Genomic DNA, 143,792 nt, shown 5'->3' with positions numbered 1-143,792 from the left:
CTCAGCGGTTGGAGCGTCGGCCTGCGGACTAGAGAGACCTGGGTTTGGTTCCTGCTGAGGGCACAGACCTCGGTTGCAGTTTGTCCCTGGCTCCGGTTGGGATTTTGTGGGTGGCGACCAATCAATGTGTCTCTCTCACATCAATGTTTCTCTCTCTCTCTTCCTCCCTCTCTCCCTCCTGTGCTATCTGAAGATGAATGCCCTCAAGTGAGGATTAAAAAAAAAAAGTTTTACAAGAAAATCAGATTAACTAGTCTGTAGTCATACCTAATACTTTTTCTCCCCAACTTAATTTCTATCTTATTCACTAACTTGGCTCTGAATCATTTGTTTTCTGAAATTAAATTCACTCTCAAGAATAAAAAGTTGTCACCTCTGATAATAGTTTGAAGAATGGCCTTTAGGCTCTAAAGATAATTTGAAAACAGAAATCCAAAAACCTCTCATTTCAACATGTAAGTTCTGAAGTGTTATATTAATTTATAACGATTCCCTTATTTTACAGCGAAACCTTATACATTGGGATAGCAGTGTTTTACCTGTGAATTAGTTCTTCATTTTAGTTATTTTTTAAATACTTCTATTTTAGAGAATTCAATTTCTATTTTAAAAATCCAATGGTACTTAGATTAAAAGGCAACTTTGGCCCTGACCAGTTTGGCTCAGCAGTTAGAGCGTCGGCCTACACACCGGAGTGTCCTGAGTTCGTTTCTGCTCAGGGCATGTACCTCTGTTGCAGTTTGTCCCCGGCCCTGGCTGGGGTTGTGTGGGTGGCAGCCACTCGATGTGTCTCTCTCATGTTGATGTTTCTCTCTCTTCCCCCCTTTCTCCCTCCCGCTCTATCTGAAGATAAATGCCAGAAAATGTCCTCAGGTGAGGATAAAAAAAAAAAAAAAAGGCAACTTAGGCACCCAGTTGGTGTGACTCAGTGGTTGAGCTTCGACCCGTGCACCAAGAGGTTGCCTGTTCGATTCCCAGTCAGGGAACATGCCCAAGTTGTGGGCCAGATCCCCAGTGGGGGATGTGCAGGAGGCAGTCAATCATTGATCTTTCCATCTCTCTCTCCTTCTCCCTTTCTCTCTCTCTAAAACCAATAAAAATAATAATTTTTTTTAAAAGGCAACTTAGGTTATAAACAATTTGCTTACTTCTCTTCTAAAAAAATCACTCTAACCTAATACTTCACTATTCCTCAAACATTTCACACATCCTGTTCTTTCTTCTGATTAGAATAAACCTTCCATGTTCCAACCCAAGCCCTAACAAAATATTATTCTTCCTACCAGGTCCAGCTCAAATGTTTGCCTTCCAGAATTCCCATCAATGTAAACCTCCTTCAGAATTAATTCCATTATCCTCTGATCTCCCAAACCACCTAAATATAAGCTCCTTGAGGGCAGAGGCCATGCATGTCTGTCTTCTTCATGAGTATATCCTCAGCACCTAGCACAGTATCTGGTACATTGTAGGTATTCAAAATACACTTGTTGAATAAATTGATTCTATTCTAATACCTGGCACATATTATATATTTAATTATTTAAATGTCTTCTTTTTCCACAAAACTGTCAATTTCCTCTATAGTTAAGGACCATGCTTTTATTCATCTTTTATCTCTCTGAGACATGGACAGGGCAAGGGTGAGCCCAGAAGAATAACATTTATCTTGCTAAATTTCCAAAGTTTCCATTTGTTTACTCTCAGATCAACCAGGATCAGAGCACATTTCCTGTTTTGTTTTTACTTCTCTTTAAATAAAGCTTCTAACTGTGGAAGAGGAGCCCTAGATACTGAAGCTTATTCCCCTCCCTAACCCCAAGCTTGGGCCCAATTGACTAAGTCCAGATATAGTATCTCTTGGGTCTAGGTGTCTCCAACTTGAATATGAACTCCTTTCTCTCCCCGGGTTCCTCCGACTGCCATTGCCCTTCCCCAACCCACTCCAAGCTCTTCTCCCATTCCACCACCAGAAGGATCCCTCTAAAATTGAGTCACGCCCTGGCCGGTTTGGCTCAGTGGTTAGAGCGTCGGCCCGCGGTCCAGAGAGACCCGGGTTCGGTGTCCACTGGGGGCACGTACCTCGGTTGCAGTTTGTCCTCAGCCCTGGTTGGGTTGTGCGGGTGGCAGCCACTCGATGTGTCCCTTTCACATTGATGTTTCTCTCTCTCTCTCTCTCTTTCCCTCCCACTCTATCTGAACAAAATATCAAAAAAAATGTCCTCGGGTGAGGAAAAATAAATAAATAAATAAAATAAAATTGAGTCACTAACTCAAATGCTAGAGAGTCAGGCAGACAGCAAAAATGCCTGTTAGAGGAGTTAGAGGCAGTGCCCTCTAAAGGTGGCAAATAATTACTTGGAGGAATATGAACCCAGGGATCCTAAAACATCTGATGTTTCAAGAAAAACTAGAAATACAGGGTATTTTTTAAAACGTCAAATCTCCCAATGTTTAAGTACTGGCAACTATTTCAATTTTTTAAATTAGCCAGTCTAATTAAAACATACACACAGGCCAAATATTGCTTGTGAGCCCCTGGTTTCCTTCTCTAGTGACCATGTCATCTCAAAGAAGCTAATGTAAAATGAGATAGGTGTTAGGAATGAGCCATGAGAGCACATAACAGTGAGAGCAAAGCTGGCCTGCCCTGGGGATCTGGGAAGGCTTCCCTGAAGAAGAGACATTTTCATATACTGTATCTGAAGGATGTGTAGGAATTACAGTATCTAAGGAAAAGAGGCATTGGGGCAGGCAGGGGCTGGGTTGGAGAGAGGGGAGCAGTGATTGGAGTTTTAGGCAAAGGAACCAGAAAGTATACAGTCTGGGGGAGGCAAGTGTCTGGCTTGACTGAGGAACTGAAAAAGGCCAGGATTGCCAAGACAGAAACTAAAGAGAATGGCATGAGATGAGTCAGGAAAGCTGGGGGGTGTAGGGAGGTAGGGTTGTAGGGGGCTGTTAGCCATGCAGGCAGGGCTCAGTCAGACATGATAAGCGTCTGGTCTTTAACCTAAGGGCAATGGGAAATCACTGAAAAGGTTTACAACAAGGGGTGTGTGTGTGTGTGTGTGTGTGTGTGTAAGAGACAACAGACAGGCAGACAGACATGATCAGATTTGCATCTTCAAAATATCATGCTGACTTTTGGATGGAAAATAGAGAAAAGGTGATGAAGCAGGAATAGAAGCAGGAGACCAGTTCAGAGGCTGCAGAAGTTCAGAAGTTCAGGTGAGGCATTATGGCAATTCAGATGGATGCAGAGGTAGTGGAAGTAGAAAAACATGGATGGGATTTGCAATATTTATGAAGTAAACAATAACAGAATGTAGGCATGGATTAAATATGGCGGGGATAGAGATGTGAGGCAGTGGAGAGAAGGATGAGTCCCAGATTTCCCACTAGGCAATGAGCTGGAGGTATTGTTCTTAAGATGGGGGACACTGAGGGAGAAGCAAGTCACTGGTAAAGGCAACAGGGAGAATGAGAGCTTAATTATTTTGCTGATATTTACTTGATCCATGTACATTCATCCAATGCCTGCTCTGTGCCAGTCTCTCTCTATATAAAGATAGAAATAGCCCGGCTGGTGTGACTCAGTGATTGAGTGTCGACCCATGCACTAAGAGGTCACGGGTTCGATTCCCAGTCAGGGCACATGCCCAGGTTGTGGACCTGATCCCCAGTGGGAGGCATGCAGGAGACAGCCAATCGATGTTTCTCTCTTGCATCTATGTTTCTATCTCTCTCTCTCTCCCTAAAAAAAAATCAATAAAAACATATTTTAAAAAACAGTAAGAAATGTTTCCTGCCCATAGCCACTCACCTTCTGGTGGGGAGGACAGGCAGAAAAAAAAGATTGCTATAATCCAAATATCATGCAGGTTTACTGACCTGTGGAGTCAAAACAAACACAAAAGCATATGAACACTAATCATCCTGAGTTTCTGTTACTGCCCCTGCAAAGTCCCCTTTCCAGTATTTTTGGGACATTTCTAGGGACTTTTCACTTGGGGCTATAGGACAAAGCAGTGGGGCCAAGTCACTGGGCACACTAGCCCTGCTCCAATCCCCTTCATTCCTGCCCACTGCTACTACCAAAGGTGCCTTCTGTGGGACTGTTAAGAGCAGCTCATAACTAGAGTGAGGCAAGAAAGGAGAATGGCCCCAAAATAAATGCCTCTTTAAGTTTTGCTGACGCAGGTGTTCTGAAGGTGCTGGAACAGGCCTGGGTCCTGAAAGAGGAGGTTCTCCCAAGCCCTAAGCTATGCTGTCATCTAGGTCCTAAAGCAGCACTGCTAGTGGCTGCCATTTGAGTTCTGTTAGGGATATGATGAGTTTGAGGGGCCTCTGAGACATCCAAATAGGGATGCCAGGAATGCATTTGGCTATCTAGATTTGGAAGTAGGAAGTTTGGGTTAGAGATCTAAATTCCAGAGCCCTGAACTGGAGGAGGGAGTACAGGCATAGGACTAAGCTCTGCTGAACTCTCAACATTTAAATGTCCTGCTGCTCTCCACTCCTCCTGGCCACATCTCAAAGATCCAACTTCCCACCCAGCTGGTGTGGCTCAGAAGACTGAGCATCCTCCCATAGACTGAGAGGTCCCAGTCAAGGCACATGCATGGGTTTCGGGCACGATCCCCAGTAGGGGGCTTGCAGGAGGCAGCAGATGGATGTTTCTCTCGTTCTCTCTCCCTTCCTCTCTCTAAAAAATCAATAAAAACATATTTTTAAACATATATATCCAGCCTGGCCAGTGTGACTCAGGGGTTGAGCGTCAACCCATGCACCAAGAGATCGCTGGTTTGATTCCCAGTCAGGACACATGCCCAGGTTGTGAACCAAATCCCCAGCATGCAGGAGGTGGCCAATCGATGTTTTTCTCTCATCAATGTTTCTCTCCCTCTCCCTTCCTCTTTCTCTAATATCAATAAGGAAAAAAAATTTTTTTTAAAAAAAAGATCCTCAGGTGAGGATTTAAAAAATACGCGCGCACACACACACACACACACACCCACACACACCCAACTTCCCCAATTCATGCCAGCAGTTGGTCAGTCATCCCTTCCTGTGCATTCCCACAACAATTTGTACTGTGCTCCATTATAACACTTTTCATACTATTACATTGTAACTCTTGGTTTACATATATGCTTCCTTCACTAAACAGTGAATCCCTTGAGGGCATGGACTCTTATTCCATGTTGAATCTCATGCCATTTCAGCTACCACATTGATGAAGACTAAAAAGATGGGAAGCTGGAAAGTATTGTCCTAAGCGAAACAAGCCAAACAGAGAAAGACACGTATCATATGATCTCACTTATTTGTGGAATATAATGATCATAACAGTCTGAGGAATGGGGTAGTCCCAGAGACGTGGAAGTGGGGTACAGACTGACAAACCTCAGAACAGGGGATAGTGGAGGAGAGATAAACCACAGAACTTATATGCATGTATGCATGAACAAAGGTCATGTACAACAAAGCTGGGGACAAGGTGGGGAGGGAGGAGAAGGGGAGAATCAGTGGGGGGGAAAGGAGAAACATCTATAACAAAAATAAATAAAGTAATTTAAAAAAATAAAAAATGGGAAGCTCTGGACAGTTTGGTTCAGCAGTTAGAGCACTGGCCCATGGACCTAAGAGTCTCAGATTCAATCCCTGCCCTACCTGGGTGGCAGGTTCAATCCTCCGACCTAGTCTGGGTCATGTGGGAGGCCACCAATCCATTTGTCTCTCTCACATCGATGTTTCTCTCTTTCTCTCTCCCTCTTTCTTCCTCCCTCCCTCCCTCCTACTCTATCTAAAAATCAATGGAAAAATATCCTCGGGTGAAGATTAACCAAGAAGAAAAAAAGATGGAAAGACAGTACCCAAAATTGATTGAGGAAGTGGGAGAAGAGGATGCTGCCTACCTTCCTGCTGGGCATCACCCTTTTATGCCATTTCTAGGAATTATCCTATAGATATATTGATATTACACACACAAATGTTCTGTACAGTGATGCTTATTGCAGTATGGTTTGCAATACTGAAGAGCTGGAATCAACCTATATTTCTATCGGAAGTGACTAGTTAAAAAAGTTTAATATAATACTATGCAACCATGAAAAAAAAAAGTGAAATAAACTTATATATACTGACAAGGAAAGGTGACCAGAATATTTCATTTAAAAACAAGTCAAGCCCTGGCTGGTTTGGCTCAGCAGTTAAGAGTGTCGGCCCTCGGACCAATGAGTTGCAGGTTCGATTCTGGTCAAGGGCACGTACCTTGGTTTCGATTGTGGGATTGTGCAGGAGGCAACCACTTGAGGTATCCCTCTCACATCAATGTTTCTCTCTTTCTCTCTCTCTTCCTCTCTCAACCTCCTACTTTATCTGAACAAAAAATGGAAAAATATCCTTGGGTGAGGATTAAAAAAAAAAGTCAAAATTGTTTGTATATAATTCTACAGTCTGTGTTTAAAACAAAAAGGATAGCCCTGGACGGTTTGGCTCAGCGGTTAGAGCATCGACCTGCGGTTCAGAAAGACCCGGGTTCAGTTCCCGCTAAGGGCACCTACCTTGGTTGCAGTTTGTCCCCGGCCCTGGTTGGGTTATGTGGGTTATGTGTGTCCCCTTCACGTCAATGTTTCTCTCTCTCTCTCTCTCTCCCTCTCCTACTCTATCTGAACAAAATATCAAAAAAATGTCCTCGTGTGAGGATAAAAAAAAAAATCTTAGAAAAACACTTTAAAATGTTGAATCTCAGTTTCACTGTGTCCTTCTCCACCCTCCACATATTTGGCACCAAGTAGGTGTTTAAGATTGAACAGTTGAACTACACTCTAGAAACTCTCCTGCTCAGGGCTGAAGCTCTTCTCCTGGGAACTGGTTTCGAAGCAGGGGAGGCTGATGGGTGGTGATCACACAGGTCAGGCAAACTTCTGTCCTTTCCAGCCTGCACTTTAGGGACTAGGTAAAAGTGAAAGTCTGAAATAAGGTACTCAGTACACGTGTGTAGTAGTAAGAACAACACCTCTTGCTTATCAAGCACCTACTAATTGCCAGCTGCTGTGCTGAGTGCTTTACACTCTCTCTTTTAATCCTATCAACCCTGAGGTAGTTATTGTTAGGAGCCCTGTTTTATCAAGGAGGAGGAAGCAGAGGCTGAGCAAGGTTAAATTAAGTAATGGAAGAGCCAGCTTTGGCCCTAACGCCATCTGAATCACTATACTCTCCATTGTTCCTTCACCCTATGCCATAGTTACTGAATTATGGAAGGAGATAGGGTACAAGAAAGTCTTTTTTGGAACCTCCCAGCTCCAAAGCAAAGTCTAGCTATAGTCAGTGAAAACAAGAGAGATAAGAGAGCAGGCTTTTTAGATCCAAAGCCAACATGAACAGTCACAACTCTTCATTAGGCTCTAAATGGCATAATGATGATGATTATTTCAGCGTGCAAGCCCTACTGTCAGAAGTTTACACTAGTATTTGTATGTTCACAACAATTATGCAAGGTAGATATCATTATCTCCCCTTTACAGAGGAGGAAACTAAGGCTCAGACAGGTTGTGATATTCCCAATGACACACAGCAAGGACAAGGCATTGCTGGATTTGAATTTGTCTGCCTTACTCAAGTCAGTGTTTTCACAAAGCCAACAGTTAATACCTTCAGGAGAGCCTGAGGCAGCATACCATGGTGGTCGCACAAAATGAACTCCAGACCTCTAGGCTTTCAGGACAGAATTACTCTTCCTACCCCCAGGGAAGGGTTCTCCACCCCCATCCCCTCCATCCTCCCTCGACAGTGGAAGGCTGCTGCATCACATAGCAGGTAGGTACACTGCTGCCCAACAACCATCGCTTCAGAGGTTACCTTTTGTGTGTCTCACCAGGAAGGGCTCAAACCTCCCCTCAACCCAACCCTCAGAGAAAGTAAGTAAAAGTTTGGCAGCCATTCTGTAAGAATGTTGATTCTAGTCTAGAAACCCAGCTCCTTCTCAGACATTCCTTTATCAAAGTTTTATTAGGTTCAGCTCAGGGTACCTCCATCTGAGCATCTCATTACAAAGCAAGGACACTTCAGCCATTTGTAACACCACCACTCAAGCAGAATTTTCAAGGACAGCAGCAAAAATGAATTGCAAGGGAGCTATAAATCCTCCTTGCCCCCTTTCCCCTCCTGCATGCATTTGCTATCTCAACCCACCTTTCTTCACAGTCGCAACTGGATTACTCCCATTCCTTAAACATATCTCTGACAGTCTCATCTCTGCTCATTTATTCACACTTCCCTTTGCCTGGAACTCATTCTCCCTGTCCAAAATCTATCTTGTGCTATGAACTCCGATCTCACTTAATTTCACTTATCTTTTGGCACTTGTCACATTACATTTTTTTTCATTACAATTATTTAAAGCATTTATATTCTCTTCATTATAAACTACCTTTGTGATCTCAAAGTAAAGGACTGACCAGACACTGGAAATATATCTGTATAATACATATGAGATAAATTTTGGACTTGTGTTTTGTTCTAATTTCTTTGGGTGATTTCTTCCCCCGCCCTCAGAAAGTAGCCAGGCCTTAATGTTTCCTGGTTGAAAGTGTCTGAGTTTCGGATTTAAAATAAATCAAGTTTCCAGGCACCCAGAAGACAATTTTCAGAAATGCTTTTGAAAGACGTGGCCATATTTGGGAAACTGATCCAGAAGGAAAAGGGATGGGAGTGCTTTCAATGGGGGAAGCAAAAATCTGTGGAAGGAAAGGTTAGAGATGGCAGCACCTTGGTGAACTTGTGCCTACAGCACCCAGAATGAGAAGGATGTGGGAGGCTGTCTACTCGGCCTTGAGAACAATGGTAAGGGTCTCTCTGAACAAGTTTGTAATAATTCATTGTAAAGGGCCCAACAGAGGCAGGAGGACTAGCACTCACACTGGAGAGTCACCCTAATGATGCAACCATAGTGGATTAAGGAACTGGCCTCTACCCCACTTTCTACGGAAGGATCTCTTAGTTCAAGTCTTCCGATAGCCTTCAATCTTTCCCCTGCCCCGTCCGTCCAGTTTCTTCCTCCAAGCTTCCCTTCCCCATCTGCCCCTTCACTCCTGCGTCAGACTCCCTTAACTGTCCCTTCTTCACCCCTAGCCTCCCCTGTCCCCTCCCCTCCCCCACTTCAGGCAGTCGCTCTCCGTCCTGTCTTCCCACGGGAACAACCTTAATATTCTATTCTAACCCCCTCCCCCCCCGCACCCCTCACTCCTGCGTCCCTCACGCTTGTATCCTTTTATTTCCAGACGTTAGTGACACCCCCACCTCCTACCCATTGAGCGCAGCCCCCCCCTGCGGCTCCGCCGTTGGAGGGGGCGTGGCCCTGCGAGTAACAGGTCTCCCGCCCCACACTCCGCGGGCCCGCGCGCAGACAAAGACATTCCACAGCCCCCGCCCCCTCCGCACACTGGGGGAGGAGACACGTGTCGCGCTAGCGCTGAGTCACGTGGAAAAGAAACGAACGAAGCCCGCGGCCGCCCGCGCACGCGCAGGAGGCTCTAGCCTGGCGGGCTTGGAGGGAAGAGGGGAGCGGTGAGGCGACTTCTTTGGGCTCTGCTGCGGTGCGCAGGCGCCGTGGCCCGACTGGGGACTTTGTTCTCCGCGGAGAGACCCAAGGGCGGTGCCGGTGACTGGCTGCGCACGCGCGCCAGCTTATTTCCGGTGCTCTCCTTCGCTGGGTCGCTTAGGTCGGCTTCGGTCGCTGTCGCTCCAGCTCTTCCACCTCCGCCAACCGCCGCTCGGGCCTCTGCCGCTCTCGATTCACTTTCTCGATTCCTCGTCGCACATCTTCCCCAATGCAGCGCCGGGACGACCCCGCCGCGCGCATGAGCCGGTCCTCGGGCCGCAGCGGCTCCATGGACCCTTCAGGTGCCCACCCCTCAGTGCGTCAGGCGCCGTCTCGGCAGCCACCGCTGCCTCACCGGTCCCGGGGAGGCGGAGGAGGGTCCCGGGGGGCAGCCCGGGCCTCGCCCGCCACGCAGCCGCCACCGCTGCTGCCGCCCTCGGCCACAGGTCCCGACGCGACAGTGGGCGGACCGGCGCCGACCCCGCTGCTGCCCCCCTCAGCCACTGCCTCCGTCAAGATGGAGCCGGAGAACAAGTACCTGCCCGAACTCATGGCCGAGAAGGACTCGCTCGACCCGTCCTTTACTCACGCCATGCAGTTGCTGACGGCAGGTAAGGGGGCCTCCCCGGTCCTTCTGGGTCGCCCGGCCATCCGGGAGCATGGGTGGCAGCGGCTTTGTTCCTTTCGCTTCCCGTCCCCTGGGGACCGAGCAGCCGTAAACTCCCCTTCTCTCAATCATGTTCGCGAGCCTGGATTTCGTATTCCCTTCCCGCCAAGGGTGCGAAGAGAGTGTCTAGGCCCGAAGGGGACTTGGCGATCTCTTAGCGCAAAGATGTTGATGGGTAGTGCTAACCCTCCCGCCCCCTTGCCGACCCTTCCCTCTCCCACCTCTTGCGGCTGCCCACGCCCCGAGTATTCAGATTCTTCCAGAAATGAGCCTTTATCTCCCCCTTCCCCCAAAGGGAAAGCTTTTTTGACTGCGGGTGGCGGTAGGCGCCTCAACTGAGTGTAGGAGGTGAAAACAGTCTGAGCCGGGAGGGACCGGGGGAGGGAGAGCGGAGGTGAGAGAGAGTGAGGCTGGAGTGCCCTGTCCAGCGCGCCACGGTCACTGGGGCCGGGGCCGACTTAGCGGTAACTGGAGCTTAAGTTCCTCCGAGGTAGGAGCAACCTGTGGGAATCGACGCTTAAGGTTTTCCGAATCAGATTATCTGACATCGGCACGTAAAATAATAATTGTTATAGAGCTGGAGTGTTAGACCGTTTTATTTTACAGTGTGTTTGCCATCATTCAAGAAGGGGGAAATAATCCTAGAGACAGTGAAATCGGGTAGAGGGAGGTAAAGGGTGGTTGCATGACATTCCCCAACGAGATGGATAAAAATTGAGGAAGTTGCACTATGCATGTACCAGAAAGGTTTGGTCTTTTTTATTTATTTTTTAAAATTTCGCTTCAGTAGTGAACTAGATTAGGAATAGTAGTCTTTGTTCTCTGTTGTAGGTAGACTAGCGCTCCTTCTCTGCAGACTGGCCAATAATTACCTAGTCTCTCTGATTTCTCCCTAAAACCTTTTGTTTTGCCCTCACTTCTGGTTAAAGCAAGCGTTGTTTTAATAAGTTTTTTTTTAATATATATACCTAGATTTTATTAAGTAAAAATTCACAGCCTTCAACACTGAATGAGTAGTTAGACTCTGGCAAGGTTGATATAATGGACAGATCATTTCAAAAATATTTCCCTCCCTTTGTTCTGTATCTCCCATCATTGGTAAGGGGTCTTTTAAAAATGTAAACAAAGCACTCAGTGGTCAAGAATAACAACATTTAAAATGCTTACATTTTCAGTGCTTTGCTGTTCTGTAACACTGTTGGATTGTTTGTTCATTGTGTTCTTCTGGCAAGCTTTTTGAAAGCAAGGAATGTTTTTTATCTTTATATTTTTCATATTGTCTTGGCAAATAGCAAACACCAGATGATTGCATGTGAAAGCAAGTACATGAAGATTTAGGAATGTCAGTCTACGTGGTAAAGGTTGACTTGGTAGTCTAATTTTTATTTCCTCAAATTTTTAATTAGTCCAAGTAAAATTTGTGAGACTAAAATATCAAACTGTAGGACTTTAGGCTATTGTTTTAATTCTGACCCTTAACTAGCTACCTACTCTTGGGAAACATTCTGAACTTCAGTAACCTCAGCTGTAAAGTGGGTTGGTGAGTTGTGAGGATTAAATGATGAACAAAATCACTAGTACAGTTCCCTTTGACCTATATCCATTAGATAACTTGTCACCACAGTTTTATTCTAATTATAAATTCATGGTTGAATGCTGTGTGAAAAGACAGTGCTCTAATTTTTTTTAATGTAGGCTTTTTTATGTCTCTTTTTTTAACCAAACTGAAATTTAATTGGAGAAATGGGATTAAGGTAATGCCTGTTTATTGAAAAAACTGACTGTATATGTCTTAGCATGGATAAATCTTAGTATATGTTGAACCCAGCTTTTAAAGTATTTTTGAATGATCTGGAAAAGGGGATTGTAGGTAACTAACTGCAAGAAAGTGTGAGACTGAAAAGACAGAATAGTAGTGTTTAAGCTCTGATAAGGATACGTATAAGAAAAACATAGCTAACACTGACAGGCACTGGTCTGAGCATTTATTGTCAAATATTTAGTCTTCACAACAATACTGTGAGGAAGTTACTTTTTTTTTTTTTCCCAATCCTCACCTGGGGATACCTTTCCATTTATCTTCAGGTAGACTGGGAGATAGGGAGGGAGATAGAGAGAGAAAGAGAGACACAACAACATGAGAGAGACATATCACTTGGTTGCCTCTTCCACAGCCCTGGTTGGGGACCAAACTGCAACCAGCATATGTGCCCTTGACCATAATCAAACCTGAGACTCTCTGGTCCATGGGCCAACGCTCTAACCACTGAGAAATCAGCCAGGACGAGGAAGTTACTCTTATTATCCTCACTTTTACAGATGAGGTAGTAACCATGCATAGAGATTAAATTGCCCCAGTAACAAAATTAAAAAACAGCATGACTTGAATTTGAAGACAGTCTGAGTCTAGATCCACACACCTAACCCCTCCACTCCTCCACTATAGTACCCTACAACAAATTGTACTCAAAAAAATATCTTGCCCTGGCTGGTTTGGCTCAGTGATTAGAGTGTTGACCTGCGGACCAGAGAGTCCCGGGTTTTCCAGTACGTGCCCCTGCTAGGGGCACGTACTGGAAAAAAAAATATCTTGGACTCTGGCTGGTGTGTGACTCAGTGGTTAGAGCATCAGCCTTCGTACCCAAAGGTCATGGGTTCAATTCCCAGTCAAGGATAGTACCTGGGTTGCAGGTTGATCCCTTGCCCAGTCAGAGCATGTGCAGGATGCAAACCAGTCGATGTGCCTCTCTCACATTGATGTTTTTCTCTCTCTCTCTCTCTTTTATGTTTCTCTCTTTTTCTCTCTCCCCTTCCCTCCCTTCCACTCTCTCTGAAAATCTGTGGAAGAAATATCTTCAGGTGAGGATTAACAAAAATGTATGTATGTTTTGGGGGGCCTTGGCCCGTGTGGCTCACTTAGTTGAACATCATCCCATGCACCAAAAGGTCACCAGCTTGATTTCCTGTCAGGGCACATACCCAGGTTGTGAGTTTGATCCCAGGTCAGGGTGTGTGGGGAAAGCAACTCATTGATATTTCTCTCTTCCTCTCCCTTTCTCTCTTTCTAAATATAAATGTATTTTGACCCCGGCCAGTTGTTGGTTGGAGCATCCTGTACACCAAAAGATTGCAGGTTCAATCCCAGGTCTTGGTGCATGCAGGAGGCAGCTGATAGATGTGTTTCTCACATTGATGTCTGTCTGTCTGTCTCTCTCCCCCCTCCCTCTCCTCCTCCTCCCTCCCTCTCCCCCTCTCTCTTTCCTCCCCTCTTTCTTCCCTTTCTCTCCCCTCTCTTTTTGTCCCCCCTCTCCCTTTCTCTTCTCCCTCTCCCTTTCTCCCTCGCAACCTCCTATTTTCTCTTTCTCTCTGTCTCTCTCTCTCTGTCTGTCTCTGTCTTTCTGTCTCTTCCCCTCTCTCTGAAACCAATGAAAATATATCCTTGGGTTAGGATTTAAGTGTATATATTTTTTGTACTATTTGGACAAAATATTATAAAATCCATTTAAACACATCAGAGCGCTAACAGGGCAGTGAAGATGACCAGGCCAAGGCCAAGATACAGAAAAAGGAAACCCACAATGCAGAGTCTAGCACTTGGGTCTGTGATTGAGGCACTTCTGCCCATTTCCAAAGAGCTGCCAGGAGACCCAGGCTATTTTTTCTTCTTTCACTACTCATATAGCTCCCCCTGTCCCTTTCCCAGCTTTACTTTACTTTGCACTTATCAGCATCTGATGCATTGTATATTGTAGTTATGTGTTTGTTGACCACCCCTTCTCTTTCACAGCTAGAATGTCAGCTCCACCACAGCAGGGATCTTTTGTCTGCTTTGTTTACCACTATGTCTTTTATTCCTTGAGTGCCACACAGAGTGCCCTCTTACTAAATATTTGATGAATGGATATTCATCTTCATTGCATGATGAAAAAATATCAATACAGTTCTAAGGGATTTAGGTTTTGAACATAGACTCTGTATTAGCCAAATTTATTTAACTGCAGTGACAAATGCATTTGTGTACATGCAAGGACTCAGTGTACCCATTCATGTTTTCTGAAACAAAAATAATTTCTCTTATAATTTGTTATTTACATGATAAAATGCTTTAAAGTGTATCACTATTTTTCTACTCTCTACAATTAGAAAAATATAAATTAATATAAATAACTCAGGAGTAACTAAACATTTGAATAGATTAACAATCCCAGAAGATCTTGAAAGGATACTCAGAAACCTATCTTCCAAACGCACTCAGTGGAGAATATCTACAAAGTCTGTTGGAACTTCAAAATCATTAACTCCTTTTATTTACAATATACTATAGAAATATATCTAGATGTTCCTATTTCATTTTATGGGCTAGAAGATCTATTTAAACCAGAAAGTGGAATTACAAAGAAATTATAGACCAAGTATAAGTATAAATATTAGGAAAGAAAGGCAAAAGTTATCACGGTTGCAACATCATGATTGTTTACCTAGAAAGTGGTTGGTGACAGGGCTGATTACAAGATAAAGACGTACAAATCAGGAGGTTTCTGCTCTAAGCATTAGACAATTAGAAAAGAATTGACAAAATGATCTCATTTTTAGAATAGTATGAAATGCCTTGGGATAAGCAATAAAAATCAGTTCAAACTGTATGTGAATAATCGTAACAAACAGTAACAATACTATTTAACCTTTGTGGAGCATGTAACATGTGCCATGAGATTTGCTACTTATAATTCAACCTTCCTGGCCATTCTATGAGGCGGGAAGTATTTTTATCTTAATATTGCAGATGAGGAATATGTGATGACATTGTCAACTTAAAATTTTATTGGAAGTTTCCTGGCTGGTGTAGCTCAGTGGTTGAGCATCAACCCATGCATCAAGAGGTCGCCAGTTCGGCGAGTCCTGGTCAGGGCACATGCCCAGGTTGTGGGCCCAATCCCCAGTCAGGGGCATGTAGGAGGCGGCCAATGAATGTTCTTTCTCATCGATGTTTTTATCTCTCCTCTTCCTCTCTCTAAAACCGATAAAGAAAAAAAAAGTTTTTTTAATTTTATTGAAAGTGATAAAGGAAGATCTGAATAAAAAGAGAACTGTCATTTCCTGAAAGGGGGGGAGGTGTGGAGGAGAGGGAGGAGGAACTAGTGATTTCAGAATTTTGTCCTAACTGGTGTGACTCAATGATTAGAGCGTTGGCCTCCACATGGAAAGATCTCAGGTCCGATTCCCAGCCCTAGTCAAAGTGCATGAGGGAGGCAACCAATCCATGTCTCTTTCTCGCATTAGTGTTTATCTCATCAACATTTCTCTCTCTCCACCTCCCTCCCTTCCACTCTCTGTATTTATTTTTTTTAATCCTCACCCGAGGACATTTTTCCATATTTTGTTCAGATAGAGTGGGAGGGGGAGAGAGAGAGAGAGAGAGAGAAGCATCGATGTGAAAGGGACACATCGAGTGGTTGCCATCCGCACAACCCAACCAGGGCCAGGGACAAACTGCAACTGAGGTACATGCTATTAGCAGGAACCGAACCCTGGTCTCTCCGGACCGCAGGCCAACGCTCTAACCGCTGAGCCAAACTGGCCAGGGCCACTCTCTATATTTAAAAAAAAAAAAGTAGAAAGATATCCTTAGGTGAAGATTAACAACAACAAAAGATTACAGAATTTTTATTTAAGAAAAAATTTTTATTGATTTTTTAAAGAGAGAAAAACATCAACTTTGTTCCACTTATTTATGCATTCATTGATTGATTCTTGTATGTGCCCTGACCAGGGATCGAACCCACAACCTTGGTGTATCCAAAGGATGCGCCAACCAACTGAGCTACTTGGCCAGGGCAAGATGACAGCATTATTTTAACAGCATGTTGATTTTTTTTTTTTTCATATTCCAAACTATTTCTAACTGGATTTATTTTTTTTAACTTGAGATGTTGAATATAAAGTAACTTTAAATAGTAAATGAGTCCTGGCTAGTTTGGCTTAGCAGTTAGAGTGTCAGCTTGTGGACTGAAGGGTTGCAGATTCTATTCCTGGTCAAGGGCATGTGCCTGGGTTGCAGTTTCAATCCCCGGCCCTAGTGAGGGTTGTAGGGGAGGCAAACAATCGATATGTCTCTCTCCTTTCCTCCCTTCCACTCTATCTTAAAAAAAAAAAAAGAAAGAAAAAATATCCTCGAGTGAGGATTAACCAAAAAGAAAAGGAAACAAAAATAAGTGAATGAGCCCTGGCTAAGTGGCTCAGTTGGTTGGAGAATCGTCCCATACACCAAAAGTTACAGGTTCAATCCCTGTCAGGGTGTGTTCAGGAGGTAACTGATCAATGTTTCTTTCCCTCTCCTCCCTCTTCCTTCTTCTGAAATTTAATAAACATATCCTCGGGTGAGGATTTTTTAAAAATAAATGAGAAAGAAATTTTGGAGATAGGAAAATGATGAAAGCCTTCTATATTGACAAAAATTAAGTCAAACAAGACTAAGGGTTTGAGAGGATGTCTATTATTCAAACATTGCTGGTGGAAGTGTGAATTGGTACAACCACTTTGGATGATAGTTTGGCATTTCATTTAAAAGTTGAACATTTAAAATTCAGCAACACCGTTCCTAGGAATATGCCCAAAGAAACTTTTGAACATGAATGCTTCATTTGTAAAATGGTGGACCTTGTTCACAAAATGATACAACTTGTCTCACCATTGATTGGATACTGTGAGATTTTCAAATTGAAGTATTTATACAGCAGTGAAAATGAAAACTACAGCAACATGCAACAACGTGGAGAAATTTTGGGAATCTAATATTAGGTGAAAAAGTAAATCCCATAACGGTACATAGATAGAGTACAACCTATTCTTTTCTTAAATATGTTTTTTTTTTTTTTAAATGAAGACTTTATTTCTTTTTTTTTTTTTTTATCCTCACCTGAGGATATTTTTCCATATTTTGTACAGATAGAGTGGGAGGGAGAGAGAGAGAGAAACATCGACGTGAAGGGACACATCGAGTGGCTGCCACCCGCACGACCAACCAGGGCCGGGGACAAACTGCAACCGAAGTACGTGCCCTTAGCGGGAACCGAACCCGGGTCTCTCCGGACCGCAGGCTGACGCTCTAACCGCTGAGCCAAACCGGCCAGGGTTTAAATATGTTTTTATTGATTTTTAGAGAGAGAGGAAAAAGGGAGAGGGAGAGATAGAAATATCTGTTGACTGCCTCTTTCATGCCCCCTACTGGGGATCCAGCCTGCAACCAGGGCATGTTCCCTGACCAGGAATCAAACCACGGACCTCTTGGTGCATGGAATGACACTTAACCAACCAAGCCACACTGGCCTGGCAGTACAATACTATTTTTAGAGAACACAATATTTGTAACATTAAGCAAAATAGTGTGTGTGTATGTGTGTGTGTCTGATAAAGCAGTTCTTTACAAAATTAAACATGTTTGCTACTCAGCAGTTGTACTCTTGGGCATTTATCCTAGGAAAATTAAAACTTAGGTTCATGTAATAACCTGTACATGAATGTTCATAGCAGCTTTATTCATAATAGGAAAAAATTGAAAACAAACCATACGTCTTCAGTTGGTGAATAGTTATACCATGGTACATCCATACCATGGAATACGACTCAGCTATAAAAAGGAGCTGTTGATGAATGCAACAATTCCTGTGTTTCTCGAGAGAATTATGCTGAGTGAAAAACAGTCTCAAAAGGTTACATACTGTGTAATTCCACTAATTTGACATTCTTTTTTGTTTGTTTGTTTTTTGAGAGAGAAAAGAACATCAATTTTTTGTTTGTTTGTTTCACTTATTTATGCATTCATTGGTTGATTCGTTTCGGTTTCCAAATGGTTATTTTATCAGATTGTTTGAACATTAAATTTACCCTTGTTTGCAATCCAAAATAGTTACCTGAAGTTTGCTCTGTGTGTGTGTGTGTTTATTGTATATTTGTTTTCTAAATTCTTTGGCACAATTTTCTGTGAGCATTCATACTGCCTTGATACATGTCAGAAGAGAACTTTTCTTTTGTGCTGCCAATCAGAGCATTTAAATTTTGGTTTGTTTAGGTTGTGGCTTTTGTTTTTGAAGTCTGCATTCTTTATTTGTAACTATTGTATTTTTATTTTTTCTATATTCTCTAACTCCAGAGTTTTCTTTTTCTCCCACCTCCCATTGGTTGATTCTTGTATGTGCCCTAACCAGGAATCATACCTGCAACCTTGGCTTTTATCAGGATGAGTTTCTAACCAACTTAGCTACCCAGCCAGGACTAATTTAACATTCTTGAAAAGATAAAATAATAAGAGACAAACAGATCAGTGATTGCTAATGGTGAGGGAGTGATGGAAGGAAGGGGACTGGAGCTATAAAAATATAGCATGGGGAATAATCCTTGTGATGGAACTGTTCTGTACCTTGACTGTGGTGGTGGTTACATGCATCTGATTAAATTGCATAGACCTAAAGAAAACACCCAAATAAGTGTATGTAAAACTGGTGAAATCTGAATAAAATCAATAGATAATATTAATGTTATTTTTCTTGTTATGATATTGTGTTGTAGATGTGCAAAATGTTGTAGAGAGAACTGGGTGAAGTGTATATGAGATCTCTCTTTTTTATTTTATGTGTGTATGTGTGTATTTTTTTATCCTCACCTGAGCACATTTTTGCATTTATCTTCAGATAGAGCTGGAGGGAGAGACAGAGGAAGAGAGAAAGAGAGAAACATCGATGTGCGAGAGACACATCAAGTGGTTGTCGCCCACAAAACCCCAACCAGGGCCGGGGGCAAACTGCAACTGAGGTAGGTGCCCTTGGCGGGAACTGAACCTGGAACTCTCTGGTCTGTGGGTTGACACTCCAACCGCTGAGTCACATCAACCACGGCGAGATCTCTTATTTTACAACTGCATATAAATCTACAATTATGTCAAAAAATTTTTTAAAGGAGAAGTTCCCAGCCCGGCAGTGTGGTTCAGTGGTTGAGCATCAACCCATGCACCAAGAGGTCACCAGTTTGATTCCCAGTCAGGGCATATTCCCAGGTTGTGGGCCAGATCCCCTGGGGGGGGAGAGGGCACGCAGGAGGCGGCCAGTCGATGTTCTCTCATTGATGTTTTTCTCTCCCTCTTCCTTTCCCTCTCTCTAAAAATCAAAGGGAGAAAAAAAAAAAGAGCCCTAAACTCTAAATTGGGCCCTGAAAAAGAGATTTGAGAGACTAAGGGCAATGTGCTATAATTCTCTGTAAAAGAAGGGAAGACTATGAGGTTTAATGACTTGCTAAAGGTCAACAGAGCTGGGACTCAAACCCAGTTCTGTCTAGCTTCAAAACTCATGCTCTTTCCTTTGAGACATACATTTTAAAAATTGTTCTCATCCTCGGGAGCTACCAAAAATGGAAAGATTAAATTATAGTAAAAGAGTAAAGGAAATGCCACAAGATTAGTTGAACTTGCTCTGATTAAACGTGAGTTACGTGGGTTTAAGTACCCGCAGGTGTCACTAATTAGTTTTCTGATCTTGGACAAGTTACATAACTTTTCTGAGCCTAGGTTTCTCAGGTTATTAAACAGGGGTAATCCTGGTTACAAAGACAGAATGAAACAATATAAAATTCCTGACATATAGAAGGTGTTGAATAAGATATGATTGTTGAAAATGTCTGGCGCGGAAACAAATGGGTCACCTCTCTGTGTTGTTTACCCGTTAGCTTTTCTTTCTTTGGCTCTTGGGACATCCAAGGTCTCCAGAGGCCCAGGCAAAATCATTTAAAGGAGTTAGTTTCAAAAAGGTGGTCTAGAAAGTACTTTTACCTGAGGATAAGCCATTTTTAGGAAGCTTCTTGGACCCCCCCCCCCCCCCCATTACATTCTGTTTCTAGCTCTCCCAAGAGAGGTAAGACTAAAGAGAGAAATACAGAATTGAAAAAGAAAAGAAAGATCAGGCAACTGAACATTTGAGGTACCCACAGAGCCCTTTTATTGCCTTTAGCTGCATGACAGTGTCTGAGGTTAAAAACTGTACTTCCCAACATTTTACAAAATAAGATTTTTCTTGATTAAAGAAAGCTGCCGACGCCACCTCCCCCTCCCCCCTCCCCCACACATACACACCTGCTGATGAGAGGCAATAATAAAAGGATGAGGTTTGAAGCTAGAGAAAGCCTGGGTTTTAATCCTTACTCTGGTACTTCAGTAGCTTTTGTGATTTATCAGTTTAACTTCTGAGTTTCAGTTTCCTCAGTTGTAAAATGGAGATTGTACCAGCTACTTCACTGAGTTATTTTTTAGGATATGTGAGGTAATATTTATACAGTATTTGATACATAGTATGTATTAAATAAGTGTTCAGTCCTTCCCCTTCCAAACACAGAGGATGACTCTTCTTGAAAACTCAAGTTGCCCTTTAGTCCTTTGCTTTCTAGGCTAACCTCCCCTGATTCTTCTTTCTTTCCAATTCTCAGTTTTACGTAAATCATTGTTCTTTAAATTCTCTAAAAATGTTTTAATATTCTTTTAAAAGCTGTGCGATAAATTGGACATAGGGATTCTAATTAATATCTGATTAGTTCAAAATATAGCAGAAGGATCCATGTTATAAAAAAGCCTTAAATTCACAGGCCACATTACATTGCATATAAACAAACCTTTCTGCTGGGTTTGGTTTTTGTAGCCCTGCCTCCTGTAGAAGTATAACAGATTAATAGACTTTGAGTCTTCTTATACTAACCAAGTCAGGTTTCTGGAAAGCGATATAAAACACAGCTGAAGGGCCTAACTAGATGATAGCAATTAAAAAACACTAGGGACATAGATAAAGTATGACATTTGTTCCCTTAGAAATTATGAATATTGAGTACAGAGTTTTCCAGCCTGAAAACTCAAGAAAGGGTACATTCAGAGATGGTAGGCCCCAAACTAGTGACTACAAAAAGTTAATATTAGCAGAAGGTGGGAAGGGGTGGAAGTTACCACGAGTAAAAGAGCAAACAAATAAGATGTTGAATGAAGCATTTAGTCTGTTAATTATAAGGTCAGCTTTGTTTTCTATTTCAAGCGATGAAACATAGGCTTGTGAAGAGCACTGCCATTTACAGTTCTTTTCATAAGAGTAAATGTTCAGTTAAGAATACTTAGAATGTGACTAGCAGTTTTAATTGTCAGAGTGCAAGGAAGTATGTGCTCTCGGACATAATAGGTCATTTAGCTCACTGTATACTATAACATCTGAAGTAGGCTTTTTAATAAACAGAGGCAGCCTTCTGTTTGAAATTCTAAACTCTTAGGAAGTCTGTGAGGGTCAAAGTAACTTTATTTCTTCATCCATGTACTTCAAATATTAAAATTTTAAATTTGCAGAATGTCTTTTTTTTTTTTAATTCTCTCCCAAGGATATTTTTCTATTTATCTTCAGATAGAGTGGAAAGGAGAGAAAGGGGGAGAGAGAGAAACATCAATTTGAGAGGGACACATCAACTGGTTGCCTCCAGCACAAGCCAGACCAGGGCCAGGGATGAACCACAACCAAGGTGCATACCCTTGACTGGAATCGAACCCGAGACTCATTGGTCTGCTGGCTGACGCTCTAACTGCTGAGCCAAACCAGCCAGGGCATCGCTGGTTTGGTTTAAAAATTACTACTTCAAAGACATTCTGCAACCCTGGCCAGTTTGCCTCAGCAGTATAGTGTTGGCCCGCGGACCAATGAGTCTAAGGTTCGATTCCAGCCAAGGGCACATACCTCGGTTGCGGTTTATCCCCAGCCCTGGTCCGGGTTGTGTGGGAGGCAACCAGTCAATATGTGTGTGTGTCTCTCTCTCCCGCTCTATTTGATGATAAACAGAAAAATATCCTCGGGTAAGGATTAAAGAAAAAAAACTAAACCAATGATTTTCAAAGGGTGGTCCCTATTCCAAGCAATATCAACATCACTTGGTAACTTGTTAGAAATACAAATTTCTAACACAAATCCCAGACTAGGATTTGGGCTCCGAAATCTAGTTTAAGTGATTCTGATGCATACCGAAGTTTGAAACCCCTTGCCTTAAAATTATAGAAGATAGAAACACTATGGGAATATTATAAGGAGAACAGTCTGTGATATTTAGAATATTCCACTGACTTTAGGGAACATAATTTTATTTAAGAGAGAAAGGAAGGCAGGTGGAGGACGGGGAGAGAGAGAAGCATCAATCGTCTGCCTCCCACATGACCCTAACAAGGAACCAAACCTGAAATCTGAGCATGCCATGACTGGGAATCGAACCAGCGACCTTTCAGTGCATGGGATGATGCTGAACCAACTAAGCCACACCAGCCAGGGTGGGATTATAATTTTTTTTACTCTTTTTAGTGGACCATAGAACCTTTTAATTAATTAATTAATTTGTTAATCCTCACCACAGGATATTTTTCCATTGATTTTTAGTTAGAGTGTAAGTGAGAGGAAGGGAGAGAAGCATTGATGTAAGAGAGAGACATTGGTTGGTTGCCTCCCGCACTACCCCAGATGGAGTTGGGGATAGAACCTATAATCCAAGTACATGCCCTTGACTGGGAATTGAACCAGCAACCCTTCAGTCCTTGGGCCAATGCTCTAACCACTGACCCAAATGGGCCAGGACAACATAGAACTTTTTTTTTTTAATCCTCACCTGAGGATACTTTTCCATTTATCTTCAGATAGAGGGGGAGGGAGGGAGAGTGGGAGGGAGGGACATTGATTGGTTGCCTGCATGACCGCAACCAAGTATATGCCCTTGACCAGAATCAGACCCTAGACTCTTTGGTCCTCAGGCCAACGCTCTAACCACTAAGCCAAATGGGCTAGGGCCACATAGAACCTTTTTTTTTTTTTTTTTTTTTTAAATCCTCACATGAGGACATTTTTCCATTTTTTGTTCAGATAGAGTGGGAGGGAGAGAGAGAGAGAAACATCGATGTGAAAGGGACACATCGAGTGGCTGCCACCCGCACAATCAACCAGGGCCGGGGACAAACTGCAACTGAGGTACGTGCCCTTAGCGGGAACCGAACCCAGGTCTCTCTGGACCGCAGGCCGACGCTCTAACCGCTGAGCCAAACTGGCCAGGGCCACATAGAACCTTTTAATTGTCGTTCGTACCTACATGTTCTGCCCCCATCTCTGTTAGTATTCCTGTCATAGCACATGACTATACTTCATTGCTAACTTTATTAACTGGGAACTCCAGAGTATCAACATAGCAAAGATAGGGACCTTATCTGACTTGTTCTGTTGTGTCTTCTATACTTTATAGGATAGGTGCCTGGACCTTAGTAAGTCTCAAATAGCAATTAATGATTATACTGGTATCTCTCCTTTCATCTGCCCCCTTAAAAACCACAGACAGTCCGGCCCGTGTGGCTCAGTGGATTGAACATCATCCCATGGAGTGAGAGGTCCCAGTTCCATTTCCAGTCGGGGGCACATGCCTGGGTGTCAAGCTTGATCCCCAGTAGGGGGTGTGCGGAAGGCTGCCGATTGATGTTTCTCTCTCACATCATTGTTTCTCTCTCTCTCTCCCTTCTTCTCTCTCTAAGAAATCAATAAAAGTATATTTTAAAAAATAAATTAAAAGCACAAACACTGGAAATGGATGGGTGGATGAAGTTCCCTAATGATAGGAAATATTTTGGAATGCTAAGTTTCTATCTGATGAAACTACCCTTAACCTGCAAATTGAAAATACCTTGGTGTATTTTTTTTCCCTTTAAGACATTGACTGGATTTGGGTTAGCAATGTCAATACTTCCCAAGAAATGGGCTTTAATTAGCATGTGTACTTAAGTTATTTTATTCTGTTTTTATAGCAACCTCGTAAGTGGATATGGTCTTCATTTTATAAATGAGGAAACTGAAAATCAGAACAATTAAATAACTTTCAAAGTTCACACAACTAGTGAGTGGCAGAATAAGAACCAAGTCTTTCAAATTCTTAGGGACTAGGTGGCAGCCACTCTGTGTGTCCCTTTCACGTTGATGTTTCTCTCTCCCCCTCCCACTGTATCTGAACAAAAAATGGAAAAATGTCCTCCAGTGAGGATTTAAAAAAAAACAACTCTTAGGGACTACTACTATCCAAAGTACTGCTGCCACAGTGGAATTTTATTTTTTATCCTCATCCCACGACATTTTTCCATTTTTTGTTCATATAGAGTGGGAGGGGGAGAGAGGAAGAGAGAGAAAGAGAGAAACATCGACGTGAAAGGGACACTTCGAGTGGCTGTCTCCCGCACAACCCAACCAGGGCTGGGGACAAACTGCAACCAGGTACGTGCCCTTAGCAGAACCGAACCCGGGTCTCTCTGGACTGCAGGCCAACACTCTTAACTGCTGAGCCAAACCAGCCAGGGCCCACAGTGGAATTTTAACGGGACTCTCCATTGTATGAGAACACAACATGGATCAGCTGCCTTTTGCACATGCCCTGGGCATGTGCACTGACTGGAATTGAACTGGCAACCTCCTGGTGCATGGGACAACACCCAGCCAACTGAGCCATACCAGCCAGGGCTTAAACTGTTGACTTTTCTTTCTTTCTTTTCTTTTTTTAAATATGTTTTTATTGATTTTTTTAGGGAGAGAGGAAAGGGGGTGGGGAGAAACATCTATCAGCTGCCTCCTGCACGCCCCCTACTGGGGATCGAGCCTGCAATCCCAGGGATTGAACTGGTACCTCTCAGTCCATGGGACGATGCTCAATCCTGAGCCACACCAACCAGGCGACTTTTATTTCTTCAAGATAAGACTTTGTACTTTTTAATGATGCAGATTTATATTTTTCTTTTTAGTTTATTTACTCCTCTTTCCCCAGTCTCTCACCATTAGTTTTGTTAAATCTGTTTTTCCTAAGAAACATTTGAATGTCTCTGATGTAGAAACATTCAGGTGGGAGGTGAAAGAGCAAACTATTCTCACTGGAAGCAGGCTTTGGGTTTCCTGGTCAACTTCATATATAGCTTTGGTACTTTTAGTCACTATCTGAAATTAGCACATTCATCTGAACTATTTGGTGTCATTACATGATATTCCATGTTAATTGATTTACGCAGATTTGGATTTTTAACTTTATTCACCAAAACAAAACTCAGTTAAATTCTGTTTCTTTTATTTCAGAAATTGAGAAGATTCAAAAGGGGCTTTCAAAAAAAGACGACGAAGAGAATTACTTGGATTTATTTTCTCATAAGAACATGAAGCTGAAGGAACGGGTACTGATACCTGTCAAGCAGTATCCCAAGGTAAGGCAAAAAGTGCCTCACTTCTTTGAGTTGTCTTTGTAGTTGTGAGTTGTGGGCTAATGACTTCTAGAGATCATGCTGCATCAGAAACGTAAGCCTGTGAAGCTTCTCTTCCGTGCTTGTGTGTACTTGTTCCTGGCATTTGAAACAAAAAAGTCCATAGCTAATTGCAAAGCTGTACCCAAGAAAGAAATATAATAATCTTATTATCAAAAACAGTTTCTTTCTCAAGTGTTTGTTCTGGCTGCAAGTTCAGAGAGAGAAAAAATTGAACCCTAAAGAGTTGCTCTGTCAAAAGATTGACATGAAATTAAAATAAAGGAAATTATAACATAAATCCTTGACAAGATGAAGTTAATTTTATTTCTTACTCAAAGTTTTACTGTTTAAAATAATGCCTTGTCCTCCTCTTTCCTTTTTTCCTTTTTTTCAGGAAAGCAATTAGTTATATTTGGTTTACAAAAAAAACAGTATTAAAAATGGAATGCATGTGTCTATTCTTAGGTGACTTCCTTTAAAATGTTTATGTGTGTTAAAGTACTAGGGGTTGCAGTGTGATATTATGGAAAGAGCACCAGACAACATCAGGAATCCCAGAATCAAGTCTAGTAACTACCACTTTCATAACCTTAAGCTAATCACTTTATCAATACAATTTCAGTATAGCCTTCAGTAAAATGGGAATGGAACTCTACCTGTTTTATAGGGTTGTTGAAGATCAAATGAGATGATACATATGGAAATGTTTTATAGGGATATCTATATTTAGCAGTCTGTTTTTATTTTCTGTCAGTTCAATTTTGTGGGGAAGATCCTTGGACCACAAGGGAATACTATCAAAAGACTGCAAGAAGAGACTGGTGCAAAGATCTCTGTTTTGGGAAAGGGCTCAATGAGAGACAAAGCCAAGGTAAGTTCACATAGTGAAGCAAGAAAATAACCTAATGCCTTCTTGTAGACCAGGGTCCAATATGGATGTCTTATGGAAGCTAGTACTTGTATATGTACAGAGTGTAACTCCTTTAAATTTGTATCAGATGTAGGAGTTTACAGACCAAATTAGTTTGCTTGCTTCGTAACTCTGAAAGAACCCACATGTGCCCTGGTGATTGTTTTTTTTCTGACTCTTTTTTTTTTTTTTTTAATCTTCGCCTGAGGGTATTTCTTTGGTTGATTTTTAGAGAACGTGGAAAGGAGGGAGGGGAAAAATGGGGAGAGAAAATCAATGAGAGAGTGAGAGAGACACATCGATTGGTTGCTTCGTGCCCCAACCAGGCCCAGGGATCAAACCTGCAACATAGGTATGTGCCCTTGACCAGGAATTGAACCCATGACTCTTTTTTTTTTTTTTTAATCCTCACCCGAGGACATTTTTTCATTTTTTGTTCAGATAGAGCAGGAGGGAGAGAGAGAGAAAGAGAAACATCAACGTGAAAGGGACACATCGAGTGGCTGCTACCCGCACAACCCAACCAGGGCCAGAGACAAACTACAACTGAGGTACGTGCCCTGAGTGGGAACCGGACCCAGTTCTCTCTGGACCGCAGGACGATGCTCTAACCACTGAGCCAAACAGGCCAGGGTGAACCCATGACTCTTTGGTCCATGGGCTGACACTCTAACCACTGAGCCACACCAGTGAGGGCTCTTTGTAACTCTTGACTGTATAGTAATGGAACAGCAGTGGCAACTATGGCATTAGGAAGCTTATCTATGAAAACTTGGAAGGGAGGCTGTGCTAAAACTTATTCATACTAAAAACACTAAAATGTGAATAGCACGTTCCCTTTCCAGTAACATGGAAAAGTGAAATCAATAGTGTAAGTGCAGGTAAGTCTAAGGATTAGTTGTCTGGTTTTATAGCCAGCTGGAAAGTGAGGCCTGCTCAAAGGTTATTCCAGCCCAGCTAGTGTGGCTCAGTGGTTGACTGTCAACCAGTGCACCAAGAGGTTGCCAGTTCCATTCCCGGCCAGTACACATGCCCAGGTTGTGGGTCTGATCCCTAGTCGGGGGCATGCAGGAGGCAGCCAGTCCATGTTCTCTCTCATCCATGTTTCTATCTCTCTCTCCCTTTTCCTTCCTCTGAAGGCAACAAAAAATTCATAGAAACATGGATGAGAGAGAACATCAGTTGGCTGCCTCCTGCACTGGGGATCAGGCCCGCAACCTGGGCATGTGTCCTGGCTGGGAATTGAACTGGCGACCTCTTGGTGCATTGGTCGACAGTCAACCACTGAGCCACACTGGCCGGGCTAAAATCAATTTTTTTTAAATTTATTTTTAAAAAGAAGGTATTCCAAAAGGAGCCATGAGTAATCCTGACAACAGAACCCAATTCTTATATATTTTTGTTTCACAGCCCCATATGTGTTATACTCTTTGTAAGTACTGAGAAACTTCCCACTGAAACAGAATAGTCTTAGCTTTCTAAAATCAAATTTTAGATGAGACATACTTGCTACAGCCTAAAAACTTCACTCTTTCAGGACTCATTTTATACAGTCTAATTGATGGGCATGGTTTTCCCAGACCCTCTTCCTTTGTCCACTCCCATTTCTCACTAGAAGAATACAGTTAGGGCTGAAGTGCGTTATTCTAGCTAATGATATTTACATGAGATTTTCTTTCTATCCTGACTTCCTTCATCCTCTAGAACTTCCCAGGCCATGAAACAGATAAGGGCTGGTGATTAACAGCTCTGCCTGGGATTTATAAGCAAATGCTTGGTGTGGCAGTAGAAGAGGCATAGAAAGGGATAAATGGTGATGGAAAAAATAAAGTAAAAGCAAATGCTTGTTAACGAATGAATCCGTCAGTGATTGGCAAACAGTGTGGAGATTCCTCAAAAAATAAAAAATGGAGCTGCCATACAATACAGCAGTTCCACTTCTGGAGCTACCATACAATACAGCAGTTCCACTTCTGGGTATTTATCTGAAGGCAACAAAAACACTAATTTGAAAGATATATGTACCCCTATGTTTATTGCAGCATTACTAATAATGGCCAAGATATGGAAGTAGCCTACATGTGTATCAAAGGTGAATGGGGCCCGGCTAATGTGGTATGGCTCAGTGGATTTGAGTGTCATCACATGGACTGAGAGGTCCCAGTTCAATTCCCAGTTGGGGCACATGCCCCAATTGCAGGCTCAGTCCCCAGTAGGGGGTGTGCAGGAGGCAGCTGATCGATGTTTCTCACATCCATGTTTCTATCTCTCCCTTCCTCTTTCTAAAATATCAATAAAAAACATCTCTCCTTTTTTTTTTTTTTTACCCTCACCCGAGGACATTTTTCCATTTTTTGTTCAGTTAGAGTGGGAGGGGGAGAGGGAGAGAGAAACATCTACGTGAAAGAGACACATCGAGTCGCTGCCACCTGTACGACCAACCAGGACAGGGGACAAACTGCATCCGAGGTATGTGCCCTTAGCGGGAACCAAACCTGGGTCTCTCTGAACCGCAGGCCGACGCTCCAACCGCTGAGCCAAACCGGCCAGGGCCCCTCTCTTGTTTTTTTAATCCTCGTCTGAGGACATCTTTCCATTTTTTGTTCAGATAGAGTGGGAGGGAGGGAGGGAGGGAGGGGGGGAGAGAGAGAGAGAGAGAGAGAGAGAGAGAAACATCAACATGAAAGTGACATATCGAGTGGCTGCCACCCGCACAGCCCAACCAGGGCCAGGGACAAACTGCAACCAAGGTATGTGCCAGCACCTTAGAGAGCACTGAACTCGGGTCTCTTTGGACCACAGGCTGACGCTCTAACCGCTGAGCCAAATCAGCCAGGGCTCTTTTTTTTAGAGATGAATTGGGCCCTGGCTGGTGTGAGCATCGGCCTGCTCACTTAAGGGTCTCAGGTTAGATTCCCTGTCAAGGGCACATAACTGGGTTGCAGGTTCGATCTCTGGCCCCAGTCAGGGCACATACAGGAGGCAACCAATTGAAGTGTCTCTCTCTCTCTCATCGATGTTTCTCTCTCTCTCTCTCTCTCTCTCTCTTTCCACCCCCTCTCCTCCCCCTCTTTCCTTCCCCTTCTCTCTCTCTCTCTAAAAATCAATGGAAAAATATCGTTGGATAAGGATTAACCTCCCCCCACACACACACGCACAAACAGATGAATGGGTAAAGGTGTATGTGTGCGTGTGGCATTATTCAGCATTAAAAAAAAATGAAATCTTCAGAAGATGGGGAGGAGTGTGTCAATGGGGGAAAAAGGAGAAATATCTGTAACAGAAATAAGTTAATAAAAATAATAAAACTGGGACTTTTGGTCAAGATGGCGGCATAGGTAAATGCGATACTCGCTTCCTCCCACAACCATGATTCAGAACCACCTGAAATCGAGCCAAATGGAAGTCCTACAACTACGAAATTAAAGAGGCCACATCGAGACAGGGAGAGAGAGAGAGACATCGACAAGAGAGAACATCGACCGCTGCGTCTTGGTGCATAGGTCGACACTCAACCTCTGAGCTACACTGGCCAGGCCTCACCCAATGATTTTAACAGTCAGTTGATCTTGTTTGTAGCAATTATTATTACTGTGGTGTTCAAATGGTGGTTTTCTATTTTCCTCATTTTTTTTATGTCATGAATTGGAATTCTTCCATAAGGAAAAAAAAGTGAAATCTTGCCATTTGCAACAACATGGATGGACCTAGAGGGTGTTATCTTAAGTGAAATACGTCAGACAGAAAAAGATAAGACTTGTATGCTCTCATTTATATATGTACTCTAAAAACACAAAATAAATAAATAAAACAAACACTCTTAGAGAAGAAGCTGGTTGTCAAAGGGAAGGGGTAGAGGGATGGGCATAAAAATAAATTAACATTTATTTGATTGTGCTTTTTTTTTTTTTTTTCACTTTTATTTGTTTGTTTAAAATTTTTGCTAAACATATGGAGATTATTGAATGTGACCCACAACCAAGGAAGAAAATCAGTTGATAGAAAAAGACCTGGCTGGTGTGATTCAGTTCGTTGAGTGTCATCCCACACACCAAGAGGTCGCCAGTCACAGCATAGGTATTCCTTAGATGTTATGGTTTTTTCTTGCTGTTTCTTTGGCTTTGAGGTTAAAGGTGTCATTTACTCCCTAGTCTGTGTGATGTGATGTTTTGTTTTTGTTTTTCCACAGGAGGAAGAACTGCGCAAAGGTGGAGACCCCAAATATGCCCATTTGAATATGGATCTGCATGTCTTCATTGAAGTCTTTGGACCCCCATGTGAGGCTTATGCTCTTATGGCACATGCTATGGAGGAAGTCAAGAAGTTTCTAGTACCAGTAAGGAAATCTATATACTGTATCTTTTGAGCAAGAGAAAACTGGATCTTGTGCTGTTGCTAAGGCAGGGATTCTTAACCAGGGTCTCTGCATAGCCTGAAATTGCATACCAAATTCTGCACTTACATTTATTTTCCTGAGGTGGTCCCTTAACTTGTACCGAATTTTCAAAGCACTACGCCCCAAGGCTACTCTACTCATTCTTGTCTAATGTAGTTTTAGTTGTATATCACTATCTTAGTTCTACAACATATATCTGGCATTCTAATGTCTGGTTAACAAAGATTTAACAGTATCTTCACTGAGCTAAATATTTTGGTACTAGTGTGGAACCAAGATGTTGGGATAGGAAAGTGACTACGATGGTCATAAACCCCTTGCACTCAAGGGTTTATGTTCTAGACTTTAGAGTCTAGAGGATAATAGAAAGAAGCTTCTAGTATCCAGACTTAATGGATTAAATTTGATCTGTATGTATTCACGGCTTTTTCTCCTGGAGGAATTTACTCAAATAGAATTTGATTTGAAAGATACATGATTATTGCAGGCTTGACTGTTGATAATATTAAGCAGATTGGTGTGAAGCTCTTTTGAGATTATAACTGAGGCCCAGGAAGAGTTAGGATAGACAGGGTCCATTCTTTGAATAAATAGAAAATTATGCAATTTTTGCCTTTTAGCAAGTCTTGGTAGTTATTAGAATTAACACTACTATTAAATATTTAATAACCAAGATTGAATGTGGAAACTTAGAAAGCATTTGCAATAGTGTTCAACCAGAAGTGAGTAAGCATCATATTTTCACTAAAACTGTGAGGGGGTGAACTCTAGTTCTTGGTTTTCTTAAATGTGTAAAATAAGGGACTTGGAACTAAATGTGGTGTCAGAGGATGTGAGAATTGGTAGAGCAAAAATTGATAAGCAGTATGTACCTACAATGATGAGCTCCAAGGATTCCAACACTTTCTCAAATGTCTCAGCAGCTGTTTTGCTTCCAAGTACCTTGTCTTCATTACAATGTTCAACATGAAACAACCAATGTTAAATATTCTAGAGAAAAACCCAGAGCTGGTAAATTTTTTCTTAAGGGAATTCTTTTGACTCTTTGAACAAAGTGTTGTATTGAAGCATCCTGAGCCATCCATTTCTGAAAGACTATAGGGGAATGCTATGCTCATCTCCTCTTTATCATTAGTCTCAGCATATTTCTTTTTTTTTTTTTTTTTTTTTATCCTCACCGGAGGACATTTTTCCATTTTTTGTTCCGGTAGAGTGGGAGGGAGAGAGAGGAATAGAGAGAGAGAGAGAAACATCGACGTGAAAGGAACACATCGAGTGGCTGCCACCCGCACGACCGACCAGGGCCGGGGACAAACTGCAACCGAGGTACGCGCCCTTAGCAGGAACCGAACCCGGGTCTCTCGGGACCGCAGGCCGACGCTCCAACTGCTGAGCCAAACCGGCCAGGGCACTGAAGATCCATTTACATGGAAGCCTTGTAAACCTATTCCTATTAAGAAATATGCTGAGCCCTGGCCGGTTTGGCTCAGCGGTTAGAGCGTCGGCCTGCGGTCCCGAGAGACCCGGGTTCGGTTCCCACTAAGGGCATGTACCTCGGCAGTTTGTCCCTGGCCCTGGTTGGGTTGTGCGGATGGCAACCACTCAGTGTGTCCCTTTCACGTCGATGTTTCTCTCTCTCTCTCTCTCTCTCTCTCTCTCTCTCTCCCTCCCTTCCTCCCTCCCACTCTGTCTGAACAAAAAAATGGAAAAGTGTCCTCGGGTGAGGATTGAAAAAAAAAAGATACCTGCCCGGGAGATCTGTGTTTCGTCAGTGTTGATGTGGCAGTTGGGAGACTCTAAGCAAATTGGCTGTCACTGGTCACTTGATTCTCCATTATGAGTCTCAAGCAGCAGTAATGTGTACGGTAGGAGGAGGAGGTGAAGAATTATGGAGGGGCATCTCTGTGTTGACTAGAATTTTCTATTTTTGAAGCTGTATCCACCTGGAATGTATTAAAATGTATGTAGTATTAAGACTGAATTGCTCAGTGTGGCTCAGTGGTTGAACCTCGACCCATGCACCAAAAGGTCACCAGTTAAGGTTTCAAGGCTCAGTCCCCTATGGGGACATGCAGGAGGCAGCCAATCGCTATTGATTTTTCTCCCTCATTGACGTTTCTATCTCTTCCTCTTCCCCCCACCCCCAAAGTAAATTAAAATACATATTTTTTAATTTTTTAAATTATTTTTTAAAAAGACTGAATTGCTCTCATCAGAAAATATGTGAAAAGATTTACAGGTGACACTTGACTCTAGTTTTCTCTCTTGTGAAGAAACAAGAGTGACCCTATTTTTGCATCCATGACCAGAGTTGTCCATTTTACCCTTAGAACCATTAACTATATCAGAGAGACTTCCTGGTACAGTAAGAACAACACTGAACTGGGAGATTTATCCACATCATCTTGGACAAGTTATTATTTCACTTTTCTGAGCTTTGTTCATTTCAAACATAATGTTAAATATATGGTAGGTGCTTTGGGTCTGAAGTTACAAAAATGGCTCCTGGGAGTTCACAGTCTAGTGAGAAAGACAGACCAGGAATTCTAAAATGATGATAACTGCTCGGGTAGAGAAAATTAACATGGTGCTATGGGAAAAGAGGAGGGACTGTAGGTGGCATCAAGTGAAAGCTTTTCAAAAGAGATAATATGTCAGAATAACTCTCATAAGAGTGGGTTAGAGTCCCTCAGGTGGACAAAAAAAGGCATTGTAGTCTAATGATTCAAAGCCTAGATTCTGAATTTGCATCTAGAGTCTGCCACTTACTAGCTCTTTGTCCTTAGGCTGGTTTCTTTATATTCCCTGAATCTATTTTCCCAACTGTAAAATCTGTATAAAGTTTATTATATAATGCCCAGTATGTGCAGCTTGATGGTAGTGGATTATATTATTCTAGAAAAAGGAAACTGTTTACAAGAATGGATATGTAAGAATATGCCAGATTCTGAACTACAAATTGTTCAGCGTGGCCTGAAAGGAAGTTATACTTAGAGAGAGGATGGAAGTGATGATCTGTAGTGCTAGGCAGGGACCACATCATGAAGAGCTATGGCATTTTATTTATTTATTTTTAATATATATATATTTTTTATTTAATTTTGCTCTTCTCTCCACCCCCAACCCCCTCCTTGCCTTAACTTCCCTGATTTTTTTTTTTTTTTTTTTTTTAAGAGAGGGAGGGAGAGAGAGAGAGAGACATCAATGTGAGAGAGAAACATCCACCGGCTGCCTCCTGCACACCCCCTACTAGGGATCGAGCCTGAAACCTGAGCATGTGCTCTGACTGGGAATTGAACCAGGACCTCTCAGTCCGTGGGACGACACTCAATCCACTGAGCCACACCAGCTGGGCAAGCTATGACATTTTAATGAAGATGAGGTACTTTCCTCATCTGGGGCTTTCAAATCTGTTCTTTTTTTTGGTACGGGAACCAAACCCAGGACTCTGGTCTGTAGGCCTACACTCCAACCGCTGAGCCAAACCGTCCAGGTCTCAAATTTGTTCTTAACATTCAAGGCTCATGTGGGCTAAAAAAGGTGGAGATGTTACACAACACTCTTTGTATTATCTTTCATTTTCAGGATATGATGGATGATATCTGTCAGGAGCAGTTTCTAGAGCTCTCCTACTTGAATGGAGTACCAGAGCCCTCACGAGGACGTGGGGTGCCTGTGAGAGGCCGGGGAGCTGCCCCTCCTCCTCCACCGGTTCCCAGGTAAAAATAATGTAAACAACCAAAAATAAGATGTAAATTTGACTAGTATCCAGCCATGCTCTTATCTCCAGCTTAGAAGGGGTCTCAGGATTTGTGTCCTACATCGAGTGGAATTCTAGCTGTTGAGCACTTTGGCCATAGTTAAGTGCAGCAGTCCTGCTGAAACTTCTGGTCTTTTAATTTTGGACAGTTATAGCATTTTTAAACAGTCTCTGACTTTAGAATTTTACCTTTTGTTGCTGATCTTTATGGAGTGTTCAGACTCTCCAGCCGTTCATTGTGGACCTAGGGAATCTTCCATTATGTGTCTTGCCTACCCATATATTCCTCTATGTTTCAATAGTAGTCTTTTTAAGGTATCATAAAATCTAGCTAACTCAAAAATTTGTAAATAAATCTAACCATATAAGTAGCGTATTTAGCCCAGCCGTTGTGGTTGAACATCGACCCATGCACTCAGAGGTCGCTAGTTCAATTCCCGGTCAGGACACATGCCCAGGTTGTGGGCCCAATCCCCAGTGGGGGGGCATGCAGGAGGTGGCCAATCTATGTTCTTTCTCATCAATGTTTCTGTCTCTCCCTTCCTCTCTCAAATCAATAAAGGAAAAAATATATATTTTTTAAAAAGTAGCCTATTTATTTTTTAAATCTCCATTTAAAATAAACTTACTTAGATGATGTGTTGTAGAATCGTGTACTTGAAACCTATATAATTTTGTTAACCGGTGTCACCCCAATAAATTCAACAAAAAGGATGAAAAAAAAACAATTTTTTTTTCAGGGGCCGTGGTGTTGTACCACCTCGGGGGGCTTTGGTGCGTGGTACACCAGTGAGAGGAGCCATCACCAGAGGTGCCACTGTGACTCGAGGAGTGCCACCGCCACCTACTGTGAGGGGTGCTCCGGCACCAAGGGCACGGACAGCAGGCATCCAGAGAATACCTTTGCCTCCACCCCCTGCACCAGAAACATATGAAGAATATGTAAGAAGTTTGAACAATGTGCCATTTCCCACTACCTAGAAGGTTGCCAAAGGGCCTTGGCCTTTGATGTAGGTGGCAGGGACTGCCTGTAAGATTCAGAATCTGCTCTTTTCTCTTGCAGTGAATGTTAACCTATAAGAAGATTTTTTTTCCATTTCAAGCATGATTTACTACTATATGTATAAACAGGAAATAAGCTGTGCCTTGATGTACAGTGTTTTACCAAGGGTCTCCCACTACTACTACTACTACTACGACTACTACAACTAGTTCAACTTTGTACTTTATTTTCTCCCCACACTTGAAGGTTTTTATTATTTATTTGGTTGGTTGGTTTGCTTCATATTTTTTAAATAATTCTTCTCTCTTGACTGTTCCACAATGGATATTAACATTTTGGAGGGAAATTTCATGTTCTATTAATACAGAAACCTGCCATCCTCCCATGGGATATAATTACCTTCCCTGCTTTTTGTGATTCTTTTTGTTTCATTTTATTTGTTCTAGGGATATGATGACACATATGCAGAACAGAGTTATGAAGGCTACGAAGGCTACTACAGCCAGAGCCAAGGGTGAGTCAGGCAATAGAGGTTCTGTATCTTATCCTAGGGATGGATTGGGGCGGGGGGGGGGGGGCGGAGATTTAGGCAGCACAAATCTAAGGAGCAGTATGGCTTACCTTTTGAGGGTGTCTCCAATGCTTTGGACATCTATAAAGCACATATTGGATCCTCAAGTTTGGATAGTTGTAAATCTTAAATTACATTGTAGAATCTGAGATTAGTAGGTGAAAAATTCCTGAGCTGTGACTACACGGAAACAAAGGGAAAATGCCTCTAAATTAGCTTGATTTATTTTTAAAATATTTAGTCACATTAAAATTGTATAAAAGTTTAAAAGGAAACTAGAATCTCACTGCAATAACTTAGGTTCTTTTCTGTGCTTTTTTTTTTTTTATCCTCACCCGAGGATATTCCTCCATTTATCTTCAGATAGAGTGGAGTGGGGGGAGAGACATTGATGCGAGAGAGACACATCAATTGGTAGCCTCCTGCATGACCCTGACCAGGGCCAGGAACTGAACTGCATCTGAGGTACGCGTGCTCTTGACTGAAACTGAACTCGAGACTCCTCGGTCCGAGTGCCGACGCTCCAACCTCTGAGCCAAACCAGCCAGGGCCTGCAATTTTTTTTTAAGATTTCTTTTTATTGAGTTTTAGAGAGAGAATGGGGGGGGGACGACATTCACATGAGAGCAAAATATCAATTGATTGCCTACTGCACCCCCCTACCCAGGATTAAGCCTTCAACGCTGGCATATGCCCTGACTGAGAATTGAACCAGCAACCTTTTGGCACATGGGACTAGGCCCAACCAAGTGAGCCATGCTGGCCAGAGCTGCACTTTTCTTTAAAAATATCTTTTGTGTCTGCCCTGGCCAGTTTTGCTCAGTGGTTAGAGCGTCAGCCTGCGGTCCAGAGAGTCCCAGGTTTGGTTCCCGCTAAGGGCACGTACCTTGGTTGTGGTTTGTCCCCGGCCTGGTTGGGTCACACTGGTGGCAACCATTCGATGTGTCCCTTTCACGTCGACGTTTCTCCCTCCCTCCCTCCCACTCCCTCCCTCCCTCCCACTCTATCTGAACAAAAAATGGGAAAAAATGTCCTCGAGTGAGGATAAAAAAGAAGAAGAATTTTTGTGGCCCATCCAGTATGTCTCAGTGGTTGAGCATCGACCCATGCACCAAGAGGTCCCCGGTTCGATTCCCGGTCAGGGCACATGTCCAGGTTGTGGGGGTCAATCCACAGCAGGGGGCATGCAGGAGGCAGCCAGTCGATGTTCTCTCTCATTGCTGTTTCTGTCTCCCTTCCTTTCTCTGTAAAATCAATGAAAAAAATTTTTTTTAAATATTTTTTGTGTTATGTATCTTATCTGTGATTGATTGAGAAGGTGTTTCATAATTCTTCAGAAGGGAACAGAACAGTTATTTTCATGTTTTTTATTTTCTTCCAGTGAACCCTATAAATACATATGTATGTGCCCTATGGTCAATTTTGTGTTGTGCTTTTTCACTTTAAATTGTGTGATATCCATTTTTCTTTGTTATAGTTGTCCATTTGTTTATGAGTACATAGTTAATACATGTGTTGGTAATATTTTGTGGTTTGAAGATAGAATGAACATTTTTTCTTATTAGACACAGTGAAATGACTGAAATATGGAAGTATTTAGGAGAAAGATGAAACTGAAACATAGTTGCTGTATGACTCTCTAACGCTTTGTCTTTGGCTTTTAGGGACTCAGAATATTATGACTATGGACATGGGGAGGTTCAAGATTCTTATGAAGCATATGGTATGTCTTTATTTCTGTGGTGGGGCAGAATGTGCAAGTAAGTGCCTGAGAGAATGCGGGATTATTGGGGATCAGACAGTCACACACCTGAGGAGAACCCTTTAAAGGCCAAGATGTCGGTAGATGTAACAGCAGAATTCTCTTCTTATTTAAAGTTTGATCCCTGAGCTGATGCTCTAACCACCGAGCCAAACCAGCCAGGGCATCTTATTTAAATTTTGTAGTGTGCGCTAGAGATAGGGGTACTTACTACTCTTGGAAGCCTAAACAGATGTCCTAAACTAGGACTCAGGTTCAGTTTTGCCTGGTTGAAGCAGCAGGCTTAAGCTGATGTTGATTTTTTTCCTACTTTAGGTCAGGAGATGGCTAGACCTAGGATATGTTTCTGGGCCTTTGCTGCTGATACCTAGACCACATTGGTGGATAATAAGAATTTAATTATATCCAACTCTACTCTTCTGCCTTACCTCACTTGTAAAAACAATTTTGGATCTCATCAAAAAGAATCCCAATGTAGAAATAATAACTGAAAGAGTCCTAGATTGCAAGTAGCTAGCCAGAGCAGGTTGAGTCAAGAAAAAACCTGTAGACTCAGATTAATAGCAATAGGGGCTAGAGCCAATTTAGGGCAGTGCTGGCACCAAGATCCTTACTGTTTTGGAGACAACTCAGTCCTTGATCCTAAGAGAGCGATAGGGGCTGAAATGGCTGCATGACCAAACTGCCTTCCCTGAGGTTTGGTTGAAAATGCATTGCTCAAGAGTGTCCTCAAGAGCCAATTATGGCCTCGTGTTAATGGGCCCCACAGGGAGTACCATATGACCATGGATGCAGAAAGGGAGCAGCCTTTTAAATGTGAGGCATTTTAAACATATCTGAAGGAATTCCAGAATCCTTGGCAAAAGGTTCAGCAGTTGACAGTTCTTAAGATATTAGTTGACAGTCTCCCCCTTCCTCTAGCTGAAAAAGGGGAACCTCTTAGGGCCTCCCACAGATGGATAAGCTGAGCTCAACTCCTGAGCACAGTATGTAGTAGCCAATCAGCTACTTGCCCAGGAAAACAGTTTTTACTAGTTCTAGCTAAATGGCACTGGTGAGTTGCAATCAATAATTGCTCTACCCGTATGCCACTATTTAGAAGGGCAATATGATTGTCCTGGGATATTTCCTTCCATCAGTAAGGCTGTATAACGGGGCCTCTCTGTGTTGACCATATTGCATTTCTGTTTTGCTGGATAAAAGACTGATCTGAAAGAGGCAGACTGCTTCTTGTGCTCTTGGTATGATGTTGACATGGTAATCTGTTCTGATTTCTGCCTTTATAAACAAAATTAGAAAAGTAAACTATCTTGTTGGTACCCAGAATCAATTTGGAAGGTGATGGGCATATCTATGATACTAAGCATAGAAACAGGCTTAGATAGGGTTCTGTGTAACTTTAGATCCATATAGGGGATTTTAAACCTATGGTGATAGAGGCAGATATTTGTGAATGTAGGCATCTGAAGAAATAACTTCAGGAATAAAGTGGCATGGGTAAACTAGGGCAGTGAGTGGGAAGAAAAAGCTTATAAACACAATTTATTTTTATGAGAGGTCAGCTTTAGAAGTAAGCGATCCTCTCTCTCCCTCTGGCTTTTCTATGTCACAAAGGAAAACCATTTAAGAATGTCACTCGTGTTGTCTGGCTTCTATTGGCATAAGAAAGGAAATAACAAATTCTCCTAATCAGTTCCTTAAACACATTTGATTGTACTTCCCTCTGCCAGAGCAGTAGACCTCAGTTCTGCTGGTGGGTAGTCTCATGAAAAATAGTCCTTGCTTGCTTCTCCCAAAGAGCCAGAGGACACTTCTCCATGAGGAAATCTGATTTTCTGTTATGGAAAGGGAGCTACCTGTTTCGAATCTGAAAGACTTCCATAAGTTCACCTTACCTGAGGCTGTCTGATTGCTTTGTGAACAGGAAAGGGCAGTGTAGACCCACTCAGATTGATTTCTTCACTGTCTAAGGAAGTGTTGGGTTTATTGCGGTTGATCATGTTGCCTGTGGAGAGCCTCTTTGCTGGAGATTATTCCAAGCCCTTTCTGAGCTTTTTCCTTCTGCCCATCCACTCAGAACTGCCGTCCAGTAGGGAAATTCCCTAAGCTGCTCAGGAGGGCCAAGTAGAGGGGAAAGCAAGGACCACTAGGGAGGTGGCATTAAGACATGGGAAAGCAAAGCAGTGTTTCTTTACCAGGTGACTTACCCCTGCTTACCCCCAAATACCATTGACACATGATTTATAAACTGTTCTTGCTTTCCCCATAGGCCAAGACGACTGGAATGGGACCAGGCCGTCGCTGAAGGCCCCTCCAGCTAGGCCGGTGAAAGGAGCATACAGAGAGCACCCATATGGACGTTATTAAAAACAAACATGAGGGGAAAATATCAGTTATGAGCAAAGTTGTTACTGATTTCTTGTATCTCCCAGGATTCCTGTTGCTTTACCCACAACAGACAAGTAATTGTCTAAGTGTTTTTCTTCGTGGTCCCCTTCTTCTCCCCACCTTACTCCATTCTTAACTCTGCATTCTGGCTTCTGTATGTAGTATTTTAAAATGAGTTAAAATAGATTTAGGAATATCGAATTAATTTTTTAAGTGTGTAGATGCTTTTTTTCTTTGTTGTTTAAATATAAACAGAAATGTACCTTTTATAATAAAAAAAAGAAGTTGAGTAAAAAAAACCCACAAACCTGTTAGTTTCAAAAGTGACATTGCTTGCTTAAAGGTTCTGAAGTTAAGGCTTGTTAACTTTATCTTAGTTTTGATTTGAGGCATCCCATATAGTTGTAGTTGCAGAATCCCAAACTAGGCTACATTTCAAAATTCAGGGCTATTTAAGATTTAAAATCACAAACGTTAACGGCAATAGGTGCCACCATGTAAAAGTGAGCTCACACGTCTCTAAAAATGTTTCCTTTAAAAGCACGTGGCGGTTGAATCTTAAGATTAAATTTTAATATGAAAGATCCTCATGAATTAAATAGTTGATGCAATTTTTAACATTAATTGACTTAAAAAACAACAACAAGATTAGGTTTGTAAAAATGACTTTTTCATTATGTGGGTTTTGAAATCTAGCCCCAGACATACAGTGTTGAGAGATACTTAGTGGAGAGGAGGTTTTGAAGAGGTTGAGTGGGGGAGAGGGGCTGGCCACCTGAATTGAATTTGATGCAGAGCTTTTTAGCCACAAACAATCTTTCAATACTAGTACTAATAATTAAAAGTTCAGTATTTAAAAAGACAAAGTATTTTGTCCATCTGAGATTCTGCACTCCATGAAAAGCTCAGTTGGACACTGGGGCCAAAAACTGATGATTTTCTTAAGTTGACAGTTGTCACTATTGAACTGTTCCCAAGATAGTCAAGTATGTCTCAACACTAGCATGATATAAAAAGGGACACTGCAGCTGAATGAAAAAGGAATCAAAATCCACTTTGTACATAAGTTAAAGTCCTAATTGGATTTGTACCATCCTCCCATTTTGTTCTTGGAAGATTAAATGCTACATGTGTAAGTCTGCCTAAATAGGTAGCTTAAATTTATGTCAAAATGTCTGCAGCAGTTTGTCAATAAAGTTTAGTCCTTTTTTAATCAAAGTAAATGTGATGAATTGTCATTTTTGTGGGTGGACAATAAAATAGTTTTCTCTTTCAAATAAACTTAAATTAATTCTAAAGTTAATGGGCTTGTTAAAAGTTGGAGACATTCTTAAAAGTGGTGGTGGGGATTTTATTTTAAGTTTACCAAAAAAAAGTTTATCGAGTTGTTAAGTTTTAGTTTAAAAATAACCAAAGCTTTTTCACCCCCTGGAAGTTGTTGAAACAGTTTTATCTAATCCTATCACAAAATCTAATTTTTGGAGAGAAAAACCCAACTAAACCAAAACTTGGATTGGTTTCCATATAGAGGTGTCAGTATTTAAAGGGCCAGCCACCTTGTTTGCATCTTTTGTAGAGTCCCTAGGTGGTCCTAAGAGTGACACCAAATAATCTCTGTGAGATTGGAAAGGGATAGCACCTGCTTTTCATGATGACAATTTAGCAAACTGGGTGCCCTTAAGGGTTTCCCTTCTAATTCCAGAAACACTATTAATAAATTAGCTGGGCTGGGGCAGGATCTGGCATGACAGGCTGGCTCTGTACTCCCTCCTGAGAGACCAAGAGGAAATTATGGAATTGGTTGGCCCTGTTTCCACTCCTCTGTTAATTTTCAGGGTTTGCATGCCTTCTCTAAGTGAGCCACCTAAAACTGCTCGGGGGTGAAAAATCCTCTTGTATGAAGTGCCAAGCTGCCTGCAGCAGTGCATGATGGACATTTTTTTCTTTTTAAAACACACCAACAAAAAATGTATTTGTAGATTGTGATAAAGTGTAAATAACTGAATTTTCAACCATGGTTTGAAGTCAGCTTTCAGGGCATTATGTCTTGTTTTGATGAAAAGAGATCACTCTATACCCCCCTTTTTAAAGGAAAATTATCGCAAGAGAATCAGGATGTGTAAAGCTAACATGCATCGCAAAAAACCAAAGGTAACCTAAATGTCTGATTTTAATAGCACATATTTCTCTTTTACATAAACTGTGACAGCAACTTGCATAAACAATTCTTTAGCTGTTAATTTTAATGTTAAAACTTTGCAAAACTTGTTTAATAAAAATAGCTGTAAAAAGAAAAACCATATGCTGCCGCATAAATTAGCCATAACTCTTAATAATCCTGCCCATCACAAGTGAACTGTAATGTAACCTGGGCACAAAGTCTGACATCTTAAATGACACAATGTAAAATTTCAATGACTGTAGATTAGATCTGCTCCCCAAAGTAAAGCTTTCTGCTCAGCTATTTTAAAATGTACAAAGATGAACCCCTATAGGTCCCCATATTGATATTCACAATGAAATGTTACTTAAAATTTCCTTAAAGTTGCATGTTTCTCTCCTGTAATGTATAAACTGCATGCAGGATCTCTATCTTTTATTTTGTATGTCTTTAAAACTTCCTTTTCGAAAGACTGATATATTAATTCTCCATTTTCAGGTTATTGAAAACTCAAGACATTTCCTGGAGTAGAATGGGTAGTAAAGACCCATGTCAGGTATGTTAAGGTGGCTTTCTATTAAGGATGTGGGACTTTTATCCTAACTATAAAACAGTTCTGCCAAGAGGTGTCCTGGGAGGTAATCAGTGGGCAAATTGTATTCGTTGTTTGTATCATAGTTACAACACGACTGTGTTTTTTTGTTCATTTACAGTTCATATTGAATTTACTTGTAATTACTGGAGATTATCAGTTTACGGATATCGAATCCCACTCTATCCTGTCAGTAATCTAATAAAACAGTGTTTCATTTGGAGTTCATCGGTCATAAGCAACAACGTAGCTAATGTAAACAAAAGGGAATTTATTAGAAGGATGTTAGGGGCTGCCCTGGCTGGTGTAGTTCAGTTGGTTGAGTGTTATCCTATGCACTGAGAGGTTGCGGGTTTGTTTCCCAGTTGGGGCACAATCCCCAGTAAGGACTATACAGGAGGCCGATTGATGCTTCTCTCCCTCATCAATGTTTCTCTCCCTCTCCCTTCCTCTCTCTCTCAAATCAATAAAAACATTTTAGCCCTGGCCGGTTTGGCTCAGCGGTTAGAGCGTCGGCCTGTGGTCCTGAGAGACCCGGGTTCGGTTCCCGCTAAGGGCATGTACCTCGGTTGCAGTTTGTCCCCGGCCCTGGTTGGGTCGTGTGGGTGGCAACCACTCGACGTGTCCCTTTCACGTCGATGTTTCTCTCTCTCTCTCCCTCCCACACTCTATCTGAACAAAAAATAGAAAAAAATGTCCTCAGATGAGGATAAAAAAAATAATAATAAAAAATAAAAACATTTTATTTATTTTTAATTAATTTATTTTTGTTAGAGATGTTTCTCCTTTTTCCCCCATTGACACCCTCCTCCTGATCCCTCCCCCCAGCCCCACAGTATTGTTGTCTATGTCCATTAATAAAAACATTTTTTGCCCTGGCCAGTTTGGCTCAGCGGTTAGAGCTATGGCCTGCGATCCAGAGAGACCCTGGTTTGGTTCCTGCTAAGGGCACGTACCTCGGTTGCAGTTTGTCCCCGGTGCAGGAGGCAGCCACTCGATATGTCCCTTTCACGTCCATGTTTTTCTCTCTTTCTCTCTCCCTCCCACTCTATCTGAAAAGGTATCCTTAGGTGAGGATAAAATAAAACATTTTTCAAGAAAAAAATCTGGCTTGGGCTCTGGCCGGTTTGGCTCAGCAGTTGGAGTGTCAGACTGTGGTCCGGAGAGACCCGGGTTCGGTTCCCGCTAAGGGCATGTACCTCGGTTGCAGTTTGTCCCTGGCCCTGGTTGGGTCGTGTGGGTGGCAACCACTCGGTGTGTCCCTTCCACGTCGATGTTTCTCTCTCTCTTCCCCTCCCACTCCATCTGAACAAAAAATGGAAAAATGCCCTCGGGTGAGGATAAAAAAAAAGAAAGAAAAAAATCTGGCTTGGGAAACAGAGTGGTTGTAGAGAACTGAAACTGCAATGATAGACCACAGGGGTAGTCCTGAAGCAGCAATAGCTGCTTAGGCACTGTTGGCTGGAATAAGTAAACTCTAGCCATGCTTGGTTTTTTTCTCTCTCAAGATTCAAGTTTTAAGGAGGGAATATCAAATAGGACTAGCTTGAGTCACATGCCCATACTTGAGCAATATGCAGTAAAAAAAAAAAAAAACTCGTTACACAAAAAGAAGGGTATTAATAGGAAGAAGAAATGGATTCTGGGCAGCCAAAAAACAATTATCCAGTGATATGTGTATTTTACAGAAGTAACTGAGAATTAGGTGAAGTAACTTCCCAGGGTCATATAATTAGTATCAGTAATCAAGCCCAAGTTTATGTGTTGCCAGAACCTAACATCCTGACTTAATGATATTGCTTATAATCTAAGGAAAGGGGTATTTCTCACACTTAGAAGACCCTTAGTAGGGATATTATTTTACAGTAAAAAGGACATAGAACCTGACAAAAACCTAAAGTTGAATCTATGAACTATCTTTTACTTAATGATCTAAAACAAATCACAGAAAGATAGTGGTAATGTACACCTTTCAATGGTTGGCAAATTGGAGGACTTCCGTATAAGGTCAACCAATTCAGTGCCCTATACATAGTAAATATTAGTGTTCATTCCCTAAGAAAGTTGAACCCCCCTGTTTGGGTCATTAGGCTCACTCTGACAAACTGTACGAGTCTTCCTGTTTCTTGAAGCCATCAAGGAACTAACTGGATGATTTTTCCCTCTGTCTCTGAATAAGTCTTTAGGGTTCTGATAGTACTGAGGAGGTAAGATCTACCTAGGTAAGTCAAAGTCACATTATAGTCTTGACAGAAATTTGTCTTGGACATTATTTCTTCCAAGCCTCCCTCTTAGCCAGGAACCTCTGAGATTTGGAGACTTTAAGGAAAGCCATTTGTCTTGAGCCTGGTTTGGGGCACCCAGAAAGGCCTGAATATGATATTGGTCACATGAATGGGTAGATAAATTTAAGATAAAGTCCCTGAATGCAGAAACATTAGTCTCAATTCTGCCTAGGGTGGTCTTAAGAACAGAATTTTAGGATGACATCTTTCTTCATTTGGCCTGTAATTTGTCCTTGGAAAGTTGGGTTTCATTGTTGACAGACCCAGACCTGTTTGTGGTCTGCCTATTCTGAGTATGTAGTTTAGTCAGTTGGTCCCATGTTTTCTATAACTTTTCATTCACTACCTGTGAATTTATTATAGTTCTGTAAGCCAGTTTAGAGCCATGCAACACTAGGAGATATCCCGGCTTTGCCTCTTCATAGCCTTTGTCTTTGTTTTGATAAAAATGAAACCCTTCACCTCTCCAAACAGGACATACAAATGGCCAAGAGTCATATGAAAAAATGCTCAACGTCACTAATCATCAGGGAGATGTAACTATGAGGTATCACTTCATACCTGTCAGAATGGCTGCCATCAACAAATCATTAAACAAGTGCTGGCAAGGGTGTGGAGAAAAGGGGACTCTAGTACACTGCTGGTGGGAATGCAGACTGGTACAGCCACTGTGGAAAACACTATGGTGTTACCTCAAAAAATGTATCCCCATTGTTAAGTGGCTCATGACTGTATATACAGAGTTGTATTGTACAGTCATCACCACAACCATTTTAGAACAAATTTATCACCTCAAAAAGAAATGCCAAGCTAAGAATGAATGTAAGGATAGATAACATCAGCAGCTGCCAGGACTTTCTGGCCACAAAAGGGTGAAAACAGACTCAGACTATTTTTTGTTTCAGGAACAAGCAGCCTGACAGTTGGGAACCAAAGGTTTCTTGCCTACAAATATGCAGAGTGCTCTTGAACCAAGTGAACAAAGGAGATGGAGGTGGTATTGGTGGATATTTTGCTCAGGTTTTTTAAACTAAAGTACTCCCTCCCTGGCCTCAAACCCTGAAGTTCTACGTCCCCCAAGGCTTTGCCCAAAGATCACTTCTGAGTTAGAATGCAAAAGGCAGCATATATGTGCCCTCTTGTATAGGCTCCTGCTCTGTGTGAGCCTATACAGCTATTTGCTGGTAGTGTTACTATTACAGAGTTGTTTCAATTGTTTTCTCACTTTATTACCTTTTTAGTCTACTCTCATTCATCAATCTTGACACCTCCCCCCTCCTTTTTTTTATTTGTTTTGTTTTGTTTTTTTTTTTATCCTCACCCGAGGATATTTTCCCATTTTTTGTACAGATAGAGTGGGAGGGAGAGAGAGGAAGGAGAGAGAGAGAGGAGAAACATCGACGTGAAGGGACACATCGAGTGGCTGCCACCCGCACGACCAACCAGGGCCGGGGACAAACTGCAACCGAAGTACATGCCCTTAGCGGGAACCGAACCCGGGTCTCTCCGGACCGCAGGCCGATGCTCTAACCGCTGAGCCAAACTGGCCAGGGCCCCCCTCCTTTTTTTTTAATCCTCACTCGGGGATAAGTCTCACTGATTTTAGAGAGAGGAGAAGGGAGAGAGAGTGAAGTGAGAACGAGAAATATCGATGTATGAGAGAAACATTGATCAGTTGCCTCCAGTATGCACCCTGACTGGGGATTGAACCCACAACCTTTCAGTGCAAGGGTCAATACTCCCACCAACTGAGCCACACCGACCAGGGCAACCCCATTTTTTAGAAGGAGAAAGTGACATAGGGAAAATAAACAGCATTGCCTGGCTAAAGGAGAAGAGAGCTCAATTTGAATGTATACTGTGTGTCCCTATTTTTGTAAATGAGGCAGCTGATACCAGGAGAGATAATTTACCATGGTTGCATAACAAGTTGTGGGAGGTGGTGCATATCAACATTTTTGTGTTTGTTCACTAGTGTCATCCCAGTAAATTCAATAAAACATTTTCGTACACCAAAGTCCATTTCTTATGCTGGAAGCATGCTGCTTCTATAAAATATTTTATTGACACTATGGCCATTTATTATAAGGTTGTATTATTAAATACTGCAAAAAAAAAAAAGATTAACAATTAAACTGACACAAAAACAATGTTGTTTTTTAATATTGAATGTAAGCTGCATCATGATTTCAGAGATGTTAAAATCTGACAAAAATACGTCTTAGTTACTGTGGCATTTTGCCAATTCTAACATTCTTCACTCTACCATGCACTGTGTTCTCCACATGTAAAGTAGCTATTATCCCATTTTTACACAGTGATAAAACTGAGGCCCAGAAAAATTAAATTACTTATTCAAGGTTATGGCAGCTGTTAAGTAGCAGAGCTGGGATTCAAGCTCAGTCAGTCTGATTTTAGAGGCTATGATCAGTCTCAACTACTAGATTATGTTGGAATTGAGTTTTATCTATCAGCCAGAACCATCCCAGGGAGCTTGCACAGTTATTCTGTACCCTGGAAGGAGGCTTAATCTGGAGCTTAGACCCAAGTCTTTCTGCTCCCACTGAGCTGCTTGCTCTGTATCTAGAGTGGCAACAAAAAGATCAATTTACACTGAAAGTAGTTCCCAGCTTTGGTGTACAGGATGGGTGCCCCTGTCTTGGTTTCCAGATTCCCGGACTTAAAAGAATTGGATCCTTCTAATTGCTCTCCACTTCACGCCTCTTCTTCTCCCCTCCCCCTCCCCCTCCTCTCTCTCGACCTTTATGTTTCTCTTGCTCTCCAGATTAATAGTTGTATGTTTAAAACTAGCGAGCATCTGATGAATATTTAATAGCCTTGAGCAGACAGGCTGGGTACAGCTGTCTTGAGATAGCAGCTGTTGGGGGGAGGGGGTGTACTGCACTGCCTAACTCCGTCTTTTGTTACCTGGCCTAGCCCTTTAGGAACAATGGCCTATGGTGGGTACTGCACCCTAGTCCTACTGTGGCATTATCGCTGCCCTTGACTCCCAAGGAGGTTACATTCAAGCAGCAGACCAAACCCCTTTTTTGGGTAATGGGGAGCAGATTATCTTCCCTGACATCTGGAATCAATTTTCCGCTATTCTATGGCCTGTTCTGGCTCTGGAACAGATTATGTGTTCTCATCCAATGTTCTGCCTACTGCAGCTCCCTTTTCTAAAAGGAGAGAGACTTGTATCTGGAAGGGACTTGAATTTCATAACTATGCTGGTCTTGAAATTCCTTGACAACAAATGCAGTAGCCTCTCAACAGTAGGTGTCCTACTCATTCCTAGCCTAAACTGTGGTGAGTGTCTGGCTGCATCTCAGGCAAGCATTAGACAGGAGAGTTCTTAGGCAGGTACCCAGGCTATCTTTGTGCTTCCCTCACCTAGACCTAGGGAGCTATTTGCTTCATGGAGGGCTTGCCATTTCCAGGACAAATTTGGGGAGGTTGTGGGGACTCCTGAAAAAAGACAACCTGTTAGATGTTTCTAGGTACAGTATGAGCCGTGGTCAGGCTATCACCCCAAGTTAATCAGCTAAGTAGAACACATTGCCAGAAATGTGGGTACTGTTTCTGTTCTTACTATATTAAGATACTTGAATTAGCTGTTCCCTTAACCTGTAAAGCCCACCTTGGCGTACCTCAGGGTAGCCAGTCTCTTTCCCCCGGGCACCATGTGTGAAAACTTGAGATAAAAGTGTTTGGGTTCAGCCCTGGCTGGTATGGCTCGGTTGACTGTACACTGAAGGATTGTGGGTTCAACCCCCAGTCAGGGCACATACCTAGGTTACAGGTTTGTTCCCATTTGGTGCAAAAAAGAAAAGAGAACATTTGGATTCAGATACAGGGCTAATTCTTTTCTGGGGTCTTCTGACTCCTACAGGCTTAATGCTTCCTATTTATGGCCCAGCTTTACCTATGAAATGGGTGCTGCCCATTTCTCAGGCTCTCTGGGGTTGGAATGTAGGAAACAAATGGCATCAGCCTTTGAGAAAGAGAATTACTTATGCTGTGAATAGGATTCTTTGTTTTTAAATCCTCACCTGAGGATATTTTTTTATTTATCTTTAGATAAAGTAGGAGGGAGGGAGGGAGGGAGGGAGAGAGAGGGAAAAACACTATGTGAGAGAGACACACTGATTGGTCACCTCCCACACAACCCCAAAAAGGGCCAGGGACGAACCGCAACCGAGGTACCTGCCCTTGACCAGAATCGAACCTGATACTCATTGGTCTACAGGCCAATGCTGTAACCACTGAGCAAAACTGGCCAGGGCTCTGATAGGATTTTTCATAACCTTCTCTCCAGATACTAGTACACATGGCCCCTTTTATTCATTTTTTCTTAATGCATTCACTCTTATAAATCAGAACACCTGCTATGTGCTAGACAATGGAGCGTCAGTGGCAAGTGAACAAGATAAAATTGTTCCCTGGCCTCATGGAGGTTACAGTATATTTGGAGAGCCCTGGCCAGTTAGCTAAGTTGGTTAGAGCATCATCCCATTACACCAAGGGTGTGGGTTAGATTCCCCCAGTCAGGGCACATACAAGAATCAACATACTTGCCCTGGCCGGTTTGGCTCAGCGGTTGGAGCATTGGCCTGCGGTCTGGAGAGACCCAGGTTCGGTTCCCGCTAGGGGCGCGTACCTCGGTTGCAATTTGTCCCCAGCCCTGGTTGGGTTGTGTGGGTGGCAACCACTCGATGTGTCCCTTTCACGTCGATGTTTCTCTCTCTCTCTCTCCCTCCTACTCTATCTGAACAAAATGTCACAAAAAAAAATGTCCTCGGGTGAGGATAAAAAAAAAAAAAGAATCAACATACTTACTGAATGCATAAATAAGTGGAACAACAAATTGATGTTTCTCTCCCTGCCCCAATAGACAATATTTAGGGGAACAGACACTAAACAGATATTACTCATAAATAACATACCAGTTGTGATCATTGGTGTTATGAAAGAAAAGAACGGAGTGTTATGAGGACACATGGCAGGGAGCTAACCTAACGGGTTTTCCTTGAGGAAATGGTGTTTAAGCTGACATCTAAAAGGAAGAATAAGCAAAAAAATAAAAGGTAGAGTTAACTAGGGAGATGGCTTTGGAAAGGGCGTGGAGCACATTCTAGGCAGAGGGTAGGACTAGACAGGTTCAAGGTGAGGTAAGAATCTGGACCTTATTTCATGGTCATCACTGAAGACCATTGAATTCGTGAGTGAGAGGTGGGGAATGACATGATTAAACTTCTGGTTTTTAAACTTCATTTGCTCCCAAGTAGAGAATGGATTATAGTCCAGGCAAGAAAAAAAGACCTCTAATAAGGTGATAGTAGTAAGAATAGAGAAGTAAATGGATTCAAAACTTTTAGAGACAGAATAAATATAATTTGGTGATTGATTAGATGTGGGAGAAGAGGAGGGCTCCCAGGTTACTGGCTTGAACAACTGGGGCAAAGGTAGAACCATTTTTTAAAAGATAGCACTGCTACAGGCTTTAGCATGAGATCAGAGCCCTGCCCTGTGCCCCAGCCTTCAGATGTATCTCTCCTGTGAATATCCCTGATAATTTGGGCCTGAGATAAACCTCTAGGCCAGGACAGGAGGACCCCTGAACCTAGAATTGAGGTACTAGAAGATACCTATTTCCCCCATACCCTGTCTTTCAAAGGCTTTGAAAGCTCTTTGTTCATCTGTATCTTTGCACATCTCTGAGAGAACAGAAAGCATTTTACCTTTTGAATAGCTGGAGATCCCAAAGCTTATATAACTAAAAAAAAAAAAAAATTTAGTTGATTCTGCTCTAGATCACTCAGCTAAGGCTGGAAGGTATGAAGTGTGAGGATCCATATGCTTGACTGATATGAAAAGAGAGCTCATAGGCTATAGACTTCTATTTTCTGCTCATCTATGTACCTAGAAACCTTGTACTGAATGAAACAACTGCAGTTGTGCTGTGGGGTGGGGAGATGTAAGGGACGCAGCCTGGCCATATGGGAGGCAGCGAAGCCCACTGATATAGCAGCTTCATGTTTCTTAATTTTCTGCCTATGTCTTTGCAGCTATCAGAGGACTCCGGAAACCAGGAGAGCTGCCTGCTGTGTCAAGGCTGGCCTCAGGGCATTTGCTGAGCACTGAGAAACACAAGAGAGATCAACAGTCTGTTCTCACCCATCTCTGATCTGTCTGAGTTACACACAGAAGGCCAGCCAGGATCCCCTAAGAGTCTCTAGGCCCAGAATGGAGTCCTCAGGGCTGCAGGGGATTGTGATACTAATAGTTAAACATGCTCAGAACTTTTTAAAAGTTGAAGGAACTAACAGTATTCTCAGCATGGCCTCCTAAATCTGAATGAACTGGCAATTCCTACTGTGTCATTCCCAGTTTGCCTGCTTCCCCTTAGCCTCCAGCAGAACTGGCTGGAATACCCTGCCAACACCCCACCACCTCCCTATTTCTCTCCCTGCCACATCTGTGTTATGAGTGCCAACCTGGAACCCTTGAACACTTCCAGAGGGCTCCTAGAGAGAAACTGGTCACCAACTTTGTAACAGGCCGAGGAAAGCCAAGTGAGAAGGTTCATTTATTTTGGGAAAGTTATTTCACTTCTGCACCTGTTTTTCTCTTCATTGTTGATTACTAAACGTATTCAAAAAGCTCTTTAAGGGTAAGGCTTTACCTCTGTACTGTATCCCTTCCCCAGCAAATATCTGGCACTGAGGGACTCAATAAAGGTTTGGTCAAATGATGAATGATCCCACTCTAGTAGCTTCTATCAACTTTGAGAGAGAGCCAAATCTTCCCTGTATAGCTCCCACTTACCTTCTAGTTATATTAGGCCAGCTATTTGCCCTAACATTTCTCTTGAAGGATTGGAAAGTCAGCCCTTGATACAGACTTTCATTTTACTATGACCTAATGTCCTAGGCTGGCTTTACACTGAGCGTCCTGAGAAGTTAGGGACTTCTCCTATTGCACTGTTCCTTTAATGCCTTTGGCTGTTAGTATCCTAAGAAGGCATCAAGAGGAAGGGCTGAGTTTGGGGAGAGAACCTGTCTGAGCCTGAGACATTCTAATAAGCTTAGATTTGTTCTTAGCATTAAAGGGATATTTAAATCAGTTGATTTACTCTGAGCATGTTTTCATCTTCATTATTGATTACTATGAATAACAGCTAATAATTTATTATTGAATGTTTAATATGTACCAGGTACTATGTCAAGCATTTTCATGGCAGTTTTACTTAATCCTCCATTCAGTTGTACTCATTTTGCATGTGAGGAAACAGAATCAAGAATGATAACTAACCATGCCTAAAGTTAAAAAGGGGGAGGGGGGTGTCACTAGATTTTCATAATCCCTGCTTTTAACCTGTTTGTACCTCTTCCAGCCATTACTATTTTGAAGCACTAAAGCATTACGTTTATGTAAGAGATTTGTTAAGGATGACAAACCATCAAGTCTACCCAGAATTCAGAGGGTTCCTGGGATGTGGAACTTTTCGGTGCTAAAACCAGGAAAGTTCCAGGCAAACTGAGATGAGTTTGTCAACCTATGTTGCACTGAGACTCAATCCTGGATTGGCCACTGAGGCTGCATTTGCCTTGGTTTCTTGGTCTTCTGGGCCTTACTTTGTGGCCCTAGTTCCTTTATCCAGCATTTGAGGACCTGCTTCAGTTTAGTGGGTGGGGGAGGAGTTTGGGATGAGGAGTTAGGGAATCATATGACAATCATATGACGTCCTAGTCATAGATAAATGGAGCTGCAGAGCTGGAGTCACTATTTGAGAAGCCAGCACCAAGTTCCTAGGCAGCCATATGCTCAACCCCAAATACGAGATATTTACTTGGGAGCCACGAAATTTTACAGAAAGCTCACAGGGCTAAAACAGATCTGGACTAAAATCCTAGCACGTCACTTGCCGTGTATTTTTCTGGGCATGTTTGCTCTGTAAAAGTAACATAACAATCCCTATCCACTGAATGGGATCTGAGAAGCAAATAGAATATGTGTGAAATACCTAGCACAGGGTCTATACATAATACTGTTCAACACTTGAATTTCTTTCCTCCTTTTATCTGGCTTGTGTTTCTTACCCAAGTCCTGTCACCTGTCACATCTGCCACCTACAGACTCCTCCCTCCTCTCATTAACACTTGCAGTCTTAGGGAGCTTCCTGTGAGGGCCCTGACCTATTGAGCCTGGCCCACACACCCAGCTGCCCTGTTAGTCTGTCACCTCTGCTGCTAGCAGAAAAGGGATGACATCAACCTTTTTCCCCTCCCCCCATCAGAAGCCTCTGGACTGTTTTGAGCCATAAATATTTTAGCTAGGTTTTTCTCTGGCTGTTGCCAGGGTAATGGGCTCTTGGGAGGGGGGGGCTGGGGCTTAGCAGCCTAGGGCCTAGCAGCAGACCTGGCCCTGGAGGGGTGGGTATGAAACCTGGCCAAGAGCCAGCACTTGCTGCAGCAGTTCTGAAGGCTGTTGCTCTGTGCCTGCCTTCCCTTTCCTGGGCCCCTCAGAGCCACTCCTACTGCTTCCAGGCCCAACTCTGCCCTTGAGTGCTATTTGATCTTGGGTAAATTGCCAAATGTCTCTGGGCCTTCATTTTAACATCTGCAACACAAAAATCCCTATTTAACTCAGTATGGGTAAGTGGAGGAGACAAAGGAGGTTTTGTAGAAAATGTGTGAACTGCTAGATTAATAAGTAGTCGTGTTTGGAGAAGCCAGATTCCGCACCACCACCCCTTTTTAAAAAATGTTTTTATTGATTTTTTTTTAGAGCGAGAGGAAGGGAGTTAAGAGTTAGAAACATTGATGTCAGAGAAACATTGACTGGCTGCCTCCTGCAGGCCCCCACTGGGGGTCGAGCCCACAACACAGGCATGTACCCTGACCAGGAATTGAACTGGGACCTCTCAGTCCATGGGACAACACTCAATCCACTGAGCCACACCAGCTGGACTAGAATATATCCCTTTCTGATAGATCTAAAGGCTGGAGTCCCAGGGCAATGTAGATGCTGCTCCAAAGACTGATTGTCAGATAGGGCACTCCCTTTCTCCTTTGTCCTTCCTCACACTGCAGCTCTCCTCCTCTTGTAAGGTTCTCAGACCTAGCTAGACTAGCTGGCCTGGCACCTGGTATTCTAAGGAGCTGGACTCCAGTGGCTTTTAAGCATAGTTGGTGAGAGCCCTTTTTACTTGAGATAAAGAAATTCAGGCCCCCAAACTAGATCTTGCCTGCATCCTCCACCCCCATCCTAGAGATCTTACATCTTGTTAGCTGCCAAACTCTAGGTTATCCCTAGGATATCTAAGAAGAAGGGGCACCTACCTAGATTCATGCCCTACCCCTACCACAGAGAATCTCTGGATTGGGCCCAAGATTCCATACCCCTGCCCAGACGCCCACCAGTTTTCTTGTTGAACTGGGAGTTCTGATTCCTTTGTATCAAGCTCCCTCTGGTGGTTTTTGATATGTCATGCAGGAATATATCTCACAATTTGAATTGTAGGTCACCCTGAGAGGTGGAATTGTTTGCTCTAAACCAAGAGAATCTTCATTTCCAACTCAGTAAGACAGTCATTCTGTAACTTCTATAAGATATCTCGCCCATCTGTTTGTTTCTCTCTGTTAATCCTCACAACAATTCAATGAGATAGAAATTATTCTAGTTTTGCCCTGGCCGGTTTGGCTCAGCGGTTGGAGCGTCGGCCTGCGGACCAGAGTCCTGGGTTTGGTTCCTGCTAGGGGAATGTACAAAAAAAAAAAAGAATATAACTGAATCCTGGCCGGTTTGGCTCAGTAATTAAAGCGTCAGCCCGCGGACTAATGAAACCTGTGTTCAATTCTGACCAAGGGTACATACCTTGGTTTTGGTTCTTCCCCAGCCCAGATTGATGTAACACATCGATGTTTCTCTCTCCCTCTCTCCCTCCCTCCTACTCTGTCTAAAGATAAATGGAAATATATCCTTGGGTGAGGATTAAAAAAATAATAAGAATATAACTGAGCTTGGCTGGTGTGGCTCAGTGGCTGAGCATTGACCCATGCACCAAGAAATCACCAGTTTGATTCCCAGTCAGGGCATATGCCCAGGTCGTGGGCCTGATCCCCTGTTGGGGGATACAGGAGGCAGCCAGTTGATGTTCTCTCTCATCAATGTTTCTATCTCTCCCTCTCTCTAACAATGAATGAATGAATGAATGAATGAATGAATGAAAGAAATATAATTGAGGCCCGGCTGGTGAGGCTCAGTGGATTGAGCGTCATCCCATGCACTGAGAGGTCCTGGTTCTGTTCCAGGGAGGGGCACATGGCTGGGTTGCCTGCTCTATTCCCACTAGGGGACAACAGGAGGCAGTTCATCAATGTTTCTCTCTCACATCAATGTTTCTGTCTCCCTTCCTCTCTAAAAAATATAAATTTTTTTTTTTTTTTTTTTTTTTTTTTGTGGTACGTGCCCCTAGCGGGAACTGATCCCGGGTCTCTCTGGTCCGCAGGCCGACGACGCTCAACCACTGAGCCAAACTGGCCAGGGCTCAAAAACATTTTTTTAAATAAAAGAATATAGCACTGGCCGGTTTGGCTCAGCAGTTGGAGCATTGGCCTGCGTACCAGAGAGCCCGGGTTTGGTTCCTGCTAGGGGTATGTACAAAAAAACAAAACAAAAAAAAACTTTTTTTTAAATAAAAGAATATAGCCCTGGCTGGTTTGGCCCAGTGGTTAGAGCATTGGCCCTGTTTGGGGTCGTGCAGGTGGCAACCAGTTGATGTGTCTCTCTCACATCGATGTTTCTCTCTCTCTCTCTTCCTCCGTCTCTCCCTCCCGCTCTATCTGAAGATAAATGCAAGAAAAAATGTCCTTGGGTGAGGATAAAAAAAGAAAAGGAAAAAATAAATAAATAAATAAATAAATAAATAAATATAATTAATTGAGTCCTGTCTAGTTTGGCTCAGCAGATAGCACATCGGCCTGCAAACCAAAGCGTCTCAGGTTCAATTCCCACCAAGGGCACGTACCTCGTTTGCTGTTCGTCCCGGCCCTGGTTGGGGTCGTGCGAGAGGTAACCAATCGATGTGTCTCTCTCCCTTCCTTTCTCCCACACTATTTGAAAATAAATGGAAAAATACTTACCTGGCAGGGGAGATACCATGATCATGAAAATAAATGGAAAAATATCTTTAGGTGAGGCTTTAAAAAAAAAAAGAATATTGTTGAGCTCAGCTGGTTGCAGGTTCGATCCCAGTCAGGTGTGAATGGGAGGCAACCAATGTTTCTTATATCAATGCTTCTCTTTCTCTTTCTCAGATCAAAAACATATCCTCAGGTGAGGATCAAAAAAAAAAAAAAAATGCCCTGGCCGGTTTGGCTCAGCGGTTAGAGCGTCGGCCTGTGGTCCAGAGAGACCCAGGTTCGGTTCCCGCTAAGGGCACGTACCTCGGTTGCAGTTTGTCCCCGGCCCTGGTTGGTCGTGCGGGTGGCAGTCACTCGATGTGTCCCTTTCACATCGATGTTTCTCTCTCTCGCTCTTCCTCTCTCTCCCTCCCACTCTACCTGAACAAAAAATGGAAAAATGTCCTCGGGTGAGGATAAAAAAAAAAAAAAAAAGAATGTAGTTGAAATACAATATTAGTTTTAGGTGTAGTGATTCCAACATTTAAATACCTTACAAAATGATCACATTATGTCTAGTAACCATCTTTCACCCTACAAATTTATTACAATATTATTGACTATATTCCCTATGCTGTACATCACTTACCTATGACTTATTTATTTTATAATTGGAAGTTTACACCTCATTCCCCTTCACCTATTTTACCCATTCCCCTCATCCCTGCACTGCCCTCTGGCAACCGTCAGTTTGTTCTCTGAGTCCATTTGTGTTTTGTTCATTTCTTCTGCTATTTAGATTCCACATATAGGTGAAATCATATAGTATTTGTCTTTTTCTTTTTTTTTTTTTTTTTATCCTCACCTGAGGACACTTTTTTCCTTTTTGTGTGTGTGTGTGTGTTCAGATGAAGTGGGAGGGAGAGAAACATCAACGTGAAAGGGACACATCGAGTGGCTGCCACCTGCACGACCAACCAGGGCCGGGGACAAACTGCAACCGAGGTATATGCCCTTAGCGGAAATCGAACCTGGGTCTCTCTGGACTGCAGGCTGACGCTCTAACCGCTGAGCCAAACCGGCCAGGGCAAGATTTTATTCTTTTTAAAGACTGAGTAATATACCACTGTATTTCACATCATCTTTATCCATTTATCTATCAACAGACACTTAGGTTGCTTCCATATCTTTTTAAATTAGTGTTTTCATTTAGCCAGAGGCTGAATTGTAGGATTGTATGGTACTTCTATTTTTAATTTTTTGAAGAACCTCCAAACTTTTCCATAGTGGCTGCTCTAATTTACATTCCCACCAGCAGTGCACAGGGTTCCCTTTTCTCCATAGATGTAAGTATTTTTGCTGGTGGAAGAGAGTGAGGAGAAATCCCTCCCTGGGAAGCTGGGTCAGAGCTGCAGATGACATTTCTTCAAAATCTTAGATCTTAAAATTACACTAATTTTATTTGTACTTCATAATATATCCGTGTTATAACAGTAATGGCTAATACTTAAATAGCACTTATTATGCACCAGGCACTGTTTTAAGTACTTTACACAGACTAACTTAATTTTTACCATAATCTCATAAGATGGCCACTAATATTACCCTCATAGTTTGAGGAAACTGAAGCACAGAGAGGATAAGTCATCCTAAGGTCATACAGCCAGTAAGGGGTGGAGCCAGGATTTGAACTCATCTATGTCTGGCTCAGAGAAGGTGTTCTGAATAACTTTAATATTAAAAACATTGCCTTACATTTCCATGAACAAAACTGACACTTCGGGAGGCAGTATTGTGTTGTGTCCTGTGGTTTCAGCACCCCCAGAGCTCTGCAAATTCCAGGTTGAAAACTATTGATCTTGAGGACAAACATGCCAGTCGTGGCCCCAGAATAACATGACCAAGGAAGAGATTCCAACTCCTGACACCCAGTGACACAGAACTGGCCTAGAGCCAGTGGCATTTCCTCAAAATCTCAGACTCCTGGGAGAGTCAATAGAGAGGAAGTTAATCAGGAAATGACACAAAAAAGCGAAGTCAGGGCTTTAAGGTCACAAAACAGCTGAAATGTGCAGCTACAGATCTGGAGGACAGACTCTAACCAGCATCCTGCCATATATATATTTTTTTTATGTTTTTATTGATTTTCTTTTTTAAGAGAGCGAGATAGAAACATTGATATGAGAGATAAACATCGATCCGCTACCTTCTGCACACCCCCTATTGAGGATCAAGCCTGAAATCTGGGCATGTGCCCTGACCTGGAATTGAACCGGGACCTCTCAGTCCATGGGACAACGCTCAATCCACTGAGCTACACCAGCTGGGCACATCCTGCCATCTTTAATTATTTTCCCCAGAGAGCCTGCAGAAGGCAGGTGTGAAAGGACTAAGATCCTAGATGTTTCTGCTAGAGATTAGGATAGAAGTGTATACTATGGATTATTTCAGATGCAATTGTCAAACACCAAACACAAATGGATTTTTGTGGATAAAAAAATCCATAAAGTCTTCAGGTATAGCTGTGTTTCCTTCATTGTCAGTTAAATTCCCCCCAAAGTAGCAAGATACCCACCAACAGCTCTACGTTTATATCCTATTTGCTTAGCCATCCCAGAAGTTTAAATTATCTCCCAATACTTGTAGCAAAGATCCTAGGGTTGCATCACATTTAGCCCGTGGTGGATCACTAACACCTTCACCCCCTGCAACCAGTCACTGTCGCTGGGACGGCAGGGATGGAATGCTTTGATTTACCAGGACAGGGACATCTGCCCACACTAGAACTGCAGAATAAAGCAGCCTCACCAAACCACATGAACTGACTGGAAGGAAGGGTAGTTCCCTGAGAGAAGATCACAGTTTTCTTACCAGGAGAAGGAATGAATAGATGCTGGGCAGGCAGTTGACCTGTACAAGGTGGGCAGGAGCCATAGGTGATAGGTCACACGCATAATAGTTCATTTGCCTGGACTCTTACCCTGGGTTATGAAAGCCCTAAAATCAATTTGGCAAATACTTCCTGAGTGTTTGCTATATACAAGGTCTAGCACCTTCCACATAATAAATGTACAGCAAGACATTCCTCTGCCACCATCCCCAATAAAACAATTAGCAGACTCAAGCTCTTGCTTCCTCCCATAGGAGTATAACAGGCAAACTCCTATTCATCTCTCAGAAATCAACTCTAGAAAAAAAAAGAAAAGAAATAAACTCTGATGTCATTTCCCAGGAAGCCTACAATGCCTGTCAAGAGTCAATTACCTTCCATCCACCTCTGAACTTGATACACACTGATATTATCACACTGTACCATATTTATTGATTCTTCTCTGTCTCACCTAATAATGACTGGCATTTCTGTATCCCTAGTGCCCAAGATATATCAAATGCTCAGAAAAGTGTATTGACCTGAATTAAAATCAGTTCCTGGGTATGGCCTGTCCTCAGACTTCTGTAGAACATTCCTGAAACCATTTAGCTTCCCTTCCCAATAGGCCTTTTCAAGAGTCAATTTGCCATTATCTCAATTCAACTGAATTAATACTTATTTTGAATGCCTATGTTATGCCAGGTAGTAGTATTAGGCTTTAAGGATTCAGAAATTAATGAGATACATTTCCATTTCAGTACTCTAAAGAGGCCAGAACCAGCTCTTCTACCAGAATTTCCTTAGCTGGAAAAGGAAATCTCTGTTCTGGCTTCTACTCTGCTTTGTGACCTGGTCATTCTCCTCCCTAACCCCACCCGCCACCCCCGTCATTTCCAGGCCTTTTCCCCCCCAAGGGAAAGCCTGACATGGTATAAAATCTGTAACAGATGTGTATTTGTGGAATTAAACTCCATTTTTCCATATGCTTAGGCTAAAAACCCTGGAGTAATCCTTGATCTCCTCCTCCACACATCTATCCATCTGTCAACAAATCCTATTGACTTTCACTTAAAGTCCAAAATCCAACCATGTCTCATCACCTCACTCAATCTGGTACCAGCCATTAACATCGCTTGCTAAGGTCATTACCATAGGTTCATGTTTGGTCTCCCTGCTTCCACCCTTGTGACCCTACAATCTATTCTCACAGAACAGGACAGAGTGATTCTTTAAAAATAGAAGTTCATGAATTGTTCAGCATTGGGATGAGAGATGGAGGGGCAGCTCTCTCCTGGATAGACTTGCTGTGGGAGGCTGTAGTTTCTTTGGTGAGCCCTTTCCTGGGGCAGCTGACAGCAGCCATATCGGGGACTCCAGCAACCTGGCTCACACTGTTTGTCCCTCCCTCGTGATTCCCTGAGGCCCTGCCCCACCCAGCCTTTGGGCCCACCCAAGCTATTTCCAGTGGCTTTACCAAAGAATTGGTCTGTCTTGGATCCTGCTTCAGATTTTCCTAAAATCTCTCAAACAAGCAGCATCACCCTGTCCGGTTTGGCTCAGTGCTTAGAGCGTAGGCCTGCGGACCCAGAGAGACCCAGGTTCGGTGCCTGCTAAGGGTACTTACCTCGGTTGCAGTTTGTCCCTGGCCCCGGTTGGGGTCGTGTGGGTGGCAACCACTTGATGTGTCTCTCAAACATGGATGTTTCTCTTTCTTCCTCTCTCCCTCTCACTCTATCTGAAGATAAATGCAAAAATGTCCTCGGGTGAGGATACAAAAAAATTTAATCAAACAAACAGCATCTGGTCTCAGGGAGCCCTACATTTCTCGTTAAGTGGCCTCAGTTGCAGTTCAGTCCCGGGCCCTGGTTGAGTCATGCGGGAGGCAACCAATCAATATGTCTCTGTCACATTGATGTTTCTCTCTGTCTCTTCCTCCCTCCCACTCTATCTGAAAGTCAATGGGAAAGTGTCCTCAGGTGAGTATTTAAAAAAAAAAAAAAAGTCCAGGCGGTGTGGCTCAGTGGTTGAGCATTGACTCATGCACCATGATGTTGCTGGTTTGATACCCAGTTAGGACACATGCCCAGGTTGTGGGCTCAATCCCCAGTGGGGAGCATGCAGGAGGCAGCCAGTCGATGTTCTTTCTCATTGATGTTTCTATCTCTCTCCTTCTCACTTCCTTTCTCTCTAAAATCAATTAAGGAAAAAAATTTTTTTAAAAGAATCAACCAATGAATGTATAAGTGGAAAACAAACTGATGTTTCTCTCTCTCTCTCTCTCTCAAATCAGTCAATCAATAATTTTTTTTTTTTTTTTTAGTAAGTTCAGGCCCTGGTCGGGTACCTCAATTGGTTAGAGTGTTGTCCCCGTACACCGACGTTGCAGGTTCCATTCCCGGTCAGGGCACATACAAGAACCAACTAATGAATGGATAAATGGGCGGAACAATTAATTAATGTTTCTCTCTGTCTCTAAAAATCAATAAAAATGGAAGTTCAAACTCTTCAACTGTTCCCCATCTCATTCAGAGTAAAGCCACACAGTCCTATATGGTCCATCCTTTCTCATACCCTAATCTCCTGTCTATTCCATCCAAGCCACACTGGCTCCTTGCTGTTTCTTAAACACACCAGGCATTCATGCTTGTGCCTGAGGATCTTTCCACTGACTTCCTCTGCCTGGAATGCCCCCTTTCTCCAGATATCTGCATGACTGACTCACTCATTTCCTTCAAGTGTTTGTTCAAAAGCCATCTCAGTGAAGCCTACTCTGACTGCCCTGTATATAATTGCCATGTGCTGTCCCCGTTTCTTGTGTCCTCCACTACAACCATTCCCTTCTTTTTTTGTTTTTTAATTTTTTTTTCTTTATTGCTTATAGAGAGAGAGGAAGGGAGAGGAAAAGAGAGAGAGAGAAACATCGATGAGAGAGAACATCGACTGGCCACCTCCTGCACATCCGCCACTGGGGATCCGCCCACAACCTGGGCATGTGCCCTAACGGGGAACCAAACCGGCGACCTCCTGGTGCATGGGTGGACACCCAACCACTGAGCCACACCAGCTGGGCACAATCAATCATTCCCTTCTAACATACTACTGAATTTATTAATTTAATGTCCATCTCCTCCCACTTGACTGTAAACTCTGAATATCAATTAAAGGTTTACTAATTCATACAGCTAATTAAACATTGATGTCTCTTATGTGCCAAGCACTGTGCTAAGTGATGAAACTACCAGGTGATTAACAACTTATAAGTTCTTATGAAGGAAGAAACCATAATAATTAATAGCAGTAGCTCATTTATTGAGTGCTTCCTCTGTGTTAAGTGCTTGCTGTACATAACCATAGTAATGATGGCTAACATTTATAAAACAGACTCTGGCCCAGCCGGTGTGGCTCAATGGTTGAGCATCAACCCATGGACCAAGGGGGGTCACAGGTTTGATTCCAGGTCAGGGCACATGCCCCGATTGTGGGCCTGATCCCCAGTAGGGGGCATGCGGGAGGCAGCCAATCCATATTCTCTCTCATAGATGTTTCTCTCTCTTTCTCTTCTTCTCTCTCTAAAATTTAATAAAGAAAAAAATTTAATAAAATAATAATAAAACAGCTCTGGCCCAGCTGGTGTGGCTCAGTGGATTGAGCGTCCTCCCATGGACTGAGAGGTTCCCGTTGGATTCCCAGTCAGAGCACGTGCCTGGGTTGCAGGCTTGATCCCCAGCAGGGGGTGTGCAGGAGGCAGCCAATTGATGTATCTCTTTTACATGGATGTTTTTATCTCTTCCTTCCTCTCTCTCAAAAAAATCAATAAAAACATTTTTTAAAATGCGTAACCTAAAAAAAAAAGACTCTGTTCTACATGTTTTATTTCATTTAATCCTCACCAAGACATGACTATTACCAGCCTCATTGTAAAGGGCAAGAAACAGGATTTCAAGGCTAGGAACTGGCAAAGTCAAGATTTGAACAGGTGGTGACAGGGGTGTAGGGTCAGATGTGAGAAATATTTAGATTTTAGGGTCGGTAAGACTACGTAAAAGACTATATGCGGCCAAGGGAAAAGGGGTTCTGACTCCCAGGTTCTGACTAAGGTGGACCAGAGAGCAATAAGGCGGAAGGGAAAGGTGACAGCCCTATTTGGGAGGTGCTGTGTTTAAGGAGCCTGTCACTCAAGGATCCAGCCCATCTCGGGCAGGAACTGAGACGACAAGCGGGTTCCGGCCTCCTCCCAGAGACGCTGGGAGAAGGCACGCACGGAAGAGCAGGACGTGGGCTTCCCTGCCTCTCGGGTTTCTTTAGCAGCAGCTGCGGGAAGGGCGTAGGGGACTGTAAGACAAAGACCGCGCAAGCCCCGCCTTTGTCCAGACGGCCCCTTTAAGAAGCGCGCCCCCAGCCTCTAGCCCAGCCTTGTATGCAAATTTAGTGGCGAGGCGGGAGCGCGCGGCAGATACCCGGGGACTGGGCTGCGGCGGTTAGTCCTCTCCCGGCCGCCGTCGCCTCCGACATATTGCCCGCAGGAGCTGCGGCGGCGAAGCAGAGAGCGCCGGGGGGAGGAGATGGGTGAGCAGAGTGGGTCCGACTCGGCCTGGGAACGGGCGGGCGCGGACATTGGGATGGCCAAGCTGCTAATTGCTCCCACACGCGGACAGGATCCCGGCGAGAGGGGGGAGGGGATTCGGGCTGAGAGGGACCCCGCCCCCTCCTGTCGTTTTGCGGGGTGGGGCCTTTGTTGTGGGGGCGGGACTTCTAAAATGAAGGGGTCTTGTGGAGGATTGGGCTCTGGAGAGGACCGGGCTAGGCGTGGGGCGGGGCTTAGCTTAGTGGGGCGGGCCTTAGTGCCAGGGGCGGAGTCCTTGGACTGTAGGTACTGCTGTGGGGGCTATATTTTGGAGGCTGTGGGGTCTTAATTCTGGGAGTGGTAGGGCAGGAAGGAGACCTAAAGGGAGCTCATTCTGAAGCGGGGTTTCTGGATAGAGCTTTTATTGGCTTGTGGGGGGGGTTTCTGGGCTGACAATTGTGTGTAGGCGGGACTTCTGGGCTGAGGGTGCTTGTGTGGGTGCAGATCTTCTAAAGAGAGGAGAGTAGGTGTGGGCAGAGCTTTTGGGCTGAATATGCTTGTGTGGAATTTTCTAAACTGAGTATAATAGTGTATGGACAGAGCTTCTGGGCTGGGCACTGGTTGGGGGCAGAATTCGTGGACAAGTGCTTTGTGGAGATGTGGGAAAAGCTTCCAAACTGAGGAACTAGGGCAAAGGGTGTGTGTTGTGTAGGCTGCTGTGTTGCCCTGAAGGGATATAAACAAGGCTATAACCTTGACTAGAACTGAGTGTTGCTTATAATAAGCATGATGGTGCCTAGGAGCTTGGGCTAGACTACTAGGCTAGAGAAATAGATTGTGAGTCCAAGTTTTGGGTCCACAACCACACCATTTTCCCAAAGTGCACATCCTTGACCCTGCCCTCAGGCCCTACGTCTTGACCATAAGACACCAGGATGCTCCTTGAGCAGGATCTTAGGGCGTGGAGGAAAAAGCTTTAAGAGTGCCCAGAATTGTAAGCCTACAGAAACTGTGTAGTATCTGAATGGGGCAGTGTACACCAGAGCTAAGAACACAGGACCCAGACCCCAAACTACCTGTGATACAGTATAAATTCAGTTTCCTAATCTATGGAAAACCTACGCTGCTGGTCTCATTCACTCATCAACATATACTTATTAGACATTTACTTAATGCTGGGCACTGTGGCAGGTGGAGGGAATATAACAGAAAAAAATATAAGTGTAGTCACCTCACTGACCTTCCATACTAGTGGGTAAGACAGTCAATAAATATAATAACAAATGAGTAAGAAAAATTCCAAGAATGAATTGTTGTAGAGAATAAAAAGAATTGTGCAGGCCGCCCCGGCTGGTTTGGCTCAGCGGTTGAAGCGTCAGCCTGCGGACCAGAGAGTATCGGGTTCAGTTCCCACTAGGGGCACATACCAAAAAAAAGAATTGTGCAGGCAGATATTTCCAAAATGGCAGTCAGAGAAGGGCTCTCCAAACAGAGGATATAGCAAGTACAAGAGGTAGCAACAAGCTTGGTTTGCTTAAGGAGAGAAAAACCAGGATGGCTGAAGCACAGGGGCAGGCAGAGATTGGTAGATGAGGTTGAAGAGATAGGCAGGAGCCAAATCATAGGAGCCAAGTCATGTGATTAAATGGTGAAGTGAGACACCAGCTAACTGGTAGCCAGTATCATTGCTTTTGTCTTTGATATATGCCTTCTGGCTTGAGGATCTACCTTATGTTGAGCCCCACAGGAGGACGAAGAGGTCCCAACAGGACATCCTACTGTCGTAATCCACTCTGTGAGCCAGGATCCTCAGGGGGCTCCGGTGGGGGCCACACTTCCAGTGCATCAGTCACCAGTGTCCGTTCCCGCACCAGGTAAACCACTTTACTATCTCTTGCCCCTCACTGTAGGCTCACAGGGGCAGTAAGGACAAAGCGGTCCCTGACTGAGCTCTGGGATGTGATACCCCAGATGCCAGAAGGGGCTCTGAAGGCAGTGAGCTACAGAAAAGACCCAGAGGGTGGTTATTTGGACAGCCGTGGTGGGACATAGTGTAATAAGCCCAAAGGCTTGGATTCTAGTTACAGTTCTGTTAATTTGCTGGTGGTTTGGACAAGTTGTCTCCCCTCTTTGGGCCTCCTTTCATCATCTGTAAAATGGACCTAATAATTTTTTCCTTCCTGGGGAATGTTGGGAAGCCTGAACAAGATTAGGGATAGGAAAAGGCTCTGTCAACCCATTTGACAGGCAGGATAAGGACTCCATTCTTGCCATGAACTGCTTTTCTGATCATACCCCACAATTCTGTGCTCCAGAAGCCCTTCTTGGTAGGGTTCTCAGGTCAGTTCCTGATGTTTTCCCTTCCTATCCTCAGGAGCAGTTCTGGGACGGGCCTCTCCAGCCCCCCACTGGCCACCCAGACTGTCGTGCCCCTACAGCACTGCAAGATACCCGAACTGCCAGTACAAGCCAGCATTCTGTTTGAGTTGCAGCTCTTCTTCTGCCAGCTTATAGCCCTCTTCGTTCACTATATCAACATCTATAAGACGGTGTGGTGGTACCCACCTTCCCACCCACCCTCCCATACCTCCCTGGTAGGTGCCCAGCTAGGACCAGCTGTGTGTGTGTGTGTGTGTGTATGTGTGATATGTTTGGTTTCAGTTTAGCATAGCTTATCTAGAACCCTGTACACTTGGCCTCATGCTGGACAAGGGAAATGTAGAAGGAACAGGAAACTGGTAACTCCTGAATACTCACCCCTAATGTGCCCAGTACCACACTAGGCATTGTAAAGGTAGCAGAGGTTAATCTGACAGATTTTGCCTAAAGGAGCACAGTCTCAAGTCCTGTAGGGGAGATGAACCATAGGCATACATGAGTGTTTCAAGGAGTGGAAAGATCTCCATGCAGAAAGAGAGGTTCAGGGATAGGGGCATGAGTGATCAGAGCAAGAGGGCTCACACACCACTCTCTTATCTCCAGGGACGTTCCCACTTCCCTCCACTGGGTCCTGTTCTACTCCTCTAGGTAATTTCCTGTCCTGACTCAGCTGGAGGCCTATGAAGGTCAGAGAGTGGGGACAGTCCCTATTGAAAGAACTGGGCAGGGGAGGTGGTTTTGAGAATAGCCTGTATATGGGCAGGGGGCCCACGTGACCCCCAGCCTCTGCCCCTGACAGAATTTCCACCTGATCGACTTCAACTTGCTGATGGTGACCACCATTGTTCTGGGCCGCCGCTTCATTGGGTCCATCGTGAAGGAGGTGATTGGGTCGGAGAGGCTGGGGACTTTGGGACTCCCTTTCCCCTGGGGGTGCCAAGGAGACACATGGAACCCTTCATCCCTGAGGCATTTCCTTGGGGCTTCCTTTGGACTTGGTTGAAGAATGTTACTCATATTCCTTTGGCTGTTGGAGTTTACTGGGTGTCAAGGAGGACTCACCTTGCCAGATTCTGCCTAGCCTGCTGCCCCATGTTTCCCTGGGTGGGATTACAGGCCATGCTGGGAGGGATTTGGGCACAGCCTCTGTGGCCTTCATCCAAGGCCCCATCCCATCCTTTCTCACCCTGACCTAGGCTTCTCAGAGGGGGAAGGTCTCCCTTTTTCGCTCCATCCTGCTGTTCCTCACCCGCTTCACCGTTCTCACGGCAACAGGCTGGAGTCTGTGCCGCTCCCTCATCCACCTCTTCAGGACCTACTCCTTCCTGAACCTCCTGTTCCTCTGCTATCCGTGAGTACCCCTCACTTCACCCCTCACTGCCTAGCACCTGACCTTTGTCCTGAGTGTGGCTGGGTCACCAGGCCCCCACACCTGGAAGACTCCCAGGCAGGGCAACCAACAGTATCCCCTCACATTGTCACATTGTCTGACAATATCCCCCTGAGATCAGAGTGATTAACCTTCTTTTGCCAGAGCAGAAACTGAGATGGCATAATTTATCTAAGGTGTCACCAAGGGAGGAGTTAGAATGGGACTCAAATCTGAGGTATATCCCAAGGGAAGGTTCCTGGGGGAGAGTGCACAGGCTTTGTCTCCCTCTCCCTTCCTTTCCTCTCTCTCTGGTTCTCTCTCTGTCTCTTGGTGTATGTCAGTGTTTACGCAAGCTTTTGGTGCCTCCCGTAGGTCTGTGTGCAGGCAAGAACCTGTGTGTATGCATGTTTTCTGTGGGTGTGTATGCATGTTTTCTGTGGGTGTCTGTGCATGAATCACATGTGTGTATATCTGCATATGCATATGTATATGTCTTTTGTGTCTGTTTTGGTCATTCGCTCCTGCCTTCTTGCCAGAACCCAGACTATTGAGGATGGAGAGATGATGTCTAAGAGGAGCCCAGGACTGCCCCTTTCTTGCCTAGAATTGGGGAGGGCTTTGGCAAAGTATCCACTCTGGCTGCTCCTGGGGCAGGTTCCTGGATGCCTGGGCATTAACACTTATTTCTCAACCCCTGAGCTTTCTGGTTCATGAGCTTCTCCTGGTTGGACCAGTCCTGTTCCCTGGGAAGCTTCATAGCTGGACACGTCTCCTCTCTACTCTGCTTGACCAAAAGGCACTGTCTTTAGAGGAGCCCCATCACTGTTGCTTCAGTTATATCTAGTTTATAATTAGAAGAATGACATGTGTCATTTAAAAACATTAAACTTTATAAAAGTTTTTAACAAAAAATGGAAGTCCATATAATGGAGCCCCCTAGAAAACCATTATTTACAGCATATCCTCCCACACTTTGTTTTGTGCTAGAACACACACACATACTTCTTTAAAAACAAAAATGGGATTATACAATGCATGATGTTGTACAATTGATTACATTTTTCACATAATCATATAACTTGGCTATTTTTTCATGGCAATATATATGGGTCTACCTCATTTTTTATTTTTTATTTAGAGAGGAAGGGAGAGGGAGATAGAGATAGAAACATTGATGAGAGAGAACTTTGATTGGCCGCCTCCTGCATGTCCCCCACTGGGCATTTGGCCCACAACCTGGGCATGTGCCCCGACTGGGAATCGAACCAGCAACCTCTTGGTGCATGGGTTGATTCTCAACCACTGAGCCACTCCAACTGGGCTGCCTCACTTTTTTTTTTTTTTTGGTATGTGCCCCTAACGGGAACCAAACCCAGGAGACTCTGGTCCACAGGCTGACGTTCCAACCACTGAGCCAAATCGGCCAGGGCCTGCCTCACTTTTTTTTTTTATCCTCACACCTGAGGACATTTTTTCCATTTTTTGTTCAGATAGAGTGGGAGGGAGAGAGATAGAGAGAAACATCGACGTGAAAGGGACACATCGAGTGGCTGCCACCCACACGACCCAACCAGGGCCGGGGACAAACTGCAACCGAGGTACGTGCCCTTAGTGGGAACCGAACCCGGGTCTCTCTGGACTGCAGGCCAACGCTCTAACTGCTGAGCCAAACCAGCCAGGGTTTTAAGTGTTTTTTAGAAGCAGCCAATCGATGTTTCTTTCTCCCTCTTCCTCTCTCTAAAATCAATAAAAATATATCTAAAAATTTAATAGGTACGAAAGAATATGAATGAAAAAGTCTCCCCTTGACCCCTGTTTCCCAGCTATCCAGTTTTTCTTCCCAGAGGCAGCCCCCAATATTTTTTTGGTTCCTTGTATATACTGGAAATAAATGTTCTTTGCATATATAAGTGTATCACACACTCATGTGCACACACAATGACAGACAAAAGATTTAGTTCACCCTTCCATTCCTACTGTTTCTAGTGTTTGATAACTTACTAGTTTTAGTTTTCTATTGGTTTTTTTTGTTTTTTTTTTATCCTCACCCGAGGCTATTTTTCCATTTTTTGTACAGATAGAGTGGGAGGGAGAGAGAGGAAGGGAGAGAGAGAGAGAAACATCGACGTGAAGGGACACATCGAGTGGCTGCCACCCGCATGACCAACCAGGGCCGGGGACAAACTGCAACCGAGGTACGTGCCCTTAGCGGGAACCAAACCCGGGTCTCTCTGTACCTCAGGCCGACGCTCTAACCGCTGAGCCAAACCGGCCAGGGCTCTATTGGTTATTTTTTTCAGTAATATGAGAATGCCTGTATTCTTCATTCCATCAACAATAGTCAGTATCTAATCCCTTTTATGTAAGAGGAGAATATTAGGAACCCTGCCTATCCACTTTTTCTCCCCTCTTCCTCCTCTCACTTCCTAGCAACTGTACTCTTATATTGTCAAGCTTGACATTCACACTCTTGTATATAAGCACATGTAAGTCTTTTGTTCTTTGTCTAAAGCTATTTCTAAAAATTAAAAACGAATAAGTCTTGATGTTAGGAATATGAAAATATCATTCAGTGTAGGGCCAAGTAGTACACACAGATGACATTCCTTCTCTGTAGTTACTGAGTTATAATCTTGGGCCTCTTAAAACAAAAATGTTCTAGTGTCAGGATCAAATGGTTTCTTTTTTTCTTATATTCTATCAGTTTCTTAAAATCATATCATAGTTTGCTTCATATTTAGATGTAACTTTCTTATACAGCTTTTTATTTATCTTGGAATTTCTAACTGCCTTTCTTTTTTCTTGTTGACAAAAGAATGATGGGCCTTCAACATATCCTCAAGTTTATCCAGCCTCTCAATTATGCTACCTGTTGCCTGGAGTTCATTCCCCCCCCCAAAGACATCTCCTTCCTGGAGCTCTCCATCCTCATGCTCCACTCTGGTGTGGTTGCTCTTAGGGCATGATGTACAGCTCTCAGCCTGGGACTTCCCTACGCTGCCCTCCTGGGTTGGATCCACTGTTTCCTGGATCCCATGTCTTGTTCTTTCTTGGTTTTCTCCCTTATTTTGCTGGAGTGCATAATCAGGTAATTTTCTTAACAATGGGTACATGGGATTTATATACATTCTGATTCCTTGCATGTCTAAAAATGTCCTTATTCTGCCCTCATACTTGATTGATGATTCGGCTGAATGTAGATTTCTAAATTCAAATTCATATTCTCAGAATTTTGAAGACATTGGTCTATTGTCTCTAGTATCCTGTTTCCAAAGAGAAGACTGATTCCAGTTTGATTCCAGTTACTTTGTAGATGACTTGTTTTTTTCTTTCTGAAGGCTTTTAGGCATATTCTATTTATCTCTTGATTATTTGAAATTTCACAAGGATGTGTCTGGTGTGGAACTTTTCTCATGCATCTTATCAATACTTTTTTTAGCCAGAAGATTTAGGTATTCAGCTCAAGGAAATTTTTTTTATTTATTTATTTTTTTTTTTAAATTTTTTATCCTCACCCGAGGATATTTTTCCATTTTTTGTAGAGATAGAGTGGAAGAGAGAGAGAGGAAGGGAGAGAGAGAGAGAAACATCGACGTGAAGGGACACATCGAATGGCTGCCACCCGCACGACCAACCAGGGCCGGGGACAAACTGCAACCGAAGTACGTGCCCTTAGCGGGAACCGAACCCGGGTCTCTCCGGACCGCAGGCCGACGCTCTAACCGCTGAGCCAAACTGGCCAGGGCGGAAATTTTTTTTATTATTTCTTTGATAATATCTTTTTTTCCATGTTTTCTGTTCTCTGGGACTTCTGTTCAACAGATGGTAGACCTCATAGATTGGTCATCTGCTCCTCATATTTTCTCTCATATTTTTCTCATCTCCCTTTTTCTCTCTCCCTTCAATCTTTCTCTCTCTCTCTCTCTCTCTCTCTCTCTCTCTCTTTACAGTCCTTAGGGAGATTTCAAATTTATCTTCCAGCGTTTTGATTGAGATTATTTTCAGCAATCATATTTTTCATATCTAAGACCTCTTTCTTATTTTCTGATTATTCTTTTTCATGGCATTCTGTTCTTGTTTTTAAAATCTTATGTTCCTTAAATTTTGTCTTTCCTCAGGGGTTGTTTTTCTGTTTTATGCTGCTAGTTTTCTAAATATAGTTGGTTTCTTTGGTTATCTATTTATATTTAAGAACAAAGGACCCAGTGGGTTGGAGTGCATTTTCTCTCCCTCTGCTACTGTATATGAGAATAGGAGATTTCACTGGGAATTCTGAGTACATGGGCAGGACACACTGACTAGCCAACTTTGCTTTAGGATGGTTGAGTAAGGTACTAGTTGTCAGGCTGTGGGTCCCCATTGGCCAGAACAAGGTGGGTAGGTGTTACTCTAGGATGCCCAGATTAGAGATCTCAGTTCTCAAATATTTTATTCAATTTCTTTAGAGAAAAATCCTTCAGAGTATGTTGTGTGAGGAGTGTAAAAGGATAAAAGGACTGATTCTTGTACATAAATACAGATCTTTGTTTAATCTCATCTGTTCAGTCTTGCTTCTCACTTCTACCTTCTATCAATGTGCCCACTTCAAGCTAGAATCTCTCTTGGGTTACTCTAGACAGTTAAGCTCCTACCCCCAATGCAGCCCTCTCATAGCATATCCTAGACCTATGCCATTCAGTTTAGTAGTTTCTAGCCACCTGTTGTTACTGAACATTTGAAATAGGCTAGTTTGGTTTTTTGTTTTATTGTTTGTTTGTTTGTTTATTTTGGTACGTGCCCCTAGTGGGAACCGAACCTGGGACTCTCTGGTCCGCAGGCTGACATTCAGCCGCTGAGCCAAACTGGCCAGGGCTGAAATAGGCTAGTTTCAATTGAGATGTGCTATAAGTATAAAATATGCACCGGATTCTGAAGACTTAGTTCAAAAAAAGAAAGTAAAACATATTATTCATAAACAATGATCATATATTGCATTGATAATATTTTATATATACTGAGTTAAGTAAAATGGAGTATTAAAATTTATTTTATCAATTTTTTAAAAATTTGTTTTAGAGAGGGAGTGAGGGGGAGAGAGAAATATCAATGAGACAGAAACATTAATTGGCTGCCTCCTGCACACCCCCTACTAGAATTCAAGCCCACAACCTGGGCATGTGCTCTGACTGGGAATCAAACCACGACCTCTTGGTGCATGGATCGATGCTCAACTTCTGAGCCACACCAGCCAAAGAATTTTATATTTTTTTTGTTATTGTTAATCTTTATCTGAGGATATTTTTTCATTGATTTTTAGAGAGAATGGAAGGGAGGAAGGGAATGGGTGAGAGAGACATTGCTGTGACTGAGAGAGAGACATATCAATTAGTTGCCTCCCACAAGGGATCAAACCTCAACCCAGGCACATGCCCTGGACTGGGAATCAAACCCGCAACCCTTCGGTCTGAGGGCCAACACTCTAACTGCTGAGGTAAACTGGCCAGGGCTTTATCTATTTTTTAATGTGGTTATTAGAAAATTTTAAATTACATGTGTGACTCACTTCTATTAGGTAGCACTGCATTAGACATGGCTTCCTTCCTCATCTGTCAACATGTTTCATCTACTTTCTAAATTTGTCAAAATCACTTATGTACTGCCCTGGCCAGTGTGACTTAGTGGTTAAAGTGCCAGCCCATGTACCAAAGGTCTCAGGTTTGATTCCTGGTCAAGGACACACACCGGGGTTGAAGGTTCAATCACTGGCCCTGGTTAGGGCGAATGTAGGAGGCAGTCAATTGATGTGTCTCTTTCACATCAATATTTCTCTCTCTCTCTTTCTACCCCCCCCCCACCTCCCTCCCACTCTCTCTAAAAATCAGTGGAAAAAATATTCTTTGGTGAGGATTAACCAAAAAAAATCACTTGTGTACTGATAACCCCTCCTCCCATTTGTTTTGCTGATAATGGATTTATTTACTACTGTCATGTCTTGGAAGGAGAGGATGGGAGGGAATCTGCCATGTTGCATGTGAAGCTGCTTCTAATTTGCAACCTGTCAGAGACAAAGCCAGGGAGATTTTTAAATACTTCCCTTAAGTTTGACTCCGAATACCTTGTATGTTAAAGTAAGTGCCTCACCCATTCATTCCCACAGGGTATCCTGAAGAGTATTTTGGGAATCCTATCCTGTAGAATCACTGGCCTGTTTCTTTTCTTATAGAAAGAGAGAGAGAAATACTGATTAGCTGCTTCCTGCTCTCCCCCCTACCAGGGATTAAACCTGCAACCCAGGCATATGCACTGACAGAGAATCGAACCGGCAACCTTTCAGTGCACCAAACGACTCCCAGCCAACTGAACCACACCATTTCTTTTTCTAACAAAATTGTGATATACTCTGAGTCAGGCAGCATGCTGGGGGTTGTTGCAAAAATTAAGAGAGTATTTATTAAAACACTAGCTTAATGCCTGCTTGAGCATAGAGAATCAATACAAGCCATGTAACTTAAGTTAAGAAAACTGAGGCTCATAGAGGCTAAGTAACTTGCCCTAAATCACAACATTAGTAAGTGGCAGAGCAGGGATTTTAATCTTTGCCTATTTGACCCCAAAGATTATGCTCTCAACCAAATTCTCTAAGTTATCTTACTTAACCATACCCCGGGGAGAATAGTAGCATCCCTGTTTTATAGAACAGAAAGCAAAAACCCAAAGAGGCAAATTGCCCAAGGACACTCATTTCCCTTCTTGGAACCTCAGAAAACAGGAAAAGAGGAAATTTCTGTTGATAGAAAGTGTAGCATTCTCATTAACCCTAACTTCTGGGGGCAGCCCAGGGACCCTTCTATGTCTGAGGACCTGGGAAAATTGAGAGGCCCTAGCTAAAAAAAGGAATGCTTATAAAGAGCACTATGGCTTTCCATGTACTGTGCTAGGCATTTACCACCTTTTTTAAATCATCACCTAAGGATATTTTTTCCATTGATTTTTTTAGAGAGTGGAAGGGAAAGAGGGAAGAGGAGAGAGAAAGAGGGAAAAATTTATATGAGAGAGACACATCGATCGATTGCCTCCTGCACGAGCCTGGACCAAAGGCCGGGGATCAAACCTGCCACCCAGATATGTGCCCTTGACAAGAATGGAACCTGCAGCCTCCAGTGTGCAGGCTGACGCTCTAACTACTGAGCAACGCCAGCCAGGGCCACTTACCACTTTTTATAATTATCTAGCCCTGTGTCTCTCTCACATCAATGTTTCCCTTTCTCTCTCCACCCCGCCTCTCCTCTTTCCCTTCCACTCTCTCTCAAAATCAATGGAAAAAATATCCTCGGGTGCAGATTAACAACAGCAAGACATAAATAAGTAAATAAAATATAATTATCTACCCTTCGTGGCTAAGGGTTTGTCTAGTTTTCTCCTCAAATGATACCAACCAGACACTCAAAACACCCCTTGACTAATTAGCTCCAGCCCTAACCTAAAGGTACCGCTCAGGAAGGGATTTGTACTGTTCCAGGGTCCATTTCAGTGTGTGGCACATAATAGGCACACAGATATTGTTCTGAACTGGCTTCTGCACACTAAGAGCTGCCTGCAGCATATGTCCTCATAACAACTTTTACCTTCCTTTTGTGGTGCTATGTACATTTTAAATTAATTACCCATAGTGTTTGTTGAATATCTGTCCTGATCTTCTGGGTTTAAATCCCAATTGTATTATTTTCTTTCTAATTGTGTAACCTTTGGGAATCCACTTCACCTCTCTGAGCCACTGCCTCTTCATCTAATAAGGGCACAAAATAACAGTACCTAATACACAGTGTTCTGAGGAGGCAAAAAAGAAGCAAATGCACATAAAGGACTTAGTACAGTGTCTGAAACATAGGTTGTGCCCAATTACTGTAGGCTGTTATGATTACTATTAGTTGTCAGTAGACTGTGAGGGCAGGAACTCATCTGTTGCATCCTGCTATATCCCTGATGCTTGGCACACACTCAATGCTAATACAAGTGTTGAATGACCATTGAATGGATGGATAGAAGGATGGGTAAATTCTCCCCTCAGAACAGCCAGGAGAGCTAGGCCCAGGGAGGAAAGAAGGATTCCCTCAATAGCTGAAGGTTGGTTTCCTGGCCTATGAGCAGGCCTGCCCTCACCACTGTCTTCCCCAGCAGGTTTGGGATGTACATTCCGTTCCTGCAGCTGAACTGTGACCTCCGAAAGACAAATCTCTTCAGCCACATGGCTTCCATGGGACCCCGGGAGGCTGTCAGTGGCCTGGCACGGAGCCGGGAATATCTGCTGACTCTGCGGGAGTCATGGAAGCAGCACACGAGGCAGCTGTATGGCCCAGACTCCATGCCCACCCATGCCTGCTGCCTGTCGCCCAGCCTCATCCGCAGTGAGGTGGAGTTCCTCAAGATGGATTTCAACTGGCGCATGAAGGAAGTGCTGGTCAGCTCCATGCTGAGTGCCTATTATGTGGCCTTTGTGCCAGTCTGGTTCGTGAAGGTGTGTAGCTCAACCAGGGAGGTAAAGGGCCTGCCTTGGGCCTCATCCTGCTGCCGGCCCCCAGGAGACCTCCTGCTTGCATAAATAACTACTATTTTTTATGAGATTCTGTATGTTCTCTCAAGGGCTAGAGTGACTGCTGCCTGTATTTTCAAGTGGGTAGAACAAGGCTCATTGAAAGGAAGTGGCCTGCACAGGGCCCCCCAGCCAATGAGGAGGACATGACATTGTTATTCATAATACTTGATGACAAAAGGCAGTGACTTGTATTTCAATTTGGCTGTTTTGGCACAGGCGTGTCACAATGCCCTGCTTTTTCATTAAGTAGGAAAGCCTGGATTCATCCAGATATGAGTGACAGCAAAAGCCTGTGCTCTCTCTAGCTTGTGTGGCCTTGTGGGGAGGTATTTCCGGAGCTGACTGTAGGCTTGAAACATTTCTTCAAGGATGGACTACACTGAATAATTTGAGGTCGAGAGGACCTAAAGTCTGTCAAACACTTACAATGTGCTAGAGCTTTCATGGGTGTTATAGTCCTCCAAATGACACTCATAGGTGGTTGGTGGTTATTCTTATCCTTATTTAACAGATGAGAAAACTAGAGCATAGAGCAACGAAATGATTTGCCCTAGGTCACACAGTTAATAAAGCAGCAGAGCCAAGATTTGAACTCATGTCTGTTGGACTCCAGAATCTATGCTTGGACCCTGGAGCCTGTGCTCAGGCTCAGAGTGGTGGGTAGTGGAAGCAGTTTTTCTCTATAAAAAACTAACTAGTGAGCACAGGGTCTAAGCCCATGATTAAACCTTCTTTGTTGGTATTAGATCCTTGGTTTCAGGTCACCCTGAGTTCTCTCCAGGGTTGTCCTGATCTTCAAGGCACATGGAATCAGGGAAGAGGGAGGGAGTGAGGACGTTATGGGCATCCCAGGCCTTTCCCATCTCTTCCTGCCCCCAGAACACACATTACTATGACAAGCGCTGGTCCTGTGAGCTCTTCCTTCTGGTGTCCATCAGCACCTCAGTGATCCTCATGCAGCACCTGCTGCCTGCTAGCTACTGCGACCTACTGCACAAGGCTGCTGCCCACCTGGGCTGCTGGCAGAAGGTGGACCCAGCGCTGTGCTCCAATGTACTGCAGCACCCGTGAGTTGCCCTACCCTTCTCTACCCAACCCCAACCCTCCTGGTCAGTGTCTGGAGCCACGCACCTCTTCACTCATGAACGCGTTCAATCTATCAGCAGTTATTGAGCAAGCCTTGTATGCTAGACTTTGTGGCCAGAGTGGGATACGGCAGAGCCCAAGACAGACACGTTCCCTGTCCTTAGGAAACTTGTAGTGTACTAGAGATGGGAGGGGGACAGGTAGTAAATTCATAGACTGGCTGACTGACTTTCTCATTCACTGTTATTTATTCACTCGATGACTGATTTGCTCATGCATTGCTTCATTCCCTCTATCCACTCCTTACTCATCCATTCAGTCATTAGGTTACCTACTCTTTCAGCAGACATTTATTTCTATCCAATCCATACCAGGCCTGGTGCTATGTATTGGACAAAGCTTGGCTTTGATTATAGGTAAAGGAGAGCAATGCAGGATTTTTATAGGGGAGGGACTGGCTCCAAGGTGTACCTTAGAAACTCAGTCTGGTAACAAGATATGGGATTGTGTTAGCCGATGGTGAACCCTGGACTGAGAAGAGAAGACACGGGGAGGAAATGACTAAGAAGAGATCTTCGAGGAGTTCACAGTCTGGTGGTGGCGATAGCTGAGTACACTAGTTGTTAGGATGAGTGTTGCAAAAGAGATCCAGCCTTCACCACAGTGCTTTTCTCCCAGGTTATACTAATTTTCCTGCCTCTATTGCCCCATTAGACTGGAAGCTTCTCTTAGACTGAGGCCACATCTGTATCACATCTGAGTCTTGGGCCCAGCACAAGGCTTGGCAGAGAAGAGGCCACTAGGACAGGTTTGTAGAGGTAGGCCCACTGAGAAGCTGAGATGCAAAGGGAGGCCGCAAAGGCCAAGCCTCCTGGTGTTGCCCTCTGTACAGTCAGGGCCCTTCTCAGCCTCTGTCCAGGTGGTTTAGGAAAGGGAATGAGCATTGCCAGATGGGCCAAAAGAGGGCTCAGCTTAGCCTTGGGCTCTGAAAAGAGGGAGGACTAGAAAGATAGAACGAAGCTGAACACTTGGCTGTGTCACTTGTGAAGGTGGTTGGGTGGTGATGCTTTGACGTGCTCTGAAGCTGTCCACTGGGTGTGTTGGTTCTGGGGCAAGGTCAGCCACTGCCTGGGTTCTACCCAGGGCCAACAGGCATAAGCTACAAAGCGCTCTGCCTATGGCTGCTGCTTGTGCTGGGCTTGGAGGTGCCCAGCTGAAGCCAAGCTGTGAAGCAAGGCTGGCTGCTTCTAGTGCCAGGCCTGGGGCCACTTAGTGAGAAGTATGGGGCTCGCTGTGGCCAAATGCTGCTTGTTTGAGAGAATTTAGGAAAATATGAAGCAGGAGCCTAAACAGGCCAATCCAGTGGTAAAGCCACTGGAAACAGCTTGGGTAGACCTGGAAGTTGTGTGGAGCAGGGCCTCATGGAATCACCAGGGCGGGGCAAATAGTATGAGCCAGGTTGTTGGAGTCCCAGATACGTTTCATGCCTGACCTTTGGGGGAAGAGCTCACCAAAGGAACAACAGCCTCTGCTAGCATGTCTGTCCAGGAGAAAGCTGCCTCTGCAGTCCTCGCCCCGATGCCAGACAACTCAGTTCTTCCCCGTATGTCTCTGGTGCCTTTCAAGCTGCCTCCCCTTTGTGCTGGAGCTCAGAGGGAGTGGGTCTGAGTAAGTCGGTGCGTGGGCCCTTTAAGAGGAGCTGCCTGGGGTTCTAGTAGCCTCAGCCTCCCTCAGCCTCAATTCCCACAGATATTACAGTCAGAAATGATGGGGATTCTCTTCCTGGCACTGGAACCCAGAGCTGGGCGCCTGGTGTGGGACGGGGACCCTTCACTCCTCAGGGAGGACCTTCACAGCAGAGGTGTCCTGATTTTTATCCTCCACACGTGGGTGTGGGACCAGCCTGTTTGTGCCTCTGCCCCTTTTACCAGTCTCATTGTGGCTTCTTTAATTTCGTAGTTGTAGGACTTCTATTCAGCTTGATTTCAGGTTGCTCTGAAGGATGGTGGTTCTGTAGTAAAGTTGTAATTTTGATGTGGTTGTGGAAGGAGGCGAGTACTGTGTTTAGCTACACTGCCATCTTGACCAGAAGTCTCTCTTTTCCTGATTAATTCTTATTCATGCTTTATCACTTGACTTCCTCCTGGAACACTTTACTGACCATCCAAGTGCTCCTCCCCCGTGCTCCCACAATCCTATAATACCATGGTCATTACACCTAACACTGTCTGCTCTTTTTGCTTAGTGACTTGCCTGTCATTCCAGGACTAAAGTTCCTGGAGATCAGGGTCCTTACTTGTCAAGCACTCAGCCATCTCATTCCTGGCGGAGCTTGGCTTATAATAGGTCCACAGTAAATTTTTTTTTTTTTTTTTATCCTCACCCGAGGACACTTTTTCGTTTTTTGCTCAGATAGAGTGGGAGGGAGAGAGAAGAGGAGAGAGAGAGAGAAACATCGACGTGAAAGAGACACATCGAGTGGCTGCCACCCACACGACCAACCAGGGCCGGGGACAAACTGCAACCGAGGTACGTGCCCTTAGCGGGAACCGAACCTGGGTCTCTCTGGACCGCAGGCCGACGTTCTAACCGCTGAGCCAAACCAGCCAGGGCCACAGTAAATTTTTTTTTGCTATTTTTTGTATATAGTCTTTTTTTTTTTTGAGAGAGATAGAAACATCGATGAGAAAGAACATCAATTGGCTGCCTCCTTCATGTCCCCCACTGGGGATTTGGCCCACAATCTGGGCATGTGTCCTGACTGGGAATTGAACCAGCAACCTTTCAGTGCACCAGACAATACCCAACCAACTGAGCCACGACAGTCAGGACTGAAATGTATAAATATTAAAGTGTATAATTCTTTGAGTTTTGATAAAGGTATGTACACCCATGTAATCCACCTTCCATTAAGATATAGAACATTTCCAGTCCCTCAGAAAATTTCCTCATGGCCCTTCCTAATGACCATCCCAACTACCTTTCCACTTTCTTTCACCATAGGTTAGTTGTCTGTTCTGCAACTTCATATAAATGTTATCTTGGGTCCAGCTTCTTTAATTCAGCATATTGTCTGTGAGGTTCATTCATTTTGTTGCACATGACATGATAACTGTTTTTTAAATGAAACAACAAGGCAGGAGCATGAGATTGAGCTTCTAGCAGACAGTGATTCTCAGTGCTCTAGGCCAACACCCTTGGAGTTCCTGAGCTATCTCTCAGAACATTGGAAAAAGGCTCACTGGTTCCACCACCCCATTCACATGCTCACTGGGACCTCTATGTGCCAGGCCTTGTAGCGTGCTTTGAGAACACAGAGATGAATTGGACACCATCCCTTCCCTTAAGGGTTCCCAGCCTAGTGAGAGATACAGAGAAATAAATATGTGATAAAACATTGGGCAAAGTAGACCAGTATTAGGGGATTCAGGAAGATTTAAAGGTTGCTGAACTCTGTGAGGAGTTGGAAGAAGGCTTTCTGGAGGATTCTGGGTTTTAAAAGATGACAAAGAGCCTTGGCTGGTGTGACTTAGTTAGTTTGAACACTGTCCCATACACCAGAAGGTGGTGGGTTTGATTCCAGTTAGGGCACATACCCAGGTTGCAGGTTCGATCCCCAGTCAGGGTGTGTGCAGGAAGGAAGTTATTGATGCTTTTTTCTCACATCGATGTCTGTCTGTCTCTCTGTCTGTCTGTCTGTCTCTGTCTGTTCTTCTCCCTTCGTATCTCTAAGATCAATTAAAAAAAAAAAAGATATCAAAGAGCTTGCCAGAAGGAAGGATAAGGCATTGGGAAGGGCAGTCTAATTGGAGGGGGCAACTTGTGCAGAGACATGAAGCAGTCCTTACTAGAGGACTAGGTATGCTAGAGGAACTAGAAACAGTGAGCTACATCATGGGACTTGTAGAAGACCACGCAGGGCCTCAGAGGGGGACTGTACCCCAAGAATACTGGTTAGCCTTCAGCGGCTTTGAGCAGAAAACAGTGAGGTTCAGTTTGGTATATTACAAAGACCACTTAGGCAAATGTGTGATGGACCAATTGGAAACTACAGGTGAGACCAGATGAAGAAGATGCACCTAGAGGGCAAAAGGATTTTCTTGATAGTCCCTCAAATATTAATGTCAGCCCTGGACCTTGTGACTGCCAGTACAGTGAATTTCTCATGATACTCACCCCATTTTACAGAGGAGGCAATTGACATACAGAAAAGGAAAGTCATTGTGTCTGTCATAGAAATAGTAGTAGAGGCCTGGTAGTCTCTCCTCGTGACCAGTCTTCTGGTACTCCCTTTTGTGGGTAAGCTGGGCATAAAGGACATTGTTGGAATGTGCCTCCAGGTGGACTGAAGAATGCATGTGGCCACAAGGCGTGCTGGTGAAGCACAGCAAGAACGTCTACAAAGCAGTGGGTCACTACAACGTGGCCATCCCTTCTGATGTCTCCCACTTCCGGTTCCACGTGAGTCTTCTCCCCTGGGAAGGTGGGTTGGGGCCGGATTTAGAGGGCAGAAGGATCAGAGGGGCAGGAAGGTGATGTCATAATAAGAGAGACCTATTTTTAGCATTTCCCAAATCCAAGGGAACACAGTGCACACTTGCTGAACAAGGACAGCCATACCAGCAACCACTTCATAACTGCAGCTCACTTTGTAGCAGATCTTTGGCAACACTGGGTGGAGGTGGGAAAGATGATACAATAAAAGGAGGGGTTCTTAGTGGTGAAAATAGTAACTATCATTCCTATTGTGTGTGTGTGGTGAGCACTTCCCATGCTTTCTTCCATCAGTCTTTACCAGAACCTTGTGTGTATAGGAGAAATGCCAGGGCTCTCCCCATTTTCAGATACTAAAGTCAGCCTAGAGAGTTTAATTTGATCAAGAGTGCCTTCCTGGGAAACTTGGAAACTGGTGATAATGATACTATGGAAAAGGGATGCTCAAAATCATCTAGGCTAGTGGTCTCCATTTTATTTGTTTATTTTACTATCAAAATTCTTTGTTCAGTACAGTCATAAACTGAAATCCAGTATATAGGACCTCATGGCACTGCTGTATTGGAAAGGGTTGGAACTCCTTTCACTTCCCACTCACCACTGCTATAGTCCCTAAAATACCCTCCCCAGAACCTGGTGCTCTAAGGAACACAGTTTGAGAAGGCATCCATCTAGGCGATCTCTTCACTTCACAGTAGAAAAAACTAAGGCCCTGACAGGGAAAGGACTTGCCCTAGGTGCTGTAAGCCTGTCAGGTGCAGAGCTGAGCCTGGCATGCTGATCTCTTGAACTGCCATTTCCTGCTCTCTCTCTCATCCTATAAGCAGCTCTTGAGGTTTAGGCAACTTGGCTCCTATAGACTCTACATCCCTAGACAACGATCACTCTTTTGAACTGATCAGAAAGTTTTTCTTGAGTCTCTACACTCTACTTTGCCTAGAAAACATCAGGTAAGAGTGAGGTCACCCTGTCCCCTGGAAGCTTCTCGCCTAGCCGGCAATGTCACACATGAGGTGGTGGGTGACTCAGGCTGTAGAGTCTATAATATGTCATAAGATTCTAATTTGTTCAGGTCTTTCAATACCCAGGAGAATCACATATGAAAAGGTGTTGATTTTAGACCAGAAAATGTTTGAGAGCAAGCAAAACCTCTCAAGAAAATCTTCCTGGAGGAGGTAGAAGTTGAACAGGATCTTAAACAGCTAATGTGGGAAGCAGTAGTCTTGACCACAAGCAAAGGCAAAGAGGTGACAAAGTCCATGCCCAGTCCTCTGAAGGCTTCCTCCCCAGCCCACTCTGTATGGGGCCCCAAGAGCTCATCCCCTTCATTGGCCCACACAGCCCATGCTAGAGGCAGGTTTCCAGAGCATACTTTTCCGCCTATGCCTACTCTTTCCTGGGTAGTTCTTTTTCAGCAAACCTCTGCGGATCCTCAACATCCTCCTGCTGCTGGAGGGTGCTGTCATTGTCTACCAGCTGTACTCCTTAATGTCTTCTGAAAAGTGGCACCAGACCATCTCACTGGCGCTCATCCTCTTCAGCAACTACTATGCCTTCTTCAAGCTGCTTCGGGACCGTCTGGTATTGGGCAAGGCCTACTCATACTCAGCCAACCCTCAGAGGGACCTGGACCACCGGTTCTCCTGAGCCCCAGAGGATCCCTGGGAAGGGGCTGTTGGGGAGGGGTGGGTAAGGGGGGAAAAAAAACCCAAAAACTGACAACAAAAAAAATCCACCAGAGCTTTGTATTTTTGTTACATACTGTTTCTTTGATAATTGATATGATTATGAGGGAAAAAAAAGTCCTATTTTTGTACTCCTAGTAAGCCTGTGTCCTGTATTTCTTTTCCTTCTTGCCTGTCAGGCAGAGTGCTGAGGCATGGGATTCTGGGCCAGGAAGCCCCACGTGTGTCTTCCAGGGCCTGTGGACTCTGCCTTCTCCAGTGGAGGGGAGATGAGGTCATGGTAGCAGTGAAAACTGCTGCTAACAGTATGCTCTCTGTGTACCAGATGCTGCTTTATATGTATTACAGGCCTTGTCTTAATTCAACTTTTATGACAACCCTAGGAGGTGGGTGCTGTTATTCCTAGTCTATAGATGAAGAACGAACTCAGAGAGCTACAGTGACTTACCCAAGTTAACAGCTAGGATAGAGCTGAGCCAAAAAACCCTCCAAAAGATGACACTACTATTCTAGTAGAATGTGATGTCCTGATTCAGCATGCAGTCACTGCGACCCTGCTCTGTGCCAGGTGTTGTAGATGTTGAGGACACAGAAACAAGTTATACTATACTGGGATGGATATAACAGTTACAAGGTACACAGTAGCACAGAGGAAATAGTTTTTTTTTTTCTTTTTTGGGAGTAAAGAATATTTAATGTTCTCTGGACCTCTTGGAGGAGGCAGTAGCCTGAGTTGTATCAGCCACTTCCTAAATGTATATAAGAGGGGAAGGACAATTGAAGCAGAGAAAAGGGCATGTGCAATAGCACAGAGATTTGGAACATCCTGGGATATTGGGGAAAGGTAAGCAGGATGTGGTTCCTAGAGCAGAAAGGATAAGGAAAGTGGGGCAGAGGTAGGGTTGAGCTGGAAAGGTATGCAGGGGCCTGGATCAGGGAGGACCATTAGCTCTAGACTAGAGGGTTTATGAGCAAGGCCAAGTGCTATAGTGGAAATATAAAGCTGCTTGGAGTGCCACCTGGTTCCTATGGAGCATAACTCAGGTACTGGGAGGAGAGGAGATAGTCATAGGTGCTTAGTCTGCCTGTGTTCCCTGAGCCCTTTTTGGCCACAGGATATGCAGATGAGTCCACAGAGGTGTATAGCAGACAGATAATGCAACACATGTTTTTGGTGCCTCTGTTGAGGTAGGCATTGTGCTAGGCACTGAGACAGCTACAAAGATGAGGAAGACATTGACAAGAATGTCCACCTGGCTGGTGTGGCTCAGTGGATTAAGCATCGTTCAATGGACTGAGAGGTCCTGGTTCAATTCCCAGTCAGGGCACATGCCCAGGTTGCAGGTCGATCAATGTTTCTCTTTTACATTGAAGTTTCTATCCCTTCCTCTCTCTTAAAAAAATCAATAAAAACATATTTTAAAAGAGAATGTCCAAACCTGTAGAGATTTTTAAAAAAGATATATAGCATTTGCTTTATTTCATTTATGTAAAGATCGAGAATTTTTATAAGAGTTTATTTGAGGCCTCGTGTCCTCTGGGTCCCAGGGCTGCCTACAGTTTCCAGGTTGGCAGGCTTCTTTGTCCTGCAGAGTTGAGTAGTGCAGCCGCAGCTAATTTGTAGCAGGTTGGGGTTCAAGTCCCATCCCACCTGTGGGGGCAAAAGCCAGTCCCAGACCAACCCAGAGAAACATCGATCTCTCTCACATCAATAGTTCTAGCTCTCTCTCTCTTCTTCTCTCTCTAAAAAACAATAAAAACATTTTTAAAAAAAGAAAGAAAGAAAGAGTCATAAATGAAGGATACACTAACTGAAATAAAGAATAACTTACAGGGAATCAACAGTTGAGTACATGAAGCCAAGAAGTAAATCAGCGATTTGGAATGTAAGGAAGCAAAAACACCTATTCAGAACAGCAAAAACAAAAAAGAATCCAAAAAAAAATGAGGCTAGCATAAGGACCCTCTAGGACAACTTCAAGCATACCAACATTCACATCATAGGGGTACTGGCAGGAGAAGAGAGAGTAAGAAATTGAAAACCTATTTGAAAAAATAATGACAAAAGAAAAAAGAATGACTGAAAACTTCTCTAACTTGGTAAAGGAAACATATATAAGTCCTGAAAGTGCAGAGAGTTCCAAACAAGATGAACCCAAAGATGCCCACACCAAGACACATCATAATCAAAATGCAAAGGTTAAAGACAAGGAAAATCTTAAAAGCAACAAGAGAAAAGCAGTTAGTTACCTACAAGGGCGCTCCCATTAGACTGTCAGCTGAGCCCCTGCTGGTTTGGCTCAGCGGTTGGAGCGTCAGCCTGTGGACCAGAGAGTCCTGGGTTCGGTTCCTGCTAGGGGCACATACCCTCCCCCCCCCCAAAAAAAAAGACTATCAGCTGATTTCACAAAAGAAACTGCAGGCCAAAAGGGATTGGCAAGAAATATCCAAAGTGATGACAAGCAAGACCTACAACCAAGATTGCTGTACCCTGAAAAACTATCATTTAGAATCAAAGGACAGCCCCTGCCGGTTTGTCTCAGCAGCTGGAGCATCAGCCTGCGGACCAGAGAGTTTCGGGTTCGGTTCCCGCTAGGGGCACGTACCAAAAAGATAAAAAACAATGGAATCGAAGGACAGATAAAGAGCTTCCCAGACAATAAAAAGCTGCCCTGGCCGGTGTGGCTCAGTTGGTTGGGCATTGTCCCTTGCACCAAAAGGTTGCCGGTTCAATTTCTGGTCAGGGCAGATTGATATTTCATTCTCACATAACTGTTACTGTCTCTCCCTGTAAAAATCAATTTTAAAAATCTTTAAAAAAATGAAGCCCAGCCGGTGTGGCTCAGTGGTTGAGCGTCAACCTATGCACCAAGAGGTCACAGATTCAATTCTTGGTCAGGGCACATGCCCAGGTTATGGACTCAATCCACCGTGGGGGGCATGCAGGAGGCAGCCAATCGATGTTCTCTCTTTTCAATGTTTCTCTCCCTCCCTGCCTCTCTCTCTAAAAATCAATAACGAAAAAATAATAAAATGGTGGGAAAAAAACTAAAGGAGTACATCACAAGACCAGTATTATATGAAATGCTAAAGGGTCTTATTTAAGAAGAAGAAGAAAAAAGATAAAAATATAAACAATAACCTGGCTGACCATCATCCCATGGACTTGAGAGGTCCCAGTTCGATTCCTGGTCAGGGCACATGCCTGGGGTTTCGGGCTAGATCTCCAGGGCAGGGTGTGCAGGAGGCAGCTGATGTCTCTCTCTCACATTGATATTTCTATCTCTCTAAAAAAAATTTAAAACATACAAGAAAACGTTTACTATGAGCAAAAAATACATATCCATCAATAAATGAATCTTAAAAACAAATGAAGCAGAACAGAAACAGTCTCATAGATACAGAGAACATTTTGACAGTTGCCAGATGGGAGAGGGTTGGGGGATTGGTAGAAAGGTGAAGGGATTAAGAACTACAAATTGGCTGTTACAGAATAGTCATGGGGATATAAAGTACAGCATAGGGAATAGATTCAATAATATTGTAAGAACTACGTATGGTGTCACATGGGTACTAGTTTTACAGGGATGATTACTTAGTAAGTTATATAATGTCTAATCACTCGTGTGTACATCTAAAACTAATATTGTATGTCAGCTGTAATTGAAAATTTAAAATGATTTAAATGAAAAATTTTAAAGTTAAAAATAAAAATGTTTATTTAAGCCCCAACTGACAACAACTGAGAGCTGGGAAGCAAGCTCTCAAATGCTCTGGAGAATGGCAGTTCAGTTTCTCTCATGCATTTGGAATTAAGGCGGGAACTAAAGAAGATTACATGAAGGTAGGAGAAAGCAAAGTACAGGATAGTTAAGATCATGTGGTCCCTTGAGGGGTCTGAAAAAGAGGATTACTCTGACATTTCAGGTGTGTTAACCTAGATGCTTAAGAATAATAGACAACAGACGGCTTAAAGCAAAAATAAACCTTTTACTAAAAATGTTGTATGGAGCATGACTACCGACCATGACCTGGCTGGCTACCCAGTTAGGAATTTATAATCAGATCACCCTGTGAGGTTACTTTTGGTTAGATTTATTATCCACAATCCCTTCCATAGACAACCTTGAACAATATTTTCTTTTTCTTTTTTTTATCCTCACCCGAGGACATTTTTCCATTTTTTGTTCAGGTAGAGTGGGAGGGGGAGAGAGAGAGAGAAACATTAACGTGAAAGGGACACATCGAGTGGCTGCCAACCACACGACCAACCAGGGCTGGGGACAAACTGCAACCGAGGTACGTGCCCTTAGCGGGAACCGAACCTGGGTCTCTCTGGACCACAGGCCAATGCTCTAACCGCTGAGCCAAACTGGCCAGGGCCAACTTCGAACAAGGTTATTTAATATATTCCCTATGCTGTACTTTATATCCCCATGACTATTCTGTAACAGCCAATTTGTAGTTCTTAATCCCTTCACCTTTTAACCAATCCCTGCAACCCCTTCTCCCATCTGGCAACTGTCAAAATATTCTCTGTATCTATGAGACTGTTTCTGTTCTGCTTCATTTGTTTTTAAGATTCATTTATTGATGGATACGTATTTATTGCTCATATTAAAAAAATTTTTTGTATTTTTTTTTTTTTTTTTTAGAGAGAGAGAGAGAAATGCTGAAGAAAACGTGTGTCCAAGGCACTGGGGAGCAGAGGACAGCTATCCCTGACCCCGGCGGGTAAGGCAGGCTTTCTCATGGAGGGTTGAATTGGGTCTTGAAAGTGAGTAGATCACCCTATGGTCAAGAGGGAAGGGAAGGCATTGCATTCCAGGCAGAGGGAACAGTATATGCAAAAGCATACAAGAAGATAGGGTATCTGGGGAAAAGTGGTTTCCCTAATATGGATGGAGCCTGGTTTGCCCTGTGGGGAGTAGCCCAAGAATTTAGTAAGACCAGCCTGTGTGTCAGATTGAAATTTGGGGGCATTACCTAAGGACAGACAATAGGAAGTAGTTAAGCAGAGGTATGACATAATAAGGTATCTGCTCTTTGTGTTTTTTTTTTAATCATCCTCACTTGAGGACATTTTTCCATTTTTTGTTCAGGTAGAGTGGGAGGGAGAGAAAGTAATAGAGAGAGAGAGAAACATCGACGTGAAAAGGACATATTGAGTGGTTGCCACCCGCACAACCAACCAGGGCCGGGGACAAACTGCAACCGAGGTACATGCCCTTAGTGGTAACTGAACCCGGGTCTCTCTGGACCGCAGGTCGATGCTCTAACCGCTGAGCCAAACTGGCCAGGGTAAGGTATCTGCTCTTAAGGAGATGGTAGGTACAAGTGGGAAAGCCTGGGGCCAGGAAACCAGTGAGAAGGCAGGCAAAATGACCAGGAGATAATGAAATCTGACCTTGAGCAGTGGCAGTAGAAAGAGAAAGATAGTACTCCCATTCCTGACCCTGCAATTTAAAGTTAGCTTTAAAGTTAGCTCCCTTAACCTTAAGGCACACAACTAGAGTTGGCAATTTGTTGTGACAGGACTTGGAAGCCAGGTCCCCCATTCTGCTTCCAAAAAACAGCTTCTTCTTGGGACCAGTGACTTGAAGTCATAGCTTTCCTCTGTGTGTTGAGATGAGGAACAGGAGGACTGGCCTGTCATGCAAAAAGAGAAGCCAAATGTGTACCAGCCATACATTCCATGATTCAAAAGGCACATGAACACTCAGAGCTTCAATTTTCTCATCTCTAAAAGAGGAGATCACTTCCCAAGCTTTGTGTTCATTTGTTTCTTCATTCAACAATTATTGTTTAATTGAAACTTTTTATTGTGGAAGAATTTTAGATTTATATATAAGTTGCAAAAATAGTGCAGAGAGTTCTGTATTCCCCAACCCAGTTTCTTTTATTGTTAATATCTTACATGACCCTAGGTTTTGTAAAACATAAGGCAACAACATTGGTGTATTACTAATAACTAAAGCCCACACTTTATTAAAATTTCACTAATTTTTCCTAATGTCCCTCCCACCATCATTCAACAATTATTTATGGAGCACATACCCTGTGCCAGATATTGTACTAGGTGTTGCAGATAGTGATGAAGAATACAGAACATACCCCTGCCCTCAGAGAGCTTGCTGTGAGAATAAATGAAATATCTCTGCCAACTGTAAAGCACTGCACTGGTCTCATTTATCTACTTTTTATCTCCCAATAAGATTTTAATCCTGTTTACTCTTGATTTCTTCATTTCCTTATCTCTATATCCTTGAGCAAGTCACTTCCCTTCTTAGAGTGAGTCCTTATTCATATCCAGTTCAGGGTCCATGATTGGCTTTAACTGTGAAAGGATTCCTTTCTGGGAGAAAAAGTTTGTAGTGGGGGAGACCTCACTATAAAGAGGAAATAACAGGCAGAGAAAGCTGAGAACTCTCAGGTATGCTTTCTTTAGTAGGTATCCCTCTCAATCTTTTTCCACCCATCCTTTCCACATTCCAACCCTACTCCCCGCCATTAGTAGCTGCGGTCTCTTTAAGTGCGCTTTTCTGTGCAAACTAGGCTGCAGGGCTGAGAGCGCATTTCTTCCCGGAGTTGAATGTTAAGTTGTTTGTCCGTTTTGGGCTGCCGTCCTGCAGATCCGCCATATTGTCTGCTGAAGCTGCCGCCGCTGCCGCCGCCAAGTAGGAGCGAGCGGAGCCGCGATGGGTGAGTAAGGAAACCAAGCAACTGGGGACTCCAGCCGAGGCGGTTTCGGGGTTTGGGGTCTGGCGACAGCCTGACTCCAGGCTGCAGAGGATGCCTGAGGCCCCTCCAAATAGGTTTTGGGAAGAAGCTGGGCCAGGAGTGCCGCTCACGCCAGTTTGGGGCCGGGCTAGGGCCCATGCTGGGAGCAGTCTTAGGGGGCTGGTTCCGGGAACGTTGCCACGCCTGGGGCCCCCACGTGGTGTCACTGGGCCGAAGCCCAAGCATTCCCGGGGGGCTAGAAAGGAGCCGACCCTCCAGCCTGCGCTGCCGAGAGGGGCTGGGGCACGGGCTCCCCGCCGCAGGCCCGGGCGGCGCCGAGGGAGCCTTCCTCCAGGCTTGTGTTTGACCGACGCGTATCTTGACTGTATTCAGTGGCTCAGGGAAATCCTACCTGCGTCGCTGATAGAGTCCTCTGGTGAGGGGACGCCAGGCGAGCCAGCTCCAGGCCCGTAACCAAGGGCAGCTGTGCCAAAGGCAGCTTGGGCGGCAGAAGGCCAGGAGAACTTCCCGAACCCAGGCGAAAATGGGGTGGTTCGGTTGGGCTCAGAGTGACAGCCCTTGTAGTGGTAGAAAACCAAAGACCAAGACCTTGTGGTCACATGTAGATCAGGGACTTCAGGTTTCTGGGCCTAGCCCTGGTTAGGAGTAAAGGAGCGACCTGTTGCTGTTTCTTGAGGGACTCCGGCTGGCAAGGCTTGTGCTCAGGGAGAAGAAGAAGGCAAAGCCTTTGGATTTAGGGACAGAAATATCAGTGGTATTTCCTTTCCAGAGGGAAAAAAAATTGCTAAGCACTTTGTATTTGCAGGTATTGTTCTGAGTGCTTTACATGTCACGTTTTACTTAGTAGGCACAACCTAATGAGAAAGATACTACTGTTATCCCTATTTTACAGATAAGGAAACTGAGGCTTAGAGAGGTAAGGTAATTTACCCAAGGTCACTGCCTAAAACTGGGTGATTACTCTGGAGCCCTAGTTTATAGCTTGGCCCCCTAGTGGTTGGGCTGGAAAAGGGTGAAAGAAAGCTTTTTAACCAGGCAAAGTTGTAAAGGTGGTTTTTTGCTAGTGAACCTGCTTTGAAATCTTTAGCCTGAACGAAATTGAAAACCCCCAAATATTGTGTGTGTGTGTGTGTGTGTGTGTGTGTGTGAGGGCGGGGCTAAATGAGACTCTGGGATTGAGTTTCGTAAAATCCCTTATCCTGAGAAAACATAAATTATTATTATTAATTTTTATCCTCACCTGAGGACATTTTTCCATTTTTTGTTCAGATAGAGTGGGGAGGGAGAGAGAGAGAGAAACATCGACGTGAAAGGGACACATCGAGTGGTTGCCACCCGCACGACCCAACCAGGGCCGGGGACAAACTGCAACCGAGGTACATGCCCTTAGCCGGAACCAAACCACGTCTCTTTGGACCACAGGCCAACGCTCTACCACTGAGCCAAACCGGCCAGGGCAAGAGAAAACATAAATTATTCCCTTGAGCTGCATGGCAGTGACTGTAGAATCAAATCTGGTATTATAATCCTGCCTGTCACTTCCTAGCTCTCATCCAGAGAAGTCACTTATATGTTAAATGCAGTCATATATATGGAAGGCATCTAATGTCGGTAGCCTCAATAAATGTTATTTTTCTTTTTGACCCTTCATTTTCTCATCTCTAGAAAGAGGGGAGGCCCCGACTGGTTTGGCTTAGCTGTTAGAGCCCCGGCCCGACCAGAGAGACCCGGGTTCGATTACTGCTAAGGGCACATACCTTGGTTGCAGTTTGTCCCTGCCCAGTTGGGGTCGTGTGAGTGGCAACCAGTCGATGTTTCTCTCTCTCTCTTTCCCCCTGTCTCCCTCCCACGGTATCTGAAGATAAATGCAAAAATGTCCTCAGGTGAGGATTTGAAAAAAAAAAAGAAGAAGGGAGATGGCATTGTTTTAAAGGTGTTTGAGAATGAAAGATGGAACACAGTGTTGGAAGCCTAGTAATACCAGAACAGATTATTTTCCACCTTCAATAATGTTGGTTCCTTTCTCTTTTTTTTTCATCCTTACCCGAGGACATTTTTCTATTTTTTGTTCAGATAGAGTGGGAGGGAGAGAGAGAGAAACATCGACGTGAAAGGGACACATCAAGTGGCTGCCTCCCGCACGACCCAACCAGGGCCGGGCACAAACCGCAACCGAGGTACGTGCCCTTAGCCGGAACCGAACCCGGGTCTCTCTGGACCGCAGGCTAACGCTCTAACTGCTGAGCCAAACCAGCCAGGGCAGTTGCTTTCTGTTAAGTACTCTGGTTTCCAGAATCCTCCATTAACACTGATAGGCCTGTCTTTGTAACTGTAGCTTTATGTATCAGTGAAAAATTTTAGGGGCTTTAATACTACAGATTTTGTATTGGTCTTCAATTTCAGGAACACTGTTGTTGCCTCAGAGGGAAGGAGGTAATGTTTAGTTTATTAAGTTCAGTGAAACAAATTTGGTAGCGATTTACTCTGTTATTACAGATTGAGAAAATACCTCAGAGAACACAGTAAGCAGCAAAGTCAGAAGTGAGAATCTTACCAATTTTGCTGTACATAGGCCCCTTGTGAGACTTAAATAAAGTAATCCTTTTCTGGTAGACGAAAGTTCTTTAGTGGAGCAACAAAATCTGATCAAGGTCCTGAAGGGGATTTTTAGTCTAGAGTCAGGCTGCCTCCCCTATTCTTTTAAATATATATTTTTTAATTAATTATTTTGAGAGAGAGAGAAACATAAACATGAGGAACATCTGTCGTCTGCCTCCTGCACACCCCCTACTGGGGATTGAGCCAGAAACCTGGGCATGTGCCCTGACTAGGAATCAAACCGAGACCTCTCAGACAATGGGACAACACTCACTCCACAGAGCCACCCGCTAGGCTTAAATAGTATATGTATTTTGCCAAGTTCTATGTATTTAAATACACATTAAAGGATGAAGACAAGTAATTTTAAACATCTTGCTGACCATGATAGCATTTTGTATTCAGTAGCTATTATTTATTTTCCCTTTATGGATTTGAGAGAGAGAGGAAGGGAGAGGGAGAGAGAGATAGAAACAATTGATGAGAGAGAACATCACTTGGCTGCCTCCTACATGCCCCCCACTGGGGATTTGGCCCACAACCTGGTTATGTGTCCTGACCAGGAATCAAACTAGGACCTCTCAGTCCATGGGACGATGCTCAATCCACTGAAGCCACAGCGGCCAGGCAGTAGGTATTATTTTTAAGCATTATATATATTTGGAGTAAGATGAACAAGAGATTTTAAGTCCATGTTTTATTTTTTATTTTTTTTAAATACAAGCAAAAGTTTATTTAGAAGGTCACAGAGGTAGAAAAGGTGAGCCAGCTGGGCTGTGTGGGCTCAGGAAATGAGTTACAGAGGCAAAAGAAGAGCCCTTTGAGCTTAGGAAAAAGAAAAGCAGAGAGAATGTGCCTGGGGTAAGGAGAGGGGGAAAGGTGCGGACATGCTCTCTTGAGTATGCCCTATTGTAAGTCCATATTTTAGATAGTCTTCTAAATAATTTAAAGTTTTTGGCTGACTTAGTTCTGATTAGCTGGGCATTGTATGTTTTGTTTTATTGTGATCATAGTACGTGAAATTTTGGTGCTTAAAGGAGCTCTTATTTCCAGAGACATCAGCTCTGCTGTTTTTTTGTTCCTTTTGTGCTTACATTATTAACATTGTCTTCCATTCAGTTTTTTGATAGGGTTCTCAATCACTTATTTTGTGAATCTTAATTTAGTTAAAACTGGATAATTTATAAATCCTCTTATAGTTAGGCACACAGACAACAATATGACGTAGTATGTTAAATATGAATGAGCTGGTGTCCTGACCAGCTTGGTATAACTCTGAGACTTCCTTCAGGAAAACTTGACCATCTGACCAAAATTGCTAATATTTATATATCATAGGGATAGCCCTGTCCAGTTTGGCTCAGCGGTAGAGTGTCGGCCTGCAGATCAATGAGTCTGGGGTTCCATTCTGGCCAAGGACATGTACCTTGGTTGCAGATTGTCCCCCACCCTGGTCAGGGTCATGTGGGAGGCAACAGTCGATGTGTCCCTCTCACATTGATCTCTCTCTCTCTCCTTCCCACTCTTACCTAAAAGTAAATAGACAAATATCCTTGGGTGAGGATTAAAAAATAAAATAGGGAAATATATGTCTATTGATACTGGCAAGTATATGTGTGTGTGTATACCTATAATAAAGGTAAGTCTTAGCGTCACGTGCTTGATTGGTGGCTTTTACAAAGTTTCAGTGGCATGGAAACAAATTGGAGTGGGATAAGAAATGAGAGGAGAGGCAAACTGTTTCAAGAAGTTTGGAGTAAAGAGAGAAGGAACAGGCCCGGCCAGTGTGGCTCAGTGGTTGAGTGTCAACCCATGCACCATGAGGTCGCCAATTCGAGTCCTGGTCAGGGCACATGCCCAGGTTGGGGGCCCAATCCCCAGTGAGGGGCATGTAGGAGATGGCCAGTCTGTGTTCTCTCTCATCGATGTTTCTCTCTCTCTCTCCCTCTCTCTTTTCATTTTTTCTAAAAACCAATAAAGAAGAAAATTTTTTTAAAAAGAGAAGGAACAGGTTAAAGAGGCTGTTATATATAGCCTATATAGTCTAGGCAAAAGATTGTGAATACCTGAATTAGGGCAATGATAATAGGAACAGAGAAAAAGAGAATCCAGAAAAAAATTAGGAAATAAAGGTGGCCATTTAGTGGGGATAAGGGAAAAGGAATTGTCAAGGGTGACTCCCAGATTTCTGGCTTCAAAGGTTAAGAAGATATTGGACAGATCCCTAATACCTTATATCAGTGTTTCTCAACCTTTTCTTTCATTATCACCCTCCTAAAGGGCCTTTTTGGACTGTGTTTTCCCCTAATGCATCCCTCCCATGAAATTTTTTTATTTTTTTATTCTAACAATAAATTCTTTTTTTTTTTTTAATCCTCACCCTAGGACATTTTCCCATTTTTTTGTTCAGGTAGAGTGGGAGGGAGAGAGAGGAACAGAGAGAAACATCAACGTGAAAGGTACACATCGAGTGGCTGCCACCCGCACGACCGACCAGGGCCGGGGACATACTGCAACCGAGGTACATGCCCTTAGCGGGAACCGAACCTGGGTCTCTCCGGACCGCAGGCCGACGCTCTAACCGCTGAGCCAAACCGGCCAGGGCCTCCTCCCATGAAATTTTAATGCATAGATATACTCAATATCTTTTTCATGTATAAGTTTATCTTTGCATTATATGTAAAGAGAGTAAGCAATTAAAGCTTGTTTTTATTTATTTATTTATTTATTTATTTATTATCCTCACCCGAGGATATTTTTCCATTTTTTGTACAGATAGAGTGGGAGGGAGAGAGAGGAAGGGAGAGAGAGACAGAAACATCGACGTGAAGGGACACATCGAGTGGCCACCCGCACGACCAACCAGGGCCGGGGACAAACTGCAACTGAAGTACGTGCCCTTAGCGGGAACCGAACCCGGGTCTCTCCGGACCGCAGGCCGACGCTCTAACCGCTGAGCCAAACTGGCCAGGGCAAAGCTTGTTTTTTATTCAGTGCAGGGTTAAGAATGATTAAACAAAATTTTTATGTTAAAAGTTAAATTGAAAAGCTATTTGCATTTAAGTTTTGTAGCTGTATTTGCTGAGTAACTTCTAATGTAATTTATTTACTTATATAAGTTGTAATATATCAAACTGCATATGCAGATTAGCATTTGTAAATATGTAAAGGTTGTAATAAAAGTTTAAAATCATTCAGAACTGCCCTGGCCTGTTTGGCTAGAGCATCAGCCTGCAGACCAGAGAGTCCCAGGTTCGGTTACTGCTAAGGGCATGTACCTCAGTTGGGGTTGTGTGAGAGTCGATTTGTCTCTCTCACATTGATGTTTCTCTCTCTCTTCCTCCCGCTCCGAGGATAAATAAATTTTATTTATTATTATTTTTTAATCCTCACCTGAGGACATTTTTTTCATTTTTTTGTTCAAATAGAGTGGGGTGGAGAGAGAGGAAGAGAGAGAGAGAGAAACATGGACGTGAAAGGGACACACTGAGTGGTTGCCATCCACACAACCCAACCAGGGCAGGGGAGAAACTGCAACCGAGGTACATGCCCTTAGTGGGAACCGAACCCGGGTCTCTCTGGACCGCAGGCTGACGCTCTAACTGCTGAGCCAAACCGACCAGGGCAGGATAAATAAGTTTTAAAAAAATCATTCAAAACTGTTTATTTTCCAGCAAAACAATAGAAAAAAATCAGTTTCTTAAAATTATTTTTAGTGAACTTTTGCACTTGATTTTAGCCAAAAGGCTGAGAAGAGACTTATTTATTTATTATTCCTTACCCGAGGATATTCTTCTACTTATTATCAGATAGAGTGGGAGGGAGGGAGGGAGGGGGAGAGAGAGAGAGAGAGAGAGAGAGAGAGAGAGAGAGAGAGAGAGAGAGAGAAACATTGATGTGATAGAGCCACATTGACTGGTTGCCTCCCACACGGCCCCAACCAGGGCCAGGGATGAACAGCAACCAAGGTATGTGCCCTTGACTGGCATCGAACCCGGGACTCATTGGTCTGCAGGCCAACTCTCTACCACTGAGCCAAACCAGCCAGGACGAAGAGATTTATTTTGAGTGAACTTTTAAATTTGTACTTGATGTGAGAATATAAGTTAGAACTTAACCAGCTGCTAAGTGCTCATTCAGATCTTATTGACATTTTTCTTTTCAGCACTTGACATAATTAATCTTGACAAATTTTAATTTGTAGAATTAAACAATAAAATATAAGCTTTTAATGTAATTATTAAAGCCGGCATTACACTCTGATGATCAGATATAAATAACATTCACCAGGCATAACAGGCATGCACAGGCAACCTCTTGTTTTATGACTTCAAGATCCAGCAATCAGGAGTAAATCTCCCACTCATGACCGTCTATTCACCATAGGTTTGTGAACAGATCTTGCATACTTTTTGTCTGCCTTTCATGAAGTCAGTGTCAGTGTTGCTCACGTAATATTCAAGAAAACCCCAGTGAAAGAAATGAAATACTAAGGAATAAGACTTAATTGATGAGGTTGAACTTTGGAGGACCACATACCATTGTAACATCTAAGTACCCCTTTCCCTCATGAACCAGTTTTGCCTTTTGGGTATAGTATTGCCTCCATTGAGAATGAATGCCTTATGATTAACTGTTTATGCCAGATATTTCACAATTTTGATTGTTTGGGTTTTAGAAACGTATTATGGTATATGTGAATTAGATAACACCTCCAGCAGGGTTTGAGATAAAGTCCTATATAATAAATTATTAATATTTTTTAGCAAACATTTTGAATATTAATTGAGATAAATAAGGACTATAAATAGTCTTATGTTTTGTTCAGGTTTTGTAGCTAAATGTGTTGTCTTGATGCTATATTTACTAAAAAAAAAGTTCTATTTTCAGAACACTTTTGATTTCAGAATTCCAAATGAGGAATTATGGACCACAAATTAATAATTAAGAAATATGGCGCACTGGCCGGTTTGGCTCAGCGGTTAGAGCATTGGCCTGCGGTCCAGAGAGACCCGGGTTCGGTTCCCACTAAGGGCATGTACCTCGGTTGCAATTTGTCCCCGGCCCTGGTTGGTCGTGCGGGTGGCAGCCACTCAATGTGTCCCTTTCACATCGATGTTTCTCTCTCTCTCTTCCTCTCTCTCTCTCTCTCCCGCTCTGTCTGAACAAAAAGTGTAAGAATGTCCTCGGGTGAGGATAAAAAAAAAAAAGAAAGAAAGAAAAATGGCCCTGGATGGTTTGGCTCAGCGATTAGAGCATCGGCCCAAAGAGTCACGGGTTTGATTCTGGTCATGGGCACATACCTCAGTTGCAGTTTGTTCCCAGCCCTGGTCGAGATTTTCTGGGAGGCAACCAGTCGATGTGTCCCCCTCACATCAATGTTTCTCTCTCTCTTTTCCTCTCTCTTCCTCTCTCTCCCTCCCTCATACTCTATCTGAAGATAATTGGAAAAATATCCTTGGGTTAGGATTTTAAAAAAATTTTTTTTCATTTATCTTCAGATAGAGTGGGAAGGAAGGGGAGAGAGAGAAACATCAACATGAGAGAAACACATCAATTGGTTGCCTCCCACACAACCCCGACCCAGGCTGGGGATGAGAACCGAAACCCAGGTACATGCCCTTGGCCAGAATGGAACACACGACTCTTTGGTCTGAGGGATGACACTTTAACCACTGAGCCAAACCTGCCAGGGCTATGTATTTTTTTTTTTTTTAATCCTCACCCGAGGATATTTTTTCATTTTTCGTTCAGATAGAGTGGGAGGGAGAGAGAGAGAGAGAGAGAAACATTGACGTGAAAGGGACCCATCATGTGGCTGCCACCCGCACAACCCAACGAGGGCCGGGGACAAACTGCAACCGAGGTACGCGCCCTTAGGAGGAACCGAACCCAGGTCTCCCTGGACTGCAGGCCGACGCTCTAACCGCTGAGCCAAACTGGCCAGGGCAGGGCTGTGTACATTTTTTAAAGAACATTTGAGATGCTATTGGACATGAGTTGAAGGAACTCCTTGGGTATTATGTGTGGACTGCAGATATAGATTTGAAAGTCATCAGCATTTATTTTCCAAAGAGGCAATAATTGTCTAATGAAACATGATTGGAATTGCTCACCTTGGGGTGAGGTAAATGGTAGAGACTAGGGTTTTTTGTTTTTTTTTTAATTCTGGCTTGCTTGTTCTTATAGCCTAGTTTTCGAGGGATTGAAGATGGAATAGAAGGATACAGATTAGGAGAAAGGAGCTAGCCCTAGCTGGTTTGGCTCAGTGGTTAGTGTGTCGGCCTGCGGTCCGGAGAGGCCCAGGTTCGGTTCCTGCTAAGGGCATGTACCTCGTTTGCAGTTTGTCCCCGGCCCTGGTTGGGTCGTGCGGGTGGCAGCCACTCAATGTGTCTCTTTCATGTTGATGTTTCTCTCTCTCTCTCTTCCTCTCTCTCCCTCCTGCTCTATCTGAATAAAAAGTGGAAAAATGTCCTTGAGTGAGGATAAAAAAAAAAAAATTTTTTTTTTAAAAAGAGAGAAAGGAGCTAGTCCAGCTGGAGTAGCTCAATCCCCGGTACAGGGTGTACAGAGAGAAAGAGGAGCTAGAGTTTTAGGAGGAAGGAAAAACTACCTGTTTTGTTTTGTTTTTTTTTGATATATATATTTATCACTGAAAATATTACAGATGTCCCTCCTTTCTTCCCCCCTTGACACCCTCCTCCCCTCACCTGTCCCCCCTCCTTCACTACTGTTATCTGTGTCTATTGGTTATGCATATATGCATATAAGTTCTTTGGTTTATCTCTTCCCTCTCCCCATCCCCCTTCCCTCTGAGGTTTGTCAGTCTGTTTCCTACTTCCAGGTCTCTGGATCTATTTTGTTCGTCAGCTTATTTTGTTCATTATATTCCACAAATAAATGAGATTATGTGATACTTACCTTTCTGACTAGCTTATTTTGCTTAGCACGATACTCTCCAGGTCCCTCTATGTTGTCTCAAAGGGTAAAAGATTTTTCTAACAACTGCATAATATTCCATTGTATAAACGTACCACAGCTTTTTTATCCACTCATTTACTGACAGGACACTTGGGCTGTTTCCAGATCTTAGTTATTGTGGAAAAACTACCTGTTAATAGAGAGCAAGAAAATATAGTGTCCTCTTTGACCCAGCTTTCTAGAAATTGCCGTCATGGGCAGTTGAGGCCTTTCAGAGTAGGCGCTGAGAAGAAAAGGGAAATACCCATTGATTTATCATTTATGCCCTAGACACTTTCACATTACCTCACCAATCTTCCAGGGGTATAAAATTTATCCTTATTTTATGGATAATAGAAGTAGGACTCAAAGATAGATATATAGATATATATATATTCTAAATGATTATCTTCAAACTGGTTATCTCATGTATATTTTTTCTCCACTTTTGAGTCCGTGAACTGTGGGAATACATAGGAGATATTCAGTGAATATTTTGTAGTTAGCTTAAATGGAAGTTGAGCTCTTTGCTTTCCCTAGTTTAATTAATTCATTTTAGTTCCTTGTAACACCTAGTGGTAGTGGCAGTGGGGTGTTCCTAGGAAGGTGAGAGCTATCAGATTCTGCAATCTATAAGGGATGGTTGGAAATTTTTTTTGGAGAAATTGTTTGGACTGTAGCTATCCTATCCTTAGTCTTCTCCTATGTCTCTCACCATTTCTTACTTCCCATCCCAAGGTTTGAGCATTGCATTTATATCTTAGTGTGCCATACAAAGCTTAGACTCTGAGTATTGAATATTTAGTTGTATGTGCAGAAGGTAGTTTTTCCCACGTGGTCTTTTAGCCAGACCACGTAGTTTATAGATTCAAATTTGTTTCCTAGAGTGATTGCAGTCCTGTGAAGATCTGCTAGAATACGAGCAGCCTTGTTATGGCCCCACTGTGGACTGACCCAATTGTCCAAAGAGTAGTCTTGGTGACTCGCAGTTCTGACAGGCTTGCAGATAACACCATGAGAGCCTTATGCAGTCAGACGTTTCAAACTGTTTTCTTGTTTACATTATTTCTTTGTCATGAAGATCTGAGAGACAATCCAGAAGTTTGAAAAGCTATTGCCAAACTTTTTAATATCTTTTTATTGATTTTTCAGAGAGAGGAAGGGGGAGAGAGAGAATCATCGATGTGAGGGAGAAATATCAATTGGCTGCCTCCTGTATGCCCCCTCTTGGTCCATGGGAAGATGCTCAATCCACTGAGCCACAATGCTGGGGTGCTATTGCCAGACTTAATCCTACCTTATCAGCACAGCATTTAACTATTTACAAAGTGCTTTCATTTATATTCTCATTTGATCTTTACTGTAACTCTGAGGTAGACAGGGTAAGGGTAGGAAAATTGAGATAAGTGACACCCAAGGTGATACATTTATTAAGTAGCAAGACCATCAGTCATATTGTCTGGCTTTGTAGTTTCTTTCACCAATACCACACTTTCCATTGTGCCCGTTCATGGTCCTTCTAGCACGGGTGCCCTCTGTCAGCCTAGATTTTTCCTTTACTTTTTTTCGAAAATATGTTTTTATTGATTTTTTTAGAGAGAGAGGAAGGGAGAGAGAGAGAGAAATATCAATGTGAGAGAGAAACATCAATCAGCTGTCTCCTGTACACCCTCATCTGGGGGATTGAGCCCACATCCTGGGCATGTGCCCTGACTGGGAATCGAACCAGGACCTCTCAGTCCATGGGAGGACGCTCAATCCACTGAGCTACACCGGCTGGGCTAGATATATATATATTTTTTTTTTTCCCTCACCCGAGGACATTTTTTGATATTTTGTTCAGATAGAGTGGGAGGGGGGAGAGAAAGAGAAACATAGATGTGAAAGGAACACATCGAGTGGTTGCCATCTACACAACCCAACCAGGGCCGGGGTATGTGCCCTTAGCGGGAACCGAACCCAGGTCTCTTGGGAACGCAGGCCAGTGCTCTAATCGCTGAGCCAAACCGGCCAGGGCAATATTTCTTTATAATACAAACCCTTGAACATATTCTGTCCATTCACATAATGTTGAGGTTTAAAAAAGATTTTCAGCCCTGGCCAGTTTGGCTTAGAGGTTGGAGCATCGGCCCTCAGACCAAAGGGTCTCTGGTTCGATTCCCGGTCAAGGGCATGTACCTGGGTTGCAGGTTTGATCCCTGGCCCAGGGCAGGGTCCTGCGGGAGGCAACCACTTGATATGTCTCTCTCATACTGATGCCCCCCCTCCACATCCCCGCTTTTACTCTATCTAAAAATCAATGGGAAAATATCATCAGGTGAGGATTAATGAAAAAATTAAAATAAAACAATTTTCAAACCCTACACCAGACGTTGCCACCACCACCAATCACTCCCTACAATCACATGCACACACCACACACACACACGGTGTGGGGTGCTGCAAAAAAAAAAACAAGAGCATGGAGATTTAACTCATGGTTTTTGTTTGTTTGTTTTTTTAATTTTTTTTTCTTTATTGATTTTAGAGAGAGATGAAGGGAGAGAGAGAGAGAGATAGAAACATCAGTGAGAGAGAACATCGATTGGCTGCCTCCTACATGCCCCCCCACTGGGGATTTGGGCCACAACCTGGGCATGTGCCCTGACTGGGAATTGAACCGATGACCTCTGGGTGCATGGGTGGATGCTCAACCACTGAGCCACACCAGCCAGGCTGGTTTTTGTTTTTTCTTTGAAGTGGCAGACAACCTTCAAATGACTACCTAACTACCTAGGCCCTACAGTCTTCTACTTCTGTTCATATCAGTGTTGGTATCATCTGACATTTGTATTCACTATTCTTGGCAATAACTGGACCACACCTTATTTGAAAGATTGAGTCAGACAATGGTTAGGGTGGTAGAATCCAAGAATAAACATCGACACTCCTTCCAGGAAGTAACAAGGGAGTCCCCTTGTGGCTGTGCTGTTTAGTAAAATATATTTAATGGAGAGAGTGTTGGCTTTAGTCAGAAAGACCTGGATTAGGCTCTCCCACTTATTAGCTGGGTCCTTCTGCAAGTTATGCTTCAGTTTCCCTACCTCTAAAATGGGGGTTCTATATGAGCTTAGACTTCAAAGCTAAGCAAATCATTACCAATTTTCCCTGAGAACATCCCCCTGATAGCATTCAGAGATTGACTTGGGGATATTTGAAAGATCTTTCAAAGGGATATCTTAGTCTTAGTCTGGATTTAGTAGATGCAGTTGTGTGCTACTTCACAAGGATACGTTTTGAGAGAGCATACTACACAAACCTAGATGGCATAGCCTAATGCTATAATTGTATGTGCTATACTTTTATGCAACTGGCATAACAGTGGGTTTGTTTACACTAACATCACCACAACACATGAGGGATGCATTGTGCTTTGACATCATGAGGGCTACACTGTCACTAGGTGATAGGCATTTTTCAGCTCCATTATATGTATATGCAGTTCATCATTGACTGAAAAGTTATGTGGCGTGTGATTATAATACCTTTTCACTATGGCCAAAGACTATGGAAAGCATTCTGTACTGAACTTGAGAAGACTACTTTCCATCTAGTACTAAGGACATAGATTGTAATTTTCTTGAAAGGAGTATCATGATCCTTTTCTACCTTGGTGCCTGATGCAGGTGTTCTAGCAGGAAATGGAAATAAGTAACTCGACACAGGAAAGGAACTTGTATATACTGCAGTAGTTTGTTGGTTTAATAATAAAAATTATTAACTTTGAAGCTATCTCAATAAAAGATAAATTCATTAAGAAAGAACTAATATGGCCCTGGCTGGTTTGGCTCCGTGGTTAGGTTAGACCATCAGCCCATGGACCCAAGTGTTGGGTTCGATTCTGGTCAAGGGCATGTACCTGGGTTGCAGGTTCAATCCCAGCCCTGGTCGAGGTTGTGCAGAAGTTGACCAGTTGATGTGTCTCTCTCACATTGCTGTTTCTGTCTCGCTCACTCTCTCTCCCTCCCCCGTTCTCCCTTCCACTCTCTGAAAATCAATGGAAAAACATCATTGGGTGAGAATCAACAAAAAAACAAAGGACTCATGTGGATCACTGGCTTATTATGATTATCTTAATGTACTAATTGCTATATATAATGTCTAAAAAGAATAGGTATCCATATGGAAAAGGATGAAGTTGGACCCCTGCCTCACATCACATACAAAAATTAACTTAGTGGTTCAAAAACTTAAAAAGATCTAAAATTTTAAAACTCTTTTAAGAAAACAGGAGTGCCTGGCGAGTGTGGCTCAGTGGTTGAGCATCGACCCATGCACCAAGAGGTCGCCGGTTTGATTCCCAGTCAGGGCACATGCCCAGGTTGTGGGTCAAATCCCCAGTGTGAATTATGTAGGAGGCGGCCAGTCGGTGTTCTTTCTCATCGGTGTTTCTATTGTTCTCTCCCTCTTCCTTCCTCTCTAAAATCAATAAAGAAAAAAATTTTTTTAAAGAAAAACATAGGAGTAAATCTTCATGATCTTGACAGCAAAAGCACAAGCAACCAAAAAATAGATAAATTGGACTTAGCCAAAATAGAAAACTTGTGCTTCAGGTCCTTTGGGAAACTAAAGTTTAAAATGTTGGATGGGCCCTGGCCAGTTTGGCTCAGCAGTTAGAGCATCGGCCTGCGGTCCAGAGAGACCCAGGTTTGGTTTCTGCTAAGGGCACATACCTCCGTTGCAGTTTGTCCCCGACCCTGGTTGGGTTGTGCATGTGGCAACCACTCGATGTGTCTTTTTCACGTTGATGTTTCTCTCTCTCTCTCTTCCTCTCCCTCCCTCCCATTCTATCTGAACAAAAAACGAAAAAATATCCTTGGGTGAGGATTAAAAAAATAAATAAAATAAAATGTTGGAACATTTGAGAGCATGTGTGTGCTGTACATGCAGAAATTCTTGCTGTCAAAGATTTAGTGGTCTGGAAGTGAGAGGTGACAAGTTGTGAACTAAAATAATGTCATTGGAGGTCATCAGAGGGACCACTTTAGGGTAACAAGTGTCAAAGATAAAGCTGGACACTAGTTAAAGTGGCAAGGATAGATTTTAATCAGTAATATACTATTGCAATAGGGAGAAGTGTGAACTGAAGTCAGCTTCATTTTGTACAAAGGTAACTGGGCATTTTAAAGGGAAGATGAGGGCCCTGGCCGGTTTGGCTCAGCGGTTAGAGCGTCGGCCTGCGGTCTGGAGAGACCCGGGTTCGGTTCCCGCTAAGGGCGCGTACTTCGGTTGCAGTTTGTCCCCGGCCCTGGTTGGTCGTGCGGGTGGCAGCCACTCGATGTGTCCCTTCACGTCGATGTTTCTCTCTCTCTCTCCCTTTCTCTCTCTCCCTCCCTCTCTGTACAAAAAATGGAAAAATATCCTCGGGTGAGGATAAAAAAAAAAAAATAAAAAAAAAAAAATAAAGGGAAGATGAGGGAATCGAGGGTAGGGAGGGTAAGAGGGGGCTCAGTAGAGTCAGAAGTAAAAAATTACAAAATTTAAAAAATTTATTTTTCTTTATTACTTTTTAGAGAGAGGGAGAAAGAGATAGAAACATTGATAAGAGAGAACATCAATTGTTTGCCTCCTGCACACCCCTCACTGGGAATTTGGCCCACAACCTGGTCATGTGCCCTGACTGGGAATCAAACCAGCAACCTCTTAATGCATGGGGTCGATGCTCAAGCACTGAGCCACACTAGCTGGGCAAAAAATTACAAAATTTGAGAAAGGGATTTGGTCTATGTAAAACCCTTCTAGGTTTCCTAACTGGAACTTATTGAAGTTAGGCTCCTACCTTCCACAGCTACTGGGAGATGGGCACCCTGTTTTCAGGTGTTGGCTGGAACAAAGTAAATTCTTTTAAGCAGCCTTGCGGTTTTCTCAGGCAGGCTATTTAAGGTGGGGGTAGGATCAGTCTAGTGATGTGAACTTGAACTATTAGAAACTATTATCTCAGCCAGTGTGGCTCAGTGGATTAAGCGTCATACCATGGACTGAGAGGTCCTGGTCAGGGCACATGCCCAGGTTTTAGGCTTCATCCCCAGTAGGGGGTGTCCAGGAGGCAGTTGATCAGTGTTTCTCACATCGATGTTTCTCTCTCCCCAGTAGGGGGTGTGCAGGAGGCAGTTGATCAATGTTTCTCACATCGATGTTTCTCTCGCTCTCTCTCCTTCTCCCTTCCTCTCTCTCTAAAAAAAATTAGAAATTAATGTTAGTGTTTTGTTCAAGTCTTTACAGGCCAAAGTTGAGGCCAGGTTGAGAAAGTGCTCAGAAGAGCCTGTATAGAGTTTGATTAAGGAGAGAATCTCTGGCAAAGGTAAAAATCAATTTACCAACCTGTTGTCTTTGGGGAGGAGAAAGTTTATGGCTGACTCTAAGACCACATGAATGGTAATGGCAATAACTGCAAACTAAGAAAGATAGAAGAAACTAGTTTAAGGAGAAAGTGAGGTGGAGATAGCCAGTGGGCATTTGCAAATGCACTTTTAGGCAGGAGGTTGTGACCATAGGGATTTGGTACTTAGTGTAAAACTGGAGGTTTAGGCCAAGGGAGATCATTTGGGGAAGGGGGCTGTTCCTGCTAAGGGGACCAAAGGTAGAATTTTTATACACACTGACATTGAGAGATTGGCACTGGAAGAGGAACACAGTATGAAACCTGAGAAGGAGTGGTTGGGAAGGTAGGTAAGAGAAGAACTGGGAGAGGGTGGTATTGTTAGAATCATGGGTAGAGTTTCAAGAAGGTAAAAGTGATCATCAGTGACAGATTAGAAAGTCAAATAGAATGAATACTGACAAGGTCACTGGATTTAGCAGTCTAAAATGTCTTTTTCTAAGGTGTGTCCTGTCTTACAACAGAATTTTTATTCTGTTTTCATATCAATTTTGGAGGAAACCGATGGTTTAAATATTTGAACAGTGATTCATTCAACAAATATTTGTGAATCTATGATATTATAGATGCTGAGGATACAACAAAGGTCCCTGCCCTTGTAGAACTTACATATCCTATGGAGAATGGGCACATTGTAAATTGTGTAACGAAGGAAATAAAACAGGTGTTCTGACAAAAATAAAGTAGCTTTTTTGGGGTTAGGAGGGAAGGATCTAGCAATTCTAAGAGCCACAAAAAGAAAATAGAAGCAGCGGGAAACAGCCTAATGGGCTCCAGACACTGAGAGGGCCGTTATGACAGGAGCATATGATGAATGAGGGTAAAGAATTGAATGAGATAAAGATAGAGGCAGGACCTTGAATTGTGAAGATTTTATTCTATGTGGAAGCAGTACTGTGCTTTGGTTTTATTGTCCATTGATAGATTAGAGGGAAAAGGGGAGACAAGAGATGATAGTGACTTGGATGGGATAGGGGTCAGGAACTGAAAGAGTTGTAAATACATTCAGGTTATATTTTGGAGATAAAACCAGAACAGGATTTGACAATTAAGATTAGATGAAAGTGATGGGGGTGGGTGGGGCCCTCAGGCAATGCTCCCTGTTCATATGCACTAACTGGAGACTTGATTGCCAGTAACTCTCAAGTTAAAATGACTGTGAGTAAATGCATCAAGGTAGACAATATCTAGTCTAAAGGCAGGAGCCAGACTGAGTAGAATTTTATGTGTATTGTGAGGATGGAAAGAAGTAGTTCTCAGAGGTTGAATGAAAAGAAGAGGCCTTTGGAATTAGAGGGTCTAGATTGCAGTCCAGCTTCAAAATTTGTGCAAGTCACTGCACCTCTGAACCTAGTTCCTTAGCTATTAACTGTATATGCTGCTGATTGGCTAATCTTTCTCATTGGTTGTTTAGGGGTCAGTTAGGTCCTGTGTATGAAAACATTTTTTGAAAACAGAAGCATGATGCTGAGGTTTATTTAACTACTTAACAAAGCCCCTGTCAAATTTTGTTTGGCTGGCACAATGTAAAAATTGAGTGTGAGTGCAATCCCTGCTTTATTATTGTACCTGCCTTGTTAAAAATCATTAACCGCCCAGCCAGTGAGGCTCAGTGGTGGAGCATCGACCCATGCACCAAGAGGTCACTAGTTTGATTCCAGGTCAGGGCACATGCCCAAGTTATGGGCCCAATCCCCAGTGGGGGGCATTCAGGAGGCAGCCGATTGATGTTCTCTCTCACTGATGTTTCTCTTTCTCTCTCCCACTTCTTTTCTCTCTCTCTAAAAGCAATAAAGAAAAGAAAGTTGTTGCCCTGGCCGGTTTGGCTCAGTGGTTGGAGTGTTGGCCTGCAGACCAGAGAGTTCCGGGTTCGGTTCCGTCTAGGGGCACATACCAAAAAAGAAAAAGAAAAAAAATTGTTTTTAAAAAAATTATTAACCTTTTTACTTTACCTTTTTAAAGCATTTGAGTTTGTGGTTTACCGAAATTCTGGAATGTGAGCAGATGTGTTTCTTTATTGGTGATGGAGCAGTCCCCAATCTAGAATTCTGGTGGATTTGCTGTTACCAGTCACTTTCCTTTTCAGGAAATGAAAAGAACCTGGAGTTTGGGACCAAACAGGTCAGGGTTGACCTTTTATCATCATGGCTTGTTATTTAACCACTGAGTCTCAGTTTTCTCATCTTTACACTATATTCTCAGGATTGTTGTGAAAATTAGAGATTATATCTTCAAAGAGCTTGGCACATTATCAAACCTTACTAGCTCGGTAAGACTATGGACTCTATGCCCCAGTACACACTGACTCCTTTTCCTTTTCCTTTTTCTTTTTTTATCCTCACCTGAGGACATTTTTCCATTTTTTGTTCAGATAGAGTGGGAGGGAGAGAGGGGAAGAGAGAGAGAGAGAGAGAAACATCGACGTGAAAGGGACACATCGAGTGGCTGCCTCCCGCACGACCCAACCAGGGCTGGGGACAAACTGCAACCAAGGTACGTGCCCTCAGCGGAAACCTAACCCGAGTCTCTCTGGACCGCAAGCTAGTGCTCTAACTGCTGAGCAAAACCAGCCAGGGCATAGTTTCTTATCATTGTTGTGATAAATGTGGACATCATAAAGATGTACAGAGTGTTAGGAGAGAATTCGGGTTAGTTAGAGCAGCTTTTACTTAATGCAGTATTCTCTTCCTGTGTTATACAAAAGTGTTCATGATTTTAAATTTGATGAATCTCAAAATTTTAAACATACCAGTGATTTAATGGAGTATGACAGTAATCTTACTACTCACCTCATGTGTGACTGGAGACTCAGCCTTCATCTATCAATTAGGGCTTGTATTAATTTTCTTTTTTTTTTTTTTCTCACCCGAGGACATTTTTCCATTTTTTTTTTTTTTTGTTCAGGTAGATTGGGGGGGGGAGAGGAACAGAGAGAGAGAGAGAGAAACATCGATGTGAAAGGGACACATCGAGTGGCTGCCACCCGCACAACCGACCAGGGCCGGGGACAAACTGCAACCGAGGCACACGCCCTTAGCGGGAACCGAACCAGGTCTCTCAGGACCGCAGGCCGACGCTCTAACCACTGAACCAAACCGGCCAGAGCTGTATTAATTTTCTATGGCTACCATAACAGCATCACAGACCAGGTGGCTTAAATAACAGAAATTCATATTCTCGGTTCCAAGCCTAGAAGTCTGAGATCAAGGTGTCAACAGGGTTGACTTCTTCAGAGACTTCTCTCCTTGCCTTATAGATGGCTCTCTTTGTGTTCACATAATATACTTCCTCTTGTGCATCTGTATCTTTTTTGTTGTTTTTTACTTTATTTTTATATTGACAGTATGTGCATCTGTATCTTAATCTTCACATTGGATTTGGGTCTTAACCCAATATTAAGACCCTATCTCCTAATGCAATCACATTTTGAGGTACTGGACGTAGGACTTCAACATGTAAAGGGGGTCCGTACATGTTTTGTATTACTATTGCTAGTCCCTTGGTTCTAAAAACTTAGAAAATGATTGCCAACATTAGACATTTATTTCCTAAAAATGGGAGATACAACTTCAGGGACCTATTCACTTTAAGAGAGTTCCTTGACTAAGAAAACCCAAGAGAGTCAGGTGCTATAAAAGGTATATTTGTATTGTGGATTTCTTTATCCAGCTGCCTGCTGGTCCCCAAACAAGAGTCCAGCCTTCCTTTGGTTGTTGATTCCAGATGTGCTTCAGCAGATGTTCATTCTCCCAATCTAGTCTTCCATGCCTGGCTTCTCCAGTGAAGTCATAAGCAAATATTTGTGATAGTTTCTTGTCACCATGGTAACTAAAGAAACACAACCTGGTTCTCCTTCCAGCTTCACTGTCAGCTCTGCTGGAAGGAGAAGACAGCCCTTTGGGAAGGCCCAGGCTTAGAGTCATGAAAAACCATCTGTCAGGTAATGGGGGACAGCAGTCCAGTGCCGACTTGAGGAATCTGTCCTGAGCCTGTTAGTCTCGAGGCACAGGAGTAATTAGGGACCCCAAAAGGAGGCTGCTGCAGTCCCCTAGAACTTTTTGACTGTCTCTTTGTTTGTTTGTTTAACAATAAATCCATTTGGGCTTTGCCAGTGGGTATGGAGATTTGCACATTCTAAGACCCAGCTGCTGCTGTTGGTTTGCCAAGCTGCTTTCCAGAATGACCAGAGGCACTGTCTCTGAAGTTTCATTCCCTTAGTATGTCTAGTTCCAGAATTCAGCTCACTTCTCAGTTTTCACTTTCATTTCTCTTCCAACCAGATTCTTTTAATAGACTACTTTCCCCCCTTCACATTTATTCAATTTCCACCCCCATGGTGAATCTCCTGCTTGCAAAACCAGCCCAAATCTTATCCTTGGGAGTTTTTTTGTTTTTTTTTTTTAATTAAAAAAAAAATTTAGCCCTGGCCGGTTTGGCTCAGTGTTTAGAGCATCGGCCTGCAGACCAGAGTGTCATGGGTTCGATTCTGGCCAAGTGCATGTACCTTGGTTGCGGTTCGTCCCTGGCTCTGGTCGGGGTCATCGGGGTCATGCAGGAGGCGACCAATGGACGTCTCTCTATCACATCGATGTTTCTCTCTCTCTCTCTCTCTCTTTCTCTTTTTCCCTCCCTCCCCCTCTCCCCTCCACTCTATCTAAAGATAAATGGGAAAAAAATATCCTCGGGTGAGGATTTAAAAAAAAAAATTCAAATACAGTCAACAGGTGTACAGCATAGTGATTATTTTATTTTATTTTTATTTTGAGAATACTTTTATTAAAGCTAGGGATAGTGAAACAAGGAAGGGCCTAGGATAGAAGCAACCAGAGAGAGCCTAGGCAAGGCTGCTTTGGCTCTCTAGAAATACTATGGGAAAGTAATGAGCCAAGGCAGGGTTTCTGTCATGTCAGCTCACTGGAAAGTCAGAGAAAGAGAGAGGTTCAAGAGGTTAGCCTGGGATGAGATGCCACTGCCCTCTGCTCCCTGTTTGCAAGTCTTGTGGGGACTCTTAGAGTTTAGGAGAAAGAAAAGTCACTCGAAAAGGAGATTCGAGAGGGTGTGCCCCAAGGAAGGTGCACTAGGAGATTTCTTTTCTTTTTCTTTTAATCCTCACCCGAGGATATTTCTGCATTTATCTTCAGACAGAGTGGGAGGGGGAGAGAGAGAGACATCAATGTGAGAGAGACATATCAACTGGCTACCACCCGCATGACCCCCAACTGGGGCCGGGGACAAACCGCAACCGAGGTATGTGCCCTTGGCTGGAATCGAACCCGGGACTCTCTGGTCCGCAGGCCGTTGCTCTAACCACTGAGTTAAATCAGCCAGGGCAGGAGATTTCTTTTTAAATTCTCATCACATTCACCCCAATCACCCTAGAAAAGGGGCAATATTAGAATTAGTTTTCCCTTTCTGTATGACTTTAAAACTTGTTTTCCTATTCCTTTTGCAATACTTTTAGTACCTGTTTCAGATTAGAAATTTAGAGGATGGGAAATGTTTATAAAGGGAGGGAGAACCTAGTTGGTAAGGCTTCCTCTACTCATACTTGAACACAATCAGCTTTACTTTTTATCAGTTTCTGAAATATTGAGATTGTTTTTCTTTTCAATATCTTTATATTGACTTTTAGATAGAGATGAAGGGGGAGAGAGATAGAAATATCTATTAATGAGCGAGAAACATCAGTAGGCATGTGCCCTGACCGGGAATGGAATCCGTGACCTCTCGATGCACAGGGACTATGCTCAACCCAGTGAGCCACACTGGCTGGGCAAGAGATTGCTTTTTAAATGTAAATTATTGGGGAAGGTATGATAAAGTCACTGCAGCCACAGGAGGAGACAGGAATGAGGCTTGGAAGGAAGATGTTGTTATACTCAGTGGTCTCAGAGAGGGTGTCACTTCATGCCACACAGTGTCACAGAGGAAAACACCACGGTGGTAAGGAGGCAGAAGGGACAGGAGCAAGTGGAAGGTTAAGGCAGAGTAAACAATTTAGGATTAAGCTAGTTTGAATACAGTTGGCCCTCGTTTATCGCGGTTAATCAGTTCCAGACTCTACCGCGATAAATGAATTCCCGCGGAGAGGAAGAGAGAGAGAGAGAGAAACATCGACATGAAAGGGACACATCGAGTGGCTGCCACCCGCACGACTGACCAGGGCCGGGGACAAACTGCAACCAAGGTACATGCCCTTAGTGGGAACCGAACCCGGGTCTCTTGGGACCACAGGCTGATGCTCTAACCGCTGAGCCAAACCGGCCAGGATGGATTCTTTATTTATAAATAGAAATTTTCGCAGTTAGAACATAGAAAACCTGTTTACGACCTTCTAAATACGTTTTTAACATTATTAGAGCCCTCTAGACATGAAATAACACCCTTTAGTCACCATTACACTTAATTACCCAATATATTAGACAAAATAAGACATATTAGACGTTACAAATATATTATTATTGTACATTTAATTACACACACAAAGTTCTTACACACAACCACTAACCTATGAAAATAGTGCAATTTGTTTGATGATGAGGCGATGAAGATGAAGAGATGTATTGCACAGCAAAGAAGAGCAAGGTTACTGCTCCTCTGAAGGCATGACCTCAGTAGGAGAGTCTTCAGGTGGTGCAGTATCTTCAGCAGGTGCATCGTCATCTTCCGCTGAAGGAGTACTAGGAGTGGGCAGTGGGTGTCAGTGAGTGTCTGGGTGCACGGCTGAAGAATGTCATGATAGGCAGTTGTTGGCGCTGTCTTTTCATATGCGTGAGGAGGCTTTTGTAGGGTTCTGTTGCTCCATCAAGTGTATTCCGGAACCGCAATGCACGCATCATTTGTGGGTCCCATTTGCCAATCATGTCCTGTACTATCTTAATAGTTCTCACGACTTGAGACAGACACTCAGGTGTAAGGCCAACTTCCTCCCACAGGAACCTCTGGCTGCTCTCCCTCCTCCTCTCTCACAGACTTAGTCATCTCCATTAGATCCTCGTCAGTTAAGGGATCCGAATGTGTCTCCAGCAGCTTATCCACGTCATCGCGGGTCATATCCGCGAAACCTTCTCCTCCCAGCATCCGAACCAGAGTAACTGCCTTATCCACTGCCAAGTTGCTTATATCCTCTGTGGTGAATCCTCTGTAGTCATGGACAATTTCAGGCCACAACATGTTCCAGCTGGCCTTCACGGTCTCCGTCTTTATGCCCTTCAATGCAGCCTGTATGTTCTTCAGACAGATCGCAATGGTATACTGCCACCGGTGCTCCTTCAGCAAGAAGTTCTCTTCAAGGTCCATGCCTTCCACGAGGTGCTGCATGGTGTTTCACGTGTAGAGGGCCTTGAACACACGAATAACGCCTTGATCCATAGGCTGGATCAGCGAAGTGGTGTTGGGAGGAAGGAACTCGATCTACACACCGTTGTAGGATAGGTCTTGTGCATAGCCTCCAGCATGTCCATGAGGAGAAGAACATTAAACACAAGTCCCTTTTCTGCGAGATACAGCTTGACTTGGGGGATGAAGCACTCGTGGAGCCAGTCCGATGACAGCTGCTTTGTGACCCAGCCCTTGTCGTTGTGCATCCAGTGCACAGACAGCAGGTTCTTGTTTTTATTCTTCAGGGCCGTAGGGTTCTTGGCCTTGTAGATAAGGGCAGGATTGAGCAAAAATCCCTCAGCATTTCCACACATAATGATAGTCACGCGATCCTTATACGCCTTGTAGCCATGGACCTTGGCCTTATCCTTGAAAATGAATGTCTGGGAAGGCGTTCTTTTCCAGAACAGTCCTGTTTTGTCCATATTGAACACCTGTTATGAATGATACTCACCCTCCTCAAGGATCTTCTGGAACATGTTCACGTGGTCCTCTGCTGCAGGCTGGTCAGCAGAGGCAGCTTCTCCATGGAGAACGACACTCTTCAGACGATACCTCTTCTGGAACTTCTCAAACCAACCCTTGCTTGCCATGAAATCCATGAATGTTGCCGAAGAGGGTCCAGGTTGAGATTCGTCCGCCGTAAAGCGCTGATAGAGCTGCCTCACCTTCTCCCAGATGACCAGCAGATCCAACGGAATGTTACGATGTGCTTTGCTTCCTTGTTGAAAGAGACAGTAGCCGTTGCACAGATATTCTTTTCATCTTTACAGATGGAGTAGACTCATTCAAGTTGTAATAGCGGATAATCTCAATTTTCTTGCCATTTTTGATCATATCTAAGAGTTTCACCTTCTCCTGGATGGTAAGCATCTTCCTCCGGCGCTTGGTTTCATCGTCAGAAGGCTTAGAAGAAGCACGTTTAGGAGCCATCATGGGGTTTAGATAAAAGTTCTCAGAAATCGCAAACACAAGAACAAAGATGCTTCTGATGCATAGTGATATAGAAGTGTGTATGAAAGAAACAAACTTGCGTGAGGCTGAGCCAATCAGTGGCCAGGATAGGATAACCAATCAGTGAACAGCAAACTCTGATCGGCTTGGTTTCACCACACCCGATTTTTTGGAAAAGAGTTGTTGCCCACACCTAAGTAGTAGTCTGGTTCCACCTGGCATTGAAGGATTTGCTGGGGTGCTCGAATACATAGGCCTACAATTCATCCGTACAGTAATTTTAATTATAATACAGGGGTGTATAATTGACTCAGACAACCGAGCATGCGCTGTATCATTTTCACTGACTCCATCAACTTTTTAATGAATATATTTGGAAAAACCGCTATAGAGTGAAGCCCCGAAAGTTGAAGCGCAAAGTGGTGAGGGACGACTGTAATTCCAGAGGGTTTGAGGCTATACAAGTTGCCTCTCCTTGCCTACTACCTGGCCATGGGGTGATTGAAGCAGAGGTGGAGGAGATCTGGCTCTTGATTGATTAGTTTGCATATCAAAGGCATGCTTTTAGCCAGGTTATCTATAGGAATTAGTAGGCCTGAGAGGGGTCTCTCCCTGGGTCTGTCAGGCTCCTAAATACCAGCACATCAAGAATATAGAAAATATAGTTAATATAATTGGCCCTGTGATGAATTAATACAAATAGATAAATACAGAATCTAAGGAAACATAGAACAGGGATTCTGTGTCAGATGTAATTGGAGGTGTGCTACAATGAAAAATTTTGTGGGTGTGTGGTAAAATATAACAAAATTCACTTTTTGTTATATATTTTTCCAAGGACATTTTTTCATTGATTTCTAGATAGAATGGAAGGGAAGGAGGAAGAAAGAGAGAGAAAGAAACATCAATGTGAGGGTTGCCTCCTGCATCCCGACCAGGGCCTGGGATAAACTTGCAATCCAGGTACATGCTCTTGACCAGCAGTTGAACCTGTGAATCCTTGGTCCATTGGCCGATGCTCTTAACTGCTGAGCCAAACCGGCCAGGGAGAAAAATTCACCATTTTAACCGTTTTGAAGTATACAATTGGGTAGCATTAGTTACATCTACAATGTTGTGCCACCATCACCACTATTTCCAAACTTTACCCCAAACAGAAAGTCTACCCATTAAGCAATAATTCCCCATATCTCCTTCCCCTAGTACATAATAACTGCTAATCTACTTTCTGCCTTTATGAATTTGACAACTCTAGATATCTCGTATAAATGGAATAATATATTTGTTTTTGTATCTGGCATATTTCTTTTTTTAGTTTTTTTTCTTCTTCTTTTTGATATTAGAGAGAGAGGAAGGGAGAAGGAGAGAGAGATAGAAACATTGATGAGAGAGAACATGGATTGGCTGCCTCCTGCATGCCCCTCACTGGGGATTGTGCCCACAACCTGGGCATGTGTGCTGACCAGGAATCAAACCAGCGACCTCTTGGTGCATGGGTTGATGCTCAACCACTGAGCAACACCAGCCAGGTTGTATCTGGCACATTTCACTTAGTATATTATCTTCAGGGTTCACCTATGTTGTAGCATGTGTCAGACATTCATTCCTTTGTTAATCCTTACCTGAAGATGTTTTTTTCCTTTTTTTTTTTTCTTAGAAAGGAAGGGAGGGTGGTGAAGAGAGAGAAAAACATCTGTGAGAGAGAGACACATTGATTGGTTGTTTCCTGCACAAGCCCTGACCAGGCTGGGGATTGAACCTGCGACCCTTTGGTGTGAGGGCCAAGACTCTAACTACCAGGCACACTAGCCAGACCTTCATTCCTTTTTATGGCTGAATAATATTTCATTTTATGTATATGTCGCATTTCGTCCATCCATTCATCTGTTGATGGACACCTGGGCTGTTTTTATCTTTTGTTTGTTAAATGTTTTTCAAGGGTTGTTTTTATCTGTTGGCTGTTATGAATAACACTGCAGTGAACATTGGCATGTAGTATCTGATTGGGTCTCTATTTCCAATTCTTTTTGATATATACCAAAGAATAGAATTGCTAGGTCACATGATAATGTGTTTAATTTTTTTTGTGGAACTGCCAAACTATTTTCCCCAGAGGCTACACCATTTTACATTTCCACAGCAGCACACCAGTTTCTAGTTTCTCCACATCCTTGCCACCTTGTTACTTTGTTTCGTTTAGTTTTTTGTTATGGCCATTCTCCTAGGTATGAAGTGGTATCTCACTGTGGATTTGATTTGCATTTTTCTAAGACTACTTATATTGAGCATCTTTTCATGTATATATTGGCCAAATGTGCATTCAAATCTGTTGTACATTTTTAAAAATATGTTTTTATTGATTTTTTTAGAGAGAGGAAGGGAGAAACATCGATGTGAAAGAGAAATATCAATTGGCTGCCTCCTGCATGGTCCCTTATCGGAGATGAAGTCCGCAACCCAGGCATGTGCCCTGACTGGGAATCAAACCGGAACATCTCAGTCCATGGGATGATGCTCAATCCACTGAGCCATGCTGGCTGGGCATGCTTTTGCTCTTTTTTTTTTTTTTTTTTATGTCTTTACTCGAGGATATTTTCCATTGATTTCAGACGGTGGGAGGGAGGGAGGAAGGGAAGCATCCATGTGAGAGAGACACATTGATTGGTTGCCTCCCGCATGACCCCACCAGGGCTGGGGATCTAACTTGCAACCAAGGTATGTGCCCTTGATCAGGAATTGAACCTGTGACCCTTTGGTCTGCGGGCCAAGAGTCCAAGGGCCGACGCTCTAACTGCAGAGCCAAACCAGCCAGGGCATACTTGTGCTTTTGATGTCATAGCTAAGAATCCATTGCCAACACCCAGATTACAAAAATTTACCTCTATGTTTTATTCCAAGAGTTTTATGGTCTTGGCTTGTGTATTTAGGTTGTTGATCCCTACGTTAATTTCTTATATTGTGGAATCCAACTTCATTCTTTTGGATCTAGAGAAATAGTTGTCCCAGCACCATTTGATGAAGAAACTATTTTTATCCCATTGAATGGACTTGTGACCCTTGTCAAAAATCAATCAGCTGGCAATATATATGGGAATTTATCCTTATGCCAATACCACAGTTGTTTGATTACTGTAGCTTTGAAGTAAGTTATGAAATCAGGAAATGAGCTCTTCAACTTCCATTTTTAAGAGTATGTTTTCACATATTTGTGAATTTCCCAGTTTTCTTTCTGGTATTTATTCTACTTCTACCTTTGTTCCATGTGGTCTTAGAATAAGATACTTTAGCTTTCAATCTTTAGAATTTATCGAGACTCTTTTTGTGGCCTAACTTGGTCTGTCCTGGAGAATGTTCTATGTATGCTTGAGAAGATATATTCTGCTGTTGTTGGTGGGATATTTTTTTTTTTTTTTATCCTCATCCGAGGACATTTTTCCATTTTTTGTACAGACCAGAGTGGGAGGGAGAGAGAGGAAGAGAGAGAGAGGGAAACATCGATGTGAAAGGGACACATCGAGTGGCCGCCACCCGCACGACCAACCGGGGCCGGGGACAAACTGCAACTGAGGTACGTGCCCTTAGCGGGAACCAAACCCGGGTCTCTCCGGACCGCAGGCAGATGCTCTAACCGCTGAGCCAAACCAGCCAGGGCGGGTGGGATATTTTATATATCATTTAGGTTCAGCTGATTTATAATGTTGTCAAAGAGCTCTATTTCCTTATTGATTTTCTATCTAGGTATTCTATTCATTATTGACAGTGGTATATTGAAGTCTCCAAATATTATTGTAGTTTTCTTTCCATTCAAGCCTGTTAGTGTTTGCTTCATATATTTTAGCCTTCTAGTTTGGTGCCTATATTTTATAACTGTTATATCTTCTTGATGAATTGACCCTTTTATCAGTATGTAATGTTGTTCTTAGTCTGTGGTAACAGTTTCAGCTTAAAGATTTTTTTTCTTATTCCTCACCCAAGGACATTTTTGCATTTATCTTCAGATAGAGCAGGAGGGAGAGAGGCTGGAAGAGAGAGAGAGAGAAACATAGACGTGAGAGAGACACATCGACTGGTTGACACCCACACGATCCAGCCAGAGCTGAGGACAAACTGCAACCAAGGTACATGCCCTTATCAGGAACCAAATCCAGGACTCTCTGGTCCATGGGCTGACACTTTAACTGCTGCGCCAGACTGTCCAGGGCTAAAGATTTTTGTCTGATATTAATAGAGCCATCCCAGCTGTCTTTTGATTACCATTTGGATGAAATATCTTTTTCCGTCCATTTACTTTCTACCTATTTGTGTCTTTGGATATGCAGTATTTGCAGACATCAAATTGTTGGATCATGTTTGTTTGTTTTTCTTTAACCTATTCTACCAATCTCTGCCTTTTGACTCAAGGGTTTCATCAATTTACATATAATTACTGATAAGGAAGGACTTCTGCTATTTTGCTTTTTGTTTTGTGTATGTCTTATGCCATTTTTGTACCTCTCCATTACTAACTACCTTTTGTGTTTAGTTGATTTAAAAAAAATTTTTTTTCCCTTTATTGATTTTAGAGAGAGAGGAACTGAGAGGGAGAGAGAGATAGAAACATGGATGAGAAAGAACCTCAATTGGCCGCCTCCTACATGCTCCCCACTGGGGATTGGGCTCACAACCTGGGCATGTGTCCTGACTGGGAATCGAACCGGCAACCTCTTGATGCATGGGTCAACACTCAACCACTGAGCCACACCAGCTGGACTAAACTTTATCATTATTGTTGTTGTTGTTGTTATTTTAAAAATGGATGGTGGGCATATGAGTCATTTAAAAAAGATACATGGTTGCCTGGCCTGTGTGAAGAAAAACAACTATGAGGTATCACCTCACACCTGTTAGAATGGCTGCCATCAATAAATCTTCAAACAACAAGTGCTGGTGAGGGTGTGGAGAAAAGGGGACACTAGTACACTGTGGGTGGGAATGCAGACTGGTGCAGCCACTGTGGACACTCTGTAACACAATATGGTGTTACCTCAAAAAATTAAAATTGAACTGCCATTTGACCCAGTGATTCTATTTCTAGGAATATACACTAAGAAGCCTCAAACACCAATCAGAAAGAATATATGTACCCCTATGTTCATAGCAGCACTATTTACAATCACTAAGATCTGGAAACAGCCCAAGTGTCCATTAATAGATGTGTGGATAAAAAAGCTGTGGTACATATACACAATGGAGTACTATGCACCTGTAAGAAAGAAAGATCTCTTATCCTTTGAGACGACATGGAGGGACCTGGAGAGTATTACCCTAAGCGAAACAAGCCAATCAGAGAAAGACAAACATCACATGATCTCACTTATTTGTGGAATATAATGGACAAAAGAAGAGGATGAACAAAATAGACCCAGAGATATAGAAGTATGGTACAGACTTACCTCAGAAGAGGGAGCTGGAGGGAGGGAAGAGATGAACCTCAGAACTTATATGCATGTATGCATAATAGTGGACATAGACAACAATGCCGAGCGTGGGGGTGGGTGCAGGATTGGGAGGAGGGTGTCAATGGGGGGAAAAGGAGAAACATCTGTAACAAAAATAAATTAATAAAAGAAAAGATTAAAAAAAATAAAAATAAAAAAGATACATGGCCCTGACCAGTTTGGTTTGGCTTGGCAGAGCATCAGCCCTCAGACCAAAGGGTCTTGGGTTCAATTCCTGGTCAAGGGCATGTACCTGGTTGCAGATTCGATCCCCGGCCCTTGTTGGGGTAGTCTAGGAGGCTGCTAGTCAATGTGTCTCTCCCACATCAATGTTTTTCTCCTACCCTTCCTTCCACTCTATATAAAAATCAACAGGAAAATCCTTGAGTGAGGATTAACTACTACAAAAAAAGATACATGGGCCCTGGCCGGTTTGGCTCAGCGGTTAGAGCGTTGGCCTGCGGTCCAGAGAGACCTGGGTTCAGTTCCTGCTAGGGCGTGAGTTGCAGTTTGTCCCCGGCCCTGGTTGGTCGTGTGGGTGGCAGCCACTCGATGTGTTCCTTTCACGTCAATGTTTCTCTCTCTCTCTTCCCCTCTTTACCCCCTACTCTATCTGAACAAAAAATGGAAAGATGTTCTCAGGTGAGGATTAAAAAAATACATGGTATTACACTGGATTGGATATACTATAATTATTTCACCTGATTAGGTTAAATATATTTGAGTTTATGGCTGCAGTTTGTCCCCGGCCCTGGTTGGTCGTGCGGGTGGCAGCCACTCGATGTGTTCCTTTCACATCGATGTTTCTCTCTCTGTTCCTCTCTCTCCCTCCCACTCTACCTGAACAAAAAATGGAAAAATGTCCTCGGGTGAGGATTATATATATATATATATATATGTATATATATATGTATATATATATTTGAGTTTATTGGGCAAGTCATATAACTTTTCTTGTCATGAAGGTGGTCATAGCTTGTGAGAGTTTACCATATGTCGATCGTTGTTCTAAGAAGTACCTCATGTGTATTAACCTATTTATTCATTCATTCATTTTAGAAAGAGAGGAGGAAGGGAGAGAGATAGAAACATTGATGTGAGAGAGAAACAATTGGCTGCCTCCTGTACATCCCTCTTGGGGATTGAGCCTGCAACCTGGGCATGTGCCCCGACTGGGAATTGAACTGGGACTTCAGTCCACTGAACCACACCAGCTAGGCAAATTTTTTTTTTTTTTTTGAGCGAGGGAGAGAAACATCAATTTGTTGTTCCACTTATTTATGGAACAACATATGGTTGATTCTTGTATGTGCCCTGACCAGGGATCAAACCTTACAACCTTGGCGTATTGGGACAATACTAACCAACTGAGCTGCCCAGCTAGGGCATCTATTTAATTTTTCTAACAACTTTATCAAGTAGAAACTATTATGTCCCTATTAGAAAGATGAGATCCTGAGGGATAGAGGTTAAAGGAACTGATTGAAGGTTTGCAAAATTGAGAAGTGGAGGAGCCAGAATTTGAACCCACACAATTGGTTCCAGGGCCTACACATTTAACTACTATGCTTATATCAACGGCTATAATTACACTTAATTTAACCAGCTTCTTATGATTAAAGGAAACTGTATGTGTTGTTAGTATTAGAGATGTCAAGTGTGGTTATTGAGATTATTAGGCTTCCTTGAGAATCTGTGGTCTCCTTGAGTAGGGGAGGGTGGGTAGAGACAGAAGCCCAGTGAAAAGGAAATAATGTCTTTAAGAGTCTTTGCCAATGTGTTTGTATCTTCTCTTCTAGAGACCATGGCAAGCCCAGGGAAAGACAATTATCGAATGAAGAGCTATAAGAACAATGCCCTGAACCCTGAGGAAATGAGGCGAAGAAGAGAGGAAGAGGGCATTCAGCTTCGGAAGCAGAAGCGGGAGCAACAAGTGGGTTAACCCGAATATTCTTTTTCTTACCCCCCCCCCCGATTTATTTATTTATTTGAGAGAGAGAGAAAGAAAATCTATTTGTTGCTCCATTTATTTATGAATTCATTGATTGATTATGTACCCTGACTGGGGATCAGACCCACAACCTTGGCATACTGGAATGATGCTCTAACCAACTGAGCTACCTGTCCAGGGCACAGAGCATTCTTTTTTTTTTTTTTAATCCTCACCCGAGGACACTTTTTTGTTTTTGCATTTATCGTCAGATAGAGTGGGAGGGAAAGGGGTGTGTGTGAGAGAGAGAGAGAGACAGAGAAACATCTATGCGAAAGAGACACATCAACTGGCTGCCACCCACACAACCCCAACTGGAGCCGGGGACAAACTGCAACCGAGGTACATGCCCTTAGCGGGAACCGAACCTGGGTCTCTCTGAACTGCAGGCTGACGCTCTAACCACTGAGCCAAACCGGCCAGGGCACAGAGTATTCTTAAACATACTGTTTAGGGAAAGGATCCAGCTGCTATGATTGGCTTTCACTTTTGCACTCTCACCCTCCCTTTGGGAAAGTAGCTAAGCTGCCATGTTCAATAGTTTCCTTAGTTGCAACAAAATATCGGAAGCTTTGGGAAAGAGAAAACCAATTCCTTGTTCTTTTTCCATAATTTAGACCAATTTAGAAATCATTTGTCTTTGTTATAACATTCTGGTTCTAGCCCCTTATTGCCTTTTCTCTTCTTTACCCTAAAGTCAGTGCTAGGCCTAGTCTTCAAGGCCCAGCTCCAAGCCTGGCCCTTTAAGAGGTTCATCAGCTACTCTGGGCTGCCTTATTTCTGTTTCTTGGGTCCATTCTTTGTAAGTCTCCCTAGGATTGAGAGTACCTCATCATTTATGCTCTGCCACACACCGACTAAATTGATGCCTTGCCCAGACCAATATGCAATCACCTAACCTGCTTTTGCTTACCCTCTTGCTTTACCATTATGCCTTTCCTTCAAGGCCTTTTATACTTATCACCTTTTATACAGAGGGCATTAGAATATTTATTTATTCATTCATTCATTTTGCTTATAAAAATGAAAACATAAAATAGAAAGTAAAGCTCTTGAATATCTTTCCATGTCAATATGTTAAACTTGGCATTTTCTCAACTATGCTTGCATTTACCCAACAGTTATGTCATAATTTAACATTGAATCATTCTTTTCTGTTGTTGTTGTTTTTGTGAATAGTCTTACCACCATCTCTTCTCTTCTCTTGCAGCTTTTTAAACGGAGAAATGTGGAGATGATTAATGAGGAAGCGGCCATGTTCGATAGTCTCCTCATGGACTCCTATGTGAGCTCTACCACTGGGGTAAGGCTCTTGCTTCAGGCAGGCCTAGGAAGTACCTGCTTCTACAGAACAGAAAGTGGGCAGTTCACATCATCTAGTAGTTTTGCTGACAACCATGCTAAGCTCTTTCTTCCATGGGCCCTTTTATAGTTGGTCAGCTTTAAGAGTCAACAAGGATTCATCTCTGGAGACATCTGAGGAAACATTTAAGGGAAGCCATCAGTTGCCTCAGAAGTTAGGAATCATTTTCAAATGTCCCAACTTGAAGCAGCCGTGGATTAAACAAACACACTCTCCTGAGCCTGTCTGTTATGCTGTCTGTCCTCTTGCCCTCAACTCTTTACAAAGCAGGATGCCACTCAGGATTATGTGCTCACATCTGGCTCTAGTGTTGGTTTGCAAAGCCTTGAACCTGTTTTATGTTCTAGGAGAGTGTGATCACAAGAGAGATGGTAGAGATGCTCTTTTCTGATGACTCTGACCTGCAGTTAGCAACCACACAGAAATTCCGGAAACTGCTCTCCAAAGGTACAAAGTCTGGTGCTCCCCAAAGAGACCACCTACATGATTTAGTGTCTTTTTTCTTCTTGCTACCTCATCAGCCTGCTCCCCCTTCACTCATCTGCTCTAGTCCTCCTGGCTTTAGTGTTTAGATAAGCCAGGCACATTTTTATGTTTGCACTGGCTATTCCTTCTCCCTAATATCTTCTACTTGACATATTTGTGTGACAGCTCCCTCACTTCTATGATCAGATCCTATCTTCTCAATGAAGCCTATCCTGATACCCTATTTAAAATTATAGGCTACCCCCTACCCTCAGCATTTTTAATCTTTTTAGCCTGCCCTACCTATTTTTTCTCTCTCATTATACTTATTACCTTCCATCATAATAGAATGTCTCTCCTCACTAGGATGTAAGCTCTGTGAAAGCAGAGACTTTTAGTTTTGTTCACTACTATATCCTCAGTACCTAGAACTGTGTCTGGCACATTGTTCATGCTCAGTAAAAATTTGATAGTAAAAAATACTTCTTGTCTCAGTACATTAAGCATTCCTCCCAAGAAAAGAATGCTAGTCTTAGAAGGAAAATGTTTAGACTAGGGGTTTCTATCCCTTGGGCTTTCTTCTCTCCCTTACTTTCTTACTTGCTAAGCTTAGTTCAGTAAGCCAAAGGTGAACATACTTAAATTAGGATGGGCTTTACTCTTTAGCATCCCAACTATATCATACAGTTCAAAGATAACCAACTGCTGCTAAAACCACCTCACCCAAAAGGAGTTTATAAGGATGATCAGGAGTATCTAGGAAGGATGGTGGGTTGACCTCAGTGAGTGCATCAGCCAAAGCCTGTCCTGACTTTTCTTCCTTTCTCTTACAGAGCCTAGCCCTCCAATAGATGAAGTTATCAACACTCCAGGAGTGGTGGATCGGTTTGTGGAGTTTCTGAAGAGGAATGAGAATTGTACGTTACAGGTGAGACCTGGGTTGGAGAGGTACCAGATGAAAGCCTTCCTTCAAAGAAATTGCAATGGGATGTTTCTATAGACTCATCTCAGAAAATAGACAAATGATATGAGGGAACATTTAATAGAAGCTATCAGTATGTTACCTCAGAAGTCTTGGCCTCAAACAAGAAAGCACATTTCTCTTTCCTAAAATAATCTCAAAGGAAAGATACCAGAATATGACAGATTGATTATTCAGTTATAAATCAGAGGTTCTAGTCCACTTCCACATTACCTGTGTGACCTGAATGAGTCAAATCATTTAGCTTCTCTGGGTTTCTGTTCTCAGAAATGGGTGGTGAATCAATCTGTTGGAACTTACTAGAAACTCTGCTGAACGGGACTTTGAGAGATCCAGCTCACTCTAATCATGGTTTCAGTAATGAAGAAAGTAAAGCTTGGGAAATAAAAGGTGATTTGCTGAAGGACTAATGGGTGCTGTGGTAGTGCAGGACTAGACCTGGGCCACTGAAGCCCCGTTCTGGTTTCCCATTCTGTTTTGTCGCTGCCACTACCTCTTCCTACCATTTAAGGGGAGAAGAAAAGGCTTTTTAGTCAGGAGCAAAAGGCTTACTGCTCTGAGCCAGCTGGTAGGCATGCTGCCCTGTCCAGAATGATCTCTCAATCATGGCTTAATCTTGCTTTCAGTTTGAAGCTGCCTGGGCTCTAACGAACATTGCCTCTGGAACCTCTCAGCAGACCAAAATTGTCATTGAAGCAGGGGCTGTCCCCATTTTTATAGAGCTGCTTAACTCGGACTTTGAGGATGTACAGGAACAGGTAATGCTCAAATGTGGCTTAATTTTTTTTTTTTTAATCTTCACCCAAGGATATTTTTCCATTGATTTTTCAGATAGAGTGTTGGGGGTGTGGGGAGAAACATCAGTGTGAGAGAGGCACATCAATTGGTTGCTTCCCGCAGGACCCCAACCAGGGCCAGGACAACTGCAACCGAGGTACGGGCCCTTGACTAGAATCGAGCCCGTGACTTTTGGTCCTCGGGCCAACGCTCTAACAGCTGAGCCAAACCGGCCAGGGCTTTTAAGATTTTTTTTAAATAGCCTGGCCAAGCCAGTGTTGCTCAGTGGTTGAGCATTGACCCATGCACCAAGAGGTTGCCGGTTCGATTCTCTCATCGATGTTTCTATCTGTCCCTTCCTCCTCTCTCTAAAAAAATTAACAAAAATATATTTTGAAGAAAAAAGAAGAAGAAGAAGAAGGTATCAACTGCCCTGGCTTAGTTGGTTGGAGCACCGTCCTGTATACCAAAATGTTGTGGATTCAGTTCCTGGTCAGGGCACATACCTATGTTATGGGTTTGATCCCCAGTGAGGTGTGTATGGGAGGCAACAAGTGATGTTTCTCATATCAATGTCCCCCCACCCCTACTCCTTTTCCTCTCTAAAGAAAAAAAATATCAGCCAAAAAAATATATCCTTGGGTAAGGATTTAAAAAAAACACGTTAAAAAAAAGAGTCAACAGACAGTACCTGAGCTCATTTAGTGTGTCTTGGGCCTTGATATGGTTTTCATTCTGATTATTGTTGGGTGTTCACTCTGTAGTTGTAAGTATAAAGTACTCAAAGAAGCCACTAGGCTCTGTGGGTGACAGTTTCATCATCTCCTTTTCAGGCAGTCTGGGCACTGGGAAACATAGCTGGAGACAGCTCCGTCTGCCGAGATTATGTCTTGAACTGTTCCATCCTTAATCCTTTGTTAACGTGAGTAATTAGTAATCATCTGCACCTGGGGCTTCTGTAGGGCAGCCATGTGGCAGGTCTTTTGGGGGCAACTTATCTTAAGATGATAATACAGAAATGCTATAAGTACGTTTTGATTGCCAAAGTAAAAGATATCTTTTAAGAACATGAAGATTGTGAGTACTGGTCTGTGCTTCCTCACTTCATAGCACTGTGGAATCTCATGTTGGTCATACCTGACTCATTTTTGAGCCGGGGAGAGAGGCAGGATTAGCCCATCTTGAAAAATCTAGTCTCTGCAGAATACATTGATTTGCTGTGTGTTTATGCATAGGTCCATTGGAGAGCTGTTGTAAACCTCAGGTCAAAGGCCCCATGAAAGCTCATTTGAATTCTTTTTTCATCCCTCCCTTGAAGTAGAGCTACATTACATTTAAACCAAAAGAGATGAATGAACTGTTCCTCAGAGACCAAATTCTCATAGGCTACCACTATAACTCTTTCTTGGGCCCTTCACAGAAAGTAGACCTTCAGCTTTTATTTCCAAAGAGAACAGTACTTCTTGTTTAGAACTTGTGGCCATGCTTAGGTGCACAGTATGTCCTATCTTAAAAGCTTTGCAGGCTTACTCAAGATCCAGACCTCCGTTTGTCTTTATTAGCTATGGTCTTAACTAGCCATAGCTAGTCCTAATCCTCTGGGGATATAGATTGGCCTCCTGGCCCAAATAGGCTCAGTTAAATTAGGTCTCTGGGTAGGAAGAAACTGAGGCTGAGAGCCTTGGGGGTCTGATTGGATTTGCTCCTGGGGTTTATTGGCAGCAACCCTACACCAAGGACATCATTGCTCAGGATCTGGTTTTGTTTTTTTTTTGTTTTCCAGGCTACTTACAAAGTCCACACGACTGACGATGACACGGAATGCAGTCTGGGCCCTGTCAAACCTCTGCCGAGGGAAGAACCCACCTCCGGAGTTTGCAAAGGTAAGAAAGCTTCTTCCGGTTCCTTAGGGATGGTAGGTTCCTTCATATGGACAAATTTTTATATGGGAATTTTCAAATATTAAGGAACCTCTTAGAGTCTCTCAATCCATGAGAGACTCAAAGAGGCACTTTTCAATGAAGTAAGTGATTTTGTGTGCATGGATGATAAAGTGAAAAGTTAGTCCTGATGTTTTAATGTAATAGGGATCTGCAGGGTTTAGAATTACTTGTAGAGGAGGGAACAACAGCAATGTTAGTAGTAGCAGTAGCAGTAGTAGTAGTAGTAGTAGTAGTAGTAGGGCTGATGTAGCTGTCCCCCTGAGTCCCTCTCACTCTGCTTCCAACAGGTCTCCTCTTGTTTGCCTGTGCTGTCTCGCCTACTTTTCAGCAGTGACTCAGACTTGCTGGCAGATGCTTGCTGGGCCCTTTCTTATTTGTCCGATGGCCCCAATGAGAAGATACAGGCGGTCATAGACTCTGGAGTCTGCAGAAGATTGGTAGAACTTCTAATGTGAGTGGTCTCAGAAAGGGTACAGATTCCCTAAACTACAAGCTCAGACTAAAGAACTGCTGCCCTATCCAAAGTGTCTAGAGCCGTAAGAGTGCTGTCAGCCTTGTTGGTCAGCAGGGCTGAGTACTTTGTGCTGGCGTTCTACTCACCAGATTTCCCTCCTCTGCAGGCATAATGATTACAAAGTGGCTTCTCCTGCCCTGAGAGCTGTGGGTAACATCGTCACTGGGGATGACATCCAAACCCAGGTAAGGAAGAGGAGAGCTGTCTGCGGATAAAACCTTTTCCTACCAATGTCTTTGGTGCTGATGGGAGGCAGCATAGTCTAGGAGAGAAAACATGGGCTTGGGTGAAATACTCCAACTCTGCCATACTCTATATGATCATGAGGAACTTGGTTGCCTTTATTTTTTCTATAAATTGGAAGCAAAACATCATCCATTCTGTGCTTTTGAAGGAATGCTAATTTAACTTGACTCAGTACCTGAGACAATGTAAGGTAATTCTTCATAGTTTTTTTTTTTTAAGATTTTTATTTTATTTATTTATTTATTTATTTATATATTTTTTTATCCTCACCCGAGGACATTTTTCCATTTTTTGTTCAGGTAGAGTGGGAGGGAGAGAGAGGAACAGAGAGAGAAAGAGAGAGAAACATCGATGTGAAAGGAACACATCGAGTGGCTGCCACCCGCACAACCGACCAGGGCCGGGGACAAACTGCAACCGAGGTACGCGCCCTTAGCGGGAACCGGACCCGGGTCTCTCAGGACCGCAGGCCGACACTTTAACCGCTGAGCCAAACCGGCCAGGGCCTTAATAGTTTTTTAATCCTGGTCCCTTTGAGATACTAAAAGCTATGGGACCTTACCTCTACTTCCTAGACCTTTACGATCCCGTGGACACTCTTCATGTTAATCTGGGAAGGGAGGGCACAGTAAACAGCGTTCTCTTCTGTTCAGAGGCTAGGGATCTGGGTATTCTTTGGGTCTTGAGTAGTTGGCTTAATTCTGTGGGATTCGTGACAGTTCCTTATAGGTGACTAAACCCACACTCATTTTCTAGGTCATACTTATGTGTGCATGCATGAACAAATATTCATAACATAAAATTTACTGTTTTAACCATTTTCAAGTGTACATTTTAGTGGCATTTAGTACATTTACATTGTTATTCAACCATCATCACCTGCCAGTACCACATTTTTTTATCATTTCAAACTGAAACTCTTACCCATTAAATAATAACTCTCCATTTCCTCCTCCCCTCAGTCCCTGGTAATCATAATACTACTTTATTTGTGATCTTGACTACTCTAGGTACCTTACATAAGTGGAACTATATATATTTGTCCTTTTATGTAGTTTATTTCACTTTGCATAATGTCTTTGTGGTTCATTCATATTGTAGCATGTGTCAGACCTTCATTTTATTTTATGTTTAAATCACCCATTGTATATATACACCACATTTTGTTTATGCATTCATCTGTTGATAGACATTTGGGTTGTTTTCACCTTTTGGCTATTATGAATAATACTGCATTGAACATTGGCTTTCAAGTTACCTGTTTGAGTCTGCTTTCAGTTCTTTTGGATATGTACCCATAAATGGAATTATTGGATCATATGATTATTTTACTTTTAAATTTTTTCTTTATTGATTTTAGAGAGAGAGAGAGAGAGGGAAAAGAAGAGAGAGAGAGAGAGAGAGAGAGAGAAACATCGACGTGAGAGAGCATCGACTGGCCGTTTCCTGCATGCCCCCTACTGGGGATTTGGCCTACAACCCGGGCATGTGCCCTGACTAGGAATCGAACTGGTGACCTCTTAGTGCATGAGTGGATGCTCAACCACTGAGCCACACCAGCCGGGCATGGTTAATATTTTAAGGAACCACCATAGGGTTTTGCACAATGGCTGCACCAATTTACATTCCCACTCCCCGAGATTCCAGTTTTTTCCATATCCTCATCAACACTTGTATTTTCTATGTTCTTTTTATCCTCACCCAAGGACATTTTTGTTTTGCATTTTATCTTCAGATAGAGTGGGAGGTTAGAGAAGGAGGAAGTGAGAGAGAGAAACATCGACCTGAGAGAGACACATCAAGTGGTTGCCACCCACACAACCCCAACCAGGGCCGGGGACAAACTGTAACCAAGGTATGTGCCCTTAGTGGGAACCAAACCTGAGACTCTCTGGTCTGTGGGTCGAAGCTCTAACCGCTGAGCCAAATCAGCCAGGGCTCTATTTTTTTTTTTTTTTATAGTAGTCATCCTAGTAAGTGTAAAGTAGTATCTCATTGTGGTTTTGGTTTGCAGTTCCTAATGATTAGGTGATGTTTGGCATCTTTTCGTTTGCTTTTTGACCATCTGTATATCTTCTTTGGAGAAATGTCTATTCAAATCCTTTGCCCATTTTAAAAATTGGGTGGTTTGGTTTTTGTATTGTTGAGTTGTAGAAACTCTTTGTATATTCTGGATATTAATTCTGTCTTTTTTTTTTTAATCCTCACCTAAGAAAATTTTTGCATTTTTATCTTCACATAGAGAGGGAGGGAGAGAGGGAGGAAGAGAGAGAAAAACATTGATGTGAGAAAGACACATCAAGTGGTTGCCACCCACACAACCCCAACCAAGGCCGGGAACAAACTGCAGCCAAGGTACATGCCCTTAGCGGGAACCGAACCCGGGACTCTCTGGTCCACGGGTCAGTGCCCTTACCACTGAACCAAACTGGCCAGGGCTGGATATTAATTCTTACAAAAGTTTTTAATTTTGATTAAGTCCATTATCTAATTTTGTTGCCTGTGCTTTTGGTGTTCTAGGTCATTCTCAACTGTTCAGCGCTCCCTTGCCTCCTCCACTTGCTGAGCAGCCCCAAGGAGTCAATCCGGAAAGAAGCTTGCTGGACCATTTCAAATATCACTGCTGGCAACAGGGCTCAAATTCAGGTAGACCAAGCAGGAGGGACGTCAGGGGGTGGGGATGTCAGGTGGAAAGGCATGGGTACATGAGAGGTTATAGAATATTTGGTTCTAGAAGAATTTGTTTCTCTTTAGAAATTGGGGTCAGTGGGTGCTATTGGTCAAAGATTCTGTGTAGTGGAAGCCAGGTTCCACTGTAGCCTCTCATCTATATAACAAGAACAAAGGAAGACTGCCAGGAAGGGAAGCTGTCTGAATATTAGCTGATTTATGGGCTGGATATGGTTTCTTTTCTTGAAGTGACTTACTTTCTCCTTCCCACTGCCACCCCAATCCTCTCAGGCTGTCATTGATACAAACATCTTCCCTGTGCTGATCGAAATTCTTCAGAAAGCAGAGTTCCGTACAAGGAAAGAAGCAGCCTGGGCTATCACCAATGCCACATCTGGAGGAACCCCTGAGCAGATCAGGTATCTCATTTCTTTCCCATTGTGTTGCATGATATGTGTATTCTCCCTCTTGGCTCACGGTTTACATGTGACCTCCAAACTGCTTTTTCTAGGATAGTCTGCCCCAGTCCAGCTGCAGTAGGTTTTAACTGGTAAACTGCTAGAGTGGCACTGGAGTCTGGAATAGATACCTATAGACCATGTACCTTTTTTTCCTCCTAGAAAACAGAAACCTGTGACACAGATATCTGTCTCTCTACCTTGTCCTCCCCGCCAGAGACTATATGTAATTGTCAATTACCCATACAAATGAAGGAGAGCCATGCTATGGTTCATTCAACACAGCTTCTTTGTGAAATCATTTTGGGGGGAAGTACTTGGGAGAAGCAAATAGAAAGCTATTTTGTGTGTGCGCGCGCTTTTTATTTTAGTTTTTATTATCAACATGAGTAGGAGTGATGAGAATTAGGCAGGTGTCTTGCCCTCAGCAAGGGGAGTATATTCAGTACAGTCATGTACCACTTAATGACAAGAATATGTTCTGAAATTAGGCATTTTCGTCATTGTGAGAACATCATGGAGTGTACTTAAGCAAACGTAGATGGTATAGCCTACTGTTCCTAGGCTACAAGCCTATACAACATGTTACTATATAAAACAACATGAGACTAAATCAAGCACAAGAGAAAATGATGCAGTTAAGAATCCCAGTAAACAAGGTGTGTTAGGCTGCTGCTGGTGTAGGTGTAACACAGTTACTGTTTGACAGAAAACATTTTTATAACTAGGAAGAGTACACTTTACATAACCAGAAAAGTACAGTATAGTAAATGCATGAACCAGCAACATAGTCGTTTATCATCACAAAGTGTTATATACTGTACATAATTCTGTATGTTATACTTTTATACAACTGGCAGTGCAGTAAGTTTGTTTACACCAGCATAATTTTATGGGATCATTGTTATATATGAAATCTGTCATTGACCAGAATTTTGTTATGTGCCCGGCTGGTGTGGTTCAATGGATTGAGTGTCATCCCATACACCGAGAGGTTGCCGGTTTGATTCCCTGTCAGGGCACATGCCCAGGTTGCAGGCTCAATCCCCAGTATGGGGCATGCAGGAGGCAGCCAATCGATGTTTCTCTCTCATCAGTTTCTCTCTCTCTCCCCCTTTCCCTTCTTCTCTATCTAAAAGTGTATTTTTTTTTAAATGTTGTTAATGCAGCACATGACTGGATATATAAAGCTTTAGGAGAAAAGGGATAACCATTAAGTTAATCTTGGAGACTGTTACATGTTTGACTGGAATGTAGTGTTCTTAGAAGGGAATGACTAGAAGCAAAGCTAGGAGAGGAGAGTAGGGGCCAGATGTAGAGAGTCTGTATTGTCATGCCTGTGAAGCTTGGACTGTGAAAACCTTTTTTTTTTTTTTTTTTAATTTTTTTTGTCTTATTGATTTTTTTTTAGAGAGAGAAGAAGGAAGAGGGAGAGATAGAAACATCGACGACAGAGAATATCGATTGGCCGCCTCCTGCACATCACCCACTGGGAATTGGGCCCACAACCTGGGCATGTGCCCTGACCAGGAATCAAACTGGTGACCTCTAGGTGCATGGGTTGACACTCACCATTGAGCCACACCGGCTAGGCAAAAAAACTTTTAAGCAGGGAAATGATGGGTTCAGAGTGGTAATATTGCAGCAAGGAGACATTAGAGATGAGGAGGAATTTATGGCGGACTTTCACATGGAAATGAACTAGTCCAGTGATTTTCAACTGGTGTGCCATAAGAATTTTTAAAACATGAAGTACCTAACTCTTTAGTCAAGGGCACTGACCTCTTTTCCCTTAGTTTGTCAAATTAAAAAATGACAGCAGCCCAGCTGGTGTGGCTCAGTGGATTGAGTGTAATCCCATGGACTGAGAGGTGCCAGTTCAATTCCCTGTCAGGGCACATGCCCAGGTTATGTGCTTGATCCCTAGTAGGGGTGTGCAGGAGGCAGCCGACTATTGTTTTTCTCTCACATAGATATTTCTCTCTTTCTCCCTTCCTCTCGCTCTTAAAAAAATCAATAAAAACACATATATTTTTTTCAATGACAACAACCAGTACAATAGCTGTCCAGAGTGAATGAATTAAAATTATAGCTTTTTTTCTTTTTATTTAAAAGGGACACATCGAGTGGTTGCCACCCGCACGACCCATACAGGGCCGGGAACAAACTGCAACCAAGGTACATGCCCTTAGCGGGAACCGAACCCGGGTCTCTCCAGACCGCAGGCCAGTGCTCTAACTGCTGAGTCAAACTGGCCAGGGAAAAATAGCTATAATTTGCCCTGGCCAGTTTGACTCAGCGGTTAGAGCATCAGCCTATGGACCTAATGGTCTTGGGTTTGATTCCCAGTCAAGGGCACATGCCTGGGTTGCAGATTGAATCCCTGGCCCTTGTCAGGGTCATACAAAGGGCATCCATTTGATGTCTCTCTCTCACATCGATGTTTCTTTCTCTCTTCCTCCCTCCTTCCCTCCCTTCCTCCCTCCTTCCTCCCTTCCACTCTATCTAAAAATCAATGGAAAAATATCCTCTGGTGAGGATTAACTAAAAAATTATAGCTTTTGTGTGTGTGTGTCAGATCAGCAAAAAAATGTATCTTGGTGTGCCACAGAATTTTACTATTAGTTTATGTGTGCCATAAGATGAAAAAGGTTGAAAATTGCTGAACTGGGCCATTAGCATTGGGAAGGTGGAGAGAGACAGATAAAGGATGAGTGGTTATGAAAGCTCAGTAAGAGTGAATTTCACAGTGTGTTGACATGTATGAGGGAGATCCACAGACATCATAGCACCTGCCTAGTACCTCCCTTGCCCTGCATTAATTACAGGGGTGGGGAACCTTTTTTTTCTGCCAAGAGCCATTTGGATTTTTTTTTTTTATCCTCACCCGAGGACATTTTTCCATATTTTGTTCAGCTAGAGTAGGAGGGAGAGAGAGAGAGAGAGAGAGACATTGACATGAAAGGGACACATCGAGTGGTTGCCACCCTCACGACCCAACCAGGGCCAGGGACAAACTGCAACCGAAGTACATGCCCTTAGTGGGAACCAAACCCGGGTCTGTCTGTACCGCAGGCCGACGCTCTAACCACTGAGCCAAACCGGCCAGGGCCATTTGGATATTTATAACATCATTCGCAGACCATACAAAATTATCAACTTAAAAATTAGCCTCGCCCTGGCCGGTTTGGCTCAGCGGTTAGAGCGTCGGCCTGCGGTCCAGAGAGACCCGGGTTCAGTTGCCGCTAAGGGCATGAACCTCGGTTGCAGTTTGTCCCCGGCCCTGGTTGGTCGTGCGGGTGGCAGCCACTCAATGTGTCCCTTCACATCGATGTTTCTCTCTCTCTCTCTTCCTCTCTCTCCCTCCCGCTCTATCTGAACAAAAAATGGAAAAATGTCCTCAGGTGAGGATAAAATAAATAAATAAATAAATAAATTTAAGATTATAGCAACATTTAAAAAAAAAAAATTAGCCTGCTATATTTGGTGAGGTGTGTAATGTTAGCTGGTGTTGATTTCGAGGGCCGCATAAGGCATTCCCCACCCCTAATTTAGAACTTGCCTGGTCTCTGGTCCTAGGTACTTAGTATCACTGGGCTGCATCAAACCCCTTTGTGACTTGCTGACTGTGATGGATTCAAAGATTGTGCAAGTGGCCCTCAATGGACTGGAGAACATCCTTCGGCTTGGGGAGCAAGAGGGCAAGCGCAGTGGCTCAGGGGTCAATCCCTACTGTGGCCTGATCGAAGAAGCCTATGGTATGTGTCCTCTCTCCATCGTCATCTCTGTCTTAAGTAGAGAGGTTCTAGGTTAGAGTCTCGGGACTGTAGGCCTCCAAAGTAGTATACATATGTGAGGATACATGTTTTTTAGAGTCGTCATTGAATGCAAGGTTCTCCCACCACTTCCTTCTCCCTCTCAGGGGCAGTAGATCAGTTCTCTTTCTGGTGGGCTCTTTCCAGCAAGTAGGTATGATATAGATGCAAAAAGAAAGCTCCAGAATTAATAGAATCGGGTACTGGAAGAAGACATATTTTTAGCTGAGTTTCTAGCAGGTTCCAGCAAGAGTGAGGATGGACTCATCACTCATATCTGAGCGATTCAGAGAGGTTAATGATTTGCCCAGGTCACACAGGTAGTTAAAAGCAGAATCAGGATTAGAACCTCTGATTTATAACTCACATTTTGGTCTTTTTCCTTTGAGGTTATATAGTTTGGGGGGAGATCTTGGCTTTCCTCTTTCAGGTCAGAAGAGATCGGATCATACTATTTGTATTTATAAGCAGCACCATACCTCAGGGAAAGAAAAATAGAGAAGTGTTTCACAAAGCCATAGAAAAGCACTTATGAAAGTTTACTCTCCCTTTTTCCTTGTTACCACCAAAGGCTTGGATAAAATCGAATTTCTCCAGAGCCATGAGAACCAGGAGATCTACCAGAAGGCCTTCGACCTCATTGAGCACTACTTTGGTGTAGAAGATGATGATAGCAGCCTGGCTCCCCAAGTGGATGAAACGCAACAGCAGTTCATATTCCAGCAGCCTGAGGCCCCCATGGAGGGCTTTCAGCTATAATGTCTGCCTCCGGGGAGGGGATGGGATGGGAAGCACCACCAACCAGCGGAAAAGCAGCCCTCTGGTGGGCGGGAAACCAGCTCCCCACCATCAGCCACCACACACCTCTGCTGCCCTGGAAACTGTGCTCTTGACCTGCTCCACCCCCTTCCCTGGAGGGAGCACCCTCTGGACAGACAGAACCATCTGAGGCTCATATTTGGGTTTTGTGACAAGAAGGGGACGTGTTGGGTTTTTCTTCCTTACACTATATTTTGGCTGCACATATGTCTTTAACCCAGGAGCCCAGGGGTAGACAAAGGAGGACTGAGGTAATCAATTTTGCACCTTTTTTATTTTTATTTTTTCTTTAGTAGTGACTTCCTTCCCTTTTATCTTCCTTCATCCTTCCCAGTTCTCTGCCCTGATTTGTGTAACTCTTATCTTGGGTACTTGAGCAGATGGAATATTCCAGAAGTGGGGGTTGGGAGGGGAGGGGAGAAATCCAAAAAAAGTGTTCTTGCTCTGACAGAATATTAATCTTGTATGCTTGGATTGAGTTATTTAATTTTTTTTCTTTTGCACATTTTTCTTGTATTAAGATTGCTCTTTCCAAGAACCATGAGTTCCTGGTTTTAGGAATCCCAGCTGCCAGCATTGTCTGGGACTAGAGGCTGAAGGGGAGGTCACCATGAGACAAAGGCCCTTCCCTCCCTCCCTCTAACCCCTGCCCAGACCTCTTTAGTTTGGGAGATCCCCCTCACTCTCCTGGGCAAGTACACCAGTGGGAGTGGAGGGGAGGAGCACAGGCTTTTGAGACAGGGCTTCCCATGTGTCGCTACTGATCCCATGTTTCCTACCCACCTTCCAATGGTGCGACCCAACTTCATTTGTTTACTTGAAAATTCCCCTCAGAGTTGACCGAACCTCTGAGGTAGCTATATTTTCTCCTAAGCATGAGACAGGGGGCTGTGATCCTTCCTTTCTCCTGAGGAGAAAGTCCTTGCTCTGGTGACCCATAAGTTGCAGAGGAGGTTGGAGTGAGAGTGTCCTGTATTGGGATAGCCAGGGATCACTACCTTTGGCCTTTCTTCTTCCTCTTCCATAGTTGTATCATGTATATTTTACTTCCAAAGGAGAAAATGTCAAAAAGTTCTGTATTTTTTTATATTCTATATATTAGGTAAGTCAATCTTGATTGGTCTTGAGAGGAAGAATTCTCTGTAATTTCTGTAAGTAGGGTACTGTGAGGAAGACCAAAACGAAACGTGGAAGCTCCCTCACTTAGGAGGTCTGAGCTTGGTCTTTTCTTCTGTGCTTGGGTTCTGGGCCACCACCTGGGACCAACCCTTAGCTCTGGAACCTTTATGTAGCATGTCAACATGGTCTGATTGTCCCATACCTGAAGGAAGCAAGGATGACCTCAAGGTGTGGTGAAGTCTGCCACTCTCATCTTTACTGCTGAGCATCCTGCTTGCTTCAGGAAACCCAGAAAGCAGTCTGCCTTCTCAGATTTGGTCTCAGAGGCCCTTGTTCACACATGGCTGCCTCTCCTATTATCATAGAAACTTAGCAGCCTCAGGACTTTAGTGAGAGTTATAGATATCTTCCCTGTTTGGGATCCTTGTACCTGGTTTGGGTTTTGCCCTTGTGACAATTATAATCCTAATGTCTATTTTGTCTTTTCTCTTTGAGTGAAGCTAATGCAATGCCACAATGGCTTGCCTATGCTTTGGTGGATTACATATGAGAGTAAAGCCCAGTTGTTGGGGATGGGGTTAGAGAAAGTTGTTAGATAAGTAAGTCAGCCAGCTAAGTAACTATAGACCAACTGTGAGAAGGCACAGTCTGCCGTGTCCCTGCTTTCCTGCTATGGTCAGTCAGTCAGAAGTGCCCTGCTCCAAGATGTGTTTTCCCTTCCCCAGAAACAGTGCCATTCTTGCTCCCATTCCTACATATCTCTGGCTCAGGTGAAATCCATGCCCCTCTGCTTACAGATCTCAAGTTCAGGTGCTCACTGTCAGCCATTGGCCTTGAATTTGCCCTCCTCCTAGTGTGAGATCCAACTCCACAGCCATTTTCTGAGAAAGGTGGCTTGGAGCTATAGCTTATCACTGAAAAGTCGTACCAATGCTGTACCACTTGAGTGAGTCAGATGCTATTCTTCAGCTTGGGAATGATGACTCAACCCCCAGTCTCCCAGGTAGGCAAGAGGCAGGGCCTTTTTCACTTGGCCTGCTGACTTCATTACGAAACTATTCTATAGTTCAAAGAAAAACCCCACCCTCACCCCCACCCCCACCCTTGTCCAAAGGGGAAAGCCCTTTAGTAGGATCTACTTTGTACATCTTAAGCAATAGTTAAGTCCCTGACATTGGGGCCAGTTTCTTACTGTGAGACATACACATCCTGCTTTTCCCAACTCTTCCTCCAAAATCTACTTTCCCTTCAGATCTGGGCCCTGTACCAGAGGGAAGATTTTTGTTTCACTGGCTGCTGCTTAAAGCCCTTTTTTTCCAGGGACTTCAAAGGCTGAAGTCTCCCAGGGCACAACATGAGGAGAGATTTCTCATCAGATAAAAGTGGCCTCTAAGAGCTTTCCCTTTTTAGTGTCTTCCTCAGACCATGTTTCCCATTATCTTCCTTTAACCCCTTCTAGTCAACAGGTGAAGTTCTTCCAGCCACAGAGCAGTGGCATCATCATTTGTGTTTCTCCTCTCCTTTGGCCATTTTGGGAAGCAAAGTATTTCTTTAACCCAGGCTGGATAGCCACTCTTCATAGGCAGCTCCCATCTGGACTCCAGACCCTGACCTAGGTAAGGTCAAAGGATTTCTGGTAGATTTCTGAATAAATGTTGCAGGGATGGAGGGGCTGCCAGCCTGCTGTAGGGAATAGCCTGATAAGACATGTTTTTGGAATCTTCATATGTTGCCATATGGCTGATATGTCCATTTTAAGATCTCTGGTGGGGGTGGAGGTGTCTGGGTGTGGATTAAGAGAATAAGGAACCTTTTCTTAAAGTATTCAAATACTGTTTTAAATAGTGCCAGCTATTCTTTATTGCCAGTCCCGTTGGGCATCCCATCCCCAATTAATCTTCCAGTACTAACAGAATCTCTGGTCCTAGAAGCCTGCATTAAGATCGGAGCTTTCCCCGGTGACTACTTGGCCTTGGTGTTGGCTACACCTTCTAATAGAACCACGTGGGTTCCACCTCAGCTGGCCAGCCTGGTTACTTGGGTCATTGGGTAAAAATGTCTCTTCCAAGGAGCAGGTATTGATGATTTCAGCTTTCTGGGACCCTGGTGTTTCCTATTACCTAGGACCCTTAAATCTACTCTCCTTGCCTGGAAGGTACTTTCCAGGAGCCCACGTTTTTGGAGCTGAACTGCACAGATTATAGCTGCTACTATAGTCAAGGAAGAGCAAAAGCAGGTTCTCAGGCACAGACTTTCTTTTTCTCGCAAGCCAAACCAGCTTAAAAGGAAGAATGGTCTACAGAATGAAATGGATTTCCATTTTCTCATGTCTGCCTGCCTTCCCCCTACATTCTAGAGTTACTCCTGTTTCTAGCAAACTAGAAGGGAAGGTGAATACCTGGCAATACTTCCCTCCTCATTCCACGTACCCCTCTTTAAATGCCTCAGCTCATATGTTCAGGCCACATCTCTTCTCCTGAGACTCACTTAGCTTGTTGTCCATCATCTTGGGTATTCCTCTATAGATTCGTCTTGTGGGCTCAGATTCTGAATTCTCAACTGAAAGCAGGTAGGTAGCCAGATTCTCCAGGTCCCTACAGACGCTATAGGGACCTGTAGGGAAAACAGGCTGGCTGAGGGCCTCAGGAAATGTGTGTGGCTGTCTGCCTCCCTGACAGGCTGGGGAAGGGTGCAAGGCTCAGTGCACTGAATCACAGGAAGATGCTCCTAACAAGTAGCAACATCTTCCAGGTAGGACTATCCTAGAAGTGAGTAAGTGTGAGACTGAGAAATTGCTCAGAGTAGGTTTATTCTGTAGCCATTTTAGGATTCTAGACCAATCTTGTCCAGTATTTTTTCTGTATCTTAACTTCTGGATTCTTATGTTAAACCAGCAAGGTGAGATTGTGGCCCTGTGGAGATCCATGTTGTAGGAATAAGCTGCTCTTTGGCCAAGACCTTCATTAATGATTTAGTCATCTTTTTGTCTATCCCCCAGCCCTACCCCAGATTAAGACCATAGCAAGGGAAGAATTTGAGGTCAGCAACCAACCAAGTCTGAATAAAGCTGTTATTTTTCCTCTGAGGGCATTTTGCCTCAGGCCTAGGTTATTTGCAGAACCAAGACTAGGTATGAGAGTTAGAAGAGACAGCATTAAATTTTGGGCCCAGAACACCCCAGAAGAAAGGTTTGTGTAGTGTTATAAAAGTTTGTGTAGTGTGTAGTTTGGGCCTACCTCGCTATTTCTGGGCCAGCCTGACTGCTGATGTCCACGTTAGAACATATCTGAACCCCTCTGCTAAATGCTAGCCCTGCTCCCCTGTGTAGGTCATATTTTCAGCCCCTAGGTTTGAGGACAGAAAATCTTGCCATGTCCTGGGGCAATGAAGGAAGGCAAAGCTCAGATCCTGAGACTGGCTAGGAATCTCTAACTCAGAGGATGGCTTTGACAGTCCACCTCTATGAGAACCCTCAGGCCCTGTCCTTGGGTATTGGCTCTTTTAGCCAACTTTTGTGGGAACTGCCTTTGAATGAACCACTAAAGAAGCAATGGGGGTATGAGGTCCCAGCTACCCAAGACAAACCAGATGTCCCTCAAAAGCAGTTTGGGTTCCCAGCTACAGACCCTGCGAGGGTGAATCAAACCCTTTTTCTCACTGGTTTTTTCTTTCCAAATTCATTTGCTTCTAATTTTCCATGAACTATAAACTCTGGCTATTTTCTATGTTCTCAGGACCCCTGGGTAGATGACAAAGCTTGATTTCAGAGCAGACATAGGCCAAGAAACCGTGGCATTGAGTGTGCTGAGTCCAGACAAATGATATTTATATACACATCCAAATTTGAAGAGAAAATGTATTTCTTTAGGTTTCAAACACTGTAATAGATATAAAGCAAAAATAAAAACCTGTTGCAAAGTTCTAAATTGTCAGATTCTTCCTAGACTGGATTCTTTTGAAGTGAATGAGGAGAGCGTGTTTAAACTCGTGGCCTAACAGTAGAATTAAGAATTGCAACAGCCCCACAGAAAGACAAATATCACATGATCTCACTTATTTGTGGAATATAATGAACTAAACAAACTGATAAACAAAATTAACCCAGAGACATAGAGGTGGGGTACAGACTGATAAGCCTCAGAGGAGGGGAGGTTGAGGGTGGGGAGGTAAACCACAGAACTTACATGCATGTATGCATGACCAATGAACATAGACAACAAAGCTGGGGATGGGGCTGGGGTGAAGGAGAGGAGGGTGTCAATGGGGGAAAAATGAGAAACATCTGTAACAAAAACAAATTGATTTAAAAAAAAAAAAGGCACCAGCCTACTCCTGCTATAAAGATGTTTTTAAAAATAAGCTTTATTGAAATATAATTGATATACAGTAAATGGCACATATTTAAAATATATAATTTGATAGGTTTTGACATATATGTAACCATGAAACCATCACCTAATCAAGACAGTGAACATATCCATCACCTCTAGAAGTTTCTGCATGCCCCTTAGGAATTCTCATCCAGCCCCCAGCAACCACTGGTCTGCGTTCTGTCACTATAACTTAGTGAGCCCATTAAGGTCATAGAGTTTACAGACCAATTCCTAAAGCAGAGATTACAGACAAGCAGCCAAAAAGTTGATTCAACACAAAAAAAGGATTTTGGTTAAATGAGAGTGTGTTTAAGTTTTAATACATCGCCAACATTTTTTTATTTATTTATTTTTTTGTGGTACGTGGCCCCTAGCAGAAACCAAACCCGGGACACTCTGGTCCGCAGGCCGATGCTCAACTGCTGAGCCAAACTGGCCAGGGCACCAACATTTTTGTTGTTCAGATAGAGTGGGAGGAAGAGAGAGAAACATCGACGTGAAAGTGACACAGAGTGGCTGCCTCCTGCACCATCCAACCAGGGCCAGGAACAAACTGCAACTGAGGTACGTGCCCTTAGTTGGAACCGATCCCAGGTCTCTCTGGACCGCAGGCTGACGCTCTAAACCTTTGAGCCAAACTGGCCAGGGCACATTTTTAAAAATCAAGATAACTGTCTTGGAAAACATTTGGCACTACTAGCCAGAGTTTCTGCTTGAAAACAATCTCAAAGAGCCTATTTGACCACAATCACCACCATTCCCAATGGTCTCCCTGACCCTGGCAGATTCTAATATTGTTACTATTTTCTTTGATAGCAAAGGAGAAACTTTTTGTTTTTTATTAATCTTCACCTGACATTTTTCCTTTTTTTTTTTTTAGATAAAGTGGAAGGGAGGGAGGGAGAGAAAAGAGAGAGAGACTTTGGTGTGGAAGAGGCACATAGATCAGTTGCCTCCCTCACGACCTGGAATGAACCTGCAACCTAGGTACGTGCCCTTGACAGGGAATTGAACCCATGACCCTTCGGTCTGCAGGCTAATGCTCTAACTGCTAAGCCAAACCAACCAGGGTGAGAAATTAACTTTTAACCCATGTTGTCAAATTTTGTGACTTCCTTTTTTTTTAAAATAAAATTTCATTAATTGACTTTAGAGAAAGAAACATCAATTTGTTGTTCCACTTATTTATTGCATTTATTGGTTGATTCTTGTATGTGCCCTGACCGGGAATCAAACCCCCAAACTTGGCGTATCAGGATGATGCTCTAACCAACTGAGCTCGCTGGTCAAGGCCAAATTGTGTTATTCCTTGCCTACTTATCCACTCACTACCCAATTGGTCCCTGTTGATCCTTGTTAAACTGCTCCACCCCTCACTTTGTTCTTGCCTATGTTCTTTAGCAGCCTAGAACACCTTCCTATGGAAATTCATCAAGGCCTGATTTATGTATTACCTCAACAAATTTCCAACATGCTTTTCTGGAAATAATCAGGCCTTGGTTTCCTGAGACCTGGAGTCCAAACCTTTCTGGGTTTGGGTTTCACCATTATCCTATTATACCACGTTACTTCTCAATGTTACCTGGTAAACATCAACTTGTGCTGCCTAATAGAAGGGGAAGACCATTACCCAAGAGTCTTAAATGGGAAAAATACTTCACATCTTAAGAGCCCTAAAACAATGCTGACTTGCACAACAAAACATTCTCTGCCCCCAGAAATCCTAGACTTTAGAACTAGAGGATTTAACCAACAGTTCTTGTAATGTTCATTGATTTGTAAGCAAATAATTTCAATACTCAAAGCTGTAATAGAACTCTATCCAGACATTGGGAGCTAGGACACACTGCATGCATAGCAATGGAAGACTGAAGTGACCTTTAAGCTGGGCCTCAAAAAGTGTTTTTGCCAGAAAAGCATTTTGGAAGCTAGAATAATAGCATCTGCAAAAACCTGGGAAGTCCTGGAAATAGTAAAAGTAGAGTTGGAGCAACAACACAGAAAGGCAGTGTGGGCTTGTTATTTAATTCCATTATCTATAGGCAACTGTATAAAAAATTGTGATCTCACATTTGGAGAAAAGTGGCTTTTTCACCTTTATCCCCAGTGCAATAGAACTTTCTTTGTGGAGGGTGGGCCAAAGAAAAGGCTCAAGAATCTGCTGAGGCTGAACTTCTTCC

General features: G+C 43.3%; 3 protein-coding genes across 9 annotated transcripts; all 3 read left to right on the top strand.

The window, feature by feature from the left end:
- Nucleotides 1–9,696: 9,696 nt before the first annotated feature.
- KHDRBS1 (KH RNA binding domain containing, signal transduction associated 1) lies at nucleotides 9,697–52,332 on the top strand. 5 transcript variants are annotated; one of them, XR_004958890.1, is made up of 12 exons: nucleotides 9,697–10,212; nucleotides 25,409–25,533; nucleotides 26,327–26,443; nucleotides 30,672–30,818; nucleotides 34,464–34,597; nucleotides 35,379–35,580; nucleotides 36,088–36,155; nucleotides 37,877–37,935; nucleotides 40,244–40,436; nucleotides 42,454–42,513; nucleotides 43,022–43,079; nucleotides 51,469–52,332. XR_004958890.1 is itself a non-coding variant. In XM_036255863.1 (9 exons), the coding sequence occupies exons 1-9, from the start codon at nucleotides 9,831–9,833 to the stop codon at nucleotides 40,339–40,341; spliced, it is 1,332 nt and encodes a 443-aa protein (XP_036111756.1). In that variant the 5' UTR covers nucleotides 9,697–9,830; the 3' UTR covers nucleotides 40,342–40,661. The 5 variants fall into 5 exon arrangements, 2 of the variants coding, with proteins under 2 accessions (XP_036111756.1, XP_036111757.1); XR_004958889.1 differs by lacking the exon at nucleotides 42,454–42,513 and having other exon boundaries at nucleotides 51,469–52,330; XM_036255863.1 differs by lacking the exons at nucleotides 42,454–42,513; nucleotides 43,022–43,079; nucleotides 51,469–52,332 and having other exon boundaries at nucleotides 40,244–40,661.
- An 11,483-nt stretch (nucleotides 52,333–63,815) lies between these two features.
- On the top strand, nucleotides 63,816–88,255 carry TMEM39B (transmembrane protein 39B). The gene is given in 11 exon segments (XM_036256464.1): nucleotides 63,816–63,854; nucleotides 63,856–63,964; nucleotides 65,710–65,836; nucleotides 66,337–66,556; nucleotides 67,141–67,224; nucleotides 67,538–67,692; nucleotides 75,871–76,207; nucleotides 77,165–77,352; nucleotides 81,712–81,832; nucleotides 83,270–83,550; nucleotides 88,206–88,255. Coding segments are annotated over 10 exon segments (1,623 nt in total). The 3' UTR covers nucleotides 83,513–83,550; nucleotides 88,206–88,255.
- Nucleotides 88,256–90,149: 1,894 nt separating this feature from the next.
- KPNA6 (karyopherin subunit alpha 6) lies at nucleotides 90,150–141,148 on the top strand. Of its 3 annotated transcripts, XM_036256461.1 has the most exons (15): nucleotides 90,234–90,252; nucleotides 110,127–110,207; nucleotides 121,878–122,011; nucleotides 123,279–123,371; nucleotides 123,779–123,878; nucleotides 124,730–124,824; nucleotides 125,505–125,636; nucleotides 126,489–126,577; nucleotides 127,439–127,538; nucleotides 127,886–128,049; nucleotides 128,219–128,297; nucleotides 130,879–131,004; nucleotides 131,320–131,447; nucleotides 135,066–135,244; nucleotides 135,873–136,510. In XM_036256461.1, the coding sequence occupies exons 1-15, from the start codon at nucleotides 90,249–90,251 to the stop codon at nucleotides 136,058–136,060; spliced, it is 1,692 nt and encodes a 563-aa protein (XP_036112354.1). In that variant the 5' UTR covers nucleotides 90,234–90,248; the 3' UTR covers nucleotides 136,061–136,510. The 3 variants fall into 3 exon arrangements, with proteins under 3 accessions (XP_036112355.1, XP_036112354.1, XP_036112356.1); XM_036256462.1 differs by lacking the exon at nucleotides 110,127–110,207 and having other exon boundaries at nucleotides 90,150–90,252; nucleotides 135,873–141,148; XM_036256463.1 differs by lacking the exon at nucleotides 125,505–125,636 and having other exon boundaries at nucleotides 135,873–136,517.
- Nucleotides 141,149–143,792: the final 2,644 nt, after the last annotated feature.

This window comes from Molossus molossus, unplaced genomic scaffold, assembly GCF_014108415.1.
Source record: "Molossus molossus isolate mMolMol1 unplaced genomic scaffold, mMolMol1.p scaffold_m16_p_12, whole genome shotgun sequence".
Classification (NCBI taxonomy): domain Eukaryota; kingdom Metazoa; phylum Chordata; class Mammalia; order Chiroptera; family Molossidae; genus Molossus; species Molossus molossus.
The sequence above is the reverse complement of the archived record's forward strand: the minus strand, read 5'-3'. Positions and strand labels throughout refer to the sequence as shown.

Bases quoted from the DNA above. Each gene is read 5' to 3' on its own strand.
- KPNA6 (XM_036256461.1), top strand. The intron at 123,372-123,778 runs GTAAGGCTCTTG...TTTATGTTCTAG, and splicing joins ATGTGAGCTCTACCACTGGG to GAGAGTGTGATCACAAGAGA. The intron at 128,050-128,218 runs GTGAGTGGTCTC...CCTCCTCTGCAG, and splicing joins AGATTGGTAGAACTTCTAAT to GCATAATGATTACAAAGTGG.
- KHDRBS1 (XM_036255863.1), top strand. From the start codon at position 9,831: ATGCAGCGCCGGGACGACCCCGCCGCGCGCATGAGCCGGTCCTCGGGC. The intron at 10,213-25,408 runs GTAAGGGGGCCT...CTTTTATTTCAG, and splicing joins CATGCAGTTGCTGACGGCAG to AAATTGAGAAGATTCAAAAG. The intron at 36,156-37,876 runs GTGAGTCAGGCA...TTTGGCTTTTAG, and splicing joins TACTACAGCCAGAGCCAAGG to GGACTCAGAATATTATGACT.